At 43.6% G+C, this 136035-nt stretch overlaps 1 protein-coding gene across 1 annotated transcript; it reads left to right on the top strand.

The window, feature by feature from the left end:
* Positions 1–22914: 22914 nt before the first annotated feature.
* LOC129701416 (fibroblast growth factor 18-like) lies at positions 22915–123859 on the top strand. Its single transcript, XM_055642571.1, has 5 exons — positions 22915–23362; positions 23509–23545; positions 28008–28185; positions 121670–121776; positions 122961–123859. The coding sequence occupies exons 1-5, from the start codon at positions 23331–23333 to the stop codon at positions 123225–123227; spliced, it is 621 nt and encodes a 206-aa protein (XP_055498546.1). The 5' UTR covers positions 22915–23330; the 3' UTR covers positions 123228–123859.
* Positions 123860–136035: the final 12176 nt, after the last annotated feature.

The following is a 136035-nucleotide window of genomic DNA, read 5'->3' as shown; positions in this document are numbered from 1 at the left end:
TGCGATTTCTGAAATACTTTTATTATATTAATTTCCCATTTTTCTCTTTTCATATTCTTTTCTAACCAACGCTTCCTTTGTAACACTTATTAAGTTTAAGATACTGCTTCAGACCCCAGTTTCACGATTTAAAACTAAATATAAAACCATATTCATTTACAATCACTCTCCCTCAATGTGAATTATTGTGAAATCATGAATTTATTCTCTAATTACACCTGACCAGATCGACAAAGCCTTATCCATGGCGATTCCACACTGATTTAAGCTCTTCTTTATACACTGGAATTCATCCACAAAGTTACTGACAAAGCCAACTTGAGTTATCCTGTCAAAAATACAATCTTCAGTCATGATTAATTATATAACATTGAGAGGCATAGATGGGGTAGATAACCTTTTTCTCAGAATGGAAATATCAGAAGGCTAGCAGGCACAGCAATAAGGTATGAGGCAAAGTTTAAAGATGATGTACAGGGCACGTTTGCACAAGGTGATGAGTGTGGTGTAGTACCACTTAAGAGGCTTTTAGATAGGCACAAGGGTCTTAGGAGAATGGAAGCATATGGATCCCAAGCAGGCAGAAAAGATCAGTTTAACTTGGCATCATGTTTGCTACAATGAGGGCTAAAGGGCCTGTTTCTGTGATGTACTGTTCTATTATCTCATTGAATGGCAAAAGCAGACACTAAAGCCTGCTGCTGCCACGCCTTGTGTTAAATGCAAATGAAATTTGTGGTTAATGCTTGGGTTTCAGAAGTATAATCACACGGATGGATTGGCTGGGTAGGGATTGTTTCTTGAGGCAGAGGGAACTTTGATCATGGGCATTCAGACTGAAAGGCCTGGGTTGGGTGAATAGGAAGGGCCTTTTACCCATGGCAAAGATGTCAATAACCATGAGATAGATTTGAGTTAGTGGGGTGGGAGGGAAGATGAGAAAGTGCTTTTTACCAGCTATTTACAATATATATTAATGATTTGGACGAGGGAATTGAATGCAACCTCTCCAAGTTTGCGGATGACACGAAGATGGGGGGGGGGGGGGGGGGGGGGGGGGGGGCAGTGTTTGCTGTGAGGGGGATGCTAGGAGGCTGCAAGGTGACTTGGATAGGCTGGGTGAATGGGAAAATGCATGGCAGATGCAGTATAATGTGGATAAATGTTATCTACTTTGGTGGCAAGAACGGGAAAGTAGACTATTATCTGAATGGCGGCTGATTAAGGAAAGGGGAGATGCAACAAGACCTGGGTGTCATGGTACACCAGTCATTGAAAGTAGGCATGCAGGTGCAGTAGGCAGTGAAGAAAGCGAATGGTATGTTAGCATTCATAGCATAAGGATTTGAGTATAGGAGCAGGGAGGTTCTACTGCAGTTGTACAGGGCCTTGGTGAGACCACACCTGTATTGCGTACAGTTTTGGTCTCCTAATCTGAGGAAAGACATTTTTGCCATAGAGGGAGTACATAGAAGGTTCACCAGGCTGATTTATGGGATGGCAGGACTTTAATATGAAGAAAGACTGGATAGACTCGGCTTGCACTCGCCGAAATTTAGAAGATTGATGAGGGAATCTAATGCAAGAAGATTGTTCCCAATGTTGGGGAAGTCCAGAACAAGGGGTCACAGTTTAAGGATAATGGGGAAGTCTTTTAGGACCGAGATGAGAATTTTTTTTTCACACAGTGAGTGGTGAATCTGTGGAATTCTCTGCCACAGAAAGTAGTTGAGGCCAGTTCATTGGCTATATTTAAGAGGGAGTTAGATGTGGCTAAAGGGATAAGGGGATATGGAGAGAAGGCAGGTACATGATACCGAGTTGGATGATCAGCCATGATCATATTGAATGGCGGTGCAGGCTCGAAGGGCCGAATGGCCTACTCCTCCATCTATGTTTACAGCTAGAAGGCTCTGGGAATCGGCCCCTTGCTGGCTAAAAGTAAGATGAAGGGAGCAACTATTCCCCCTCTGTATCTGATGGAGCATTGATACACCAGAACTAGCAACGGTACAGATCATGGGGGAGATGTTAGTCCCAGAGTGCTCTATTGCAAAATTTTGTAATTCCATGATTATCAATTCCCTTGGACATTATTGTTCACCTCACCAGCCTCCACATCCAAAACAATATTCTCCAACATGATCACCACCTCCAGTATCTTCCCATCTCCACCCCTTTCTGCCTTCCACAGAAACCTCCACAATTCCTTGGTTTAGTTGGAACAGTTTAGTTTATTGTCCCGTGTACTGAGGTACAGTGCAAAGCTTTTAAATGCTAGCCAGTCAGCTGAAAGACTGATGATTGAAATCGAGCCATTTACAGTGTATAGGTACAGGATAAGGGAATAATGTTTAGTGCAAGGTAAAGCCAGTAAAGTCTGAGTAAGGATAGTCTGAGGGTCACCAATGAGATTGATGGTAGTTCAGGACTGCTCTCTGGTTGTGGTACAATGATTCAGTTGCCCGATAACAGCTGGGAAAAAAACTGTCCCTGATTCTGGAGGTGTGCATTTTCACACTTCTATACCTTTTGCCTGATGGGAGAGGAGTGGGCAGGGTGCGACTCGTCCTTGATTATGCTGCTGGCCTTGCCGAGGCAGCGTGAGGTATAAATGGAGTCCACTCATCCTTTGCCATCCAAACGATCCCCTCCCTGGGTACTTTCCCCAGCAAATGCAGGAAATGTAACGCCTATACCTCCATCCAGGGGTCCCAGCAGTCATTCCAGGTGAGGCAGAGGTTGACGTGCACCTACTCTAACCTCATCTACTCCATCTGGTGTTCACATCAATGAGACAAAATGTAGATTTTCCAACTGTTCAGCCAAACACTTGTGCTCTGGCCACCATGGCCTGCAGGATCTCCCAGTTGACAACCATGTTAACTCCTCTCCTTGTTCCTATACTGACCTTTGCCCTGTGCCCCCTCCAATGCCAGTGGGAGTCGCCAAACTGGAGGAACAACACGTCATATTCCACTTTGGTGGCAAACAAGTTAATGGTATTAATAAATGAATTCTCCAATTATAGGTAACTCACCTACAGACCACCCTTTTTTTCCCACCCAGGAAATTTCCCCTGCAACCATATTTATCCCTATACCTACCCACTCGACTCTGTCCAAGGACCCCAACACTCTTTTCAGTTGAGGCAGAGGTTCACTTGCACTACCTTCAACCTCATCTACTGTATCCGCTATTCCAGGTGTGGGCTCCTGTACATCGGCGAGATCAAGCGCAGGCTCGGCGATCGTTTCGCTGAACACCTCCGCTCAGTCCGCCTTAACCCACCTGATCTCTCAATTGCTCAACACTTTAACTCCCCCTCCCAATCCCACACTGGTACCTTTCTGCCCTGGGCCTCCTCCATTGTCAGAGTGAGGCCCGGTGCAAATTGGAGGAACAGCACCTCATATTTCACTTGGGTAGCTTGCACCCCTGCAGGATGATCATTGGCTTCCCTAACTTCAAGAAACACTTGCTTTCCCACTCTCCATCCCCTTCCCAGTTCTATCAGTCTTCCTGTCTCCGACTACATTTTATCTCTATTCCACTCCCCTGACATCAGGCTGAAGAAGGGTCTTGACCCAAAGCGTCACCCATTCCTTCTCTCCAGAGATGCTGCCTGCCCGGCTGTTACTCCAGCAGTTTGTGCCCATCCTTCCTTGCCCCTTTGCCCTTTGCCCTATCTACATTTGCACCCATTTGCATTGTGCCCCATCTACATTTGCATCCCTCCTATTCCCTTTCCATTTATATTCCTTCCTCTGGTTTCACAATTTGCACCTCTTCTTTCCTTATCTCACACCTTAGCTTTTCATCTGACTATTGTCAAACCATCTGCCTATCAAAAACCCCTCACCTGTACCACCTGTCAGGCTTCGGCCTGCCTCCGTCTCCCATCTTTCTTCCCCCCCCCCCCACCACAATCTGTCTGAAGAAGTGTCCCAACCCTAAACATCACCCATCCATGTTCTCTAAAGACCTAAACCTGACCTGCTTAAGTTACTCCAGCACTCTTTCAGAAGATACACACAAAAAGCTGGAGTAACTCAGCGGGACAGGCAGCATCTCTGGCGAAAAGGAATAGATCTTCAAGCTTCTTCTCCCCTCCCCCTCACCACAATCTGTCTGAAGAAGGGTCTCGACCCGAAACGTCACCTATACCTTTTCTCCAGAGATGCGGTCTGACCTGCTGAGTTACTCCAGCTTTTTGTGTCTACGGTTTAAACCAACATCTACAGCTCCTTCCTATACTTTTTCAGGCTGCATCCTTCTTGATGTGGACTGTTGCTGTTAGTACGGGTGTCGGGGGTTATGGGGTAATGAGGGAGAGATAGATCAGCCATGGTTGTGCAGGCGCGATAGGCCGAATGGCCTAATTCTGCTCCTGTCACTCATGAGCTTAACTAAGCAGTTCACATAGAAAGCAGCTACTTAATAATCCCCAAGCTATGATGCATATCTGACCCATTATCCAAGTTGTTACTCCAAGTATGGGATAAAAACAACTTTTGTAAATGAAATATATCTGAGGAAGTTATGTCTGCAAATAATTAAAAGTTTATTCCTTTGTTTGCAATGGCTTAGGTTGCACACTAGATGGTGCTGCTTTTCTAGAAATCAGATTCAACACATCAACTTGCATTAAATGAAGTCAAATAGCCAATGAAAGTCTTTAACATGAGCGTGTCCATCCACCTGCCTACGATTTTTACCAGCATTAACTTCACCAAGCCCCCAATGTCCACACCTGCTGATAACCAGAAAGTGAGCTGCATCGGGCACTAGTCTGAAGAAGGTTCTCGACCCGAAACGTCACCCATTCTTCTCGAGAGATGCTGCCTGTCCCGCTGAGTTACTCCAGCATTTTGTGTCTATCTTCGTTTTAATCCAGCATCTGCAGTTCCTTCCTACACTTAAACACCATGTCTGAAAGAGCAAGTCTGACACTGGGTATCCTGTAATGAGTGACTTGTCTTCTGACATCCCAAAATCCTTCCGGCTCAAATCCGGGGGGGATGATGTAATACCCTCCATTGGCCTGGATGAATGCAGTTTGAACATTCACACAATCAAGGGAGCTCACTGGAGCAGCCAAAATATGCAGGCGCTGGTTTAAACCAAAGATGGATACTGGAGTAACTCAGTGGGCCCGGCAGCATCTCTGGAGAATGGGGATGGGTGACATTTTGGGTCGAGTCCCTTCGCTCCAGAAATGCTGCCTGTCCTGTTGAGTTACTCCGGCTGTTGAATGTTATTGAATGTGATTAGAGGGTTAAATTGTTCATGACTGTATTTTAATTTTAATTGCTATTTATTTTGTAACGAAAACTGAACGGACACTGGTTGAGAAACGTTTTTTTGTTTCCTCTGAGTATGCGAATACTCAGGAAATGACAATAAAGATTTACAATTACAATTACAATTACAATTACATTTTGTGCCTGTCACTGTAGCAGCACTCCTTCAACCACTGCTTGACTGGCTGTATTGTGTACAACATATATTGACTATGCTATTCTGAGAGTACTTCCCAAACCCTGAAGCTATGCACTCTCCTATTTGATTTTGTCCATAATGGGGGAAAAAAGATTCTGACTACTCCATCTATACCTCATAATTATATGTACTTTAATTGGGTCTTCCCACAGCCTCCAGCGTTCCAGAGAAAACAGTCTGTCCCTGCAGCTAATACCCCCTAATTCAGTCGTCATTCTGGTAAACTACCCCCTGCATCCTTTCCCAAGACGCAACATATTTTCTGTCATGGAGGCACCCGAACCTCGCATAATACTCCAAATGTGACCTAACCAAAGTCCTATAATGCTGCATTATGAGTTCCTGACTCTTATAATCAATGTCCTAAGTTTTGAAAGCTAGCATACTATATGCCTTCTTTACACTCGTTCATGACGACAGATAGCACAATGGGCTAAGAGTCGCGGCTGGTGACCGGGAGGGTAGCCGGTTCAAATCCCGCTTGGAGTGCATACTGTCGTTGTGTCCTTGGGCAAGACACTTCACCCACCTTTGCCTGGAATGGAATGTACGGCGGCAGGCGCGGGCACACCGCGACGCCCTGGGTCTCCCTTTCAAGGGAGATGGTATGCATTTCGTTGTCTCTGTACTGTACACTGACAATGACAATAAATTGAATCATTTCATTTAATTTCATTTCCACTTGTGTCGCCACTTTCAGGGAGTTTCAGACTCGGAGCCCAAGAACCCCGTGAACATTAATGCTGTTAATGGCCATGAAATTAATTGTATATTTTCCGCTTACATTTGCCCTCCCATAGTGCAACACCTCGAGGCAGCGCGGTGATGCAGCCGTACACTTGCTGCCTTACAGCACTTGCAGAGCCAGAGACCTGGGTTCCATCCTGACTACGGGTCACGGCGTTTGTACTTTCTCCCCGTGACCGTGTGGGTTTTATCCAAGATCTCCGGTTTCTTCCTGCACCCCAAAGACGTGCATAAGTGAAAAAACAATCTCCCTGGTGTGTGTAGGGTAGTGTCAATGGTTGGGGATCGCTGGTCGGTGCGGACTCGGTGGGCTGAAGGGCCTGTTTCTGTACTGTATCTCCAAACTAAACTCAATTAAACCTCACATTTGCTCAGATCAAACTCCATATGATTTTTCTCTGCCCGATTCTGTAGCTGATCTATATCCTGCTGTATACTTTGACAGTCTTCCTCACAATATGTGACCCCAGCAGTCTTAGTGTAATTTGCAAACGTACTAACCAACCCGTCCACATTTACATCCAATGCATTTATGTACACATCACAAACAGCAGAGATCCCAGCACAAGTATCTGTGGCACTTCATTGGTAACTTTCAGCCTGAATATTGTCGTTCCACTGCAATCCTGTCTTCTAGCAGTAAACCAGTTCCTATTTCATTGGACCAAGTCACTATTAATCCCATGCATTTTAATTTTCTGGATCAGTCTACCATGGGAGACTTATCAAATGCCTTACTAATATGGATAAGGGAGAGCCAGTGGATGTGGTGTATCTGGACTTTCAAAGAGCCTTTGACAAGGTCCCACACAAGAGAATAATGTGCAAAATTAGAGCACAGGGTATTGGGTGTAGGGTATTGACATGGGTAGAGAACTGCTTGGCAGACAGGAAACAAAGAGTAGGAATTAACGGGTCCTTTTCGGAACGGCAGTCAGTGACCAGTGGGGTGCCGCAAGGCTCGGTGCTGGGACCCCAGTTGTTTACAATATATAGTAATGATTTAGACAAGGGAATTTAATGTGACATCTCCAAGTTTGCGGATGACACAAAGCTGGGTGGCAGTGTGAGCTATGAGGAGGATGCGATGAGGCTGCAGGGTGACTTGCATAGGTTGGGTGAGTGGGCAGATGCATGGCAGATGCAGTATAATGTAGATAAATGTGAGGTTATCCACTTTGATGGAAAGAACAGGAAAGCAGATTATTGTCTGAATGGTGTCGGATTAAGAAAAGGGGAGATGCAACGAGACCTGGGTGTGCTTGTACATCAGTCACTGAAAGTAAGCATGCAGGTACAGGTGGCAGTGAAGAAAGCTAATGGCATGTTGGCCATTGCAAGAGGATTTGAGTTTAGGAGCTAGGAGGTCCTACTGCAGTTGTACAGGCCCTTGGTGAGACCGCATCTGGAGTATTGTGTGAAATTTTGGTCTCCTAATTTGAGGAAGGACATTATTGCTATTGAGGGAGTGCAGCGGAGATTCACCAGCTTAATTCCCGGGATGGCGGGACTGACCTACGATGAAAGAATGGGTCAACTGGGCTTGTGTTCACTGGAATTTAGAAGGATGAGAGTGGATCTTATAGAAACATATGAAATTCTTAAAGGGTTGGACAGGCTCGATGCAGGAAACATGTTCCCTATGTTGGGGGAGTGCAGAAACAAGGGTCACAGTTTTAGAAAAAGGGGCAGGACATTTAGGACTGAGATGAGGAAACATTTCTTCACCCAGAGAGTTGTGAATCTGTGGAATTCTCTGCCGCAGAAGGCAGTGGAGGCCAATTCACTGGATGTTTTCAAGAGAGAGTTAGATTTAGCTTTTAGGGTTAAAGGAATGAAGGGATGTGGGGAAAAAGCAGGAACGGGGGGTACTGATTTTAGACGATCAGCCATGATCATATTGAATGGCGGTGCTGGCTTGAAGGGCCGAATGGCCTACTCCAGCAACTATTTTTCTGTTTTTATATATCCTTATATAACTATAAAGCGCTGATCATGTGTGTGTGTGTGTGTGTGTATTTATTTGTTTGTGTGTTGTCACATCTTCTCGAAAAAACTACGCGCTAATGGTAGAAATTTCACATATTCCGATAGAGATTTATGCCGTGGTCAAAATTCGCCTTATCTGAAAATTTCATGCATTATTTCTCGTTATTAATCAAAATGTTCAAGAATCTGAAATAACTTTGAAAATAAAACAGAGCGTCTTTGACTGATGACATCACAATGGCTCTGCGTGCTGCGAGTGACGCCCCCTCCCCCCCCACGAGCTGTACGGCCGCGAGCTGCCCGCCCCGCCCCCCCCCTCCCCCCCCCCCCCCCCCCCCCCCCCCCCCCCCCCCCCCCCCATTGGATTTATCCAATGTTCTTCAATCAGGCCAATATTCCTGGAACCAGTACAGATTCAGATTCAGATTCAATTTTAATTGTCATTGTCATTGTACAGTACAGAGACAACAAAATGCATTATAATTACATGGTCCTAAATCTAATTTACATTTCTGACTCACCCATGTTTATCTAACACCTGTTCTTGTCACAGTCTGAAGAAGGGTCTGACATGAAACGTTCTTTGTCCATTCCCTCCACAGATGCTGCCAGGCCCACTGAGTTCCTATGGCCCTTTGTGTTTTGCTCAAGATTCCAACATCTGCAGTTTCATGTGTCTATATGTTCTCATATCTTATTCATGTTCCCGTGTCCGACCCCAGTTCATGTATCTTCCAATCAAATTCTAGTGCTATTCCACATTCCTGTATTTAACCCATGTTCCTGCACCCAACGTTTGTTCATATATCCAACCTAAATCCCAGCATATTCGAGTATCTTTCCTATGTTCTGTATCCAACCCAGATTCTTTTGTCATACATATTCCTATGGTTAAGCCATGTGCCTATATACAAAAGTGTATCTGTATCTACTGAACATTTATTTAACAGATATCTCTTTCAGGAAGCTATGTCTAACCCGTGGTGTGGTTTCCAACCCACAAAGCTCTCCCTTACCTTACATTTTGACTGATCTGTGTTCCACTTTCTATCCCATGTTGCTGATCTAACCCACACTGGTGTTTAACTCCGACTCCTGATTCCAACCCATCTGTACTGTAGTAATCGTATATCTACCTCCTATTCCTGTAGGTATAATCCATGCTACATCATTCCTCAGATTCTATTCAGTCCTCTCATTAGTATCAATTGCTTCCACATTCACTCTTGCCGCTACATCCATTGTTTCCACGTGTGCAACTCACCAACATCCTTGCATTTAACACACATTAAGTTAGAGATACAGTGCAGAAACAGACCCTGTAGCTCTCTGAGTCCACACTGGCCAGCAATCCCCATACATGTATTATCTTACACACGAGGGACAATTTACAATTTTTACATACTGCACCATAGACATTCAGATCAGGCTGAGATCATTGACTGCTGCGCAAGGTCGAACTACCTGCTGGGGGTCTAAAGACAACAGCCATTGCCACATCTTTGAAGCTGCATCGACAACTTTATACACAGAGTGGTGCATATGTGGAATTCTCTGCCACAGAAGGTAGTTGAGGCCAGTTCATTGACTATATTTAAGATGGAGTTAGATGTGGCCCTTGTGGCTGAAGGGATCAGGGGGTATGGAGAGAAGGCAGGTACGGGATACTGAGTTGGATGATCAGCCATGATCATTTTGAATGGCGGTGCAGGCTCGAAGGGCCGAATGGCCTACTCCCGAACCTATTTTCTATGTTTCTATGACAAGCCTCAGGCTCAAGATATACTCTTTGCAGGTACAGCATAGAAACAGTCCCAAAATGCTCGAGTAACTCAGCGGGACAGGGTTGTCGACTTCCCCATGGTGCGTCCCGTCAACTGACCTCAGACAGGCGAACGACAACAAACAGAGACAGCAGCAGCACTGCAGCTTGGCGCCAACTCGGAGCATGCGCCCTTTTTAGGGCGGGCACCTATGGATGTCGAACCGGATGGCATCACCCTGCTGCAGACTTCTGCTGCCTCACACGCAAGTAGAAGAAGCAGGACAGGCAGCATCTCTGGGGAGAAAGAATGGGTGACGTTTTGGGTCGAGACCCTTCTTCATGCTTGACCGAAACGTCACCCATTCCTTCTCTCCAGAGATGTTGCCTGCCCCGCTGAGTTACTCCAGCATTTTGTGTCTACCTTCGATTTAAACCAGCATCTGCAGTTCTTTCCTACACATAGAAACAGACCCTTTGGCCCACCGAGTCAGCACTGACCTGCGATCAGCCAGTACACTTGCACTATCCTGCACACTTGGGGCAATTTACAATTTTACCAAAGCCAGCGTGTGAGGAAACTGGAACACCCGGAGAAAACCCATGAAGCCAAAGGGAGAACGTACGAATTCTGTACTGACATCACCTGTGGTCAGGATCGAATCCGGGGTCTCTGGCGCTGTAAGGCAGCAACTCTACCACTGTGCTGCCCAGACAAATATACAATCAATCTCATTGCGTTGCCTCCTCCATGAGCTTTGCAGGTGTTTCATCCTCAGTGATCCCTCAGCTGCATCTTGTTGAATCTCAGTCTTGGATCATTTTCTGTGGAGTTTTGCAGGTTGACAGAAGACCTGATAGAAGAATGTAAAACAATGAGAGGCATGGAGAGGGCAAACACAACCCTTTTCCCAGGATGGAGATGTCAAATATTTGAAGGCATAGGTTTAAGGCCAGAAAGTTTAAAGGAGATGTGCTGGCAAGATGTTTACACAGAGAATGCTGATGCCTTAAACGTGCTCTCTCGGGTGATGGTAGAAGCAAATGTGGCAGGTGTTTGAGATGCTTTTTAGAGACACATCAGTGGCGGTGTCTGTCAGTAGCGGCCTCTGTTATCCGTCTGTCTTTTATTTCTTTTTGTCTTGTTAAGTGGATGCCTTGTTTTTAGTTTTTATATTATTTTTAACTGCGTATATGTGTGGGGCGGAGGTTGGGGGAAACTTTTAATCTCTTCCCTGTACGGGGGACCCAACTTTTCCTTGTCGAGTCTCCGTTGTCGTTGGGCCTAACATCGTGGAGCCAGCGGCCTCCAACCGGAATTGACCTGCGGACTCACCATTGCGGATCTGGCCGACTTTGGAGTGCGGAGCGCTGTGGTGGCGCGCGGCTGCGACCCGACTTCGGAGCTTCAGAGGCTTCGGCTGCAGGTGGACGGTAACATCGGGAGCTCGCGGGTCCCTGGTTGGAGACCGATTCTCGGAGCTCTCGCAACGGCAGCTTCTTCCGCCAAATCGAGGGGTTTAAATCGACCCGTAGTGGGGCCTTACATCGCCCGGCGTGACTTAAACGGCCGCGGGACTTACCATCGCCCGCCGGGGGGGGCTCTAACATTTGACATCAGGAACCTAGATCGACTCGATGCAGCAGTTTGGCTGCTTGACTGCGGGAGCGGAATGGGCACAGAGAACGGGGAAGAGATGAGACTTTGCCTTCCATCACCGTGAGGAGGTGTTTGGGGATTCACTGTGATGGATGTTTTGTGTGGAATTGTATCATTGTGTGTTTTGGCTTTTTGTTTGTATTATGACTGCAGAAACCTAATTTTGTTTGAACTATTCAAATGACAATAAACGAGTACTGTGAGCAAATTTGGGCCCCATATCTGAGGAAGGATGTACTGGCTCTGGAGATGGTCCCGAGGGGTGTATAAGAATGATCCCAGGAATGAGTGCGTTTGGGAGCTTAGATTGCCCCGACGGATGGGTCGACTGCCTAGACCCCGGGAGAATAAAGATTGAAGAAGATTAGACTTTATTGCCTTCCATCACAGTGAGGAATGTGGGGAATCTGCTGTGGTGGATGTTTGTGTTAACTTTTATCCGGTGGGCGGCGCGGCCTCTGCAGTCTGTCCGCGTTTTATTATTTTTCTGTCTGTGTTTTAATGTAGTTTTTGTTATTTTTTGTTGGGGTGGGGGGGGGGTGGGGGGGGGGGTGGGGGGTGGGGGGAAACTTTTGAATCTCTCCCTGCACTGGAGACCCGACCTTTTCTCGTCGGCCGTTGTCGTTGGGGCTGCAACGAGGAGCGGCCTCCAACAGGAAGAAGCCGGGGACTCTGGTGCTACAACTCACTGTCGCCGTCGCGGGGCTGGCCGAGTCCGGAGCGGGTGGAGCGGTGGAGGAGCGCTGCTGCTGCTGCGGCCCGACCGGAGAGTCGGAGGCCCCAACGGCAGGTCTGTGGACGGCGGCACCGGGAGCCCGCGGGTCCCTGGAGGGAGACCGCTTTTCAGGGCTCTCGCAACGGCGACTTCCCCCGAGTTGCGGGGTTGAAGAGCTCCTGGAGCAGGGCCTACATCACCGCCCCGCGCGGCTTGGAATGGCTGCGGGACTCTGCGAGCGCACGCCGGGGGCTCTAACACCAAGAATCCGGTGTGCGACCTCGCACCACCCGGCGTGGCTTAATGGCCGCGGGACAATTGCCATCGCCAGGCGGGGGTGTTGACTTTGACTCTGACATCGGGGGGGGGAGAGTGCAGTGGAGAGATAAGTTTATTTGGCCTTCCATCACAGCGATGTGATGGATGTTTATGTAAATTATGTTGCGTCTTGGGTCTATGTGTTTGTATGTATGGCTGCAGAAACGGCATTTCGTTTGGACCTCAAGGTGTCCAAATGACAATAAATGTATCTTATCTTATCTTATCTTTTATGTAGTTGTGTGTCTTGTTGCTTTGTGTAGTATGGCTGTATGGTAAATCGAGTTTCACTGCACCTTGATTGGTATGTGACCCTTTGAACTTTTGAACATACAATGATGAGCGTTTGACGGTCTGTACTCGCTGGCGTTTAGAGGAATGAGGGGGGACCTCGTTGAAACATCAGTGAAAGGCTTAAAGAGCATGGATGTGGGGGGGGGATGTTTCCTCTTGTGGGAGAGTCTAGGACCAGAGGCCATAGTCTCAGAATTAAAGCAGGTTCTTTTAGGAAGGAGATGAGGAGGAATTTCTTTAGTCAGAAGGTGTTGAATTCTTTGCCACTGAAGGTTGTGGAGGCCAAGTCAATGGATATTTTTAAAGCAGAGATAGATTCTTGATTAGTACGGGTGTTAGGGCTTATGGGGAGAAGGCAGGAGAATTAGGTTAGGTGGAAGAGATAGATCAGCCATGATTGAATGACGGAGGAAACTTGATGGGCCGAATGGCCTAATTCTGCTCCTATCGCTTATGACCTTATGATCATGTTTGGCACAAGCATTGTGGGCCGAACGTCCTGTTCTTGTGCTGCAATGTTTCACATTCTATGTAACAACAGGCTAAATTTGTGAAATACCAAGTTGCTCACCGCAATGCAAATACTCTCTATCATCGAGTCTTAGAGCCATTCAGCACGGAAATGGGCCCTTCAGCCCACCAAATCCATGGCAACAACTGTGCCCATCTACTAACCCCATTTGCCTGTATCCCTTAAATGCTTTGCATTTTTAGGCGTCAGTATAAATATCTGTGTAATGTTGTGATTATATTTTACCCCACCACCTCCTCTGCAAGTATCGATCACTCTCTGTGTAAACGAAAAACCTTTAAAACACTTTTCTTATCACCTTAAACCCATGTCCTCTTGATACCCTTAACACAGGAAAATGTTTCTATCTACCCTATCTATATCTCTCAAAATGTTGTACACCTCCCTCAGGTCATCCGACAGCCTCCTTCACACCAGGGAACACAAGCTCAGCCTTTCCACCACTCCCCATACTCTGAAGTCTTCCAGTTTAAGTCAATATCTGGTGAATCTGGTCTGCACTCTCTCCAGGACAATCCCTCACTACAGACTGGTGACCAGAAGTACACACAGTGCTCCTCGTTCCACCAACCAGTGTTTTTGTAAAGATGCCAATGCGAGGGCGTTGGAAGATCTTCAACACGAGGAACTTCACTAGTCTTCCTGCAATGAGGAGAAACTTCAGCTATCAAATGGAGCAACCTGCCGAAATACAGTGAGATTGACAATCTTTATAATATTAATGCAATCAATCAATACCATTGTAAGTGTAATGCCGGAGGACTTTGTGCAGATCATTGGTCTTGCCTGAATACTGGTCAACTTTCAACTAAATCCAACAAAATACTGGTCACATTCACCATCTGCAGAATTGCAACACAAAGAATGAGCTGAACATCCACTGCAGCCGCATCCACATTACGCACTGTATGGACCCAGTTTGCCTCAGTGGGTAATTCTTCTTCAAATCTGGCTCAAAATGAGGAGAGCACCCAGCCAAGGTCTTGATTTATCTATTCCTACCACTTATGATCGTATGCAGGCTCTTCTTCTTCTTGCGTATGGCGTGCACAGCCTAAAGTTGTAGGACAACTTGTTCTATTTGATCTTACTTGATTGTGCACGCCAGGTTGATTGCATTTGTCGAAACGGCGGACCATGTGAAGGTTGCAATCTCCCACCCCATGCAGGCTCTGAGCTCCTTCAACACTTGGTCCTCATGACTAATCAGTGTGAATCAGCCTGAAGAAGAGTCCCAACTGGAAATGTCACCTATACAAGTTCTCCAGGGATGACCCACTGAGTCATTTTGTGTCTTGTTTTGTAAACCAATATCGGCTATTCCATGTTTCTCTTGGCTAAAACCCTGCCTGTTCCAGTCAACTCAATCCAGTGTTGAATAACAACTGATGACTCTACCGTGGCTGCCCAAAACCAACTAAAGTCAACAACTAGAATAAAACCCACAGCTTTCTGGACATCCATGGCCAGCTAACGAGAGAGAAGGTAACACTGATTGATATTCATGCCTTAGCAAACATCACACCATGCCTTGGCATGGGATGAGGCAGGCACGGCTTCCTCAAGATGAGTCAGCTGCTTCCTGTGAGCCAGGGAAGGGATGGACACCGGAGGACCAGTGTTTTGACTGGTCCTGTAGAAACGTGTGTGCTGCACCATATCCGAGACATGTCCCTACAATGAGTGATGGAGCGGGAATGTGGCAGGCCATGGATCCGGTCTCTGTGTGAGGAGGGCACATTGCATGGGGCAAGATTTCCCAGTGTCAACCTGTGTGTAGAAATGCGTGCACCCGTGGAAAAAATGATGCATTGTCTGCTCGAGTGCATTTGGGTTTTGGATTGTAGTATGTTTGTGGCAACAGAGCGGGGTGGAAGATTGCAACTTCACGTGGTCCGCCTGTTTCGTCTAATGCAATCAACTCGATGTGCAAAAACGGAAGATCAAATAGAACAAGTTGTCCTTCAACTTTAGGCTGTGCACGCCACACGAAAGAAGAAGTGGCAACAGAGCAAGTTAGACGCAGTGGATATAGATGATGAAACTCACTGTCACATTCAGTACAACAGTGCAGCCTTCGACCATGAGATCAAGAGCTCATCAGCTAAGGGTGGTCCTGATTTTCCAAACTACCTCATTGCGCCACTTCACTTTTCATTATCTGCACTTTCTTTGTATCTGTAACCCTGTAACACTATATTCATTACTCTGGTATTTTTCCCTTTGTGCTTTTGTGTGATTCGATTGTCCTCATGTATAGTAAGATTTGACTGGACAGCACGCAATACAAAGTTTTTCAATGTATCTTGGCACACATGACAATAATAAACCAATGCAAATACCAATCCCATTGCAAACTGAAGGTCTAAGGGGCAGCAGTGCTCCAACAATTATTTGAGAATCCGATGGATGTGTATCTTTCCAGAGCTAATGTTTCAAGTTATCTTTTGTTTGGTAGACACAAAATACTGGAGTAACTCGGCGGGACAGGCAGCATCTTTGGAGAGAAGGAATAGGTGACGTTTTGGGTCGAGACCCTTCTTCCGACTGATGTCAGGGGAGCGGGCAGGACAGATAAAATGTAGTCGGAGACAATAAGACTGGTGGGAGAACTGGGAAGATGGAGGTGATGGAGAGAGAGGGAAAGCAAGGGTTATGTGAAGTTAGAGAAGTCAATATACATACCGCTGGGGTGTAAGCTGCCCAAGGAAAATATGAAGTCTGAAGAAGGGTTTCAACCCGAAATGTTGCCTATTTCCTTCGCTCTATAGATGCTGCCTCACACGTTGAGTTTCTCCAACATTTTTGTCTACAAGCAAAATATGAGGTGCTGTTCCACCAATTTGCTCTGGGCCTCACTCTGACAATGGAGGAGGCCCAGGACAGAAAGGTCAGATTGGGAATGGGAGAGGGAGTTGTGGTTAGGGTTAGGGTTAGTAAGTGCTGAGCAACCAGGAGAACGGGTAGGTGAAGGCGGTCTGAGCGGAGGTGTTCAGCAAAACGATCGCCGATGCACAGGAGTTGACACCTGGAACAGCGGATACAGTGGATGAGGTTGGAGGAGGTGCACGTGAACCTCTGCCTCACCAGAAAAGACGGTCGGGGTCCTTGGATGGAGTCGAGGGGGGAGGTAACGGGACAGGTGTTGCATTTCCTGCGGTTGCAGGGGAAGTACCTGGGGAGGGGGTGGTTTGGGTGGAAAGGGACGAGTTGAGCAGGGAGTTTCTGAGGGAATGGTTTCTGCTGAAAGCAGAAAGGGGTGGAGATGGGAAGATGTGGCCAGTAATGGGATCCCATTGGTGGTGGCAAAAGTGTTGGGGGATTATATGCTGTACGCGACGGCTGATGGGGTGTAAGGTGAGGACAAGGGGGACTCTGTCCTTGTTGCGAATTGGGGAGAGGGAGCAAGAGCGAAGCTGCGGGATATTGAGTTACTCCGTTTAACCTGTATCTGTATTTACTTGCGTCTCCTGTAGTGTAGGTAGCTACGTAGTTACAGTATAGGTAGATGAATAGAACACGCTGTAAGTGCCAATGTAGGTGCTGGTGTTTTGATAGTAGTGTAGGTAGCAGTCTAGCTAACAGTTGAGACAGTACACTAAGTAACAATTTAAGTAGTAGGTTACCTAGCAGTGGAGATAGTGGTGTAGATCCCGGTGTCGGCAGAAGTGTGGGTAATGTATAGGCAGATATATACTGTAGGAAGAGGTTTGTGAAGCACTGCAGGAAACTTCTTCTTGCGTATGGCGTGCACAGCCTAAAGTTGTAGGACAATGTATTCTATTTGATCTTATTTGATTGTGCATTAGTCGATTGCATTAGTTAATTGCATTAGTTGAAACAGGGCGGACCACGTGAAGGTTGCAATCTCCTCCCCCTGCAGGAAACAATGTATTGGAATAAGAAACAGTGCAGTTCAGGTTGGATTGTAGGTTACAAACTAATAATAGGTAGCAGAGTGGGTGAAAGTGCAGTTAACAATGCAGGTAACAGTGTCGTTAGCAGTGCAGGGGGATGAAGGGTAGCAGTACAGGCAGCTCTGTGTGTATATTTCTGCGTAGTAATCTGGGGAGCTCTGTGGGTAAGTGTAGGTAGGTGTGCAGGCAGCTCCCGAAGTTTTGGTCAAAGCACGGGAAGCTATGTAGGTAACAGTGTAGGTAGGAGTGCAGGGAGCTGCATAGGTGATGGTATGTAACAGTGTAGGGAACTCTGTACATAACAATGTAAGCAACTTTCTAATCCCTTACCTCGAAGGAGATGCGATTATTTTCCGTATCGTATCTCTGTCCGCACTGCGGCCTAACATCGAGGGGTTAGCGGCCTTTACTGGAGACCGACTTCGAGAGCTCCACCGCGGGAGCCTGCGGACTTACCATCGTGGAGCCCGCGATCCTTTGCCAGGGATCGACCTCAGACGCCGACACCGACACTCCAAGCCCCGGGAGTTTCTACCGCCCTGACAGATGGTTCAACTGCCCCAAAGTGGATAACCTCACATAGAGAATAAAGAGGAAGAAGTTTGGACTTTTTTTTGCCTTCCATCACAGTGAGGAATGTGGGGAATCTGCTGTGGTGGATGTTTATATTATCTTTTATGTAGTTGTGTGTCTTGTTGATTTTTTTTCGTATGGCTGTATGGTAATTCGCATATTACTGTACCTTGTACATGTACACTTGACAATAAAAGATCTTTGAAACCTTTGAAACATAACAGTAGGTGGTAAAGCAGAGGGCTCTGTGGGTAATGGTATGTAGCAGTGCGGGCGGGCAGCTCTATAGATAAATGTAGGTAGCAGAATAGGGAACTCCCTAGGAATTGTATTGGTAGAAGTTGGGAGGTCTATAGGTGACAGTGTAGGTGACAGGGAACTCTGTTGGTAACAGTGTAGGTTGCACTGTAGCCGTTGTATAGGTAAATAGTATAGGTAGGGGTGTGAAGAGCTGCCTTGATAACAGTTAATGCCAGTGCAGGGAGCTCTGCAGGTAATGTATGTGTAATAATAGTGTCTGTAATAAGATAAAATATCTAGGGCATTTTATTACAGAACAAATGACAGATGATGAGGATAATTATAGGCAATGATGTAGCAATGTTACAAAATTTTGAGATTTAAAAAATCAAGTCTGCAATTTATTCCATCAGATAAAGCATAACAATAAGTTTAATTTGACACATAATTCACTTTCATATCTCAAGTAATAAAAAAGTTATGGCCATTTTCATACTCGGAAATTAGCATCTTGTTCCCTATTAATTTTCTATGGACAAGACAAAAAAGCTGTGATCGTGGACAGTCAAAAGCCCATAACCTTCTTAAAAATTAAGAAAACTGAATGAAATTTTCAGTTATCATAGATTGAAGCATTCTGAAACAAATATAAAATAATCTTACTTGGATGACCTGAAATTAAAGCATATAATTAGTTAGTTACCCAATTGTAGCTAATTTCAAACTTCAATTACTGAATCTAAACATCTATCCATTTCTTAATAAATGATTAACATTTTTAAATAGCCCAAGTGTCCAAATAATATTCACAAATAATTTACAATAAAACATGATTTTTAAATCTCATTTACATCAATTTATAGGCCAAATGGAAGGAATTTAGTGTTAATTTTCTGTAAATTAAAGTCAATTTAAATCGGCTTTCTATTGGGTTCCTGTGAACGCGCTGGTTTAAAACGTTCACATTGCACTGGATTTGTGCCCTCGAGTGCCCAGAAAAATACTGCGGGATATAAAGAGCCCAAAATGAACTACTCGCCTAGGAAAACTTTATATACAGGGTTATACACAAGCCCCATTTAATGTAAAAATAAGGTACATACCTTTAATTGTTTGCTTTATAAAACCCTGGGGCTGCGAGAGGTTGCGCAGTGAGAGAGTGATTTTTAAACTACTATAAATATTATACAAGGCCATAAAAAATAATAATACCTTTTGCGACGGGGTCTTTCAGCGATTTTCCGTTAATGATTTACTAGGCTGAACATTTTCGATTGGAACAGCCTAGTAAAAATCGCGTTTTAAACCCGCCCCCTCTAAACAGCGCCAAAATCACACACAAGGGGTGGGGCAGATGCTCAGCCACGATTCAGGTAGGTTTTGTAACATACCTAAATGATGTATGCCGTATGTACAGGCGCATATTCTCTAGCGTAAGTTTGGCGCGTGTGCAGATGTGGTGAAGATGTCGCTATTTAGAATATATTGCGCACCTGTGATCGAACTATGGAAAGACAAGTTTGCAGAGACTAAAGGTGTCATAATTATGACATGAGAACACTGCTAAGGAAACCTAGATGGTGTAGTGCTAGTAACATGTTTGTGGCTGCAGGAGTCAGTACTTTAGAAGCTATCCTAAGAAATCATATGTATAAATGCATTTGCAGGATAAATGACTCTAAAAACGTAATTATTGTGGCCTTGTCAATCATAAGGTTTAGCACGACACGCTACGAATCCCAGTTGTGGAGACACTGGTATCGCTGTCTCGTTGTAGGACACTGATCTTTCTTTTTTATTCTGGATTTTAATTAATGTATTGTGTTTTTGTTTAATATATAATTTATGATGCTTTTATAAGTGATATACTAAGATTTTATATGTATTTTATGATGTTTTTTAATATGCAATGCATTTTTATGTAATGTCAGAAAGATTTTGACAAGGTCCCACATAAGAGATTAGTATACAAACTTAAAGCACACGGTATTGGGGGTTCAGTATTGATGTGGATAGAGAACTGGCTGGCAGACAGGAAGCAAAGAGTAGGAGTAAACGGGTCCTTTTCACAATGGCAGGCAGTGACTAGTAGGGTACCGCAAGGCTCAGTGCTGGGACCCCAGCTATTTACAATATATATTAAAGATTTGGACGAGGGAATTAAATGCACCATCTCCAAGTTTACGGATGACACGAAGCTGGGGGGCAGTGTTAGCTGTGAGGAGGATGCTAGGAGGCTGCAAGGTGACTTGGATAGGCTGGGTGAGTGGGAAAATGCATGGCAGATGCAGTATAATGTGGATAAATGTGAGGTTATCCACTTTGGTGGCAAAAACAGGAAAGTAGACTATTACCTGAATGATGGCCGATTAGGAAAAGGGGAGATGCAACGAGACCTGGGTGTCATGTTACACCAGTCATTGAAAGTAGGCATGCAGGTGCAGCAGGCAGTGAAAAAAGCGAATGGTATGTTTGCATTCATAGCAAAATGATTTGAGTATAGGAGCAGGGAGGTTCTACTGCAGTTGTACAGGGTCTTGGTGAGACCACACCTGGAGTATTGCATACAGTTTTGGTCTCCTAATCTGAGGAAAGACATTCTTGCCATAGAGAGAGTACAGAGAAGGTTCACCAGACTGATTCCTGGGATGTCAGGACTTTCATATGAAGAAAGACTGGATAGACTCGGCTTGTACTCGCTAGAATTTAGAAGATTGAGGGGGGATCTTATAGAAACTTACAAAATTCTTAAAGGGTTGGACAGGCTAGATGCAGGAAGATTGTTCCCGATGTTGGGGAAGTCCAGAAGAAGGGGTCACAGTTTAAGGCTAAGGGGGAAATCTTTTAGGACCGAGATTGAAAAAACATTTTTACACAGAGAGTGGTGAATCTCTGGAATCTCTGCCACAGAAGGTAGTTGAGGCCAGTTCATAGGCTATATTTAAGAGGGAGTTAGATGTGGCTCTTGTGGCTAAAGGGATCAGGGTGTATGGAGAGAAGGCAGGTACAGGATACTGAGTTGGATGATCAGCCATGATCATATTGAATGGCGGTGCAGGCTCGAAGGGCCGAATGGCCTACTCCTTCACCTAATTTCTATGTTTCTATGTCCTTTGTCTGAACCTTGAGTCCAAAATAAAGTTTATTATTATTATTATTAATGATAGGCAGCAGTTTGGGGAGGTCTTTAGGTGATGGTACAGGTATCTGTGCAGGGAAGTCCATAGATAACTGTGGGCAGATGTGCACGGAGGTCTGTAGGTAAGTCTGTAGGTAGCACTGAAAGGAGCTCTGTGCAACTGGAGGTGGCTTATGCAGGCAGCTCTACAAGTGACAATGTTGGTCGAAGTATATGGAGCTCTGTCTGGACCAATGTAGGTAGGAGTGCAGGGAGCTGCATATGTAATGGCTAGGTACCAGTGCAGGCAGCTCTATGGGTAAATGTAGGTTGCAGTGTAGGGGGCTCTCTAGGAACATTGTAGGTAGAAGTCCTGGGAGTTCTGTAGGTAGCAGTGCATGGAACTCTATAGGTAACTGTGTAGGTGGCAAGTGGGGGAGCTGTATGGTAACGGAATTGGGTTATTCCTTCTCTCCAGAGATGCTGCCTGTCCCGCTGAGCTACTCCAGTATTTTTTGTCTACCTTTGTATTGCAACGGTGTAGGTAACAGTGCACGGAGCTGTATATGTGTAGACGTATGTATCAGTACAGGGGGGTCGACAGATAGCGGTGGAACCCGATAGGGAAAGGTGTCGGTCGCCGTGCGTGGAGGTTGGCTGTTACTCCGTTTGTAGTGCGGGTCTCTGGATAGCGAGCTATCTGTCTCTCCGCTGATTTCCCGTACAGGAAGGTGGGTGGGTGTACGGGGCTGGCTGTGGATAGCGAGACTGGCGGGGAGGAGGGATTCAGATAGCAGCGAATCCTTCATCTGCCAGCGTACCTCTCTCTTCCCGCTCAGGACTGTGTTTCTCCTTTACACTCTCCGCCTATTCTTTCTTTCTCTCTTTCTCTCGTTAAGCCTGTGTTTTTCCTCCACTCTCACGTCTGTTGTCTGTCGACTGATTCTCTCCCCTCGTTGCTTCATTCGCCCACCCCCGCGACCAGGCAAACACTAAAGACTCGCACTGCTCAGTGAACAGGGCGAGGGAATGGTCTGATCCCTGTTAAAGTGAGGAAGGCTGGTGGTGGGGAGACGGGAGGTGACGCGGGGGACGCGGGGGACTCCAGAGCCGGGTTTGCCGACTGAATTGAAGGGATTCCCGGGATAGATCAGGATTCAGTACTTGTCCCTTCAGGGAGACGTTTGCCGGTGCGCCCATGAGCTGTGGATTGCAGGGGCTGGCTCGCTGCTGCAGGGGGAAGGCGAGGATGTTTGGCTGAGCAAGCGGCCAACGAGGGCACTGAGCGCCTGTTCGGGAGGGGAAGCAAGCAGGGTCCTGGCTGGCGTGGAGGAGAGCTGTCACTCTGTGTCTCCCCACCTCCTCCTCAGCGTGTGTGTGTGTGAGAGAGGGGGGTGAGAGAGTGGGAGGGAGGGAGAGAGAAAGAGGGAGGGAGCGAGGGAGGGAGAAAGAGACAGGGAGAGGGAGGGAGAGAGGGAGGGAGAAAGAAAGAGAGAGACAGGGAGGGGGAGAGAGGGAAGGAGAGAGGGAGGGGGAAAGCGAGAGAGACGGGGAGAGCGGAGAGAGAGCACTTTCGCTTCGCACTGCAAACCCACACGCCGACTGACTCAGAAGGTAGAGAGACTTTCTGGATAAAGGATTGATGCTCGGATGCTCGGATATTGAGAGCCAGCAAAGGCCGTGAAGGCGGATATTCGCCGCGGTCGGTAGATTGATCGCAGTCGCGTCCGCCGTGCAAGAGATGCACTCGGCAGGGCTGGCTGGTTGAAGGGTGGTTCTCTGAGTGCAAGCCGAGAAGAAGCCGACTGCCCCCCGCCCCCGCGCACACTGGCTCGGTGCAAGAGCAGCCCCCGCCCTGACACACCTCTGGGCATCAGCCCCGACTGAGTCCTGCACCCTGCCCGACTCTGCAGCGCTGCCGAGCCGCCAGCCTCATCACCCACACCATCCACAGGTCGCAGCCATGAATCCGGTCCATTCAACCTTCGTCTGCCTGTAAGCATTTTCGAACTTTATATCGTTTAAGACTAATGGATGTTTTTTAATGCTCATGTTATTCATTTATTTTAATAAAGAGGAAATTAAGCCAGGTTTAACCTGCGGAGAATCCAACTGATCTTTTCCTGCATTTTTCCATTCAGATGTTTACACGTGTGGCTACTACGCTTTGGAATCGAGGTAAGGACTTTATTTAGCAGTTTACACTTTACTGGCATAGTGGAACTGCGATTATTTGACTGGGTTGGAGATATGTGTTTAATAAATTGGAATAAGGCGCTGACGTGGGAATGTTAGTTTCCAAAATTGGACTCCTCGACAGCCGAGTCTACAAAAGTGTTTTAAGCTACAATCTAAATATTTCCATTGTATTTCCATAAAGAGGTTGTCATCTTTACTTGGCTTGAGGTTTTGTGCTATCGTTTGGATTGTCGATTGTAAAGATGGTGCGCCTTACGGAGCGAAATAGACGTCCTAAACACAGAGAGGGGAGGAGGGGGGGGGGGGGGGGGGGGGGGTTGTAACTCGGATTTTCCAGATGTGACCGGTTGCTTCAGTCAGGAGTCGCTTATCGATCAGAAACTCCCTCCTCCACCACTTCACGGCGGCGACCTTTCTTGCTGCCGCCGAGGGAAGTCTGAAGAAGTGCCTCGACCCGAAACGCCACCCATTCCTTCTCTCCGGAGATGCTGCCTGTCCCACTGGGTCACGCCAGCAATTTGTGTCCATCTTCCCTTGAACTGGTGCTAGCGGAAAGAACACTAACATTGCGAAACTAGGAGGTAGATACGACGAGGTGAGGTTCCACAAGACGCGCACATCAGCACCTGCCCCGCTCGACAGGCTCGGCCGAAACAAGGGCATTTTCAGCCACTGTGTAAATGTAGCTCCTTCAAGACGAGAAGGGGGGCGCACACGGGTTGAGAGACTGCGGGCGGGCAGCACACGGGTTGCCTGCAAACATTGCTCGCAGGGCAATCCTCCGCGCTCTCCCCCACAACTCGGACATAAACATAGAACATAGAAATTAGGTGCAGGAGTAGGCCATTCGGCCCTTCGAGCCTGCACCGCCATTCAATATGATCATGGCTGATCATCCAACTCGGTATCCCGTACCTGCCTTCTCTCCATACCCCCTGATCCCCTTAGCCACAAGGGCCACATCTAACTCCCTCTTAAATATAGCCAATGAATTGGCCTCAACTACCCTCTGTGGCAGAGAGTTCCAGAGATTCACCACTCTCTATGTGAAACACCCCAGGGAAGGCGAGAATGTAGAGTGCGCTCCCCGTTCCTCCCCGCCCAGCGGTTCTCTCTCCGCTGCTTCGTGTCCTGGCCCCGCATGCAGGACTCCGAACATGCAGCCGGTAGGGTGACGAACATTTTGTCCGTTTCTCACGAAAACAACCCAATAGCCAGCTGGAGGGTCACCGGTGTGAGGCACTTGCCCTTCACGCTTTGTACATGAAACCAGGAAGAACTTGCAATCTATACTAGTGCACAAAGCAACCGACAAATAGAAACACAGCAGACCAAAATGCTGGAGAAACTCAGCGGGTACAGCAGCATCTATGGAGCGAAGGAAATAGGCAACGTTTCGGGCCGAAACGTTGCCTATCTCCTTCGCTCCATAGATGCTGCTGCACCCGCTGAGTTTCTCCAGCATTTTTGTCTACCTTCAATTTTCCAGCATCTGCAGTTCCTTCTTAAACAAAAACACAGTATCGGGTATAAAATGACATAATAATAAATGACATATAGTGTAAGAAGGAACTGCAGATGCTGGTTTAAACCGAAGGTAGTAATTTGGCGGGCTTGGTAGCGTCTCTGGATAAAAAGGAATAGGTGACGTTTCGGGTCGAGACCCTTCTTCAGGTCTCGACTGTAAAACGCCACCTATTCCTTCTCGCCAGAGATGCTGCCTGACCCGCTGAGTTACTCCAGCTTGTTTGTGTCTACCTTCGGTTTAAACCAGCATCTGCAGTTGCTTCCTACGCCTACTTAAATCTATACTCCCCCGAAAGAGATTGACTTCCTTCTCCAAGACGTATCTGTGTAGGTGCTTAAGAAGGAACTGCAGATGCTGGAAAATCAAAGGTAGACAAAAGTGCTGGAGAAACTCAGCGGGTGCAGCAGCATCTATGGAGCGAAGAAAATAGGCAACGTTTCCGCCCTATTTCCTTCACTCCATAGATGCTGCTGCACCCGCTGAGTTTCTCCAGCACTTTTGTCTACCTTCTATGTAGGTGCTGGTCGGTTTAAATCTCACCGCCACCCCTGGGCTGCTTAAGTAAACCTGCAATTAAAGGTGACAGTGACAGTGAGCAGCAAGTCTGTCAGGTTTCACAGACAGAAATTTGTTGCCCTTTTTTGGGGGGGGGGGTTCCTATAACTTTTGATCTGTACTGCACCAACTCGCAATTGAGATGTATCAAACAGGACTAAAACGATGGCTCCCACTCACATTCTCTGGGGCAATATTAGCATGAACAGTGACTCAAAGAAATTGTACCGAGAAAATCCAATGCTATTTTTTTCAACATTATCGAGTATGATGGTTTCAGAACTTAATCCACAGTCCATCTGCAGTGAAATGCTGCAAAAGTAAATAATTTGATTTAAAATTCATCAGCGTTTGAAACTGATTTAAAAATCTCAGCAGTTCGTTTTAGGACACATTGATGGCTCTTTTGGCTTCCCTTACACCCGACATTTTCAGAGGGAGTCAGTCCCACGAGCAGATTTCATAGACCCTGCCACCAAGAATCTGTCTCCCTTCACCCCAAGAGCTTGGGTTTGGACCGGATTGCTGCAGCCATTGTCACTGGGGCCCGGAGATGGTTCAATGTAACACCAGCTGCAACCGATTAGTAATTGGATGAATGAACAAACCATCAGACCAAAGTTTAGATTGAAATCCAACAATAATTTTAGACAGAGTGAAACAGTGAAGTGCACTGGACACAACAGGGAGTTTGCAATAACACAAATGCAACTTTCTAAGTGTAAAACCAGCAGAGACAACTGCTTGGCATGTGCAATGTTGTCCGCTCATGCCTCAGAGGGTAGTGCCTCACATAGAGTCATAGAGTGATACATAGAAACATAGAAAATAGGTGCAGGAGTAGGCCATTCGGCTCTTCGAGCCTGCACCGCCATTCAATATGATCATGGCTGATCATCCAACTCCGTATCCTGTACCTGCCTTCTCTCCATACCCCCTGATGCGTTTAGCCACAAGGTGCCACATCTAATTCCCTCTTAAATATAGCCAATGAACTGGCCTCAACTACCTTCTGTGGTAGAGAATTCCACAGATTCACCACTCTCTGTGTGAAAAATGTTTTTCTCATCTCGGTCCTAAAAGATTTCCCCCTTATCCTTAAACTGTGACCCCTTGTTCTGGACCTCCCCAACATTGGGAACAATCTTACTGCATCTAGCCTGTCCAACCCCTTAAGAATTTTGTATGTTTCTATAAGATCCGCCCTCAATCTTCAAAATTCTAGCGAGTACAAGCCGAATACAGCGTGGAAACAGGACCTTCGGCCCAACTTGCCCGCACCGGCCAACAATGTCCTAGCTACACTAGTCCCACCTGCCAGTATTTGGTTCATGTCCCTTCAAACCTGTCCTATCCATCTCCTCTCAGTCAGCAGGTCATGAGTCACATCCTGCTTCAGACACAAGGTACCAACTTTTGGAAGGGGCAGAAACCTTGTTTCCTTCTCCCCTGTTAGGTGAAGTGACTGCTTAAAACAGAATGGGAGATCACTCATCAGATGTATTTACATGACCACCACCATGCTGCTCTTTGTGGGATGTTGCTGTGCACATTCACATTCTGTGATGCAGCAGGGAGCACACTCCAGATACACTTCACTAGCTGTCAGGTGCTCTGGGATGTCTGAAATTGCAGTGGCATCAGACCATCTGCTTGATAATGTTAACCGCAGGATGAATATTAGCTCACACTCCAGTTGAACTCTTTGGTCCCATTTGGTTCTTCTGGCAGGAAGAACAATATAGATAGGAATCTGAGGGGTAACTTTTTCACACAAAGGGTGGTGGGTGTATGGAACAAGCTGCCAGAGGAGTTAATTGGGGCATTTAAGAAACAGTTAGACAGGTACATGGATAGGACAGGTTTGGAGGAACCATGGAACAGACGAGGGCAGGTGGGACTTGTGTAGCTGGGACATGTTGGCCGGTGTGGCCAAGTTGGGCCGAAGGGCCCGCTTCCACGCTGCATCACTCTAGGAGTCCATGACTCTGTGGCACATCCCAGCTGAATGGGCAAATGAACCCAGGTTTGAAGTTTCACCCAGGGCCCTTCTCTCTGTGTGCTGCACGCATGGCAGCTCAGACCGAGTGCAGGTGTCTCTGGAATGGAACAAAAGCCACAGGTCTCCGTGCGTGAGGCCAGAATGCCAGCCACTGAGCCACGGCAACAGAAGGAGGAAGCCACAAGGAATGGAACTCCCAGCTGCCTGCTTTCATATCCCAGGTGCAGGACAAGCAACCTTTGTTTCACGATTTGGGGAATGTTTGTTTTAAGAGTTGGGTGGGTTGCGGGGCTGTGCTGGTGCTGGGAAACACGCCGTGTTACATCTCGCCGCTCTTGTGTTGGTGTTGATCACAGGCCTCGTTGGAGGAGGACACGGACTTCTGGCCTCACGTGGAGAACCACACCAGGCTGAGGGACGAGACGAGCCGCAAGTATGTGCGGCTGTACCAGCTGTACAGTCGCACTAGTGGCAAACACCTGCAAGTGCTGGGCAGGAGGATCAGTGCCAAGGGCGAGGATGGGAACAAGTATGGTAAGAACTGGCTGATAGATGCAGCGCATTGCTGGCCGAAGGTGTGAGCTCCTCAGTTATCAACTGAATGTAGGAGGCAAGTGCAGGAGAGGCAGGGGATAAGGTGCACTGTGGCCGTTACTGGATGGCATTCGTCTGATGCTTGACCAATTTCCCACTGAGCTACACTCTCTCTGCAGCTAGAACAGGCAATCCGGTCACTGAGCCCACCTCCACGTACAAGCCTGGTGGACAGCGGGCGGCCAGGCAAAGCGAGCTAGTAAACATGGTAGGCCTGACGTAAGCAGAATCATTGCTCCTCTATCTTCGTTCTTGTGAATAGACGGCGAGAACGTGTGTCCTCGCCGCGTCTCTCACATCCACAAAACAAACCGCAGGCTTCAAAGTCAAACTTTGAAGTTGTTCTGAAGGCAAAAATCTGGCAGCCAGCTGGTTACAGAGAAAGATCCCACTATCATCCAGAGGGAGAAGAGAATAACTAATCTGTTTGGGGGGGAGCGCTAGTTCTGGGATAACGCTGGCCAGGTTTCAGTGAGAATTCACCTGCGTTTCTTCAAGCAACGCTATAAAACCGTTATATCTTTAGTTGAACGGCAGTGGCCAAAATTAATCTCTAGTTCAGCACACAACAGATATCAGTCCCAGGCCCATGTGTATAGGTTGGAAGCCAGTGGATCGGTGAAAAGGCTGGGGTGGACCGGTTACTGGATGGTTGCAGTGGTTAGGGGGGGACACTGGTAGCAGGGTGTGCAAATGGTCTGATTTGTTAACCGTAAGAAGCAGAGTTTTGTTTGTCTATTATGACAAACTTGTAGAGAGATCACTTCTATTTTGTTTTCCTCTCCATCTTTGCTCGTCGAGATGTTTGTTTTGATAGGACAGTTATTTTCAATCGCCGAGATCCCTCCTAAACTCAGTTCTATCCCGTCCCAATATCAATGTTTGGTCACAATCCAGCATTTAGACGGGATTTGGGCTGAAATCTTTCCTGTGTGCAGAGGCAACGTTGAGAGCGGCCACGCACACTGCCACATATCCACCAGAGGGCACCTGCACTCGCCTCAATTCAGAACCTGTTCCCTTTCCTCTCCGCGGGCTTTAATATCGTAGAGAAAGAACACTGATGACTTTCAAAACAAAACCCGAATCACCGGCCGCAGTCGCCGGGCGGAGAGCTTGTGGACCAGATGGCAGTCACACCAAAGCAAAGGTCAACAGAGGAAGAAGGGGGACACAGTCTCGGTGGAGCAATTGCAGGGTCCGGCAAGTGTAGACATCCTCTTCCATCATGTGCTGTTAATTTGATACTCAAAGCAGGACAAAGTAAGGGACTTGCAAAGCTGTCACCTTGCACGCCTCGGGGCCTTGTTCCGGCTTGTTTGAATAATTGACAGCGGTCTTTATGTACAAAGCCGATCAATCAGAGTGATGGATGGTTCGATTGTAGGCGCGGGGAGTCGGTGTATTTTCCTTCTTCAGTCAGGCAGGGCTTTACAGTCCTGAACAAGAGCCACAGGCCTTCTCTATCACTTCGCAATTTGATTTCTGACTCTCAAACTCAGCATTGGATATCTGAAACCACAAAGCAATTGCCTGCCTTTGTTTGACTGTAGACACTAGACAGCATAAAGTGGCTATTGATTACTTTTCATAACATCCTCCCAGGAGACTCGCGTCTCAGTGGGACTCCCAGGTAGATACCTGTGCAGGGGGTTAGCAGAACACACAAGGATATCTCTCCAGCTTTAGTCTGCACAGCAAGCAACAAGCCTCCTCTTCTAAACCACCCGTTTGCCATTTTCTTGGCTTTTCTCTGCTACTCTCCTCTCCAAGCTCCATGTCAATTCTTGTTTGCCGTTCCACTCCCCTGCCTACTAACTCCTGTGACCATCGCCGTGCCCGTGACCTACCAGCAGGAGGCACCAGTGAGCAACCGGGAGAAGTTACTCTGTGGGTATTCACCTCCAGCTGATCCATGGGTGCTCTAGCTTCCTCTCTCCGCCTCACTCAGCACAGTATAACTGTTCCCTCTCAGTACAGACATTGTAACCCAATTTAGCATCCCCATTGCACGCCCATATAACCACACGGAGGGGAATATAAGGCGTCCAAAGTAAAAACCCCGACATCAAATCAAACACAGATCAGGCAGTATCTGTACATTAGAGTCATAGAGTGATACAGTGTGGAAACAGGCTCTTTGGTCAACTTGCCTACACCAGCCAACATGTCCCAGCTACACTAGTCCTATCTGTCTGCATTTGTCCATATCCCTCTAAACCTGTCCTATCCATTTACCTGTCTAGCTGTTTCTTAAATGTTGGGATGGTCCCTGCCACAACTACCTCCTCTGGCAGCTTGTTCCACACACCCACCACCCTTTGTGTGAAAAAGTTACCCCTCAGATTCCTATTAAATCTTTTCACCTTCACCTTAAACCTTAGTCCTCTTCACCTACTCGGGGCAAGAAACTGTGCATTTATTTCTCTCATGAGTTTTTACACACACAGTCTTTCCTACAGACCCTTGCCTCTGTTCTCTCTACCCATCCTTCCTTTTCTCCAAATTGAAGCTTCTCTCATCTCTAACTCTCTCCAGCTCCAGAGGAGGGTCTTTGAACTGAAACACTAACTCTGTTTCTCTCTTCACAGAGGCTGCCTGACCTGCTGAGTGTCTCCAGCATTCTTCGTTTTCATTTGAAGGAATGTTGAGCACATGCGTTGCAATTATTCCCTCTCCAGACATGCTGGCCTTTCTTTTAATCATTCTCTGGGTTGAGGGTTTAATTCCTGTCCCTTTGCTCTGCATGGAATTGAACCCATTCCCTCTTTCCTTCCCTTGGATGTGCAGCATTCCAAACCTTCTCACGGGATGTTGAGCACTAACTCCTTCTACACTTTGTTTCTAACATGTCCATTTTCTCAGTGAGATTTTAACATTCCCACTTTGTAACCAGAGTCTTTTAGTTGCTCCCCTTCCTGGCTGTGGAACGTTGTCATCTCACGCTGTTAATAGGTGAATCGAGGACCAGAGGACATAGGTTTATGGTGAAGGGGAAAGGATTTAATAGGAATCCAAAGGGTGGTGGATGTATGGAACAAGCTGCCAGAGGCTGCGACTATCCCAAATTTTAAGAAACAGTCGGAAAGATACATGGATAGGACAGGTTTGGATGGATATGGACCAAACACGGAGAGATGGGACTAGTGTAACTGGGACATGTTGACAGGTGTGGGAAAGTTCGGCCAAAGGGCCTGTTTCCGCACCGTATCACTGTGACTTTGATGAACCCTCCCTCCAACCTGGTGCCGTGCTATGACCCCTTCTTGTTGCTGTGGGAAGGGACAATATCTTATCACCAGGGCTTTAGTTCAGCTCAGTTCAGCTTATTGTCACGTGTACCGAGGTACAGTGAAAAGCCTTTGTTGCGTGCTATCCAGTCAACGGAAAGACAACCCTCCCCTACCTGAGGCTTTAACTCTCCCAACCTTTCCAGGTGCATACTCGCATGCCTTCCCTATACTTGGATGTAGGATTTAAGCTCTGTGCATAACTTTACTTCCTCCCCATCCTCGACTTCAGGTGCTGGCCTTTCACTCTTTCCCTCCTCTGTGTAAAAGTATTAAACCCCCCCACCTCCAGTTCTCTCACTTTAGTGTAGTTAACAAACTTTTTTCCTCTATTGATATTCTCTTAACATGTATCTATAAAATGTAACTGGCTCGATTGTAATCATGTATTGTCTTTCGCTGACTGGGTAGCACGCAACAAAAGCTTGTCACCGTACCTCGGGACACGTGACAATAAACTAAACTGACCTACAGACCTTTGCCTCAGCTGAGTGTAGGATTTTGACCCCCTTTCACATCCTGGCTGACAAACTTAACCCCCTTTCCCCATTCCTTCCCCTCAACCCCCCTCCCCCACCCCACAGAATGTATCAGAATATCAATAACTACATTTTATCAGAATCTATGAAGCAAGACAGTGACAGCCCCTTTCAGTGTAAATTGTAAAGCACAGTTGTGGCTGATCTATCCCAATCTAATCTATTAACCAGAGCAATAAGCAATATTTGATTATGTAATTTTAATGCAGACTAGTGCGTGAGATATCCAACCGTAAGCTGTGGCTTATTTCCAGTGTAATGTTTATAGCAGACCGCCAAGTGATATATCGTAGTTTTTCTTGGAGTTATGGCGTTAGAGGGTTAAATTATTGTACTAATTCAAAGCCCTAGTTTCATGATTCGAAGGTTTAAGTTCAAATCCCATATGGCAATGGTAGGGAATATAAATTCAGTTACTTAAATAAATACAGAATAAAATAAAGTTAGCATGGTGAAGCTACTGGATTGTTTGAAAAGAAACAGCTGGTTCACTAATATCCTTCGGGGAGGAAATCTGCCCTCCATACCCGATCTGTGTATGACTCTGGAGCCACAGCAATGTGTGGCTGACTGATGAAAGACCTGCAAGACCAACACATGCTGATTTGTCAGTGATGGCTAGATCCCTTTCAAGAACAGAAAGTAGCAGAATCTGTACAAGAAAAAGGCATCATATCTTGTGGGACAATCTATGTATCCGTGCTGAGAGTGAAAGACTGGTATAATCAATAGAATAGATACCTGTGAGACTTCCCCTGCAATGTATATATCAGAACGTCGCTTGCTTTATCCTAGTGTTAATGAAACAGTGCATGGTCTAAATAAGTAGAGTGATGTGTTTCAGTGTAATCTATCTGTGTATCACCTATCACAATCATCAGTTTGCAGTACGCAATAGTTTGGCTGATGAAGTAAGACTGAACAGCTTTGTGCCATATCAATCCAGCACCACAGTTGCACATCATATATCCTAGTACATCTGATTTTGTAAGTTAATGGATATAATGTGTATGTTACTGGAACTATAATGCTATGCCCCTCCATCATCACAGATTTGTGAGTTATTTACAATGCTTAAACCAGCATCACTATTTATGTTACTGTAATTCATAGTGAGATATCTATAAAATGTAATCTATGCTGCAAACTGATGTTCAATACATCGTTGCATAACTAGGTGTGATATATCAACTTATAAAAGAGAGTTAGTGGCACATTCCAGTATAATGTAGGTACATAGCAAATCAGGTTTCCACAATGTATTCTGTAAAACACAGCTGCATATGATAAATGACATACAGTGATGACATATGATAAATAACAGAACTATATCTATACTCTGTAAATGGATTGATTGTAATCATGTATTGCCTTTCTGCTGTCTGGGTAGCACGCAACAAAAGTTTTTCACTGTACCTCGGTACACCTGACAATAAACTAAACTGTACTATGTACAATGTTATAGTGCAGGGTATATAGTGCAGTTGTATGTGAAAATTGCCTGTGTGATTTATATGACAGAACCGTGAGCAGTAGACCCAATGTGGTCAATTTAAATGAGTTATGAGCAATGCATCTCAGTATAACATACTGTACAATTTTGTATGATACATAATGGCGTAACTATTATCACATATTGTATGTTATATGTCCCAGTATAATATATACCACAGAAATGTGGGTGACAAATCAGAGTGCAATGCTTCCCAATGGGGAATGTGCTACCTGCTGTGAGATTTTAATGATGCTCTGGTACTTATGTTGGAAGGTTTACATAAAGTAGAAGTGAATACAAACAATTACCTCATCAGTTATCCCAGCCACTGTATCCCAGCATGTAGCCATGATATCACCAGATGTGTTTTGGGGTGGGAGGGAAGAGACGTTGGGCCAAGCATATTTCACTGAGCGTGATAAAGTATGACTTGGTACACCATGCTTGCGTGCGGTATATCGATGTGTAACCTCTGTAGCTGAGCAATATGGTAGAGTGATCTGTATAATGGAGTTGTGTGTGAACCTTCCCATTTTAGTCATTATTTCAAAGCAAAGTGTGATATTAACACAGTGTGACATATACCATAGTGCTCTCCTCGGTATAACAATTCAATGTATACAAATGGATTGTGTTTGACACCCTCTAGTGTAATGTATCTTTGAAAAGCACATCCTCTGTTAATTGATATAATAGAAGGATCTTTGCAGTACTATGCAAAGCATATACTAGAGCTACAAACGTGTAACATTGGAGTCTATAAAACTACGTATGATATATGTTAGTACAATCTAAGAAGTCTGGCTGTGAGTGATGCATCCCAGATTAATTTGTATTACAGAATTTAGTATGATCCACCTTGGTTTAATCCAGTAAATAGAGCCCTGGGCAATTTATCCCGGCCTGCGTTATTGAAATAACAGAATTGTACGTGAGATCCTGCAGTCCAATGTATTGAACAGATGTGTGTGCAATAATACATCAGTGACCTGTGCAACATAATGTGTGATATGTCATAGTTCAATAAATATAGCAGTATGTGCGGTATATTGTAATTGGTATTTATAGAACTCAACTGTGGTTAATCAATGATACACAACTGCATGTATATCAGCAAGATCTATAAAGACAGGACTTTGAACGATGAGTATCTCCATGCAGTTTCCCATGGAGTTTCAGTAACAAAATGTATATGTGTGTGTTCCATATGACACTGAATGCTACACATCACACTGCAATCAATATCACATGTATTTAATCAATATGAAGTGTGTAGATTGGAGCTAATATAATGCATTGCATGTGATAACCAAACGTATGAACGATATCTCAGCATGTAATCTATAAAAGGGCTTTTGATGAACTCCATTATAATTTACGAGATGCAAACATGTTTGGTTTAAATTGCAAAACAGAGCTACGCTGTATATTGTGGCATAATTCATGGAAATTATATTGTTGAGAATGATCTACATAACAAATCATCAGAGCCACCGTGTATAACTAAACAGCAGGGGAATGTAATCAATATGCCACTGCTGAGAATAATATGTCTTTGTGTAATCTATGCAACAAAGCTCTGTGAAAAATAGCTTAATGAATGTGCAATAAATCACAATGTAATTTATAGTACCATACTCTCTGAGATTAAACCCGTGGAAATCTGTATAATATGACAGTGTTGCAGGTTTCATAAAACTCTGCATGATTTGTCACAGAGTTGTGAGTGTTACAGAAAAATACACGTGAGGGTGTAAACTATGTACATGACTCATGGGTGATATATCCTTGTGCAATAGAACTGTGTGAAACAAAATGGCCTGATGAATATTTGTACGTATGAAATATTGCATTCATGGTATATATTAGAGTTATGTGTGTCATATTACAACATTTCTGAATCCGAACTATAAGTGATGTATCTCATGACAGCTCTCTGGGTAGATCAGTGTAAACAGTGAAAGCACTGTGAATGAGAATTAAATAGCTAATGATCCACAAAGATTCATGAGTCATCCATGTTACAAGGCTAAGTATAATATATGTTCATGTTAATTTCAAATAAATCGGTGTGATTGAAGCTCAGTGTGAATTACAAAATGTTTCACAGTACAACTGTGCATGGAAAAATATAATCACTATAACATGTGTAATGCTATCAATGTAAAAGAACTGCATGTGAAGTTCTTGTATAAGATATGAAAGATGTGCTATGCTCTGGTGTAACCCATATAACTGTGTTGCCGGCCATGCACTCGAGTATGGTCCATGATACAGAACTTTGTGCCGTAATCTTTACACAATATACTGCAATGTCCTTTGTGTTATTTATATAACAGAACAGTGCATAGGTTATTCTGATGCAATTAAATTAATATGGGATATCATTTTTTGGAATAAACAAACTGCACAAACACATACTTTGTGAAATATGAATTCTGTATCATGCTACAATATAAATAACAGGGTATTTGCTGATACAGTCCCTGTATAAAGTGTATATTATAAAGCATTTGTGATTTATCTCTGGCCAATCAATGTATCAAGCCTCTTGACTTGAGTCTCCAGCAGGGCTGGATGTGGCATGTTGCTGTACACTGTGTACAACAAGATTGAATGTGAGATGTTGCAATGAAGCAGAATAAATATCTTCTCAACTTATGTAACACTGCGTTTTGGAATACATTTTGGAATAGATTGTATAACAGAACCCTTAGGATATTTTATATAATAGCATGTTATGATTAATATATTACAGTTTTACACACAAATATACACACACAATGGTTTGTAATGAGGTTCAACCTTCATGAGTTTGGTGTGCAGTACATGCCGGATAAACTGCATTGCCCACTGTGTCCTTGTCCTTCTGCCCTCTAAATGACAGAACTGCATTCAATTTATCTTGTGTAATCTATAAAACAGGCTTGGGTGTTATTTTCACAATGCAATCTATATAAAGGGGCTGTGTATGTGCTTGTTCTTTGTGCAAAGAAAGGTGTGACATGTGCCAGTGAATCTTTTACTTATAGAAGTATATCTCGATGCAGACTGCATTGTTGCAAAACTACATTGTACATATCTCTACAAAGTAGCAGATCTGTGTATGAAATTGCAGTGAATTAATATATGACATCAAGAACGGTATATTCCTGTTTAATCTATGCTTCAGAATTTTCAATCTAAGATCTCAAAATAATCCCATGAACAGCACGCTGATCTTGCCGTGCCAATAAGATTAAACATTGCATCAAAATGGAATCTATATCAAAGTATTTGTCCTATGTCTTGGCAGAGCCTTTCTCATACAAGACCACGTGCTACATCTCGGTGTAATCTTTGTTACAGTAGACTATGTTATTTATTCAGTTAGAGTCAGCACAAATACTTTGGCTCATTTTTATATCATTTTATTTCAGTTAAATCCTGTCACAACCTATATCATAGAAAATGTTAGGCTAGTCTACATACCATAATTGTCCTTTTTAACATATCTTTACAATCTCTGTAATGGAAGAGAAGGTGAAGTACAAATAAAATAGAATAAATATGAGTTAGATTTTTTGTTACAAACTTGACAGCAACGATGATGGTGCGATATTTAATGATGTGAACTATCTATCCTATTATCTACATAATGAAATTATGTGTTGTATTGGATGTTATTTTTCTTATAGAACTGAGAATGTGTTGAAATATGTGCGCTAATCCAAACTTTATCACAATAATGCGTGTTAGATCATAATATATCTTAGTATAACCCATGTAACAGAACAGTGTTATATACCCTGATGTGGTCTGGTATTATTTGTATTGCATCATTTTCTGGGATGTATGCCAGTTCAATTAATGTACGAGAATATTACATGGTGCTTATGTGCATTGCATAATCTACACAATAAAGCTGTGAGTATTGTATTTTGACAAAATCTATACAATAGAACTATTAGATATATATCCAGGACATTCTGAGTAACGGTATAATTTATATAATGTATCCGTATTTGGTGTTTCACAGTGTGGAAGAAATCTAGGTGTATCGTATCCATGGTGATCAAACGATCAAAGCAACTTGTGAAATCTCACAGTGTAATATATTTAATATATACAAGTAATTAAATATTTTGGAATATATCATGAAACGCCTGAAAACAAAATTATGAGTAACATATTACTTTGAAACGTCTGAAATAATTTATACGTGGTATGATCAATTTAATCTATAGAAAATATATCCAATGACATTTTATTTAACAGAGCTCTGATTGATAACTTGTTGAATAAACTGAATATGATGTTAGTGCAATGGAACTCAATATAACCTAAGAACCAGAATGTGCATGTTATATGCTAGGTTAATCTGTATAAAATTCCTAATGTAATCTATTTTGGATATCTGTGATATTTTGCATGCAGTTGAATCTAATTATGAGGAATAATGTGGTGAGCCTTTATAAAGGAACACCATATACTATGTCACAATCTAATATATAGCAGCAATCTGATCCAATCTTTATAATATGACTCAGATTAGACAAATGCAGGTACAATTTGTATATCAAAGGACTGAGTAATGTAATCTACACAAGAGTGTGATATACAGTATATGTTTAATCGACAGAAGCAACAAAGTGATTTTGAAGTGTTGCTGCCATTGGTATAATGTATGAAGCATAGCAACCATAAATGATACATCTGTGTAAACACATATAAAACAGTTATATGTAATACATCTTGGTACAATGCATAGATTAGAGTAGACACATTTTTAAATGTCATCTTTTATATGTAATCTAAATCAGAACATTGCAACTAATGTAACCTGGGGTGTTCTGCATACTGAACTGTCTGCAAGATGTCATAGTGTACTGAATAACAAAATTGTGTATCTTATATGTGCTTTTTATCCATACAATAAATTATGAATGAAATCCAGCACTGTAACATACATGGAGATGGTGCAATATATGCAGACTGATCAACGTAATAGAGCAGCGTATGTGTGTGTGTGTGTGTGTATAGAAAAAGTGGGTGCAATCCAATATAACCAAGCATTGTGTGATACCACACCTGCTATCAACATAATGAAATTATTAGTAATACGCCTCATGTCAATTTTATAATAGGAATGAGTGTTATTTTATCTGTGAAATGAATGTAAAATAACTGTGGGTGATAAATTATGTGCATAATGCCACATAATGTCCCCTGATGATTTACATATTGTACATATATAACTGAATTGTGAATAATATTCCCATTGTGTGCTCGATAACATAATTTACAATACAGATCACTGTAATTTGTATAATAGAGCATCATATGACATTGATTGCTGTTATTTGTATAACAGAGATTTTGATTTTAATTTGTTATAACCTATGATACAGGAAGATCTGTGATATATTCTACATAGCAGGTATGGAAAATATAGCCGCAACCTAAGCTGTCAGGAATATACTCCTTTGTCTGTATAACAGTGTGCAATAAATCCTGGTATAATCATTGTAAAGGAACTGTGAGTGACTTATCCCAGTACAATATAACAAAATGATGAGTGGATTCTACATAACAAAGCTATCTCTGCTGACTGCGAGTAATCTGATTAGGTTGTAGAATTAATAAAATAAATACGTCCTAATGTAATATACAAAGTACTTGACATGCTGTGATCTGTGTAACTTAACTATGTTTACTGTCTCTGACTGCAGCCTCCTATAATAAGTATGATTTACATACCGGCGATGTGGGATAAAACTGTATAGTCTTCATGCAAGGAAAATGCTTGAAGAATTGTGTTGTTGTCTTTTGGGTTAATTGCCAGTGATACATTAAAATATAATAAAGGTAAGAAACTGGGGTAATCTGGTTAAGAAAATAACATGTAGTTCAAGTAACAGAACTAGTTAGTATCTGCGTCTTCTAAAAGTGTGAGAGTTATCATGATAGAACTGTGCTTAAGATCATGCAATGGATCCATATAATGAAGCAGTGTTTTATATTCCAGCAATGTATATGAATGAATGAATGTGAGATTAAGCATAACAAAAATGCTTATGAGAGAGAATTTGATATATACAAAGGAACTGCCCATGAAATAGAAATGTGGAGATATTTTGTCGTACATTTATGCAGATTTTATCAAGTAACAAACAATTTATGTTACAGAATTACTGTGATATATTTCAATGCATTTTATTAAAAGGACATTATATGATATCATGTGTGATCAATATTACAGGAACGGTGCAATATAGCCCAAACAAGAAACACCCTGACATAATCAAGGGATCTTTTGTGTTTTGATTCCACAGTTTTGCTCAAATAGTAAAAAAAAACATGAATAATATATCTTTGTTGAACCTGTCTCACAGAATAGAGTGCTGTGTATCCAAGGGAAATCTCCACAAAATAATTTTCAATGATATATCCCTGGTCAGAGGTTAAATCAGTAATATGTATTATAAGTTATAACATAATCTTAATTCTGAAAAAGTGTGCGATATACTTCAATGTAATCTTTGTAAAGGAATTATATGTAGTGTTTCATGGTATAATCTATAGAACAGGATTTAACGTGAGACTTCACAATGTGTTCTGCGTCACAGTTCTGGGTGGTGTATCATGGCAGAGCTATATAATAGAACTTGATATGTTATATTGAGATTTATGTAAACTGACTGGTATTATATATAACAGTTATCAGTACAACAAGACTAGATGTTAGATATTGCATTGTAATATATATAACTGGACTAGGAATAATATATCATAGTGATCTATATAATATGACAGCATGATACATGTAATGTAGGCACAATGTTTCACAATGCAATCCAAATGACTGTGTCTTGCATTCTGTTATGATCTGTACATGATAGGAGCGATATATTATTGTACGAGCTATGTTTCTGGATGAGGTGTGAGCTATATAACATAACAGGGTGTGAATTGTCACGTATGATCAATATAACAAGACGAGGAGAGATACATCACTGTGAAATATTTATAACTGCAATTTGGAATATTTATTTTTTGGTATTGATGTAACAGAAAGTGTGTTTTTTATATTCCACTGTAATCTATAAAACATGTGCTCGTACAAATACCTCTGCAATCATGGTGCCAGCGCTGTGATGAATATCTTGGTGTAACCGCCAGAGCTATGATATATATCTTGGTTCAACCTATATAATGACTGCATTATTTTTCTTGTGAAATTGACATAGCAGAACTATTCATGATATATCATGCTATGATTCACAGACTAGAACTGGGTGCGATGTTTCTTGATATAATCAGTATAACAGTATATATAACATTCATCACAGATTTTCTTAGAGATTTACCTCCGTGCAATCTATGAAACAAACCTTAAATGTGAAATATTAATGTAATATGTTGAAATATCGTGATTGAAAATCAGAGCAGACACAATAGGATTCTGCCCCTTTGTCTTATGGTCCAATATGTAAAATTGAAATATATAAATAACAGAAATGTTTGTTACAGTTTCTCATAGCATCTGCATAGCGTATGTGATTTGTATACAGAATTTGGACAATATATGACTATTAATTATCTAACAACATGCAACTAATGACTAAGTCCTGGTAACATAACTGTTCTGTGAGTGATACATGCCAAAGTGGTCTTTGTAGAATAAAAACAAAATTCTACAGATGTTGGAAATCTGACATAAATACAGAAAGTGCTCTAAATACTCAGCAGGTCAGGCAGCTACAGTTATGTGGTGTAAATGATCAGATATTTCTTCTATCCACACACATTTTATTCCACAAAGGGAAACGCATGGATTTAAGAGACAACTATTTCTCTTTCACCAGACACCATGTGACCTGCCTATCATTTCCAGCATCATTCATGTACCATTTTTGAGAGGGGTGATTCAATTCGTTTTCAGCACATTCAAAGGAATTGCCTAGTTGTAGAGAGAGAGAAGCCACTGCTGGTTGGAGAGTCTTAGCCCAGGAGCCATAGTCTCCAAGTACATAAAAAGGAACTGCAGGTGCTGGTTTATGCCGAAGATTGACACAAAGTGCTGGAGTAACTCAGCCGGTCAGGCAGCATCTCTGGAGAAAAAGGATGGGTGATGTTTTGGGTTGGAATTCTTCTTCAGTCTGAAATATCACCTACCCTTTTTCTCCAGAGATGCTGCCTGACCCGCTAAGTTACTCCAGCACTTTGTGTCTACAGCCAGAGTCTACAGTTAGTGCTTGGGCTTTCAGGATGAATTTTGGAAATGTTTCCACACTGAAAGAGTTGCAGGTTTTTGAAATCTTCACGCAGCACAACTAATGATTAGTTTGCTTTGAGTCAGCGGTTGAGACATTGCTAACGAAAGATGTTATGGGATATGCTGCAGAGGCAACTATTCAAAGGCACGATCACAAAGGAATCTATATTGTTGCGTTTGTCTCAAATCCAGATTAACCCATAATACAGGATGGTGTGTGAGTTAGCATGCATAATCTATGTAAAATAATCCATGGATATATTCCATGATAATACAAATCATTATCTATGAAGTGTATAGTCAAGTCTAATCTGTGCAATAGAACTGCAATAATCACCCCTCTATAACCCACATAATTGGATTCACTGGAGGTTGCCTTGGAGGGGAGGATGCTCCTCAAACTGCGGAGCATCCTGGACAATACAGCTCATCCCCTCCATGACACACTGGTCAACCTGAGGAGAACCTTCAGCAACAGACTGGTTCCACCAAGATACAGGACAGAACGAAACACAGGAGATCCTTTTTCCCTGTGGCTATCAAACTGTACAACTCCTCCCTCCCCCTTGTGTCGTGGGGTAGACAGACTCCTCCCCCCCCCCCTCCTCCCCCCCCCCCCCCCCCCCCCCCCCCCCCCCCCCCCCCCCCCCCCCCCCCCCCCCCCCCCCCCCCCCCCCCCCCCCCCCCCCCCCCCCCCCCCCCCCCCCCCCCCCCCCCCCCCCCCCCCCCCCCCCCTTTGCACATCCCCAATCCTGGACTTTCCACTCATCACTAATTTCATGTTTCATGTACCTTGTTGTGTTTTATGACTATTGGCAGAACAATTCCCTCCTGGGATAAATAACGTTCTATCGTCTCATATCGTATCATATAACACAATTGCATGTGATCAATTGTGAAGTCCTTTAGATAGCAGGGAAATACTAAATATATGATCTACATCAGGATAAACCATGTTAGCTATATTATCATTGTTATTTTGATATATCTCAATATGATGCATTCAACAGATCATACGTAAGTAGAACTTATACAACTAAAGTATGTGCGATAATGGAACAAAGCTGCATTAATATTTCACAGTGTACTCTATATTACAGATGGTTTTTTTTTTACATAATACAGGATTTGTGTGTAATGTATCTGTGTTCAATCTTTATTGCAAAATTAGATGTGAGATATCCCAGTGTGGTCTAACAAGAATTGTGAGTGATGTGTCTCCATGTAATCCATTAAATAGAAGTGGGTGTGAAATTTGCAATGTTATATGAACAAGAAAAAGATGTGAAATGTGTCAACTTAATCTATTAAACAGAACTGACTGTAACAACTAAGCAGAATGCAGCTTAGTAAAATCTATTGAATGGAACTGTGTTTGAAGCATTTGCTTTAATGTAAAACAGAACTGCGTATTTAATACTTCACAGATTTATCCATGTAACATAATTAAGTTTGAGATATAATAACCTAATTTGAAAAAGAGCTGTGTAGAATATGTGTTTTATTCTTTATAACAGATTGTGAGGACAGAATACTGTTTGGTCTATATTATAGCATGTGCTACACCCAGCTATAATGTCAATTGCTGATCTTTAGAACTGAGTGAGATACTAGAGTGAAAATTAAATATGATACATTGGTCTCACGTCAGAGCAGTGTAAGATGTCACAGCCTGAAATGATGTCAGCCGTGTCAAATATCCTAGTGTACTTTCCATATAATAACTAAAAGTTCATATCTCTATGTTATCTATGTAACAGATAGGCAACAGGCCTGTGAATGGCCTACCTTTAAGTGATCTATAAAACTGAATGTGAAATACCTTGTTTCATGTAAATTGTAGACCTATTAGTGAGAATTGGCATTTAACATTCATAATAGTGATATAACTCAATATGATCTATACAACAATAGGGGTATAAACAGAACTGTATAACAGAATTTAACTGTGTCAGATGGAACTACAGATGCTGGTTTACACTGAAGATAGACACAAAATGCTGGAGTAACTCAACGGGACAGGCAGCATCTCTGAAGAGAAGAAAAGGAATGGGTGATGTTTCGGGTCAAGACTGCCTGAAGAAGGGTTTCCACCTGAAACGTCACCCATTCCTTCTCCTCAGAGATGCTGCCTGTCTCACTGAGTTACTCCAGCATATTATGTTTATCTAGCACAACTGCAAATTATATATCTCACTATGTTATTTAAGAGAGCTGTGTTTGATGTATTCCAGTGCATTCAACAGAACAGAACAACATGTTCTGCATACCAGGCGTGGAATGATGTAAAACAAAACAGATGTTGGAAATCTGAAATAAAGACAGAAAATGCTGGAGACACTCAGTGGGTCAGGCAGCATATGTGGAGAAAAAACAGCGTTAACGTCTCAAGTTATTAACTTGACATCAGAATAGAAGTGAAATGAATGAAAGTTCCAGTGAAAGTTTATTCAATCAAAACATTAACTATGTTTCTGTCTCCACAGGTGCTGCCTGATTTGCTGAGTATTTTTGTTTGTTTTTAACATTTAGTATGATCTAACTCAGTTAAATCTAATATACTTTCTGAAATATACCACAAAGTGATCAGACATGGAGCTTGTAGAGATACACTCCCAGGGAATATAACATTATAAAATATGGTCCAGAATAGGCCCTTCAGCCAACAATGTCTGAACCCGATGCTGTTAATCTCCGCTGCCACAATGCCCAGCATATGTAAATGACTCTTTAGCACCAAAGTCAAGTCAAGTCAAGTCACTTTTATTTCTATAGCACATTTAAAAAACAACTCTCGTTGACCAAAGTGCTTTACATTGGTGGAGGTACTAACGTTATACAACATTGGTTCATAGATAAAGTACATACATAAATACATACATACAGCCCTCCCTCAGAGGACGTCAAGAAAGGCTTGTGAGTAAAGATGAGTTTTAAGTCTCGACTTAAAAGAGTCGATGGAGGGGGCAGTTATGATGGGAAGAGGGATGCTGTTCCACAGTCTAGGAGCTGCAACCGCAAAGGCGCGGTCACCCTTGAGCTTATGCCTAGACCGCGGGATGTTGAGTAACCCCAAGTCAGCCGATCTGTGTCGCATCTACTTCCATCCCCATCCTTGTCAGTGCTTTCCAGACAACATGAATTTCTGTACAAGAATTAAGTCCATTAAAACTAATCTTAATTAACTAGTAACTTCGTTAACAAATTAATGCGAAGTAATCTGGATCACAAATGATCAGTCCTCGACTGCCGGGGAGATTTAAGCCATCTAAAGATCTGTGAAGATTTGAAAACCCCGTTCCTGGAGCCCTGTATTTAGGCCCCAAATAAGGGTGTCACGGTGGGGCAGCAGTAGAGTTGCTGCCTTACAGCGCCAGAGACCCGGGTTCCATCTTGACCCGGGTTCCATCTTGACTATGGGTACTGTCTGTAGGGAGTTTGTACGTTCTCCCTGTGACCACGTGGGTTTTCCCTGAGTGCTCTGGATCCTTCCCACACACCAAAGACGTACAGGTTTGTAGATTAATTGGCTTTGGTAAGTTGTAACAATGTCCCTAGTGTTAGTATACGGGTGATCACGGGCAGGGACTCGGTGGGTTGAACTGGAAAATATTTATTTCAGTCTAATCAATATACATTGCTCTGTGTAATATTTCTAAGCGTGAATTAATAGCCTGGAGCTTGCAGGTTTACTGACAGCAACACTGTCAACATTTACCACCATTACTCTGTAAATCTGATAATAAATACTGGATTAAGCTTGTGTAATGTTAAGAAAGACATTCACCAGTTGGTGTTGGTGTTGCTCTTCTGTAGACGGAGTTTGTAACCTTCATGCATGTACTCAACAAGTGACCATTGATGTGATGCAAATGTTAACGTTTTATGCATTATTCTTCTAAAAAGGCACCAAAAATATTGAACTAGTTGTTTGAGGTGTGACAGAGTTTCATTGCAACGTCAACAATAATTACTGATAAAACATCTCAGATTAGTTAATAGACTTATTGCCTTTGGTAACATTTTAAAACTGAAAATAATAACATTTTGTTAATGATATAAGATTCTACCGGAATCCTGTATTTATTAGCAATTTATTACGCCACATTCTGCAAAATGTTTCAGCAATGAAATAGACTTGCTGCCTTTTTGTCGACAGTGTGTGAGATTTATCAGCCTAGGTAGATGAAAATGTTGGAGGAACTCAGCGGGTGCGGCAGCATCTATGGAGCAAAGGAAATAGGCAACGTTTAGGGCCCCGCTGAGTTTCTCCAGCATTTTTATCTACCTTCGATTTTCCAGCATCTGCAGTTCCTTCTTGAACAGATTTACCAGCCTGGTTGTTTGACCTGCTGGATAACGTTACTGCTGCTGGGATGCACTGAATCCCTTGCAGCTAGTTCCTGCTTACAGGTCTCAGGCAGGGTTCATGGATGTCAGCAGTGGGTGCTACACAACAACAGTGGTGATGATTTTTGGATTAATGTATCAGAACCGTCTCCTGCGACAGGCCCTGTGTCATCTAGTAAACAGCATTGTTAGTTATTTACCCCAGTGTCATCTATACAGCAAGATAATGGTTTCTGTATGAATATATCCCTTTTGTAGGCTGTACAGATATTTTTGTGCTCTTACCTACTCAATTCCAAATTGTAGAAATATAAGATAGCCCTTTCTAACTCATGCAAGCTAACTTTAATCCATTCAATAGTTTGTGTGAGATACAGCAGCTAAGTTCACCTACATGTTGTTGGTGATAAATGCCTTGTATATGGTATCAGGAGTCTGTACAGTCCGTATATGGACTGGGTGGCATATATGTTGTGTTGGGCTGAGGCGCTGTACCTTGTTGCAATTTATGGGCTGGAATAAGTTAAACTGAGCCAATCCCCAGAACCTATACTCACAGTGGCACAGTGGTGCAGCAGTAGAGTTGCTGCTTTACTGTGACAGAAACCCAGGTTCGATCCCGACTACGGGTGCTGTCTGTACGGCGTTTGTATGCACGCTCCCCCCGTGCCCTGCGTGGGTTTTCTCCGAGATCTTTGGTTTCCTCCCGTACTCCAAAGACGTACAGGTTTGTAGGTTAATTTGCTTGGTATAAATGTATATTGTTCCTAGTATGTGTAGGATTGTGTTAATGTGCGGGTATCGCTGGTCGGTGCGGACTCGGTGGGCCGAAGGGCCCGTTTCCGCGCTGTATCTCTAAACTAAACTAAAACAAAACTAAACTGGCTCAGCTGGGTGTGAGGGGCTTCTCTCACTGGGCACCAAGCACTCAGGTACCTTGTTGTGGATGGTGACTGAGCCTTAAGGGCCTGTCGCACTGTATGAGGCAATTCAAGAGTTCTCCCGAGTTTCCCCTGAATCGAATTCGGAGAATGTCCGTAGCGGGTCTGTAGGAGTTTGTGGATGTCTCGTAGCGGCTCGTACGAGTAAAAAAATAACAATTTTTTTCATCACAAGTATTTTTTTTACTCGTGGGCATTTTTCATAGTGTTGAACAAACGTCACGAGTTGACCTGATTTCCCGAGTACCTACCGTTAGCATTACGAGCCGCTACGAGACATCCACGAACTCCTACGGACCCGCTACGGACATTCTCCGAGTTCGAATCAGGGGAAAACTCGGGGGAACTCTTGAATTACCTCGTACAGTGGGACAGGCCCTTTAGGCAGTGAGAGACCCTGTGCTTGAGAGATTTTTCTTGCCTACAGAGCTGTCGACACAACTTTGCCAGCAGTTAAACCTCTAATTGATTTGAATATTTTAAATGTTCAAGGAAAGTATATTTTAAATCAATGATATTACTGAAAAAGCAAAATGAACTATTGGAAAACAATAACCAAAAGCTTAGAAAACACAAATAGAAACATCAAAATATATATATTTTTAAAGAAGCACACACCCCTTATCTCCTGATCCCTTGTCCCACAATTCTCATTGAACCTTGGGGCAAGTTTCTGCTGGATCGGGGCCCTAGGGCAACATCTCAGCAGATGCTGGGGAATCCCAGTAAGAGCAGGCTCTGTATGTAACCCGCTACTAACACCACCATCCTCTGCAGTTATCTAGCCTACACCTCCTCCCACCCTGCCTCTTGCCAAGACGCTGGCCACCACAGACTCCGTTGCACCTGCTCCCAAGATGAGGCCTACCATTCTAGCCCAACCGAGATGTCCCCTTTCTTTAGCAAATGTGGTTTCCCCCACTGTCATAGATGGATTCCGCACCCGTGTGGCCTCTTTCTTCCATAGTTCCGCCCTAGCTCCCCCTCCCCCCAGGCAAAACAAGGATACACTTCCCCTGGTCCTCACCATCCACCCCACTAGCATCCACATTAAAAATGCCATTCCCTGAAATTACTGCCACTTTCAAGGGGATTCCATCACCAGTACCACCTTCCCGTCTTTTTCTTCCTTCTGTTGAGACTGCTCGCTCTGCAACTTTTTAGTCCACTTACCCCTCCCACCCAAACCTTCCCTCCCCAGGTACTTTCCGCAGGAGATTTAACCCCTGTTCCTATTTCCCCCCCCCCCCCCCTCACTTCCATCCATGGACCCAGACAGTCCTTCCAGGTGAGTCGGAGGTTCACATGCACCACCTCTAACCTCATTTACTGTATCCAATGTTTCCCAAGTGACCTCTTTTAAGCGTAAACTCGATTATTGCATGACTGAACCCTGGCACTCAGTGCAGCAAGGCCGGCTGAATCTCTCGGTTGACAACCATTTTAACTCCCCTTCCCATTCACATCATGACTTTTCTGCCCTGGATCTCGTCCATTGTCAGAGACAGGTCACATGCAAACTGTAGGAACAGCACCTCATACAAACTTACAACCCTACAACCATACAAGCTTACAACCCTACGATATGATCATTGAAAGCTCCAATTTTAGTTATGTAACCTACCAACCCCACCCACTCCCCATTTACTCCCCCTCCCCCACCCTTGGTCCCTGTGCACGACCTAGACAAAGCACTCATTCCTGACCTCCTCCTCTTTTGCTGATATTCCTTCATCTAGCTTCACAATTTGTACCTCTTCTATCCCTCTCTAATGCCTTTTGTCTTTTCATCTCTAGTCTTTGTCCAACCGTTTTACCTATCAACAGTGGCGGACTGGGTTTAAAAATATTGGTTGCCAGGAGACAAAGGGGGGGGCCCACTTCATCAGGGGCCCACTTCATCAGGGGCCCACTTCATCAGGGGCCCACTTCATCAGGGGCCCACTTCATCAGGGGCCCACTTCATCAGGGGCCCACTTCATCAGGGGCCGACTTGCCATCGGGCAAGCTGACACCTTGCCCAGTCCGCCTCTGCCTATCAACCTCCTCCCCTCACCTGGAACTATCTATCACTTACTAGGTTTTGTCCTACCTCTCCTCTCTTCCAGCTCCTTCCCCCTCTTCCCCCACACACATCTCAATCAGTCTGAAGAAGGGACCTAACCTGAAATGTCACCTGTACATGTTTTCCAGTGATGCTGCCTGACCCGCTGCTATATTTCAGCACTTTGTGTCTTTTTTCCTAGTGATTATATAGGCAGCGCATGCTGGCAAATGAACCCCCTGGCTTTGTCAGTATATCCCAGACCACGACACAGGCTAGCTCTTCACCATCATAATGCAGGGGATATATCTTCAGTTTCAGCTTCAGTTTAGTTTATTGTCAGGTGTACCGAGGTACAGTGAAAATCTGTTGTTGCACGCTAACCAGTCAGCAGAAAGACAATACATGATTACAATTGATCCATTTACAGTATACAGTTACATGGTGAGGGAATAATGTTTAGTGCAAGGTAAAGCCCGCAAAGTTTGATCAAGGATAGTCTGAGGGTCACCAAGGAGGTAGATAGTAGTTCAGCACTGCTCTCTGGTTGTGGTACGATGATATCTCTGTAACAAAACTGATGGTAAGATGGGAAACATTGGAGTTTTATGTCTAATCTATATTACAGAACTGTGTGTAACATGCTAGTGCAAATTATAAAACAGAGCTTTGTGTAATGACGCATGACTGACGCAAAACTGCAGTTGTAGATACTTGTATGGTGCGATGACATTAAAATTGCATTGAATTGAATCGTGTATAACAGCGCTGTGAGATTATATTTTCATGTTCTCAGCGCACGACAATATAACAACAATTTTTGATAAATCCCAGCACGGATATGTAACAGGACTTGTATCTTTCAGCAACCCATAAAGTAGGGCGGTGTGTGATGGGCCACAGTGTGATCTACCACCCAGGTTTTGTGGTTAACATGAGAGCAAAACTGTCAGCACCTTGTAAAACATACTGCAGCATGTGCAGTTAAAGTGTGTGAGCCCAAGCACTATTACTGTGCAGATCCTAGAGTCAGGGACAGATCACACCTCTCCAAGTCGTGCTTTCTAGTTCTCACAGATGAAAAACGTATTAAAAATGGTTGAGAATGTCTAATTAACGCCTCCTGTGGAGATGTGTAGGTAGGAACTGCAGATGCTGGTTTGAACCAAAGATAGACACAAAATGCTGGAATCACTCAGCGAGACAGGCAGCATCTCTGGATAGAAGGAATGTGTATCCAGAGATACCCATTATATCCAGAGATGCTGCCTGTCCCACTGAGTTACTCTAGCATTTTGGGTCTACCTCCTGTGGAGGTGTTAAGCTTTATTGAACAAAAAAGAAATTAGTTTATAATGGTTAGAAATATTGCTGAACCAACTTCTTTGGTTCCTGCAAAGGTAATATTGTAACAATGGAATTGATTAATTTATCCATTCTAACTTTAACAGTGAGAGGATGCAAGTCTTAATGGTCATCCAGTGGTCAAACCATCTGGTGGTGATGTGGAAGGCCCCATGTTATTGGCCTAATATACCCTGAACACCAATAGAGTCTTTAGGAGTAGGACGATGAGCCCAGGTCTTAGTCTGTGGAGCCCGACCGTCAGCTTTGCTGGCTGTCAAAGATATAAGGGCCTGTAAATAGTACTGAGTAAGTAAATGAAACTAAAGTCATTTCAATTAAAAAATGGAAACAATATTTTTAGCTCCAAACACCATAAATACATACAGATAACAAAGTAATTAATAATGAGTTAAGATAAAATTACTTCATTGTCTGCAATCAATGTCCAGGAGTACTGGGACTTACCACAGGATGTAAGGGAAATGGTCCTTTTATTTAAGATTGGTTTTGTTGCATTAACTTCTAGCCCAATTACATTTATGTGACCCAGCCTTATTTTCACTTTCTGAAAAGTTATCAAAATGTATCAGAATCTGTTATTTCCTGGGTTCACAACTGGTAGTGTTGAATTTTCAATGTGATTGGTTGCCAATACTGAATGATGATGCTAGACTAGAACGGACATCAGGAGAGGTCAAAACCACAATATGGAATGTTTGTTCCTTGTGGGCAGCTATCCAGTGAGTACAAGACCCAGGCCAGTGTAACATGACTAGAACAGTTAAAACAGTTATCTCCCAATGCAATCTGTGAGCGTAGAGACAGAGGGGTGTAAAATGAGGGTAGAAGTAATAGGTAGCAAGGTGAAAAGTAAAAGTGGCAGGCCGGCAAATCCAGGGCAAAAATCAAAAAGGGCCACTTTTCAGCATAATAGTATAAGGGGTAAGAGTGTTGTAAAACCAAGCCTGAAGGCTTTGTGTCTCAATGCAAGGAGCATTCGTAATAAGGTGGATGAGTTGAATGTGCAGAGCTATTAATGACTATGATATAGTTGGGATCACGGAGACATGGCTCCAGGGTGACCAAGGCTGGGAGTTGAACATCCAGGGATATTCAATATTCAGGAGGGATAGACAGAAAGGGAAAGGAGGTGGGGTAGCGTTGCTGGTTAGAGAGCAGATTAACGCAATAGAAAGGAAGGACATTAGCTTTGAGGATGTGGAATCGATATGGGTAGAGCTGCGAAACACTAAGGGGCAGAAAACGCTAGTGGGAGTTGTGTACAGGCCACCTAACAGTGGTAATGGAGTTGGGGATGGCATCAAACAGGAAATTAGAAATGCGTGCAACAAAGGTAAAACAGTTATAATGGGTGACTTCAATCTACATATAGATTGGGTGAATCAAATTGGCAAGGGTGCTGAGGAAGAGAATTTCTTGGAATGTATGCGTGATAGTTTTCTAAACCAACATGTAGAGGAACCAACGAGAGAGCAGGCTATTCTAGACTGAGTATTGAGTAATGAGGAAGGGTTAGTTAGCAGTCTTGTTGTGCGTGGCCCCTTGGGCAAGAGTGACCATAATATGGTTGAGTTCTTCATTAGGATGGAGAGTGACATCGTTAATTCAGAAACAAGGGTCCTGAACTTAAAGAAAGTAACTTTGAGGGTATGAGACGTGAATTGGCCAAGATAGACTGGCGATTGATTCTTAATGGGTTGACGGTGGATATGCAATGGAAGACATTTAAAGACTGCATGGATGAACAATTGTTCATCCCAGTTTGGCAAAAAAATAAATCAGCGAAGGTAGTGCATCCGTGGATAACAAGGGAAATCAGGGATAGTATCAAAACAAAAGATGAAGCGTACAAATTAGCCAGAAAAAGCAGCCTACCAGAGGACTGGGAGAGATTCAGAAACCAGCAGAGGAGGACAAAGGGCTTAATTAGGAAAGGGAAAATAGATTATGAAAGAAAACTGGCAGAGAACATAAAAACTGACTGCAAAAGCTTTTATAGATATGTGAAGAGAAAAAGATTAGTTAAAACAAATGTAGGTCCCTTGCAGTCAGAAACGGGTGAATTGATCATGGGGAACAAGGACATAGCAGACCAATTGAATAACTACTTTGGTTCTGTCTTCCCTAAGGAAGACATAAAAAATCTGCCGAAAATAGCAGGGGACCGGGGGTCAAATGAGATGGAGGAACTGAGTGAAATCCAGGTTAGCCGGGAAGTGGTGTTAGGTAAATTGAATGGATTAAAGGCCGATAAATCCCCAGGGCCAGATAGGCTGTATCCCAGAGTACTTAAGGAAGTAGCCCCAGAAATAGTGGATGCATTAGTGATAATTTTTCAAAACTCTTTAGATTCTGGAGTAGTTCCTGAGGATTGGAGGGTAGCTAATGTAACACCACTTTTTAAAAAGTGAGGGAGAGAGAAAACGGGGAATTACAGACCAGTTAGTCTAACGTCGGTAGTGGGGAAACTGCTAGAATCAGTTATTAAAGATGGGATAGCAGCACATTTGGAAAGTGGTGAAATCATTGGACAAAGTCAGCATGGATTTATGAAGGGTAAATCATGTCTGACGAATCTTATAGAATTTTTCGAGGATGTAACTAGTAGAGTGGATAAGGGAGAACCAGTGGATGTGTTATATCTGGACTTTCAGAAGGCTTTCGACAAGGTCCCACATAAGAGATTAGTATACAAACTTAAAGCACACAGTATTGGGGGTTCAGTATTGATGTGGATAGAGAACTGGTTGGCAGACAGGAAGCAAAGAGTAGGAGTAAACAGGTCCTTTTCACAATGGCAGGCAGTGACTAGTGGGGTACTGCAAGGCTCAGTTCTGGGACCCCAGCTATTTACGATATATATTAATGATTTGGACGAGGGAATTGAATGCAACATCTCCAAGTTTGCAGATGACACGAAGCTGGGGGGGCAGTGTTAGCTGTGAGGAGGATGCTAGGAGGCTGCAAGGTGACTTGGATAGGCTGGGTGAGTGGACAAATGACTGGCAGATGCAGTATAATGTGGATAAATGTGAGGTTATCCACTTTGGTGGCAAAAATAGGAAAGTAGATTATTATCTGAATGGTGGCCGATAAGGAAAGGGGGAGATGCAATGAGACCTGGGTGTCATGGTACAAAAGTCATTAAAAGTAGGCATGCAGGTGCAGCAGGCAGCGAAGAAGGCGAATGATATGTTAGCATTCATAGCAAAAGGATTTGAATATAGGAGCAGGGAGGTTCTACTGCAGTTGTACAGGGTCTTGGTGAGACCACACCTGGCGTATTGCATACAGTTTTGGTCTCCTAATCTGAGGAAAGACATTCTTGCCATAGAGGGAGTACAGAGAAGGTTCACCAGACTGATTCATGGGATGTCAGGACTTTCATATGAAGAAAGACTGGATAGACTCGGCTTGTACTCGCTAGATTTTAGAAGATTGAGGGGGGATCTTATAGAAACTTACAAAATTCTTAAGGGTTTGGACAGGCTAGATGCAATAAGATTGTTCCTGATGTTGGGGAATTCCAGAACAAGGGGTCACAGTTTAAGGATAAGGGGGAAATCTTTTAGGACCGAGATGAGGAAAAATGTTTTCACACAGAGAGTGGTGAATCTCTGGAATTCTCTGCCGCAGAAGGTAGTTGAGGCCAGTTCATTGGCTATATTTAAGAGGAAATTAGATATGGCCCTTGTGGCTAAAGGGATCAAGGGGTATGGAGAGAAGGCAGGTACGGGATACTGAGTTGGATGATCAGCCATGATCATATTGAATGGCGGTGCAGGCTCGAAGGGCCGAATGGCCTACTCCTGCACCTATTTTCTATGTTTCTATCACTTACAGTCATATATATTAGTGTAATGTAGATTGAAAAAGTAATATATATCAGGGTTATGTATATTACAAAACGGTGTTGTAATCTATTTAACCCATCTGTGTGCTATACATGTTCCAATATAATACATCAGACTGATCAATCTGATCTGTAATATTCCAGGATAATCAATGGAGCAGAGCCTTATGTGATAGTGGTGTGTTACATTGGTTCAAAAAAAAAGTCTGGAATGAAACATGGGTAGGACAGATTTAGAGGGATGTGAGCTAACCTCAGGCAGGTGGGAGTAGTGTAGCTGGGACATGTTTGCCGGTGTGGGCAAGTTGGGCCGAAGGGCCAGTTTCCATGTTGTGTCACTCTATGACTCTATGATACAGTAAGACTCTGATGATCCAGCACCCTGGAGACTTTGGAGGTGCTGGACTGTCAGATTTCTGGACTGCTGGATGTTATTGTGGTATAATAAATGTCCCAGTGAAGCTGGTGAGTTTAAAGTGAGCAGGAAATTAACAAGCATTGTTGACCTAGGCTCTGGCCACACTCCCTGTATGCAGCCAACCCACCAGTTTATCATTTATCAACATGAAAACACTGTGCTCCATCCCCTCCTGTGGCTTAATGATACACATTGTGAATGTACGAGTTAACCAGTTTAGCCTCATGAAGATGAGGGTATTATTATTATCGTCTCTTCGTTAAACTACCGGCAAATGATCGTATGAGTTATTATTTAAAAAAAATTGCTGGTGCCAAAAATTTGCAGAAAGAACAGAAAATGCTGAAGGTCAGCCAGCCAGGTAGCATTGATGTGGAGTCCTGGATCTGAAACGTCTAGGATTTCTCCTCCTGTGGGAGCTTCCTGACCTGCCGAGTCTTTGTAACACTTTCTGCTGTTTCTTCCAATAGCCACACTTTTTTTGTAATTGTATCTTTAATGGCCATTTACCAAACAGTTTTGGTGATTCACAGTGCGAGGCTCCAGAATTGCCATCCTCTTGTCCGCTAGTTAGTCTCAAAATGTTTGGGATAGATTTGTAAACCTGGACATGAATTCCATCCCTCTTCCTGGCAAATGTCTGAAACTGAACCAGCAAAACGCTGCATTGTTCGTGCGTTGGGGTTTTGAGGATTTCGAAAGAGAGATAATCAACGACTGCTGATATATTTCCCGATCAGAATGGTGTGTGACTTGGAGGATGGCTTTCCCCTGCACCTGGTGCCTTTATCTTCTTGGTGTTAGAGGTGGCAGCTTTGGGAGAAGTGGTTGGATCAGCTGAGGTGAGCAACTGCAGCCACTGTGCAGTGGCAGTGAAGGGTGTTCAGGGCTGCGTTGTCCTGGGTGGTTCGAGCTTCTTGACTGTTGCTGTGGGGCAAGTGAAGAGTACCCCTTCACATGTGTAGGAAGGAACTGCAGATACTGCTTTAAACAGAAGATAAACACAAAATGCTGGTGCAACTCAGCGGGACAGGCAGCATCTCTGGACAGAAGGAACGGGTGACGCTTCGGGTCGAGAACAGTCTGAAGAAGGGTATCGACCCGAAACATCACCCATTCGTTCTCTTCAGAGATGGTGCCTATCCTGCTGAGTTACTCCAACATCTTCGGTATCCCATCACATTCTTGCCTTGCACCTTGTGGATGGTGGAAAGTCGTTACGTCCTTCACTGTGGGATGTTTATTTATCCTCTGAGCTAGTCTTGTCACAGAATTATGTGGCAAGTCCAGGTGGATTTCATGTCAAAGGTGACTTCCCTGACTATTGATGATGGGGGACTGAGCAAAGACTCTCTCCTTCAACCATCTTCTTGATAAGCTGGTCATGTATGTACTTATTGGATATCAATGTAGATTTTGTACCTATGTGTGGATATATCTCATCGTAATAAATATGACCAACTTAAAGAAAATATAGCACAGTTTAACCAGTCAAACAGAAGTGTATGATATAAATGGTGTTTTGTATATAGGACTTTGATTGTGACACAATCTTGGGCAATTTAAATGACAAAACTACCAGAGCTCTCACATTGTGAAATATATAAAAGGGCACAATGCTCTTGATATAATCGGTATACATTGGTAAGTGGCAAATGCAAATGCACTGTGCATTTATACACAGTGCCTACCTTATTCCAGTATAAATTATGAAGCAGGTATCTACTTATTATGATTTTATATAATTTGTATAAGAGAAGTGTGGAAATATATTGCAATGTTAGTCTATATGCCCTCATGACTCCTTGATCTTGCATTGGGCAGTCTATCGCAAATTAATCTATATTACAGAGATGTCAAATGATACATTCGAAAGTAATTGATGTAGTGGTGTTTGGGATAAGATATTTCGGAAATCGGTATATAAACAGAACTAAAGATGTTTAGTGTGCAGAACTGTCTTGTGAATGTAAGCCATTGTGTCCCTGTGTCCTGTATCCTAATGCAATTAATATTAAGGTTCAATTAGTTATACTTCCTATATAATATTGTAACTAACTGAAAGTGGGATGATATATACCAGTATAAATTGTTTTACAGCATGTGATATATTCAATCAATGCAATCAATATAATTATAATTTATGTAGAAGATAGACACAAAATGCTGGAGTAACTCAGCGGGACGTCTCTGGAGAGAAGGAATGGGAGATGTTTCAAGTCGGGAAAGGGAAATGAGAGAAATAGACGGTGACATTGAGAGATATAGAACAAATTAATGAAAGATATGTGTTCAGGTTGAATCCACAAAATGTAGCTGTGTGACACATTGGTATGATTTGTAAAACAGAAGTAAAATATTGCCCTGCCTTCTGTATATCACAGTATGTGTAATATATATACAACAAGCTTTATCCCATCTCATCTATGAATTATATTGGTTGGACTATTCCAGATTAACAAACTATGTATGATGTTTTCAAGAGAGAGTTAGATTTACAGTAGCTCTTAGGGCTAAAGCAATGAAGTGATATGGGGGAAAACGGGAACGGGGCATTGATTTTCCCGTGTAATATGTAAAATAAAATAATGCTTGATGCAAATGATTGCCTGATATGTAAACAACATCAGAGCAGACCCATGGTATAATGTGACATAACTTCATATAACAGCTTAAAATAGATCATTATGTTTTTATTCAGTATTAGCTACGCCTGAAACTTATGCATGATCTGAGGCAATATGCCCTTGAGCTGAATGTGCTTTAGGAACAGAAGTATGTGTTATGCAACTCCAGTGCAATCTATTTATGGGAAACCTAGAGTCTGATTCCTAGCACAGCCCAACTAAACGGCAAAGTATGATGTATCACAGAGCAATCCCTTGTAACAGGCTGGGAGTGATAAACACCTTCAAACCATGCATTGTACACCCTGATGTAATCAATGTAACAGAGCTGTACATTTTATATCCTGATTTCATGCTTACCAGCTATGGTATATTTCAAATAATCTGACTAATGCAACTGTTTGGAAAACATTCCCATTAATCTACGTAACTGAATCGTTCAGGATTTGTCCAAATGTAATCCGTACAACAGAATGATAAATGTACGTGCAGTCTGGTTTTGGACTTGGTCTTAATAATCTGTACAACGATATCCTCCGTGTAATCTACACAACAGGCGTGTAGGTTATTTATCATAGTGTCTTTATATAACAGTACCTTTATAATATGTATTCCAACATGGTTCATATAATATGACTGAAAGTCATGTGTCACCATTGCAGAACTGTGGGTAATATCTTTTAGCCTGATCTTTAAAAGATAACTAACTTTAATGAAAACCAGTGTAATTTAATTCAAGAACTGTGTTTGATATATCACAATGCAATTTATAAAACTGAGCTGTGAGTGATTCATTGTAGAGTAATCACAACTGAAGATAGACACTAAATGCTGGAGTAACTCAGTGGGATAGGCAGCATCTCTGGAGGGAAGGAATGGCTGACGTTTTGTGTCAAGACTCTCCTTCAGACCGAGTGAGGGGAAACATACTGTCCACAACTGAACTGCTTGTGGATATTATTTAAGAGTACTATGAGTGAGATTTGTTTATGTCAATGACAATATGTCAATATCAGTGTACTCCATACCTTTGTTGATCAATAGATCACAAATATGGTACTACATGATCTTGGTAAAATGACTAACGCACCACTTTAACATCTATATATATATATATATATATATATATATATATATGTATGTATGTATGTAGATATATATGTAGATGTATATATAGATGTATATATATATATATATATATATATATATATATATATGTAGATATATATATATATATATATATATATATATATATATATATATATATATACTAACCATGTGACAATGACTTTGTGTAACACCATGAATAATTCGGAACGTCTGAGGCTCTCAGTTACATTCACCTGTGACAAGTGTTGTCAGTCAGGTCTTTGTCTCAGCTTGTGAGTTCCATCACACCTTAAAGTCCTGTAATGTTACTCATCTCGCAGTGAAGGATCCAGGCAGTTTTCTCTTTGAGATCACTCTCAGAGAACTGCCTCAGCTGTGTATTCTTGCTTAAACGTCATTAATGGCACTGAAGAATCTCTGTGTAAAATACTTCAGTGCAAATAATAACAATGCAGAACTATGAATGGATCTGTCTTTGATGTAAATTATGTAATAACATTCTAATATTCACACTCAAATTTGATATCAATTGTATATGACCAATCAGGTGTGATCAAATAAGGCAGATATTTGTAATATATATTCTATTCTACATTGGACGTCATCCCCTTTGATATCTCATTGTCACACCTTAACCTTCCATATCTCTCCCTCTCCCCTGACTCTCAGTCTGTAGAAGGGTCTCGACCCGAGACATCACCCATTCCTTCTCTCCAGAGATGCTGCCTGTTCCACTGAGTTACTCCAGCATTTTGTGTCTATCTTCCTATATATCTTCCTATATAGTTGAGGTGAATGGGAGCTATCCCAAATTTATCAATGGGCTTCAAATAAATAACTAAAATAGATAAGATAGATATATAGGAAGGAACTGCAGATACTGTTTACACGGAAGATAGCACAAAATATTGGAGTAACTGAGCGGGACAGGCAGCATCTCTGGAGAGAAGGAATGAGTGACGTTTTGGGTCGAGACTCTTCTTTCAGATATTGGAAGATAAATTCCAGTCTAACTATATAACAGAACTGTTTGTGATCTGTCTGAGTGTAATTAATGACCTGCAATGTCTAGTGGTGAAAGCCATCTCCTTCAGCAATATAAATCAGTCGCCCCTCCCTGACCTGCCCCTTATGTGTATCCTCAGGCAACACTAGGGATGTTGACTCTTACAGTGTTCTAAGATGACCTGGCCAACTACTTGGCAGAATGACAACTGGAATAGGCATAAATGCTGTTCTTACCAGCGGTGCTGGCAGCCAGTAATCAGATAATGCGTTTTATCTGAGTACTGCCTACCATTATGCAGATTTAAATTGGTGCTAACTATTTGAACCTGAACTTAAACATACTGTATTTCTCCCATAAATTTGGATTTGTTAAGCCAAGTTGAATGTATTGTGGCTAAACGTTTAATGTAAAACCAAGATATTGTTACTGATGGACGACCCCTTTTTTGAAAAATATGTATGGATTGTTTCCCTTGTCAACGTTAAAAATGTTATAATTTAAAAAAATTGTAAAATTCAATTTATATTTCAGTTTTACCACAATCTCATGTAAGTGGCCAAACCTTGATGTAAGATGTTTACAAGTTAAATAAAGTCTCTGTTATTTGCTTCTTAGTTTGTGGTTTGTGAATTCTTCAACCTGAAGGGCTGCGCAGCCAACATAATAATTCGACTGCAAAGATAGACACAAAATGCTGGAGTAACTCAGCGGGGCAGGCAGCATCTCTGGGGAGAAGCAATGGGCCTGGTTACCTCATGGTGAACCCAGACAGAATAGGGGAAGTGCCACCATAATGTCCAATTTTTTGTGGGTTGCTTTTATTCACAGTTACCTTTGATGTCCCTTTGCTACAAACCTGAAAACCAGGAGCTTTGCATCAGGAGTGTGTTTCAGATATCCAGAGAGCAAAACAGTGACCACAAGTTCTGTGCTTGACCTCACGTAACTGCATGGTGTCACCTATAACAGATCTGGATTTTACACAATGCAATGATAGATTTGTGAATAATATGTCCCTGTGAAATCTGTACTGCAGAGCTGTTAATTATTTGTTCCCCATATAATCAACTTGTATATCCAATCAAAGTTCAAAACTCTAGATCTGAGGTATATCAATGCAAAATCTGTACAACCAAACAATGTGAAATTTCCAAGGTAGATAAAAACGCTGGAGAAACTCAGCGGGTGAGGCAGCATCTATGGAGCGAAGGTATCGAGACCCTTCTTCAGACTCTTTAGTTAGCCAAATTTCCAATGTTAGCTTTACACAGCAGTATTTGAGATCTCTCAGTCTTTGTTCTGAGTAACATAGTTCTTACTTCTCTGACTGCCCAGACTGGGACGTACTGACATTTGAGCATAGAATCATGCCTTAGACTCAAGAACAGTTAGACCATACTGATATGTAGTTTCATGAATATAACAACATATAGAGATCTCACATCCACTGCTATGAGTGGTGACCCCCACAATACTCCATATTTAGAAATAACTGAGTGATTCACCTCAATACGTTCAGGTGCTATCTCTCAGCTCCAGTGACCTGGATTTAATCTTGGCCTCTGGTGCTGTCTGTGTGGAGTTTGCATGATCTTTCTACAGCTTTGTGGGTATGCCTGCGGGGGCTCTGGTTTCCTCCCACATCTCAAAGTCATGTAGGTTGCCAGCTTAATTAGCTGCTGTAGATTGCTGCCACTGAGTGGATGGGTGGTGGGAACTGGGGAAAGGTAAAGGGAATGTGGGGAGAGTCAAAAGGGACGAGTGCAGGAACAGAGTAAGTGGGTGGTTGGTGGTTGGTGGCTTTGGGGAAGTTTCTCTACTGTTAGATGCTCAACACCATCATGAGGTGACATATCCTAATATAATCTACTTAACCCTGGTGCCTGACGCATTCCAATAACCCTTGTTCAGTAGCATTAACTGGCAAATCCCAATACATTCTATGTGTGTGTGTGTGTGTGTGTGTGTGTGTGTGTGTGTGTGTGAGACAGTGTGAGAGAGTGTGTGTGTGTGTGTGTGTGTGTGTGTGTGTGTGTACACGCACATTATATCCCAATGTTAGGTAGACACAAAATGCTGGAGTAACACAGCGGGACAGGTAGCACCTCTGGAGAGGTGTCGTTTTGGGTTGAGACCCTTCTTCAGACTTTCGACCCGAAATGTCACCTATTCCTTCTCTCCAGAGATGCTGCCTGTCCCGCTGAGTTAGTCCAGCTTTTTGTGTCTATCTTCGATTTAAATCAGCATCTGCAGTTCTTTTCTACACTTATCCCAATGTTACCTTTCCTTGCCGGAGATGATCAATTAGGGCAGCACGGAGGAGCAGCAGTAGAGTTGCTGCCTCACAGCACCAGAGACCCGGGCTCGATCCTGACTATGGGTGCTGACTGTATGGAGTTTGTGCGTTCTCCCCATGACCGTGTGGGTTTTCTCCAGGATCTCTGGTTTTCTCCCACACTCCAAAGACCTATAGGTTTGTAGGTTAATTGGCTTTCTATAAATATAAAATTGTCCTTAGTGTGTGTAGGATTGTGTTAATGTGCGGGGATCACTGGGCCTGGCGCCTAGGGCAGACTCGGTGGGCCGAAGGGCCTGTTTCCCCACTGAATCTCTAAACTAAACTAGAGGATCGATCACAATTACCCTCACACACGACTGCTTCAATCTGTATTCTACAAGATAGCCTACTTTGTTTAAAGGGCATTTTTGAAGGGAACTGTGATTCTCATGTGAGAGTTTCATCTGCATGTTGATTGGTAAAATCAAATTGACAAGTGTATCATAGATGAAGAATTTGTGCAATGAATCAAGGATTTTTGGAGAGTGTACGTTGTGGGACCACCTGAGGCTATTTTAGATTTAGTCATATAATTATGAAAGATTAATAAGGGATGTTGTAATAAGTGATCCACAGTATGCTAGAATTTCAAATGCAGTCTGAGGATGAATGCCATAGGCCCATAACCAATGTCTTCAATTTAAATAAGGGTTTTATAATAGCACAAAGGGGGTGTTGTCCAAGGTAGACACAAGATTCCGGAGTATCTCAGTGTCCCTGGAGAGAAGGACTCATTCCTTTCGTGTCTATCTTCGCTTCAAACCAGCATCTGCAGTTCCTTCCTACACATGTTATCCAAGGTAGGCTGGATAAACCAGCTAAGAGAACAGTGGCATATATTCAAACCGCTGGTCAATAATACTCAATACAATTCTATTCCAATCAAAGAGCGAGGTTCCATGAGAAAGAGACACAGTCTGTGGTGAACAAAGGAGGTGACATAGATTGTTAAAGTAAAAATTAGGATGTACAGGTGTCTTGGGAAACGTGGCAAGGACAGGTAGTAGGGCGGTCATGGTGGCACAGCGGTAGAGTTGCTGCCTTGTAGCGCCGGAGACCCGGGTTCAATCCCGACCACGAGTGCTGTCTGTACGGAGTTTGTACGTTCTCCCTTGTGACTGTGTGGGTTTTCTCCGAGATCTTTGGTTTCCTCCCACACTACAAAGACGTACAGGTTGGAGGTTAATTGGCCTGGTATATGTATAAATTGGCCTTATGCCCCTGTCCCACTTAGGAAACCTGAACGGAAACCTCTGAAGACTTTGCGCCCCACCCAAGGTTTCCGTGCGGTTCCCGGAGGTTGCAGGTGGTTGCCGGAGGTTGCAGGTAGTGGAAGCAGGTAGGGAGACTGACAAAAACCTCCGGGAACCGCACAGAAACGTTGGGTGGGGCACAAAGTCTCCAGAGGTTTCTGTTCAGTTTTCCTAAGTGGGACAGGGGCATTAGTGTGTGTAGGGTAGTGTTAATGTGCGGGGATCACTGGTCAGTGTGGACTTGGTGGGCTGAAGGGCCTGTTCCGCGCTGTATCTCTAAACTAAACTAATCAGAGGACTGGGATGATTTTAAGATCTAGTAACAGAAGATTAAAAAGATCATGAGAAGGTAGAAAACACATTTTGAGGGGAAACCTGCATATAGAATGAAAAGCAAACGGCTAAAGTTTCTGTGGATGTTTCCATAAAAAGAGGATGGTGAAAGTAAGTATGAGCCTCCAGAGAATGATGCAGGTTAATTAATAACAAAGAAATAACAGATAAGGAACACAGAACATAGAACAGTGCAGCACTGGAATACACGCTTCAGCCCACATGGTCTGTGCTGAACATCATGCCAAGTGTTCTCCTAATCTCCTTGGCCTGTATGTGCTCTGCATCCCTCCATTCCCGACTTATCCATGTGCCTATCTAAAAGCTTCATGAATGCCACTATTGTATCTGTCTTCACCACCACCACCCTGCAGCCCATTCCAGGCATTCTGTACAAACCTTGCCCTGCACATCTCCTGTAAACTCTGCCCCTCTCACCTGAAAACGATGCCCTCTCGTTCTTAGCATTTCCACCCTGGAAAAAGGTTCTAACTGTCTACCCTATCTATTCCTTTCAGAATTTTATACACCAGGTCTCTCAACCTCCAATGTATGTCGAATAAGTGTTTTGCCTCATTCTTCACTGTTGAAGACATTGATAATATCTCTAAGATATCTTATAGGCTCATTATTTTTTTAAAAAGGAAGAATTTACCAAAAACCTTAATTACAAAGGATAATTGATTGGAGAAACACAGCAGACGTTGCCAGCACTCAGTGGAGTGCGCGCTGGAGTTTGCAAGGATGTGGCTGCAGAAATAGTGGGCTCATCGTTTAAAATCTTTCTAACTCTGGTCGATTACATGAAGAGCATAAAATAGCCAAAGTGACTGTCTTGTTCAAGAAAGGCAGAAGGCAGGGAACTACAGGCCAGTTGGTTCAACAGCTACAGTTAGAGTGTAGTTTATAGTCACATACACCGAGGTACAGTGGAAAACCTTTGTTGCTCGCTATCCAGTCAGCAGAAAGGCAATACATGATTACATTCGAGCCATTTACAGTGTATATATAGATACATATTGTAATAAGGGAATAATGTTTAGTGTCAGCTATTTATTGCCATGATGCTGGAATAATTAAAGGGGAGGCAACTAATCATTTATGAAAACTGAACATAATAATAGCCAGTTGATATGTTTGATGAAAGGTAAATCATATTTGACAAATTTGCTTGAAATTTTTGAGGATGCCACAGGGAGAGTGGATAGAGGGGAACCTGTCATTGAAATGTATTTAGTATTCCAAAAGGCATGATAAGGTGCCACATAAGATGCTGTTGAATAAATGAAAAGTCCATGGTATTATAGGAAGAGTGTTAGCATGGTTTGAAAACTGGTTGTCTCATTAGTGGGATGAATGGGTCTTTTTCAGCTGGAGGGATGTAACTAGTGGAGTTACCCCAGGGATGGATTCTTGGCCTTCAATTGTGCACTATTGGTATTAATAACCTGGAGGAAGGCGCAGTATGTAAGGTTGGTGCTGATACAAAAATACGTGACAGGGCTTGTTCTGTTTCTGCATCAGAATACAGACAGATGGAGTGTGTGTGGGCAAATGGAGTTTAACATGGGGAAGTGTGAGGCCATTCACTTCAGTACGAAAAATCAAATCAAACCACCATCAAAAAGCAGATATTATCTAAATGGAGCGAGACTGCACGAGAGTGACGTTCAGAGGGATCTCGGTTTTCTAACACATGAAGCACAAAAAGTTAGCAGGCAGGTCTAACGAGTATTTCAGAAGGCAATCAGCACTTCAGCCTTAATTGCTTCGAGCTTGAAGTTGAAGAATATTGAGCTTTGGGGCAGTTACACAGGGCATTCCACACCTGGAATACTGTTTGCAGTTTTGGTTCCTTTCCTTAAAAACACATAGTAACATTGGAGGCAGTCCAGAGGAGGTGCACCAAACAAGGAGACACGATAAGGGGCTGGTTATTTAAAGTTGAAATGTATTTTCACAGAGAGTGGGTGAATCTCTGGAACTCTCTGCATTATGGGAGGTGGAAGCTGGATCATGAGAACTACTTAAAGATTGAAAAGTTGGATTAATATTTGATCGATAGAAGAATTGAAGGGTATGGAGAAATGGAATAGAGGATGAGATGCTGTGAGCATAGAGCCATGGTCATATTTAATGTTGAGGCTATGGAAGCCTGGTCATCTACTCCTGCTCCTATGATCTTGTGTACAGTAAAGCGATGTCATGCTTGAATGCAATAAATAACACAAATAATACATAATATAGAGCGGAAAATACTCATCTGGTCAGGTAGCATCGTGGAAGAGAAGCAGCGAACATTTCAGGGCAGAGTGTTTCATCAATTAAAATCATTTATGGATATTTAGCATCAGAATTTATTTGCAACTCCAATCTTAGACCAGGAGTATGTTTCAACAATTTATACATAAAATAGTGGTTTATTCTCTAAACTTTACAAGCTGATCAACCATCAATTTATTGTTCTTCATGCAGGTAGCTAAAGATCAATGGCAGATAAGTTTTGTCGCTACCTAAGTTTCCTTGGAATTAGTGGTTCATCGTGAACAAATTGGCCAGCTTACAACCCAGCGGTATGAATATTGATTTATCTAACTTCAAGTAACCCTTGTATCCCATCTCACTCCATCCCTCCCCCCACCCTAGTTGCCATACTAGCTTCAAAGCTGTCTTGTTGAGTTTCATTGTCTGTAACTCATTTTCACCTAGCTCACAGCTAACAATGGCGGTGCCCTTTATCATCGTTACTTTTTTGCATCTTTCATTCATTTGTTCTATATCTCACTATATCTGTCATATCTCTCTATGTGTCTGTATCTCTCGTTTCCCTTTCCCCTGACTCTCTGTCTGAAGAAGGGTCTCAACCCAAAACATCACCTATTCCTTTTCTCCAGAGATTCTGTCTGACCCGCTGAGTTACTCCAGCTTTTTGTGTCTATCTTCAGCCTGAAGTGTGAGCAAATGATCAAAGAAACATAGAAATTAAGTGCAGGAATAGGCCATTTGGCCCTTCGAGCCTGCACCGCCATTCAATATGATCATGGCTGATCATCCAACTCAGTATCCTGTACCTGCCTTCTCTCCATACCCCCTGATCCCTTTAGCCACAAGGGCCACATCTAACTCCCTCTTAAATATAGCTAATGAACTGGCCTCAACTACTTTCTGTGGCAGAGAATTCCACAGATTCACCACTCTCTGTGTGAACATTTTTTTTTCTAATCTCGGTCCTAAAAGACTTCCCTCTTATCCTTAAACGGTGACCCCTTGTTCTGGACTTCCCCAACATCGGGAACAATCTTCCTGCATCTAGCCTGTCCAACCCCTTAAATTTTGTAAGTTTGTAAGGATCTTGTAAGGATCATCGGCAGCTAATGCACATATCTTATCCTGAGCGTTACATACTACTAAACACTTCATTGCAGAACACTGAGCCAATGTCACCTTGCCTTGCTAGATACGAACAAGATTTGAGAAGATCAATACCAATTATCCTCCCACAGCCTATACTTGGTTCTTGGTTCTTGGTCCTCCAAAATATTCCAAATGGAATTTAATCCTACCCCTACAATGGTGAGGGAAAGTGGAATTATGCTTGAATGTGATAAATAACCAATAGGTAATAATAATAGGGCAGAAATCATTGGAAACACTCATCAGGTCAGGCAAGACCACAGAGGAGAAACAGATTTAATATTACAGGACATTGATGTCTCTTAATAAATTCCTTGCGGAAAAAGTGGGAATTATATTTATTCTAGGTCTTTATTCTTTGGAGCGCAGAAGGTTAATAGAGTTCTTTAAAATGATGAGAGGGATAGACAGAGTTGACGTGGATAAGCTTTTTCCATTAAGAGTAGGGAAGATTCGAACAAGAGGACATGATTTGAGAATTAAGGGACAAAAGTTTAGGGGTAACATGAGGGGGAACTTCTTTACTCAGAGAGTGGTAGCTGTGTGGAATGAGCTTCCGGTGGAAGTGGTGGAGGCAGGTTCGATTTTATCATTTAAAAATAAATTGGATAGGTATATGGATGGGAAAGGAATGGAGGGTTATGGTCTGAGTGCAGGTAGATGGGACTAGGTGAGAGTAAGGTTTGGCACGGACTAGAAGGGCCGAGATGGCCTGTTTCCGTGCTGTAATTGTTATATATGTTATATATGCATGGGTGAGGTGTGGGAAGACTGAGGAAGTCTAAGGTTTTGTCTTTATTTAAGAAAGGTTGCAAAGAAAAACGTGGGAACTGTAGACCAGTAAGCCTGACATCTGTGGTTGCTAACTTGTTAGAGTGAATTCGGAGGGATAGCATATACACATGTTTGGAAAGATAGGGGTTGATGATATCCTAATAATTTCTGCAGAGCAGAACTCTATTTGCTCCCCAAGGATCAGTGCGGGGACCTTTGCTGTCTGCTGTATACATTAATGATCTGGATACAAATATGGAAAGATTGGTGCTGTTATTTATAGTGAGGAAGGTGATCTTTGGCTATTGAACAATATTGATGGGCAGAGGAATAGTACATGGAATTTAATCCTGAAATCCCATGAAGCACTCTATTTTGGAGGACTAATAAGGCATGAATGGTAGGGCCATCCCAAAATATAAAGGACCTAAGAGATCCTGGTGTATATTCTTAAGGATACCTGAAGGCAGTAGCACAGGTAGACATGGTTCATAAGGCATGTAGGATATTTCTTTCATCAGTCAGACGCAGACAAGGTGGGCCAAATTTACTGTGTGTGAGTCAATGACTCAATAACTCAATGACTCAATAAGCTAATGTTGGCATTAGATTCTTAGAGCAGAAATAATAAAAGCAAGTGGTGTGGTGGTCCTTATAGCGAGAGAATATGAGATCAGGAGCAGTAATTCTTGATGCAAATGTAAAGACAGTTGGTGAGACCTTTAGTGTTGTGTGCCACTATTTGAGGAAGGTAGTTCTTGCAATGGAGATTGTGCAATGAATGATCACCAGTCTAATCCTTCCGATAGCAGGAGAGATGGGGGGAAATTAGACTTACTCTCACTGGAGTTTAAATTAGATATCATTCATAGGATAAAAGGCCTCAAGAAACAGAACACTGAATATGAATGATCAGCTACAATCATATTGAATAATCGAGCAGATCTGAAGGGCTAAATGGCCTACTCCTGCTATTTTTTCCATATTTCCATTCATGAGAAATATACCCAAATCAATTTGCGTATGAACAGCAGAATTGAAAATGATATCTCTCAGCCAAATTCTTCTTTGAAGAATTGGGGATGATGAATCTCAATGGATTTCATATATAAGAACTGCGAGTGATGTATCCCAACAAACTCTTGATATCACAGATTTGGGAAATGCATTCTACATAACAGATCAATGAGGGATATATCACAATACATCATTAACAGAATCATGAGAGAAACATTGATCTATATGATACGCTGATCTATATGATAGATTTAAGTGTCAGGTATCTCAGAGTAATTCTGACAGAACTTAGACATGATGTTTAAATCGCTCTGTGTGCTGCAATCTCTAGTGGATGTGAAATCACTGATAATAGCAACCAGAGATTAGATTAGTTTAGTTTAGTTTATTGTCACATATACCGAGGTACAGTGAAAAGCTCTTGTTGTGTGCGAACCAGTCAGCAGAGTGGCAATACATGATTACAATCGAGCCATTCACAGTGTTCAAATCTATAAAGGGAATAAATGTGAATAACGTTTAGTGCAAGATACAGTCCAGTAAAGTCTGATCAAAGATAGCCTGAGGGTTTCCAATGACGTAGATAGTAGCCCAGGACTGCTCTTCAGTTGTTGATGGGATGGTTCAGTTGCCTGATTACAACAACTGTTATGCCTTGTTGTGCCTCAAGAGCTAGTATGGTGAATTGAGCCAATTATTCAATTAGTTTCAAACATTAAATATTTATTTGGCACTAATTCTCCTCCATGCATGTGTTTCAGTAAGGGCAAGTGGCAAGCGGCAATGGAACAGTTTACATTCTTCTGGCTAACCAAAAATATGTAACCTCACCAATAATCTTTCTATTATCCTTCAAGCAGGCAGTTGCAGATAAGATTCATCAGCAACTGAGGCTCTCCAGCAGTAATGATACGCCGTCAACTAAGATGCATCCACAGCTCGGACTCACGGCTGAATTTACATTCACCAGCGGCTAAGATTCATCAACGTCATGAGGGAACTGTAAGTGTTATAAACTGATATCATCTATATAGCAAATGGATAATATATCTGAGTGTGATCTATAGTGTCTGTGCTAGTTACTAGTTCTCCATGACAGAAAGGACTTAACTTGAGAACCTCCATCTCTACTAGCCTCTGCTCTGGTGGATTGGAATGAATTCTCCAGCGGCTAAGAGGAGCGACTTGTCCTTTAGCCTTTAATCCGATTGGACCGATTTCTCCCAATTGGGCACCGCGTTAATTTTCCGTATTTCATACGGAAATACAAATTCGCTTTGTTAAATAAAGATTTAAAAAAAAAACATTTGCCATACAGATTTTATTACAAAGCAAACATGGATAACAACTATTGCATGGCCATCAGACACAAACGATTTGTTAACTACTGCTGTTAGCACTTGTTAGCAGCCAGTAGTTAACACGTAGTTATACAATGTGTCATCAATGCATCGATCCACATTCCTCAGTAAATGTAATTGTGTTTTGAACAAGTATTAATGACGTTGCGTTCCTTTGAATACAATTCACGCGGCGCCATTAAAACTTGATCGGATACTTTACGGAGAGATCAATCCGTGCATGCGTGGTTTAAGATTTTTTTAAAGCCGACTGACTGTCGTATTACTCACGTCACGTGCCTGAATATGACTCATTTGTAATTATATATTTATATTTCTATGAAAATTGTTCCCAATTGGGCCCCGCACCTCCTAAGGCCGGCCCTGTTCTTTAGGCTCCCAATAAACCATGTCAGAATAAATTGATTAATTTAAAGATGTCATCATTTATCCAGCTTCAGATGTTGACATGCGCATGTCCCACTTCAGATCAGATCAGATCAGATCATTCAATGAAAGACAAGTAAATATTAGAGATATTTATGTACATAGAAGCAACAAAACTGACGCTTATTATACCCCCATGAACTCACCATCAGCCTGTTGTCCACTAAAAGGGCAGCTTCAGGTGATCAGCAATAAAAAAATCATCAACATAAAACAGTGCAGTACACGAACAAGCCCATTGGCCCACTATATCTATGTTGAACATGATGCCAAGACACATCACATCTTCCTACACATAACCTATGTCCCTCCATTCCCTGCATATCCATACACCTATCTAAAAGACTCATAAATGCTATTATTGTATCTGTCTTCCCCACTACCCCTGCAGCCCTCTCCACACCACCATTATACTCTGTAAAAAAATTGCCCTGCACATCTCCTTTAAACTTTGCTCCTCTCACCTTAACATATCTGCTTCAACCACCATCCCCGACTGCGCGTTCCAGGCACTCACTATCCTCTGCGTGAAAAAACTTCACTGCACATCTTTGCCCCTCTCACCGTGAAGCTATGACCTCTAGTATTTAATTTTTTCATCCTGGCAAAAAAATTCTACATCAATATCTAGCTTTCATCTCCCAATAACTTTAAGAGACATTTAATGGATGGCAAAATTCATCAACATCTAACTTTCATCATCTGCGGAGACTGATCAGGAGATTGGCTTCCAGGGTTCATTGGGTTCTAAAGTTGTCCGCTCATCAGGGATTAGTTTTAACCAGAACAAAGGCCCATTGTCAAGAATGATATTCGTTCTCACCTAGGCAACCGCTAACAATGGGCTGTTTCCTTTATCATCGTTACTTTTGTGCATATCTTTCTTTCATTTGTTCTATATCTCTCTACATCACCGTTCTACATCTTTTGTTTCTCTTTCCCCTGACTCTCACTCTGAAGAAGGGTCTAGACCCGATATGTTACCTATTCCTTTTCTCCAGAGATGCTGATTGACCTACTGAGTTTCTCCAACTTTTTGTGTCTATGTTCGATTTAAACCAGCATCAGCAGTTCCTTCCTACATATGATTCAGTCAGCTGACCATGAGTGGAGTGTTGAGAGTCATTGATGTTCTGCTAGGATCCATCTGTATCTAAGGGTCATCAGCAGCCATGGAGATTCTCATTAGATTCTTCGACAGATTAAAAGGAGCTGAACTTCATCTGCTGCTGGTTTTTTTATGGACTCTTCACAGGGATTTTCTTTGGTCACTTTGAGTTTAGTTTAGCATTAGCAAAAGGATTTGAGTATAGGAGCAGGGAGGTTCTACTGCAGTTGTACAGGGTCTTGGTGAGACCACACCTGGAGTATTGCGTACAGTTTTGGTCTCCAAATCTGAGGAAGGACATTATTGCCATAGAGGGAGTGCAGAGAAGGTTCACCAGACTGATTCCTGGGATGTCAGGACTGTCTTATGAAGAAAGACTGGATAGACTTGGTTTATACTCTCTAAAATTTAGGAGATTGAGAGGGGATCTTATAGAAACTTACAAAATTCTTAAGGGGTTGGACAGGCTAGATGCAGGAAGATTGTTCCCGATGTTTGGGAAGTCCAGGACAAGGGGTCACTGCTTAAGGATAAGGGGGGGAATCCTTTAAAACCGAGATGAGAAGAACTTTTTTCACACAGAGAGTGGTGAATCTCTGGAAATCTCTGCCACAGAGGGTAGTCGAGGCCAGTTCATTGGCTATATTTAAGAGGGAGTTAGATGTGGCCCTTGTGGCTAAGGGGATCAGAGGGTATGGAGAGAAGGCAGGTACGGGATACTGAGTTGGATGATCAGCCATGATCATATTGAATGGCGGTGCAGGCTCGAAGGGCCGAATGGCCTACTCCTGCACCTAATTTCTATGTTTCTATGTTTCTATGTTTAGTTTAGTGATGCAGCCAGATACGGGCCCTTTGTGTTTGTCCCAATTAGTCCACGCTGACCAATGATCACCCAGACACTAGTTCTATCCTGCACACTAGGGCCAATTAACCTACAAACCTGCATGTCTTTGGAATTTGGAAGGAAACCGGAGCACCTGGAGAAAACCCAGATGGTCACAGGTAGAACATACAAACTCTGCACAGACAGCACTCATTGTCAGGATCGAACCTGGGTCTCGGGCGCAGGAAGGCAGCAACTGTACTGCTGCGTCACCATGCCACCCTTGTTCATCGAGTGCTAAAATTTCTTGACAAACCAAATAAGCAGCCAATGTTCTGTTATAAAGTGGCAACAAGATTAACTTGAAGCCAAGCGTAATGGGTAGCTACCTGTTATTAGGAGTTAAGGTTCATCAGAATCTTTGATTCTACAAATGGTAGACCTCATCAGCAGATAAAATTAATTGGGCAAAAATTAATCTGTAAAGCTGGTTGTTTGGCAAAGATAACGGCTGAAATCACCATCTAAGATTTATTGCTAACAACAACATACATTTCATCTCCTAGTAAAATGCCATGATGCACACTACATAAACACAGCCACTGAAAGTCTGACAACAAACTGGACATAATTAGAGACACAAGGAAGTGCAGATGTTGGTTCACAAAAAAAAACCCCACCAAGTGCTGAAGTAACTAACTGGTCAGGCAGCAATGTCAGGAGAACATGGATAGGTGACGTTTTGGGCCGGGGCCCTTCTTCTGACTGATAGTCATAGGGGGAGAAATGTATCCAATTTTTAATAACTCATCAACAAATTACACTCACTTCCCACAAAACCTCTCCCACCTTCCTCCTCCCCTGTACTTGACCTGTTTCTCCCAATATCCTGCCCCTCTTTCCTCTTCCTGCTGACCCTTTCCAATGAGATCACTTCCTCTGGCTCTTTCTTGGGCAACACAGTGGTGCAGCGGTAGAGTTGCTGCCTGACAGCACCAGAGACCCGCGTTCAGTCCTGGCCTGTGCGGAGTTTGTGCCTTCTCCCTGTGAACTCGTGGGTTTCCTACGGGTGATCTGGTTTCCTCCCATATTCGAAAGACGTGCAGGTTTGTAGATTGGTTGATATCTGTAAACTGCTCCCGTGTCTGTCAGGAGAGGATGCAGAAGGGGGATAACATCAAACTATGTTTCATGTGTATCTTTTTATACATTCATAGATATTGTGAAAAATATGTTCAAAGGAGATTCTTAAAGGAGGATAAAGGGACTGATTTCAGTGCAGTCCCGGGCATGGTATTCAATGATAAAACAACAAATAAATGAGGTAACGACCAATCTTCAAGGTTTGTTTAGAAGGATGATGGGAAACATAATTGAATTTACTGAATGATGAAAGGCCTCGAGAGAGTGGATGTGGAGAGGATGTATCCATTAGTGGGAGAGTCCAGGTCCAGAGGGGGCACAGCCTCAGAATAACAGTACATACCTTTAGAAAGGACATGAGGAGGAATTCTTTAGTCAGAGTTTATCTAAGGAATTTATTGCCGCAGACGGCAGTGGAGGCCAAGTCATTGGGTATTTTTAAAGTGGAGATGTATAACCTCTTGATTAGTAAAGGGTGTTAAAGGTTACAGGGAGAAAGCACCAGAATGGGGCTGAGAGGGGAAAATAGATGAGTTATGATTGAATGGCGGAGTAGACGTGATGGGATAAATGGCCTAACTTATGTGAATGGGTGATTGATGGACTCAGGGGGCCAAAGGGCCTGTTTCCACGCCATTGCTTTAAACTCTAAACCCATTTCATGCTACTTCTCTCCTTATCTCACAGTATTTTTTATTATTTTTATCTCTGGCCATTATTCACCCGTCTGCTCATTAAACCTCTCTCACCCGCCTATCACTTGCCAGGCTTTGTCTCACTTCACCTCTCTTCCTGCTTTCTCCCCCCACTACAATTCAACTGAAGAAGGATCCCAAGCTAAAACATTGCCTGTGCATGTCCTCCAGAGATGTTTCTTGACCTGCTGAGTTACTCGACTATTTACTGGCAAAAATATTAGGCAATATAATCAATGGAGATTAGTACAGAAGGAAGGGTCTCGACCCAAAACGTCACCCATTCCTTCTCTCCAGAGATGCTGCCTGTCCTGATGAGTTAAGGGCCTGTCCCACTGTAAGAGCTAATTCAAGAGCTCTCCCGAGTTAAAAAAAAAAAATCAAACATGTGGTAAGCACATAGAATGTGCGTAGTGGGTGCGTCGGAGCTTGGGACATCTCTTAGCGGCTCGTAACGCTAACGGCATGTACTCGGGAAACGCGGTAAGCTCGTGAAGACACATGAAGATTTTTCAACATGTTGAAAAATGTCCACAAGAGCCCCGAGTACCTACGAGCGGCCATTACCGTAATTCTCCGAGTTCGAATCAGGGGAAACTTGGGAGAACTCTTGAATTAGCTCGTACAGTGGGACAGCCCCTTTACTCCAGCATTTTGTTTCTACTCCGGTTTAAAGCTGCATCTGCAGTTTCTTCCTACACATGTGATGGGGTACTCTTCATTTGCCCCCAACAACACTCAAGAAGTTCGAACCACCCAGGACAACGCAGCCCTGAACACCCTGAACATTCACGCCCTCCACTGCCACTGCACAGTGGCTGCATTTGCTGACCTCAGCTGATCCAACCACTTCTCCCAAACCTGCCACCTCTAACACCAAGAAGATAAAGGCATCAGGTGCAGGGGAAAACCATCCCCCAAGTCACACACCTTTCTGATCTGGCAAGTCTTTCTGATCTTTCCTTTCTGATCGGTGATTCTGATCCTTTCTGATTGGTGAGCCTGAAGGAGGATCTTGACCCAAAACGTCACCTATTCCTTCTTCCCAGAGATGTGGCCTGTCCCGCTGAGTTACTCCAGCATTTTGTGTCTATCTTAGTAAAGGGACTGATTTCAGGGCTCCCATGTGCATAGGCTTCAGTGTTCTGCACTGGAATCAATAAACTCTAGATTAATTCAAGGAGCATTTGCAACATTAGTGGGACGTTTACTGGCTCAAATGCCATGAATTCTGGCTTCTCTATTCACAGTCCTGGATTACTCATTGTGTAGAAGAATGAAACTGAATCAAATGTCTAGTGCTACTGGCGGTGGCTGTAGGTGAATGGGTCGGTAAGGAGGTGGGGAGGAATTAATAAAACCATTCAAATCGTTAGAATATGAAACGTAGAACATCACAGACTGTTCAACTCACAATGTCCATGCCAAAGATGATGCTGAGTTAAACTAATAATCTCTGCCTACATGTGATCCATACCCCTCCAGATACAGTCATAGAGTGATACAGTGTGGAAACAGGCCCTTCGACCCAAGATGCCCACACCGGTCAACATGTCCCAGCTACAATAGTCCCACCTGCCCACATTTGGTCCATATCCCTCCAAACCTGTCCTATCCATGTACCTGTCTTTGTTTCTTAAATGTTAGGATAGTCCCAGCCTCAACTACCTCCTTTGTCCCACACACCCACCACCCTTTGTGTGAAAGTTATCCCTCAGATTCCTGTTAAATCTTTTTCCCTTCACCTCAAACCAATGTTCCCTGGTCCTTGATTCACCTACTCTGGGCAACAGACTCTGTGCATCCACCCGATCTATTCCTCTCATGAGTTTATACACCTCTATAAAACCACCCCTCATCCTCCTATGCTCCAAGGAATAGAGTCCCAGCCTACTCAACCTCTCCCTATAGCTCAGACCCTCTAGACCTGGCAACATCCTCGTAAATCTTGTCTGTACTCTTTCCAGCTTGACAACATCTGTCCTATAACATGGTGCCCAGAACTGAACACAATATTCTAAATGGGGCCTCACCAACGTCTTATACAACTGCACACGACCTCCCAACTTCTATACTCAATACTTTGACTGATGAAGGCCATTGTGCCAAAAGCCTTTTTGACCATCCGATCTACCTACAAATCCACCTTCAAGGAACTATCCACCTGCACTCCTAGATCCCTCTGCTCTACAACATTCCCCAAAGCCCTACCATTCACTGTGTAGGTCCTGCCCATGTTAGACTTCCAAAATTGCAACAGTTCCTCCATATCCATGTGCCTAACTAAATGTCTCTTAAACGCCACTATCATATTTTCTTCCACCACCATGCAGTTATTTCGAAGCACGCACCTCTCCGTATGTACAAACCTGCCCTGCACATCTCCTTTAAACTTTGCTACTCTCTTCTGATAGCTATGCCCTCTCGATCATTCACCCCTTTGAATCTGTAACTACAATTAAGAGCAGTTTTGCTAGAACCACTCCAACCCTCCTCTCCCCAAATTATATCCGTTCAAATTCTAATTCAGCTATGTTCTGATCTTAGTGAATTTGATACCACTACTTCCTGTGGCAATGCATCCCATGCCCCAATCACTCACGGCCCACGGATGTTTTTCCTCATGTTGATTCATTTTCTGATTGTTTTTATTCTACGTCCTCCAGTATTTGACCCTTCCACCATGAGGAACAATTTTGTGGTTCATGATATTAAATATCCCTCTCAGATCCCCTCACTTGCTCCTCTACCAGTGAGAACAACTCTAGTTTCTCCAATCTATTTACAAAAGTAAAAAACCTCATCTTCGGAATAATTTCAATAATGCCATCTCTGTGCCATCTCTAAAGTGCATGCATCATTCTTAAAATAAGGCATTCAGAGCTAGACGTACTATTCCAGCGGTGGCTGAAATGGTGTTTTATAACGGTTCATTGTGAATTCCTTGTTTTGTGCCTCTAGTTGCAAAGCCCAGTATTTTCCAGTGTATGGGAAGGAACTGCAGATGCTGGCTTAAACTGAAGATAGACACACTAAGCTGGAGTAACTCAATAGGTCAGACAGCATCTGTGGAGAGAAGGAATAGGTGACGTTTCAGGTCGTTTAGACCCAAAACGTCACCCATTCCTTCTCTCCAGAGATGCTGCTTGTCCCACTGAGTTACTCCAGTTTTTGTGTCTGTCTCCAGTATTTTCCAGTGTGTTTTAATCACTGTCTCAGCATATTCTACCAATGCCACACATTACAAGCAAAGCTTGAGATCCCTCAGTTCATTTATCCCTTCTATTATATTGCCCTCTAGTTTATATGGCCTTGTCTTATTCTTCCTCACAATATTTCACACTTTGTGTTTCTCAGAATTAATTTGCACCAGCCATCTCGAGCAAAAAACAAAGTTCTGGTTAGGTTGAGGTTATTAGCTCTCAAAAAAATCTCCATCAAACAATGGGAAGAGGAAAGAGAGGTGAGATTTACATTGTAGATGCGTTGTGTAGATGAACATTGGAATTTTGAACCAGGAGCAGGTTAAGTTAATCTCTCCCTTCTGTCTATTCCACTGTTCAACAAGGTTGCATTGATCTCAGTTTAGTTTAGTTCAGTTTACCTTATTGTCACGTGTACCGAGGTACAGTGAAAAGCTTTTGTTGTGTGCTAACCAAATCAGCAGAAAGACAATACATGATTAAAATCGAGCCATTTACAGTGTTTAGATACATGATAAGGGAATGATGTTTAGTGCAAGGTAAAGCCAGTAAAGTCCAATCAAGGATAGTCCGAGGGTCATCAATGAGGTAGATAGTAGTTCAGCTCTGCTCTCTGGTTGTGGTAGGATGATTCAGTTGCCTGATAACAGCTGGGAAGAAACTGTCCCTCAATCTGGATGTGTGCGTTTTCACACTTCTATACCTTTTGCCCGATGGGAGAGAGGAGGTGGTGGGGGGGGGGGGGGGGGGAGAAGAAGAAGAGGGAGTGTCCAGGGTGTGACATCCTTGATTATGTTGCTGGCCTTGCCGAGCAGTATATCTTATTTCAGTTTGCTTGTCTGTGTTAAGCTTTTGTTGTTCTTACTGATCTTTCATGCCCTTTTTAAAATGTAAATGTGCATTTCCTCTGGTGCTCTGTGTTTCTTGTGTATCCCATAGGTGTGTTGGTGGGTTAATGCAGCTTTGATGGGACCGCGAGGAGAATAATATGGTTTAGAATTATTGTAAATGAATAGTGGATTGCTGCATGGATGTTGAAGGCCAAAGGGCTTGTTCCTGTGTTGTATCACTTTTTGACCATGACACTTTGCTTCAGAAACCTTTCAAATAATTTCTACCTTTAGGACTCATTCCTTTTGTTTTTCCCAACTAAGTGAAGGTTATTACCAGCCACTCTTTGTACGAAGGAACTTGTGTGGCTCCTCATTGCTATCTGTCATTGGCATTTTGACGTCTGTTCCTCTAATCTGCTGACAGGGTTTCAACCATTTGCCCACCTCGATTGAAATAAAAGCAGGAAGTGCTGGAAGCACCTATCAGGTCATCCTTGGAAAGAGGGCCAGAGTTCATGTTTCAGCTTGAAGATCCTTTGTTGATGAAGGGTCTTCAACCTGAAGTGGGAACACAATGCTGGCTGATCTACAGAGTCCTTCCAGCACTCATTTTTATGTTGAATTTCCAGCCTCTGCAGTATTTTCCTTTCCACACAGCTTCACTGGAAAATTCTCTTCTTAAAGCAATGTTAATATGCTTTATCAGTCTACTCACTAAACAAATCTTATTGCTCATCACTGAATCTAACATAACTACTCACATTGGTTTATGCACACAAGCTCAGGCTTATGGTGAAGATAGACACATAAAACTGGTGTAACTCAGCGGGTCAGGCAGCATCTCTGGAGAAAAGGAATAGGCGACGTTTTGGGTCGAGACCCTTCTCCAGACCTTTTATCCAGAGATGCTGCCTGACCCGCTGAGTTACTCCAGCTTTTTGTGACTATCGTCGGTTTAAACCAACATCTGCAATTCCTTCCTACACATTGAGGTTTATGGTGTTGAGGCCAAGATCACAACAGCCATGAGCTTAATGAATGATGGAGTAGGCCTAAGAGTCCAGTGGGGTTCATCAGTTGCTAACATTTATTGGCAGGAATGGTGTGTGGGTAGATACAGTTCATTAGTGGTTACATCTCATGGGCTTGTAAGAATAGTTAGGTCTTAGGGTTTATTGGCAGGTAAGGTTCATTGATACTTTATAGTTCATTGGATTTACAGATTACTGCACTACACCTCGGGATTTTATCCTGTGGTTATAATGTATAATGCCTCATGCTGATTCTTCATTGTGGTCTATAGCAGAGGTTGTTATGATATATCTCACTGTAACATTTGCAACAGGAGTGAGTGTAAAATATCTCCATGTAATCTGAACCCTTCGCCATGCTATTACTGGCCTCCCATCTTCCACCCTTCACTGTTCCATAGTCATCTTGTGCTCACTGACCTACTTTGGTTCTTGGTCCAGCAAAACATCGATGTTACAATTCTCATTGAAATTCTGAGTAAATTGGGATTTCATTCTGTGAAAGTTAGAAGAATGAAAGGAGAGGGCGTTAAAGGGTGGTGAATCTGTGGAATTATTTGCCACTGAAGGCTGTGGAGGCCTAGTCACTGGATAATTCTAAGGCAGAAATGGATAGATTCTTGATTAGTACGGGTGTCAGAGGTTATGGGGAGTAGGTCGGAGAATGGGGTTAGGAGAAATAGATCAACCATGAGCGAATTGCAGAGTAGATGGGCCGAATGTCCTGATTCTGCTTCTATCATTTTTGAACAAAAACTCCTCAAAACTCCAAGAACTAAAAGCCACAGTTTCAGAAATCTTAAGATGTCGGGGACAGAAATTGTTTCAATCAGAGGGTGGTGACACTTTAAAACTCTCTTCCCAAAGGTGCAATGGTGGGCAGGTCATTGAGTTTGTTTAAGGGATATGGAGGCAACAAAATACAACAAAAGACAATGAAAGGTCAGCCACATTCTTGATGAATGGTTTGGATAACATCTATTCATTACATTCTTCAAATCTATGTTGGACTGTTTTCAGTTGTCCTGATATCTTGTAGGTCAGTATCAAGTTACATGTGATGATGTTCCTGCAGAACTCTGCACTGTTCAAGTTTTTTCGTAACAGACCTGTGAGTGAACCGTCCGAGCAAATTCAGTGACACATTCCAATGTGATCAATATCAGAGAGCTGAGAGTGAAAAGCTGTAGTGTAATCTATATAACAGATCGGCATAGAGTCATAGGGTGATATTGTGTGGATACAGGCCATTTGGCCCAACTTGCCCATATAATGGCTAACAGGTCCCAGCTACACTAGTCCCACCTGCCTGTGTGTGGCCCATATCCCTCCAAACCTGTCATATCCATGTACCTGTAGATTCCCAAAATGTAACACCTCACGTTTCTCTGTATTAAATTCCATCAACTATTCCTCAGCCCACCTTGCCAATCCATCCAGATCCTGCTGCAATTTTTCACAATTATCTTTACTATCTGCAATATTTTGTATCATCTGAAAACTTGCTGATCTTGCCACGTATATGATAGATTTAAACAAAGCAGTGTGCGATGATGCTTGTGAATGACAGAACCACAAGTGATGTATCTCAGTGTGTTATACAAGTATAACTGTGAGTGATTTGCTTCACTGTGGTCCATTTAATGAACCAGGATATGCATCAAGTTCTGTCTCACAGGTAGAGGTCATCAAATCCAAATCCTATCTTCCCTCCCAGTTGCCAAACACACCCCCTCCACACTTGCAATTAAGGGAATGTCTGACAAAGTAGTTTTAAAAAGTGAGCAAACCCTTTTTAGTATGGTTGTAGTGGTTATAGGAGCAGTATGTTCCACTTGAGTTGAGGGCTTGCAAGTTCATAGAATCCTTGTTGAAGAGAATTGAGGCTCTGGACATAAATAAGTAGGAGGCATGTATCAGATTTAGGCAGTCGGGATCAAGCAAATTCCTCAGTGAGTATAAGAACTATAGGAGTATATTTAAGACAATCACAAAGTGTTGCAACATTTTTTTTGTCGCACCTGGATTTTGAAATGTTCGGAAGCTTTTGGCGACACTGATATGATGCCGGCAGTGGCTGAAAAAAATCTCCAAGTGGGACAGGCCCTTTAGATTTAGCTCTTAGGGCTAACGGAATCAAGGGATATGGGAAGAAAGCAGGAACGATGTACTGATTTAGGATGATCATATTGAATGGCGGTGCTGTCGAAGGGCCAAATGGCATACTCCTGCACCTATTTCCTATGTTTCTATGTTTCTATTGTTAGTGCATTTGCAGATAATTCCACAATTGGTGCTTATAGTGGACAGGGATGAAGGATATATTTAACAGGATTTATGTCTGTTGGGAAGGTGGGCCAAAGGAATGGGAAATGGAATTTAATTCTGTCAAGTGTGAGGTGTTGCACTTCGGTATGCCAAACCAGGTCAAGACTTACACTGTAAATTGCAGAGCCCTGGTGAGTGTTATGGAACATAAACATCTAGGAATACATGTGCATGGTTCCCAGAAAGTGGGGGTTCCGGTGGACAGGGGTGCGAGGAAATGTTTTTAATATCAGCCTTCATTGGGAAGGGTATTGAGTATACAAATGGGGAACCATGAAACAACTGTACAAGTTGTTGGTGAGACCATGCGGAGTAATGAGTACCAGCTAAAGGAAGGATATCATTAAGAGGGTAGAGCAGTAGATGTTGTATATATGGACTTCAGCAAAGCATTCGACAAGTTTCTACATGGCAGGCTGCTCTGGAAGGTTAGTTCGCATGGGATCCAAGGAGAGATACTGTAGCTGAATCGATAGAACATTTGCTTCCTGGATGGAAGCAGAGGGTGATGGTGGAAAGTTGTTTCTCGGACTGGAGGCCTGTGACTAGTGGTGGGCCTCAGTGTTCGGTGCTGGGGCCATTACTGTTTGTCATCTATATCAATGATTTGGATGAGAATGTACATGGCAGGATTAGCAAGTTTGCAGATGATACAAAAGTTGGAAAGGGTATAGAGAAGATTTACAAGGATGTTGCAAGGACTTGAGGATGTGAGATATATGGAGAGGTTGAGCAGGCTGGGACTCTATTCATTGGAGCGCAGGAGGATGAGGGGGTGATCTTATAGAAGTGTATAATATCATGAGAGGAATAGGATCGGGTAGACGCACAGAGTCTCTTGCCCAGAGTAGGGGAATGAAGAACCTGAGGACATAGGTTTAAGGTGAAGGGGAAAGTATTTTATAGAAATCTGAGGGGTAACTTTTTCACACAAAGGGTGGTGGGTGTAAGTTGGCAGAAGAGGTAGTTGAGGCAGGGACTATCACATCTTTAAGAAACAATTAGACAGGTTCATGGATAGAGATTGAGAGGGATATGGGCCAAACACAGCCAGAAGAAACTGCAGATGCTGGTTTAAACCGAGGATGGAAACAAAATGCTGGAGTAACTCAGCGGGACAGGCAGCACATCTGGAGAGAAGGAATGGGTGATGTTTTGGGTCGAGACCCTTCTTCAGATTAGTGTTGATGGGAAATGTTGGTCGATGTGACTCTATGACTCTGTAGGAAAAGACGGCAGATGAGACCCACACTTGACCAATACTGACCCCTATACTCCTCACCAGTCGCCTTTCCACATTTCATCGATGGAAGATCCCTCTCCACAATTCACCAAGCTCAGTCTCCGCTCCACTCTTCAAACACAGAACACTTCTGATCTTCACCAAAAACAGATTTATCTCCACATGTGTCTCCACATACAACAGACTTGCCTCCATATATGTCTCCACATACAACAGACTTGCCTCCATATATGACACCACACACAGTATCACCAAACGCTCCACATTTTACAGAACACTGCCCACCTCCATTCTTCACCAGGCCTGGAAACTGACTTCACACCACAAATCCCAACCCTGTCCACACTTCACCAAACACTGATCCCTCTCTCCACACTTCACCAAACACTGACCCAAGGACACTTCCTCAACTACCCACCCAAACTTCACCAAACACTGACCCACCCCCACTCATCACCATGCATTGAGCAGCCTCCACACATGTAGAATATAGAACATGATAGGATGGGAACAGGCCCTTCAGCCCACGCCGTATGTGCCTGATTGAGTATTTTGAGGAGGAGACAAAGATATTTGATGAGGATAGGGCAGTGGATGGTGTCTACGTGGATTTTAGATAAATCTCTCATGGTAGACTGATTCAGGAGATTAAGCCGCACAGGATCACTGGGATTCAGAACTGGCTTACTCGTAGTAGACAGAGGGTTGTGGTGGAAGAGTGTTCTTCTGGCTGGAAGTCTGTAACCAGTGGCATTCTACAGGGATCTGTACTGGGACCCGTGTTGTTTGTGATATATATAAACGATTGATAAAACTATGATAGGGGGAGACAGAATATTTTTCCAAGGTGGCAATGCCAAGAATTAGAGAGCGTAGATTTAAGGTGAGAGGGGCAAAGTTTGAAGGAAATGTGCTGGGCAAGTATTTTTACACAGAGAGTGGTGGATGTCTGGAACTTGCTGCAAGGGGCGATGGTTGAGGTAGATACAACTGTGGCTTTTGGATAGGGACATGGATATGTAGAGAACTGAGGGATATGGATCTTGTCAAGCCAGAGTAGACTTGTTGGCTGAATGGCCTCATTCTGATCCTGCAGAATCCTAACACACAGAGATAGAGAAGTGAAGAAGGTGTAGGGCATGCTTGCCTTTATCAGATGAGGAATTGCATAAAAGTCCGAAAGTCATGCATCAGCTTTATAAAAAATTGGTAAGCCACATTTGGAGTATTGGACACAGTTCTGCTCGCTCCATTAAAGGAATAATGTGGAGCGTTGGATAGGGTGCAGAACAGATTCACCAGAATGCTTAAGAAGGAACTGCAGATGCTGGAAAATCGAAGGTAGACAAAAGTGCTGGAGGAACTCAGCGGGTGCAGCAGCATTTATGGAGCGAAGGAAATAGGCAACGTTTCAGGCCAGTCTGAAGAAGGGTTTCGGCCCGAAACGTTGCCTATTTCCTTCGCTCCATAGATGCTGCTGCACCCGCTGAGTTTCTCCAGCACTTTTGGCTACATTCACCAGGATGCTACCTGGATTAAATGTTTCGGCTACAATGAAATGTTCTTCAAACTTGAAGTGGTTTCACTGGAGCTTATAAGTCTGAGGAGAGATCTGAACGAAATATATAAAATGATGAGAGATGGAGTAAGGGTGGACAGAACCTTTTACCCCAGGGCGGGAATGTCAAGGACTAGCGGTCATAGATTTAAAGTGAAAAGGACAGTTAAAAGGAAATATCTGGGCAAACGTTTTTACACCGAGATTGATGGGTGCCTGGAATATGCTGCCAAGGATTGTAGTGGAAGCAAACCAAGAGCAGTGTATAAAAGGAGCAGAGATATTCAGGGAATGGAGGGAATTAAATCATGTGTAGGCAGAGGACATTAGTTTAACTGGGCATCATGTTAGAAGGTAGAACATAGAACAGAACAATAGGTACACCCCCTTTTGGCCCACAAGTCTGTCCCGAACATCATGCCAAATTAAACTAGAATGCAATTCCTCAGTTGATGAAGGCAAGCATACCATACACCTTCTTCACTACACTATCTCTGTGTGTTGCCACTTTCAGCAAGCTATGTACTCGGTCCCCAAGATCACTTGTATATTAATGCTGCTAAGAGTCTTGCCATTAAGTCATAAGGTTATAAGGGATAAGAGCAGAATTAGGCCATTCGGCCCATCACGTCTACTCTACCATTCAATCATGGCTGATCTATCTCTCCCTCCTAACCCCATTCTCCTGCCTTCTCCCCATAACCCTTGATACCTATACTATTCAAGATTCTATCTATCTCTGCCTTAGAAATATCCATTGACTTGGCCTCCACAACCTTCCGTGGTAAAGAATTCCACAGATTCTCCTCCTCATCTCCGTCCTAAAGGAATGTTCTTTAATTCTGAGGCTATGACCTCGGGTCATAGATTCTCCCATTAGTGGAAACATCCTCTCCACATCCACTCTCTGTCCAAGACTTTCACTATTCAGTAAGTTTCAATGAGGTTCCCCCTCATCCTTCTAAACTCCAGCGAGTACAGGCCCAGTGCCATCAAACGCTCATCATGTGCTAACCCACTCATTCCAAGGCTCATTCTTGTAAACCTTCTCTGGACCCTCTCCAGAGACAGCAAATCTTTCCTCAGATATCTATCTACATTCATCTTACATTCAACTTCACAAAGTGCAACACCTCACATTTGCTCGTATTAAATATAAATCTGTTATTTCTCAGTCCATATATGTAATTGATCTAAAACCTGCCGTAACCTTTGGCAGCCTTCCTCACCATCCACAGGTGCCGTATATAAAATTCACCAAACATCCAATCCCTAAACACGTCACTGAATATAGAACCCATTACACACTTCACCAAACACAGACCTCCCCATTCGCATTTCATAGCTCAGTCCCCCTCCAAAAGACCAAAAACTCCCCTCACCTGCCAATTCACATGGACATCTTCAACCCACCCACTGCTCGACTTCCATCTAGACGACCAATTTGGAAGAACCCACCACCAGCTGATTTCACCATCCAATCAGCTTGGAAAAAGGAATGGGAGTCCAAGGACGTCCCAAATAAACATCTGGTGTCAGACCCCACCCTACCGGTCCCTGGCACCAATCTCCCAAGGAAGCAGTGGACGACGCTGAATTGATTCAGGACTGGACATGGCCCCTGCTTGGCCAGCCTTCACAAATGGGGCAGCAGTCCAACCCCACGGTGTGCTTGTGGAGAGCAGTAAACAATGCAACACATCATTGAAGCATGCCCTCAACAAAGACTCAAAGGAGGACTTGTCACCCTTCATACAGCAGATCAAGAGGCAACTGCTTGGCTGAAGGACTTTGCATTCGCTAAATAAAAAGTCCCCTTCCCACACTTCACAAAACACCGACCCTCCTTCTCAATTCACCAAATACTGACCCCTCCAGACTTCACCAAATGTTGACACTCATCTACACTTCAGGAATTATTCCTACACATTTTACAAAAATATTATTACAAACCAACATAAATTTAATGCACAGTTGAAAGATCATGTAGGCTCAGGGATGAGGATTGCACATCAGGATGTGTTCCTACTCCCTGATTACAAGTCAAAACTGAAGTGTGAGGATCTGGTACAGAAGGTCATACAGTGATAGTCTGATGAAACAGATAAGCTCCTATGTGTTGGAGAGAACTGCAGATACTGATTTACACCATAGATAGACACAAAATGCTGGAGTAACTCAGCGGGACAGGCAGCATCTCTGGATAGAAGGAATGGGTGATAGCTAGTGATGACTACGTGAGCTATGTGACTCCTTTACTTGATGAATTGGCCCATATTCAAGGATTCATTCCCATTCTCAATAATTATGCCACTGCTGAAATAGACTTTGTCAGTAAGTGCGTTGATGGCTGTGTGACAAAGAAGTCAATCCAAATAATTCCCAACTGAAAACCAGGAATGAACTGTGAGATCCAACCTTAGTGAAGTCCAAATCTGAGGAGTTCAAGTCGGGTGATCCCAACACGTTCAGGAAACCTCCAGAAAGTCATTAGAGTCACCAAGAGACAATTCTAGACCAAGCTAGAGTCCCTGACTAACCACACAGAGACCCATCAACTTTGGCAAGGCATGCATGCACAATGGTCTACAAAGGGAGGGTGGGCAGTATTGGTGGCTACAACACATCCTTCTATATGATTAGACACAAAAAGCTATGGTAACTCAGCGGGACAGCTATCATCTTTGGAGAGAAGGATTGGGTGACGTTTCGGGTCGAGACCCTTCTTCTATATGATTAGTTTTTTTTAAGAGCTAGTTGAAATGTAGGTGGCTGTTTTTTGCATACAGAGTTATTTATTGTCATTAGCATAAGTTGGCATATTCAGTTGGATAGTTGGATAATATTTTGGCTTTGGGCTTGGTTTTCTTAGTTGAGCGCTCATCCTGGAGTTATAGCACAAGTACTTTGTGTTTTAATTGTAATTCCCCAAAGAACTCAATGCTAATTTTGAACGGAAGGCCATTGAAATATGCCACTACCCTGACAGCCTTGGCTGCACCATTGCCCACGGCCACTCTTACAGGGATAAGATCAGAGATAACATCTGAGAGTCAACCCATGGAATGCAATTGACCCGGGTCAAGACCCCAGCCATGTCCTCAGAACCTGAATGGATCAGCTGGCAGGAATATTCAGGGACAACTTTTGCTTCTCCTACTCCAATCTGAGGTTTCCATATGTTGCCAAAGAAAAGCAAGGTAGACAAAACATTATCTGTCCATTTTCCTCCACAGATGCTGCCTGACCTGTTGAGTTTCTCGTACTTTTCTTCAGTTACGATTCCAGTATTTGCATTCTTATCTCTCTGCCTTAATGACTACCATCAGGTGGCTCTGACAGTAACTCTTACCAGTTTACACAGATAAGATGAAACGTGGAATAAGACAGCATGACAACAAGCTCTTCAGCCCTCAATGTCAATGCTGAATGATGATGCCAAATTAAATATTCTCTTCCGTCTGCATGTGAATCAGATCCCCCATTCCCTGTACGGGAAATTGCCTATCCAAATGCCTCTTAAATGCCACTATTGTAACTGCTTTCACCACCCCTGCCATTGTGTTCCATGCCCTACAACTCTGTGTAAAAGACTTGCCCCGCGCATCTTCTTTAAACTGTCCGCCCCTCACCTTAAACCTATGTCCTCTAGTATTTTACATTTCCATGGATGCGAGGCTCACTGGCTCATCCTCCAACTCCATGGATAAATTATTTATTTCATCCTTGAGTGGTCCTGTCCTCTTAATATTTTCCCACTTGCTTTTAAGATAGTGTACAAGAACATTGGGATTCTCTTTTATCCGCTTTGCCAAGAACACTTTTATGTTCCCTCTGACTTCTAATTCCATGCTTGAGTTTTTTTCCAGTTTTATTTGTATTTCTCGAAGGTCCTGTCTCTTTGAATATTCCTAAACCTTATGATAGACACAAAAAGCTGGAGTAACTCAACGGGTCAGACAGCATCCCTGGAGAGAAGGAATAGGCGACGTTTTGGGTCGAGACTCTTCTTGACTGAGACTCAGGGAGAGGGAAATGAGAGATATTGACAGTGATGTAGAGAGATATTGGACAAATGAATGAAAGATATGCATAAAAGTAATGATGATAAAGGTTACAGGCCATTGTTAGCTGTGTGCTAGGTGAGAATGTGTTACTCACATTGAGGCTCAACAAGACCTTATGTATGCTTCTATTTTTCTTTCTGACCAAATTTACAACCACTCATATCATCCAAGATTCCCTTACCTTGCCTTCCTGGTCCCTCCCTCCTCCTTACTGGAGTATACCCATCCTGACCTCTGATCAGCTGGTCTTTGCACGACTCCCACATGTCTGATGTGGACTCACCCATTAACAACTGCTCCCAATTTCCTCTCCCTAACTGGTGCTGGCTCGAAGGGCCGAATGGACTACTCCTGCTGCACCTATTGTCTATTGTCTAACTGCTGCCTAATAATGTTGTAATTTGCTCTCTCCCATTTAGTGCTTTCCCCCAAGGTCCAAACCTTTCCTTATTCATCTTGAAAATTCCAGCGTTGTGACCACAATTCTCAGAGTGCACTCGCATTGAAGGGCCAGCCACCTGGCCAGGCACATTTCCCAATAGAAGGGCCAGTATGGCTCCTCCTCGAGTTCCACTATCCAGCTACTGTTCCAAGATGGCCTCTTGGATACACCTAACAAATCCTGCCCCGTCCAAGCCTCTTGCACACAGGAAGTCGCCATCAATATAGGGGAAGTTAAAGTCACCCACTATGCCAGTCTGAAGAAGGGTCCCGACCCAAAACATCGCCTATTCCTTTTGTCCAAAGATGCTGCCTCACCCGCTGAGTTTCTACAGCAATTCTTGTCCGCTATGCCAACCCTTTTGCTTTTACAATGGGGAAATATTGTCTGTATGGAGTTTGTATGTTCTCCCTGTGGCCTGTGTGGCGTTTCTCCTATATTCGGTTTCGGAGATCTTGCTATTGTGGGCCTAGAATGATTACACCATTATTTGTTTTTAATTCTACCCATGTCACCTCAGTGGATGAGCCTCCAGTATGTCCTCTCTGAGAGCAGCTGTGACGTTCTCCCTGATTTTAAATGCAAATCCTCCACCTCTATCTTGTCTGAAACATTGAGACCCTGGAACATTGAGCTGCCAATTCTGCCCCTCATGCAATGAAGTCTCTATAATAGCCACAACATCTCAGCTCCATGCATCGATCCAGGATTTACTTTCATCTGCATTAGCCATACTCCGTGCTGAACTAAACACACTTCAGCCCATTAGTCCCACCATACACACTAACGTCCTTTCTTTGAGACTTGTCTGTCATAACCTCTTGATTCCCATCAATCCCTCCACTTGCTGACCTGCTGCTCTGGCCTTTCCCCTCCTGCATTCCAATTCAAATACCTGATAGGGTGAGTGAATCTTACTGCCATGCTGTTGGCTCCCCTCCAGTTCAGGTGCATCCTGTCCCTCTTGTACAAGTTCCACCTGCCCTGGAAGAGAGCCCAATGTAATCAAGAAGGATGTTGAGTAAGCAAGAGGATTGATGAGTAACCAAGATGGTCAATGAATGCAGGGCAATAGATGTAGTCTATATGAATTCAACAAGGCCTTTGATAAAGTTCCACATGGTGAGCCCCTCTGGAAGATTAGATTGCATTGGATCCAGGGAGAGCTAGCTAATTGAATACAGAATATGCTTTATGGTTTTTAAACAGAGGGTGGTGATGAATGATTATATTTTCAACTGGAGGCCTGTGACTCATGGTGTGGCATAGAGTCATGGCACATGGAAACAAGCCCTTCTGCCCAACCTGTCCACGCCAACCAAGTTGCCCCATCTACACCAGTCCCACCTGCCTGTGTTGGGCCCATATCCTAAACCGTTGGTATGCGAAAGCCTCAGGGATCAATGCTGGGCCCATTGATGTTTGTCGTCTATATCAATGGCTTCAATGAGAATGTGCAAGGCATGACTAGTAACTTTGCAGATGATTCTAAAATAGGTGGTATTGTAGGTAGAGAAGATGGTAATCAAGAATTACTGTGGTTTCTTGATCAGCAGAGCCAGTGGTCCAAGGAATGTCAAATGGATTTTAATTCTGATAAGTTGCAGGTTTAGAAGTCAAACAAGGGTCAAACTTTCACAGTGAATGTCAGAGCCCTGGGGAATCTTGTAAAGCAGAGGGATATTGGAGTGTAAATATCTAGTTCTCTGAAATCGCTGTCACGGGTAGATATGTTGATAAAGAAGGCTTTTGATATGTGGACCTACATGTCAGGGAAATTAGTATAGAAATTGGGATGTTATGTTACGGTTGTACCAGACGTTGGTGAGGCTACATTTCGAGTATTGTGTTCAGTGTTATAGGAAGAATGCAATTAAGCTGGAAAGAGCGCAGAGAAGGTTTTCACGAGTGTTGCCAGGACTTAAGGGCCTGAGCTATAGGGAAAGATTGGGCAGGATAGGACATTATTCCTTGGAGCAAAGGAAGCTGAGGGGTGGTCTTATAGAAGTGTATGAAATCATGAGGAGAATAGATAGAGTTAATGCACAGTCTTTTTATCCCAAGGTCAAGTATTCAAGGTGAGAGGAAAAGGTTTTAATAGGAACCTGAGGGGCAACTTTTCACACAGAGGGTGGTGTGTACACAGAACAAGCTGTAGAAGTACACACCACAATGACTTTTAAAAAACATTTTGACAGGTACATTTAGAAGGATATTTGCCAGGTGAAGATAAATGGAACTAGCTTGGATGGAGCATCTTGGTCAGCATGGATGAGCTGGATCCAAGGTCCTGTTTCTGTGTGTAACTCTATAACCTCTATATGCCTGAAGCCCTCCCTCCTGCCCCAGCTCCATAGCCACTTTTTAAATTGCATTATCTTTCCTCACTAACACATGACATGCACATGGTTACAACTTGCTAAGGTTACAACTTGCCCACCATTATTGGACTCTAGAATGGACCTCTCAAATGGTAGGGATGAATATCCCAATCTTCCAATCTACCATGCCCAGGAATAGCACGGCGACCTGCTTCAATGACTACCATATGATCACACTTACATCCACTGTAATTACATTCTTAAGGGGTTGGTTATAGCACAACTCAAATCCTGCCTCACAATGACCGGGATCCACTTCAATTTGCCTATCGCCACAACAGATCAACAGTAGATGCTTTCTCACTGGCCCTCCACTATGCTCTGATCCACCTAGATAACTGGAACACAAACATCATTATCTATGGCTTGGTTTCAACATTATCATCCCCTCCAAACTCATCACCAAGCTCCGAGACCTGGGCTAGTCCAAGACCTGTACATCCCTTTGCAACTGTGTCCTTGACTTCCCAATCGGTGCAGATCAGTAATATCAACTCCATCAACACAATTGCACCTTAGGGCTGCTTGTTTAGCCCCCCACTGCAATTTATTTATCCCCATGACTGTGCGACTAGGCGGAGCTCCAATGGCATCTCTAAATGTGCTCACACCACTGTTACTGGCTGCATCATGAGTGGTGATGTGTCAACATATAGGAGAGAGATAGAAGACAGAACAGCACTGGAAGAGGCCCTTTGGCCACAATATCTGTACCAAACATAACACCAAGTTAAACTAGACTCCTCACTCTGCATGTAATCCATATCTCTCCATTCCCTGCATAACCATTCGCTTCCCAAAATCCTCTTAAATGCCACTATCATATCTGCCTCCATCACAACACATTTACATGTTCCAGGCACCCATCACTCTCCGTGTAAAAGACATACCCCTTTAAACTTTACAAAAAACATGCCCCTTTAAACTTGGTCCCTCTCACCTTAAAACATTGTGTTTGGCACTTCCACCCTTGGAAAAAGGTTCTGATTGCCTACACTGCCTAGGCCTCCCATAATATCATCAACGTCTATTACTTCTCCTCCGAGACTCTGACACTCCAGAGAAATCAATACAAGTTTACTGACTTCTCCTTATAGCTAATACACACTAATTCTGGCAGTATTCCGGTAATCCTCTCCCCAAAGTCTCCACATCCTTCCTGTAATTCCCCTGTCCCACTTAGGAAACCTGAACGGAAATCTCCGGAGACTTTGCGCCCCACCCAAGGTTACTGTGCGGTTCCCGGAGGTTGCAGGTGGTTGCCGGAGGTTGCAGGTAGTGGAAGCAGGTAGGGAGACTGACAAAAACCTCCGGGAAGTCTCCAGAGGTATCCGTTCAGGTTTCCTAAGTGAGACAGGGGCATTATGGAGCGAACTGCATTCCACACTCCAAATGTGGCCTTTAAAACTGGAACTTGACTTCCTGTTATACTCTTATACTCAATGCCACGACCAATGATGGCAAGTATACCATACACCATATTTACTACTCTATCCACTTGTGGTTGACTCTTTCAGTGAGCTATGGATGTTGAGTTGAGTTGAGTCAAGTTAAGTTTAGTTTATTGTCACGTGCACCGAGGTACAGTGAAAAGCTTTTATAGTGTGCTAACCAGTCAGCGGAAATGATTACAATCGAGCCATCCACAGTGTAAAGGGCCTGTCCCACTTGGCGATTTTTTTCGTCGACTGCCGGCTTCATATCCGTGTCGCCAAAAGATTTTGAACATCTCAAAATTCAGCGGCGACAAAAAAAAGTTGCAATATTCGAAAAAACACCGCGCGTCATACGTCATCACGCCGCGTCACCGCCGTGTCACGCCGCAAATTTTTTGTTGACCTGATACATCAGTCAATGATGCCGGCAGTCGCCGAAAAAATCGGAAAGTGGGACAGGCCCTTAAAGATACATGATAAAATGGTTAACATGAATAACATGTAGTGCAAGATAAAGTCCAGTGAAGTCCAATCAAAGATAGTCCGAGGGTCTCTAATGAGGTAGAAAGTAGCTCAGGACTGCTCTCTAGTTGTCGTAGGATGGTTCAGTTGCCTGATAACATCTGGGAAGAAATTGTCCCAGAATCTGGAAGTGTGCATTTTCATACTTTTATACCTCTTGCCTGATGGGAGAGGGGAGAAGAGGAAATGGCTCGGATGCGACTCATCCTTGATTATCTCTGTATATCAATGCTGTTTGGCGTCTTGCCGTTAATTGTTTTTTTCCCTTTACATTTGTCCTCCATATCCTTGGCCTTGGTGACTACTCCTTGGTCTAATATCTCGCCTACGTCCATTGACTCTAAGCATATATTTCCCTACTTTACCCTTGGGCAGTCCTACCTTCTCCCTGGTTACCCTCACGTTTTTAATGTACAGATAAAAAGCTTTGGGATTTTCTCTAATCCTACTCGCCAATGACATTTCTTGGCCTCTTTAGGCTTTTTAATTTCCGGCTCGAGTTCTCTCCTTTTTGCATTACATTCCTCAAAGGCCCCACCTGATTTAATCTTTCTAAACATGCGCTTCCTTTATTCTTTTCAACCAAATTAGAACATCTTTGACTATTCAAGGTCCCCTTGCCATGTTTAACCTTCCTTCTACTTGGAACATGCCTGTCCAGTTGACCTTTAGATTACTCCTACATGTCAGATGTAGACTTACTCAATGACATCTGCTCCCAAATTTAGACATAGACATGGACATAGACAATAGGTGCAGGAGGAGGCCATTCGGCCCTTCAAGTCAGCACCGCCATTCATTGCGATCATGGCTGATTGTCCCCAATCAATAACCCGCGCCTACCTTCTCCCCATATCCCTTGACTCCACTAGCCCCTAGAGCTCTATCTAACTCTCTCTTAAATCCATCCAGGAATTCCTCTGTGGCAGGGAATTCCACAAATTCACAACTCTCTAGGTGAAAAAGTTTTTTCTCACCTCAGTCTTAAATGGCCTCCCCTTTATTCTAAGACTGAGGCCCCTGGTTCTGGACTCGCCCAACATTGGGAACATTTTTCCTGCATCTAGTTTGTCCAGTCCTTTTATAATTTTATATGTTTCTATAAGATACCCCCTCATCCTTCTAAACTGCAGTGAATACAAGCCTAGTCTTTTCAATCTTTCCTCATATGACAGTCCCGCCATCCCAGGGATCAATCTCATGAACCTACGCTGCACTACCTCAATCACAAGGTTGTCCTTCTTCAAATTAGTTTTTCTCCCTAGTTCCAGCATAATAATGCCGTACCCCAATTTAGTACCTCCCCCCCCCCCCCCCAAGTTCCAGGCTTATCCTCGTTCATAACTATCTTAAAACCTATGGAGAAACAAGCAACTGCAGACGCTGGTTTACCAAACAAGGCACAATGTGCTGGAGTAACTCAGCGAGTCAGGCAGCATCTCTGGAGAATATGGATAGGTGATGTAAACCCTTCTTTAGACTAATTGCGGGACGGGGGGAGGAAAGCAAAGAGAGGAGAGACAGGACAAAGCCTTTCAGGTAATAGGTTGCTACACGTGAAGGGTTTTTAGAACGCAGATAGTCGGAAAAAGGGCGGAGATGAAAAGACAGAAGGTGTGAGACAAAAGGATTGAAGAGTTGCAAATTGTGAAGTTAGAGGAAGGAATGTAGGATGAAAGGGAGCGGGAGGGGTAAATAGGTGCGAGTGCAGTAGGGAACAGAGGAGAGCGGGCTGGTGGGGGAAGATGGAAGGTGGGGGAGGGGGTGGGGAGGGGGGGGTTGCAGTTACCTAAAATTCAATGCTCAATATTATTGGGCTGTGATCTATCAAAGCGGAATATGGGCCGCTGTTCCTCCAGTTCACCCGTCTCCATTTTAGAGTTTCGCTGGTTCTCGCCTTTCACCCCACCAGCCTCCAAATCCAACATATTATCCTCCAACATTTCCATCACTTCCAACGTGATCCCACCATCTTCACATCCTCGCCCCTTTCTGCCTTGCACAGAGACCGCTCCCTCCGCAACTCTTTGGGTCATATATCCTTCCCCCACAACCACCCACCACTTTCCCTCACCCCCATTCTCTCCCCTGTGCCCTGCCTGGGCTCACACATTTCTCCTATATCCCTCCATTTTCACCTGCATTCCTTCCTCCAGCTTCACAATCCACAACTCTTCAATCCTTTTGTCTCACACCTTCCGTCGTTTCATCTCTGGTCTTTGTCCAACGATCTGCCTCTCAATAGACCCCACACCTGTATCACCCATTACTTGCCAATCTTTGTCCTGGCCCTCCACACTGCCAGCTTTCTTCCCCTCTCTCCTGCAATATCTGAAGAAGAGTCTCGACTGATACGTTACCTATCCATGTTCTCAGGAGATGCTGCCTGACCAACTGAGTTACTCCAGCACTTAGTGCCTTTTGTAAAACGAATGGAGTTGTGATCACTTTTCCCAAAATGCTCTTCCACTGAAAACACCAGTAAGCTGGCCAGGCATGTTTCCCAGCACAAGGCCCAGTATGGTTCCACCTTGAATTTAACTGTCCACATCCAATTTCAGGAATTCCTCTTGGATACACCTTATGAAGTTTGCCCTGTCTAAGCCTTTTCACTGAGTAAATCCCAGTTAATAGAATCTATATAATTTCTATTTTTGAGCTGTACCCACATCACAGTACATCCACTCTGAGAGCTGCCATGACATTCTCCTAATCAGTAAAGCAACTCCTCCACTCTCTAGACATTTGAAACATCTAAACCTAGGGCCATTGAGCTGCTAGTCCCTGTCCCTCTCCTCACTCAGTCTCTCTAATGATCCAGGCATCAAGTTCATCCGCTTTAAAAAAATTACACATTGCATTAAAATAACACACTTTAGTCCTTCATTTTCATCATATTCATTAAACTCTCCCTACCTGTCCTTTCTTTGAGACTTGCTTGTCATAACTTCTTCTTTCCCACCAGTTATTTTGCTCTGGTTCCCACCCTACTGCTGCTTTAGTTTTAATTATAATTTAGTTTGGAGATACAGCTGAGAAACAGGCCCTTCGGCCCACCTAGTCTTTACTGACTGGTGATCCCCGCACATTAACACTACCCTACACACACACTAGGGACAATTTACATTTATACCAAGCCAATTTACCTACTTATCTGTACGTCTATGGACAGTGGGAGGAAATTGAAGATTTTGGAGAAAACCCACGCAGGTCACGTGGAGAACGTACAAACTCCGTACAGCCGGCACCCGTGGTCGGGATTGAACCCGGGTCTCCGGTGTTGCAAGCGCAGTAGGGCAGCAACTTACCGTTGCGCCAACATGCCACCAAGTGAGTTTAGTTTAAACTCTCCTGAGTAGCGCCAGTGAACCAGCGGAGTTTGGTCCCCTACTAACTATTTCAGGTGCAACCTGTCCCTCTTGTACAGGTCACCTCTGTCCCAGAAGAGATCCATCCCAATGGTTAAAACATCTGAATATATTCCCTTCTGCACCAACTCCTCAGCCGCTCATTCATCTTCCTACTCATACCCTCATTAGCACGTGGCACCAGGAGTAATCTGGAGATTACCAATCTCGAGCTCCTGCTTTTTAATCTCTTGCCGAAGTCTTCACTCTGCAGCACCTCATCCCTTTTTCTACCTGTGTCATTTGTGCCCACATGCATTACAATGTAAATGGCTCGATGGTAAGTAATCATGTATACCTTTCTGCTGCCTGGATAGCATGCATCAAAAGCTTTTCACTGTACCTCGGTACACGTGACAGAAACCAAACTAAACTAAACTGAACTTCTGCTCACTCTCGCACTTGAGGATATTCTGCAGCTGCTCTGAGACATCTTGAACCCTGGGACCAAGGACATAACACAATATCCTAGATAGACACAAAACGCTGGAGTAACTCAGAGGGACAGGCAGCATCTCTGGAGAGATGGAATGGTGATGTTTCGGGTCGAGATCCTTGAGCCCCATTTGTGGCCACTGGATCTCCTGTCCGTCTGCCTAACTACTGAGCCTCCTCACACGATTGCTCTGTCCGCCTTCACCGTTAACCGCCGTGCCTCAGCATCAAGCCCGGTGCCACAGACCTGACTGTTGCTGCTGCTCTCCCCTGACCTCATCAACCCAACACTATCCAAAAGGGTGTTTCCTGCATCTGCCTCTGGCCTTTCCCAATGGTGCCAGCAAGGTGGCATCTTGCACCTTGGATCTGGGCAAAGCCCTCTTCTCCCTGCTACTGTTTGGGCAGCAGGTGTAGAAGCCTTAGCCCACAACACCAGGTTTAGGATCAGTTACTTTCCTACAGCCAATAGGTTCTTAAACCAATCTTCCCAACTCTAATCCTACCTCAACAGCAGATCACTGTAGACCACATCTTCAACTACCATGGATTGTTTTTTTCTAATTGTCTATTTTTGCACTAACATCTTGTCTTTCTTGCAGTCATTTTCTTTTCACTGTCTTGCATAATGTATGTATAATTTATCCATGATTTATTACAATTTATGTTTTTGTCTTGTGTGTGTCTATCTGCTTATGGCGTTCACCTCTGTATTTGAGCAGATGACAATAAGCCCATCATGCCTTGATATGATGACTATGTTGCAGCCCTTGCATTTTCATTTGCATTTTCTCTGTGGCTGTAATACGATATAAAACACTCACCTTATTTTCTCTTTCGCACCACTTGATTTGATCCATGTATGGTATGAGCTGCCTGGATAGCAAGCAAAGCAAAGTCTTGCTGCACCAGGCAATACTATAATAAACCAATACCATCCACTTCACCAAACACTGTACACCCCCCCCCTCCACATAAAACACTGACTAACTCGCCATTTCACCAAACACTGACCCCACTCCACACTGCCACCCTTCCCCGCTAAATATCACCAGCCACATTCACCAGGTTTGCCACAGAAGTTAACTTGAAGAATCTGAAGTAACTGATTCATCAATGCTTACTGTTCCAACTATCAATTCCTGACTTATTGTTCCAGAATGTTGTCTCTGATTGTAATATTAATTTATCCCTTTCCCCTTCTGGAACGTGTTGCAATTATGTGCCCTCAGCCCATATTCAGGAGATTCCAGATAATTGTGACCACATATTCTGATCCACTCTGTGAAACAGAGTGTGGTATATATCTGATCTCTGATATCAGGTATATACAGTATCCCATATCTGAGCTCTGTTTTAGCTTGTGTTAAAATGTGATAACAAATCTTTGTGATATATATATATATATATATATATATATATATATATATATATATATATACATATATTCTGTAAACATATATATACATATATATATATACACACATATACACACACACACACATATACACACACACATATATATATATATGCGTGTATGTGTGGTGTGTGTGTATATATATGTGTGTGTGTGTGTGTGTGTATATATGTGTGTATATATATATATATGTGTGTGTGTGTATATATATATATATGTGTGTATATGTATATATATTTGTATGTGTGTATATGTATATCTATGTATATCCATATGTGTGTATATATATAATCAATATAACATCTGTTTTTTAATGTTTTAACATAGTAATATATATATAGGTGAATATAGCCCCTATTACCGAATGGAGGCATATATTCCAGTGTAAGGTGCAGTGACATAGCTCTATGGGCAAAAAAGCTGTATTATATTTACAGAACAGAACTATGTTAAATATTTGGAGATAATTTGTAATTTAAGCATGTCATCTAAGTTGTAGAACTGTTAGTTGTCTATCTCCATTGGTTGGTGATCTATATATGATAATTATTTTTTATGTATTCCAATATAATTTGCAGAAAGAACCGTAAGATGATGGTTTCTGCAGCAACCTTAACAGCATGTTTCATCTTTTATCCTAGTATAGATTCTACAACAGGATTGTGTTACATACACTCTAGTCCTGTTGTTTGATTAAGTTTGAGATTTAGAACCATTCTCGACAATGTCCTTTCAGATCACGATCTCTTGTGTTTTAGATTGCCATGTACAAGACATGGCAATTCACTTGACTGATACAGTAGTTTAAAACATAAATATTTCTCAGCTCAGCATCAAATTTCTCTTTGTTCACAAATTTCATATTAGGGGCTTTAGTTCACCAAAGGCCAGGTATATAAGAGAACATTATTTGAACTTGTGGAAATGCATGACTCACTTAAACTCACTAAAAATCATCATCTCATCTTTCAGGCAGGTTTCTGGAGACCAACAACTGGGAAGAGTGATTGGACCAAATGATTCACAGACTAAGTTTGGCTGGGCGTCTCGGCAGCCATGGACAATGACATTAAAGGGTTATCAGCAGCTAAGATGCTTGCGAACCATCACTGGGTGCCTTCAACCTACTCCAGTCGAGCAGCTCCCTATACTTGCAGGCATTCCGCCCGCAGGGATCCGAAGGCAAGCAGCAACTCTGGCACTATCTCGTCGTGTCATGAGCCCAGATCACCTCCTCCATCAGGCTATCAGCAGAGAGAAGAGGCCAGCCCGACTGAAGTCCCGTCACCCCTTTACTCCACATGGAAAACAACTACTAGCATCCATCCAGCCAACTGAGGCAAAAGCACACTGGATAGCCACCACGTGGAAGGCAACCTCATCTCCATTACACCGCTACATCTCTTCACCAGATAAAAGCTGTCCAGGGTCTGAACTCCCCAGAGGAGCATGGGTGAAGCTCAACAGACTTGGTACTGGAGTTGGGCGTTTCAATGCTAGAATGTGGAGATGGGGGCTCCGCCAGAGCCCAGCGTGTGAATGCGGAGCAGAACAACATACAGCCAACCATGTTATCTCTGGGTGCCCGCTCTACCACCCACCAAATGGAGCTCAGGGCCTGGCAGACATTGACGCAGAGACAACAAACTGGCTGCTCAACACCCGGCTCGAGATCTAACTACTCCTTTGGTTTATTTATGTTTCATTCGCAAGAATAATAAGAAGAATAAGCTAAGATGCTCAAGTAAATCTTCAAAGTTCATCAACCTGTAATATTCACTGTCAGCAAGATTCGTCGACTGCAATATTCCCTGTTAGCTGACCTTCATCACCATAAAATCTATCTTCAGCTAAGATTCTTCGATGGTAATATCCACACACAGTTAAAGTTCAGTGATTGTAATATCCACCACCACCAAATGATCATCAATCATAATGTCCACCACCAGCTAAAGTTCATTGATCGTAATATCCACCACCAGCTAAAGTTCATTGATCTGGATGATCCGCCATCAGTGAAAGTTCATGGATCGTAAAATTCATCACCAGTGAAAATTCGTCAATCGTAAGCTCCACCGTCACCTAAAATTTATCAATCATAAGAGTTAAAATTAATTGATTGCAAGTTCCACCATCAGTCAAAATTCATCAATCGTATGATTCACCGTCAGATAAAGTTCATTGTCTATGGTATTTACCATCAGCTGAAGTTCGGCGTCTATGATATTTACCGTGAGCTGAAGTTTATCGTCCGTACTATTCATCATCGGCTGAGGTTCATTGGAATTTAAATTTTAGCAGCAACTATGATTTATCGGAAGATAGAAATTGTGAGCCAAATTTCATCAAATATTGATGTTCTTCATGAACCAGTGGTCTCTCCATAAAGGTTCATCGCTAGCTTGTTTCAACACAATCTGATGTATATTGGCTACCCATGATTATCCATTGTAAGATTCATCTGCAACTAAAGTTCTTCACCACTACAATCTGTTGACCACTGATGGAGATTGGAAGCTGGGGAACATCATTGTTTGCCTTGGATATTTGGCTTATGGCCCATTCTAATTCAAAGCAATATCCTGTTGCCCTGTAGTCAATAGTGTTTTTTTGTCATATGTCCCAGCTTAACAGTGTGACCCCTATTTGAAATTCTGAGTGTGTGAATTTTTTGTGCGGTACTTGCTTCCTCTGTTGTCATCCTGGCGATGTGTTTTTGTCCACTTGTAACTCACCTTTCTAAATGTTGCTTTTATTTTTGACTAGAGCTGTTAAGAATGTCAGGAGGAAATGGCCCATGAGGAAGAGGGACCATTCATCCATGACCATACTCCAAGAGCAAGGATGTATTTCAGCAGGAGAATCAAATCAACCTCCTTCACACCTATTTGGTGATCTCGAAGGACAAGGTCTCTACAAAAGGAATATTAGCACCGACAGTTATTATAAGTTTACCTTTCACAAGTTTCAAGTTTTTGTTATTTTTGTCAAACACACTTCTGTACCATCTGTCAGTGAAACATCACAGTACTTAACAAAAATGTACCGGTGTAAACCATAGAACAGAACTCTGAACGTTCATCACAATTTAGGCTGTTCAACCAAATTGTTTGTGCTCTATGTTAAGAATGTAACAGGATGTGAATGATATCTACAAAACAAAACTGCAATATACCAACATAAATCATGCAACACAAAGTGAACATTATACACCATTATAACCTATGCAAGAGGAGAGTGAGTAATATATTCAGTGTAATTCATATCACAGATATGTGATTGATACCGACCAAGTTTGAACTACATAGTAGGAGTGTGTAAAGGATGCCCCAATGTATTCATATAACGGTCTGCGAATGACGCCTCTGCAATACATTGTAAGAGACCTTCAGATGGTGTATTCCAATACAATACCGGAGGGGTGTGCTATATTGCAGTTTTATCTAGAAGCTGGTCTTACCTCAGTGTAAGTAGAAAATCAAGCCTCAATTATAGATCCAAAAGTTCTCTTTTTAATCAACATTTGAGGGATAAGGCTGAACATGATGGATATGACAAAACTGTGACGGACATATCCTGATGTTTTGTTTTTTAAACTGTGAAGGAAATTTCAGTTTCAGTTTAGTTTATTGTCACGTGTACCGAGGTACAGTGAAAAGCTTTTGGTGGGCACTATCCAGTCTGCGGAAAGACAATACATGATTACAATTGAGCCATTTACAGTGTATCATAGTTGAAGTAAGAAATGTTGCTGTGAGAATAGAGATTTGAGAGTGTGGAGCGATTGTAATATGTGATTGTAGATCTGTTGCTCTGGCAACCACGCAAAGAGTTGCCTGGGTTGGGCGCCATCTTAGAAGCAAATTTCCAAATGTGATGCTGTTAATTCAAGCACGCGGTATCTTTCCAACTTGCACATCATAGCATGACTATGAACGTCACCATCTGGAAGTTGTCATCCAAGCCTGACTTGGAATTATGTCGTCATTCCCTCGCAGACACTGTGCCACAATCCTTGAACTTCCCTCCTGAGCAGCGTTTGTGGATATGCCCACACCTCAAGGACTGCTGCGATTTGAGAAGGCAGCTCACAGCAACTTTTCAATGGGCTGTCCAGGGATGGGCAATTAAAGGCTAGGTCAACCTGCAAAGTCCACATGCCTTGGTTGATGGAGCATAATATGATATAATCAAATATATCTGAATATGAAAACTGCAAGTGTCATATCACAGTGTAATCTGTGTAGCAGATTGCTATTAACATATTGCAGTGTAAGAAAGTCAACTAAAATATATATGCTTGATGTAATATATGCAACAATGTGGAGTTTGGGCGTTCTCCCCATGACCAAGTGGGTTTTCACCAATGAATCTTTGGTTTCCTCCCATACACCAAAGACGTACAGGTTTGAATGATATGTTCCAGTGTAACCTATATACTAGAATATTGAGTGATATATCCTGGTGTAGCCAATTTGGGGTTTAGTATACAATTTATGTTATGATACCCTTTGCAATATAACTTTATATGTCACAGGATAATTAGTAAACGCGTTGGTGAAATGGTTCAATGTTATCTCTCCATCTGAACATTGTTTCATGCATTCCTAATAAGATTTATTGAAATTTTGGGTAAAATATATAATTGTTAACCTAATAACAGCAAGTTTGATACATTTCAACAAACTAATCTATTCTAGGCAATCCATACCATGGAAAATTTAGTTCTATTCATGTAATAGAAATGTTGGTGATATATGAGACATATGTCCTCATTATCTACGTAACAATGTTTTAGGTCATATTGTCGAACTAAAGATGGAGCATTGCTGAGAGAGGTACAGCCTACACAATAGGGATTTGGATGAAAATTATATATTCCAGGGCAATGCATAGAAAATAAGATGTCGTGGATCAAAGGATATGAAGCATCAGTGTGCAGCGTATCACAGTGTCATCTGTCAAAACATTAAGGAATATTCCTAAAATTAATCTACAGTAATTAACTGTGATTGATGTATTCCAGTATAATCTATTTCGCTTTAAAATTGTGTTCAATGTCTTAAGGGCCTGTCCCACTTAGGCGACTCTTTAGGCGACTGCCAGGGCGTAGTTGTAAAGGAATTCACCTACGACACCTGGCGACAACCCTCGACAACACCTCCAACAACCTACAACAACCTACGACAACACCTACGATTACACCTACGACGGCAAAAATTGTCGCTACTGCCGCCGAAAAATTTTCAACATGTTGAAAATTTTGCCGCAGTCGCCTGTAGTCACCCAAAAAATCGCCTAAGTGGGACAGGCCCATTAGGCTATTCTTCAGAGCAAGGCTGAGAGTGATACATCTCAATGACATACACTGTGTGCACTGATACATCCCAGGCTGAAGGATCTGTTCCTGGGATGTACTGTTCTTTGTTCTATGCTCATTTTTAAAAAACTATTTAGTGCAATTATGTATAATGTTTCTCATTATAATCAATGAAAGAAACTGTATAATATATTTCAATATAGTCCAAGTGACAAACCACGGAGGAACATGTATCTGTGTGTGTGTGTGTGCGGAGTGGTAGGTGCCTTTGCTACATAACAGAACTGTGTGTGGTATAACCCACTGTAGCCTATGCGTGTGTTTGTGTGTATCAGCATGTTCAGGGCGCTCAGATTTACTGACTGAGCTGAACGGCTGGATTCTGTGTGGATTATTGGGCATAATGGTTTAAATATAGCAGAAGGAGTAGGAATGGTAGAATAAGCAATTAGTTTAGTTTGCTGCAAGATTTTTTAACTGTTTCAAGATTTTCTTTAGGACATTTATGTTAAAAAGAAATGCATTTTTGAAGCAGAGTTCTAATTGCTTTTCATTGCTTTAGAATGTCAGGGTCATTCGATATAATCACAAATGGCAGCTTTGTTAGTTGGTGGACATGACGACACAGCTTTGGCAGCTGTTAAAGGTTTGATCACCGCTGTTCACCAGCTGTTAACAATATGTAAGACCTTGCTGTTACACAAGGCCTTGCCTGTTCAGATCTTCAGATCTTGCCTTTCCAGCAAATTCGGGTAGGTGCCTTGGTTAGCATGGACATGTTGGGCCGAAGGGCCTGTTTCCGTGCTGTATCTTTCTCTGACTCTGTAACGCTGGTTTTGCGTAAAGAAGGTTTGATGGTTTTGTGTGTCTCAGCAGTGAGCTGGTATCCAGGCCAATAACTCTGTAACCATACTATGAGTAATGTGTTGAAATGTCAGCCAATGGAATGGCGTCTTCCAAAGGGGTTTATTTCAGGCAATGGTCATTGATGTATAACAGGGAAAATCACGCGATCAAACCGTAAGTAACGAGGTGTATTTTAATTGTGTTACCTGTGACAAATCATGATGTAATCTCTTTATGGGTAATAAGTGTAATAAGCCTTAACTCTGAGTGATACATCTTAACTATAAGTACAAAGTAAGATGTGATATGATCTCTGTTATAGATCCCAGTTCGAGTATATAATCATTTGCTGAAAGATCAATCTCAGGACAATTTATGTATTAAAAATATGTGTAAGGTACCCTTTATATCTAATGGAATGGCAGAATGGAATATGATATTCAAAGAACAAGAATTTGATGAACTGGAGTAAAATCCATAACTGAAGTGTCTGAGATTAATATTAGTATTATGTAACATCATTTTGTTTTATTTTGTAAACAAGTACATAAATCGAATTACGGATGAAAAATCCTGGTGCAATATACATTATTGGACTGTGAGTAATACGTCATAATGCAAGATAGATACAAAATGCTGGAGTAACTCAGCGGGACAGGCAGCATCTCTGGAGAGAAGGAATGGGTGATGTTTTGGGTCAAGACCTTTCTACAGACTAGACTCAAAGCGTCATCAACGTCATGATGCAAGCTGTGTCACAAAATAGAGGTGTATATGCTGTTTAAGCTATATAAGGGGCAATTGGACTATATACCAATATGGTATGAATAGCTAGGCTGAATGTCAACTGAGCACCAGTTTATCTATGTGAAATACATTTTGAAGCAATGGCTTCTGTAACCTATGTGACAAAGTTTAATGTATATCTTGATGTAATCTATATGTGAGCTGAAATACAAAGTGCTGAAGTCCTATCATAAGACTTACAGTGAATATTTAGTTGTAATTTGCATTGCACTGAATAAATTGCCTTCCATTCTTTAGAGAAGCATTGTAAGTGATAAATATCTGTGTGATCTATATATAGATCTGTGAGGAGTTAATACATACCAGCACATCGTGACAGAACTAGAAACGGTGTATTCTAGTATAAGCTACATATCAGTGAAATATTTATCAGAACTGAGATATTATGATTTAAATTTTATCATTGACAAATTCTGACACGTTGTGTGTAATAAATCTTGAGAAGAGAGCATATATACGTATGCATAAAGCATGATTGTGCTATATAATCATAAATCACAATCTACATGTGAATCATTTAGCTGTTTTGTTTTTTTGGCCAACCATTATAGGGGCTTGTTCAAAATGATGGGTTATTAAGAAATCATCATTTAGTAATTAGTTGAACTATAATCATACCATTATAGAGGGTTCAGAATAAGATGCAGGGATGCAACAGGCAAAACCTAACACTGACAAGACTGAATAATAAACATGGACCCTTTGCTTAGCTCTTGGCTATTCAGTCTCATGCAAACAGATTCTAACAGAAGTACGTTAGTGTGGCTTTATAGATAATAAAACCAACTTCAATTCCAGAGGTCCTTGCACTGCTCCAACGACCCAAGTTCAGTGCTGACCTAGAGTGCTATCTGTGTGGAGTTTCCAATTTCTTACTGTGGTCGTGGGTTTCCTCCCGATGCTCCAGTTTCCTCCCCCATCCCAAGGATGCTGCAGGTGACCCCTAGTGTAGATGGTTGATGGGGGATCTGGAGGGGATTCAAGAGGAAAATGGGAGGGGGACGAGTGAAATAAATTTGGGGAAAACATTAATGGGAGTGTTCTTGCATTCAACTTAGAATCAATCACCAAATGCTCTCCTTCTGTGCTGTAGGAAGAGGTGAAAATATAGTCTAGGTCTTGGAAGTTTACAAGAGGGAATATATCACTGCCGCTTGGTAGACTGTATGTTTTGTACCACATCTGAAGTCTTGATCAACAAATACCCGATTCCTCAATCAACCAAAGATCTGAAAAAGTTTGGCATTTTCTGGACTATTCAGGATGGATTGCCAATGAAATACTTAATTGTTTGATTGAAGACCTGCCACAGATTCATATACGAGTTATTTAATGTACAATCCCATTAATTGAAACAAAGTACGTGAGCTTCATGGTCTCTGCTTTATCTGTCAAGGTATTACTCACTTATCCCTTGGATCTCATCGCAATTATTCCTCTTGATTCTATACAATTTGTAATTCAAAGTTCATCTGTGTTTTTGAAGGTTTTCATCTAGTTTCTTGGGCTGGGAGGCTTCAAATGAATTAAACTAATCTCATCAATCTATGATGAGACTTAAAAGTAGACCAGGCCAGTAGCCAAGGAATGCCCAGTAATTCATTTGTTGTCAACTTGCTTGCCAAAATGGTGCTGACATCATATGCTTGCTTTCAGCTGTATAATTCATGTCTGCCTTGCATTGTTCATGTGATTACTGATATTAATCAAAGCGTTCCGAGCTCTGTCAGCCTCTTTCTGTAATCGTGTTCACTTTTACCGTTACTTTGTCCCCACTGCAACCCGTGAGACTTGTACCAGAGTTGTGGTCAGTGGGGCAAGAGAAAAATGTCATATTCGAGCCTATAAACATTTCATGTGGATGCTTATGTGTGTCCATGTTCACAGTTTTGTTGAATACCTGAGAGAGTGTGCAGTGCTACCTAACCAAAGGTTTCCTTCATTTAAGAGGATAAATTGACTTATTCAATCTTAAGGGCCTGTCCCACTGTACGAGGTAATTCAAGATTTCTCCCAAGTTTCCCCTGATTCGAACTCGGAGAATTACGGTAATAGCTGTTCGTTCGTAGGTACTTGGGGCTCTCGTGAACATTTTTCACAGAGCTGAAAAAACTTCACGAGTTTCCGCGTTTCCCGAGTACCTGCCGTTACGAGCCGCTACGAGACATCCACGAGCTCCGATGTAGCCGCTACGTACATTCTATGTACTTATCACGAGTTTGATTTTCTTTTTAAACTCGGGAGAGCTCTTGAATTACCTCGTACAGTGGGACAGCCCCTTTAATTGCAAAGCAACATCCTGATTCTTAATACATCCCCCACGGTCCTGACAGCTATCTGCTAAAAGGATCGGTGGTTCATCTGACTGACTCACTTCCTGACAGTTGCATGGAATGTGAGACTTGCTACAAATGTCAGTATCGCCCCTGTGACATTGGGCTGATGTTGCTGCAGTTGTTCACTTCTGAGATGTACAAGTCCTTAAACCATGGGTTGCTGGACTCACAGCTAAGAGGTCCTCCAGCTATGGTTGGTTGTGGTTGTGATATTACGTGGAGCAGTTTGTTACACTGGTGAGGTCCTCCAGTTGTGGAGTGACAGGTTTGCAGATTATTCCTCCTGCACAAATTAAACTGATCAACTCCTCCAGTTGTAGCGACAGAGTCCTCCACATATCTCATGACTCCCACTTGTTCTGTGGTGATGAGCTGTGATGTTGGCTGGTGAGTTCATCCAGCTGAGATAATCTAGTTCATTGCATCAGGCAACTGAATCATCCCTACCACAACCAGAGAGCAGTGCTGAACTACTATCTACCTCTTGGGTGACCCTCGTATTATCCTTGATCGCACCTTGCTGGCTTTACCTTGAACTAAACGTTATTCCCTTATCATGTATCTATAATAATAATAATAATAATAATAATAATGCATTTTATTTGTTGGCGCCTTTCTGGACACCCAAGGACACCTTACAGGACAGAATCACAATACATTTATCAATATTAAAATCAAGTTGATTAAAAACAAAAAAAAACAAACAAAAAAAAAAAACCCCACTACAAGTGGCTTGATTGTAATCCTGTATTGTCTTTCCGCTGACTGGATAACATGCTACAAAAAGCTTTTCACTTGGTGCACGTGACAATAAACTAAACTGTAATACTGTAATAGCTGCCTTATCAATTCCTGCTGCTGGGGTGGGGATTGGTATTGTTGGTCAGTTGACATCTGCTAGCTGTGTGGTGTTAGACCATCTCCAGCCATGAGGCTTTGGGCTGGTGAGTTCTTCCAGCTGAAGAGTCATGGACTTGTGTAAGATGGAACTGCAGATGCTGGTTTACACCGAAGGTAGACACAAAAAGCTAGAGTAACTCAGACAAGGACTTGAGACAGACCCCAGCTACAGTGTGTTGATCTGTTGATTTCCTTCAGCAGGTGAGCTAACATCTGCCAGGGTTTTGGACAGATGTTGGGCAGATGAGCCTGTTGTGCCCCTCCAGTTGTGAAGGTATAGAATGGAGAGCTCCTTCAGCTGTGCTGTGGGCATCCCTGTTGCAGGGTGTGGTGTGACAGTGTATCTTAAGCAGCAGGGTGCGGCGCTGGGAAATTTGTCCACAATACAGGAATGGCCAGGTAACATCCTTCTTGGTGGTAGTGCTGTGCTGGATTCCTCCAGGCCTGTCCGATAGGGCTGTCGAGTTCCTCCAGTTGTGCTGTGTTGGTCATGCTATTTCATTTTGCTCTGTGATGTGTGGTGTGGTGATGTATGGTGCTGTGCGTGTGAGTACCACTAACTGTGGAATAATTAGCTGGTACATTGGCCCACTGTGCATTGTGCAGCTGAGTGAATCAATTTCTGGCAGCCCAGGCCAATGTGCTCTTCGAGCTCAGTGTATTGGGCCTGCTAATTCACCATGTGAATGCAGTTGGGGTTGAGTCCCTCAACCTGTGTTTCATTTCCTGTGGGATCATAGATTCATCAAGTTGGTCAGTACAGAAACTGGCCCTTCATTCCAACTTGTCCCTGCTAACCTTTTTACTGATCCATTAGTACCGTATCCTTCATTGACTTGTTATTTAGGTGTCCGTTTGAATGTCTCTTAAACATAATGATACAACCATCTCCTTTGGCAGTGAGTTCCAGATATCAATCACTCTCTTTGTAAGAACATTTTCCCTTCAAATCCCCTTTAAAAGTCCCACCTCTCACCTTGAACAAATGCCTTCTTGCGTTTAATAAACCTTCCATGGAATTAAAGATTCTGACTATCTACACTATCTGATATTAATAATAATTCTAGAAACCTCTATTACATCAAATCTCAGCCTCGTTCACTTTAGGGAAAACAAGCCCAGGCTATCCAATCTCTCCCTGTAACTCAAGTCTGAAGAAGGGTCTCGACCCGAGACGTCACCCATTCCTTCTATCCAGAGATGCTGCCTGTCCTGCTGAGTTATTCCAGCATTTTGTGTCTATCTAAAGTCCTCCAACCTAGGCACTCACATTCTTCCTATAGTGTTACGACCAGATTACACACAATACTCCTAATGCAGCCTCGTCCACATTTTGTAAAGTTGCAAACAATATCCCAACATTAATATTCTGTGCCTTGACCTACGTAGGCAAGCATGCTGTATGTCTATTTCACCACCCTATCTTCCTGCATTGCCACTTTCAGGGATCTATGGACTTGAACGCGCAAGGTCCCTCTGTTCATCAAAATTCCCTGGATTCCAACCATTTACTACAACTATTAATTTAGCAAAATGCAGCACCTTGGACTTATTGGGATTAAATTCCATCTGCAAATGCTCTGTCCAATTATCCGACTGATCCTGCTGCAGCCTTAGACAGCTTTCCTTGCTATCCACACCACCAACAACGTTATAATTCGCAAACTTACTAATCATATCTCCTACCTTAACATCCATGTCATTAAGAATAAGGGGAAGGCCATTTAGGACTGAAATGAAGAATAACTTTTTCACCCAGAGAATTGTGAATCTGTGGAATTCTCTGCCACAGAGGACAGTGGGGGCAAACTCACTGGGTGCTTTCAAGAATGAGTTGGATTTAGCTCTTAGGGCTAACAGAATCAAGGGATATGGGGAAAAAGCAGGAACGAGATACTGATTTTGGATGATCAGCCATGATCATATCAAATGGCGGTGCTGGCTCAAAGGGCCGAATGGCCTACTCCAGTACCAATTTATTATGTTTTTATTATATCACAAGCAACAAGGGTCCCGGCAGCAGTCTCTGCTATGATGGTGATTTCCTCTGTCTGCAGTTTGTTGGCTGGTGTGTTCCTTCAACTGTTAGGTGATGTACGTGTGGATTTCTGCAGCTGTTATATCTTGGGCTGCTGTTCCTTCAATTATAGGTTGTTAAGGGCCTGTCCCATTTGGGGTGACCTAATCGGCAAGTTTAGCATAGTTTGAAAAAATGACATGTTGAAGACCTCCTTCGACCTCGTTGAAGACCAGCTTCGACTAGCTACAACTAACTTCGGGAAAATTAGACACCGAATGGTAGAGAGTGAAGACGACCTCCTACTAACTCCTTCGATCTCCTTCGACCCCCCTTCGATTATGATGAAGACTATCTACGACTACCTCTGACTACTCCCGATTACCTACGACTAACATGCCGACCTACTACGACTAAACCTACGAGTAAAAAAAGTATCGATTTTTCCATGGCGACCTTTTTTTAATCGCGGGCATTTTTAACATATTGAGAAAAACGCCACAACCTAGCTGAGGCCTCGAGTACGCGGAGACCACTCTCGAGCATGAAGGAGAGTTATGAAGACCCCCTACGACCTCGTGGCACCCATGTTGCGAGTATATGTCGAGCACATGGAATCTATGGCGAATGAGTTAAATGGGTTCAATATTGTCTTGTGGATCTGGAGTCGGAAGGTAGTTATGGAAGGATGATTTTCTGATTAGACGTCTGTGATGTGATACGATAGCAGTCCCAACTTAGTATAGATGAAGAAATCCATTAGTCCAACATACCACATCTGGAGGAACTCACGCCCAAGAACTACAGCTAGAGGAATCCCCAATCGCAACACCCCACAATGAAGGCAACTCAACAACCAAATTGGTTATTGAACTAATGAAGTCTGACAGCTGAGATATGTTGGCCTACTGTTTCTACAGTGATGGGTGTTAAGCTGTAGAGTTCCTCCGCTGATGGGTGTTAGGTTGGCGAGTTCCCTCAGCTGCGAGTCTTGAACTGGTGAATTCCACCAGCTGTATATGTTGGACTGGTGCGTCCCTCCAGCTGTGAGTGTCTCTCAACTGTGTTTCTCCAGCTAGGCTGGTTGAATATGTTCCCCCAGCTGATGAATGTTGAGTTCATGACTCATTCCTGCTATGGTGTTGGGTTTGGTGAGTTATTGCAGTTGTGGCGTGTTCTTCCAGCTGTGAGATGCGGGGGGCCATTCTGTTCCTCCAGATGTGCAAATCTGAGCTGCAGATGTTGTCCTATGCAGTGCTGTGTTTGTGAGTTCATACAGCTGGAGGCTTCCTCAGTATGTGCTGTCCCTTTGCTGAGGGGGGTTGAAGTGTGCTATTGTGTTTCTCAGGCTAGTTAGCATTGGTCCTGTGTACTTCCCCTGCTGTGAGTTCTGGCAGCTGCAGGGCACTGAGCTGGTTCATTCCTGCAGCTATCTGATGATGGATCGATGATTACTTCCAGCTGCAGGGTGTTAGGCTGATGGACACCAGCTGTGAAACATTGGCCTGTTGTCCAACTGTGAAGTGTTGGAAAGGTATTTTTTTCCATTTGCAGGTTGTCAGACTAGAGAGGTCTACCCTCCTGCGGTGGGGGTGGGGAGTTCAGTGGCTGATTTCTTGAAGTGATGGCACGGTGAGGTATTGAACTCCTCCAGCTGTGGGCTCTTGGTTGGCGAGTTCCTCCAGCTGTGAACTGCTGGATTATTAAATCCCTCCAGGTGTGGGTCCTGGGTTTGGTGAATTCTCCAGATGCATCCTCCTGGATTGTTGTGTCAAACCAGCTGAGTGCTTCACTCTGGTGTGAACTCCTGGAGTTGTGTGTCCCTCCAGCTGTGGGCTTATGGTTGTTGAGTTGCTCCAGCTGTGGGCTTCTGGGCCACTGCGTTCTGACAGCTGTGGGGTCCTGATTAATTGAATTTCTCCAGCTGTGTGCTGCTGGTTTATTGTATCTCCAGCTGTGGGTTCCCAAGATGATGGTTTTCCCCAGTGTGCTCTTTGTGGGGGAGTTCCTCCAGAGGTGGGGTCTTGGGTTGGTGTGTTCCTCCAGATGTGTGCTTCGTGCGGGTAAGATTCTTCAGCTGTGGACTCCTGAGTTAGTGAGCTCACCAGTTGCGCGCACCTAGATTGACAAGATCCAAAGCTGTGAGCTTCTGAACTGTTTGAGTTCCTCCAGATGTTTGCTCCTGAATTGTTGAGTTCTTCCAGAGATGGGTTGGTGAGTTCCACCAACTGTGTGCTTCTGTACTAGTAACTTAATTGAACTGGGAGCTCACCGGTTTGTCATTCCCTCCAGCTATGGACTCCTGGCTCAGTGAGATCCTCCAGTTGTGCGATCCTGGGCTCCTTCATCTGTGGACTCCTGTGTTAATGTCCTTCAGGCGTGGCCTCCTGTATTGATGTGTTCCTTCAGGTGCGGGTTCCTGTGTTGATGTGTTCTTCCAGGTGTAGGCTCTTGGGTTGGTACATGCCTCTAGCTGTGAGCTCCTGGACTCGTGAGACTCACCAATGGTGGATTGGCGAGTTCCTCCAGATGTGTGCTCCGCATTTGTGTGTTCCTCCAGCTGTGTGCTCCCGCGATGTGGACTTCTTCCAGCTGTAGGTTCCTCCATTGATATATTGCTCTAGCTGTTGGTTTTTGTTTAGATGTGTTCCTCCAGCTGTGCTCCTGAATGCACATGGTTCTAAAATTGTGTGCTCCTGGGCTGGAGAGATCTTCCATGTGTTTGCTCCTGTGTTGGTGAGGTCCCCAGATATGGACTCCTGGATTCAAGTGTTCCTCCAGATGTCCCCTCGGCATTAGCCGCCCCAGCGGGACCTTTTCAAAGGCCTTGCTTAAGTCCATGTGGACAACGTCTACTGCCTTGCTTTAATTGTAAGGCAAAAAACTCTTCAAAAGCTGTATCAGATTTGTGAGAATCTAATTTCCCATGCAGAAAGTCATAGTGACTATCTTTAATCAGTCTTTGCCTCTCCAAATGCTGGTAGATACTATCCCTCAGATAGCTATCTGAACAACTTCCCACCACTGACATCAACATCAACATCAAGGCTTGTTCGTGCTGCCCTTCTTAAATGACAGTACAACATGAGGCTGTCATCCAGTCTTCCAGAAATGTTCCTCTGGCCAAGAAAATGCTAATATCTTTGTAAGGGTCACCATCATTTCTTCCCTGGCTTTGCACAAGAAGACACTGGCTCAGGCCATGGGGATTTATCTAGAGTAATAAATAAAGCTTTAACAATATAAGTGCCCCTCTTTGGTAATTTGTAAATGATCTAAGATCTCACAACTGCATTGTTGAATTCTGCCAGCTTTGACCTACCTGGTTGATGAGTTCCCAACTCTGTATGCTCTTGAGCCACTGGGTTCTTCTGTCTTTGTGTTCTTGGGTTAGTGCATTCCTCCAGTTGTGTGCTCCTGGCTTGGTAAACTAACGTACCAACATGGAATGTGGCTGGAAACCCATACAGAGAACGTGCAGACTCCACACAGACAGCACCCGAGGTCACATTGAACTGTGAGATGGCAGTTGCACTGCTAGCTGCACCAGTGCATCGGTAATTGGGTTTGAGGCTGTGGGTGTCTTACAGTGAATTCCACTGGCTGGGGGATTTGGGGTGCAAGTTCTTGAAGTTGTGGGGTTATGAATTCCTCCAGTTGTGCAGTGGAGCTCATCTAGGTTTTAGACTGGCACTTTCAGAAGGGCGGTTGGCCAAAAGTGTTCCTCTAACTGGGATACGTCGGCCTGCTGGGACCTCCAGTTGCAGCCTACTGTCTAGCTGTTGGGTGACCATCTAGCTGTGGAGTGACCTAGTGGTTGGGTGTTGGGCTGTTGAGTTCCTTCAGCCGAGGGCTAATGGGCTCATTATTTGCTCCAGTAACAGGGTGTTGAGCTGATCAGTTCCTCCACCTGTTGGGCTAGTGAATAACTCCACCTATGTGTGGTAGGAGTGGTGACTTCCTCCACCAGTGGTGTGTTGGCTTGGCAATAGACTTCCTGCTGTGGTGTTGGGCCTGTTTATTTTACCAATGCTGTGGTGTGTTAAACTGTTGAGCTGTGAGTCATTAGACGTATGAATTCTTTATGTTGTGCTGTCATTTCAGCAGCTGCAGGGGATTGATCTGGTGAATTCCTCCTGTTTGCAATGTTGTGTCCCTGCATCTGCAAAGGGGGAGGGATGGGAGTTGGGCTGCTAAGTTTCTCTGGCTGTAGTTTGTTAGGCCTGATACTTTCACCTGCAGTGTGGTGCCAGTGTGCTGAGTCCAGCTGTGGTGTGCTGGGTAGTTATCCCTGCTGTGGGGTGGTAGTGCTGAGTCTTGCTGTGAAGTGTCAGGTTGTTACCGTACCAGCTATGTTGGGTTGTCCTCCCCCGAGCTGTGGGTCATGTGCTCTTTCCCAGCTGGTTCATTCCTGCAGCTGTGGCTATTTGCTGGTGACTTACAGTCTTGTGTTGGTGACTGGCTCTGCCTGGCCGTGCAATCTTCCTGTGTGCCTGCAACACTGCCTGGTTGAATTCCTCCAGATGCAGGGTGATGGGTTGGTGGGATTCCCAGTGGGGTCTTGGTCGGGTTAGATCATTCAGCGATGGAGCGTTGAACTGGTGGGGTTGTGCAGCTGAGAGGTGTTGGGCTATTCAATCCCTCCAGCTCCGCCACACGTGATTGATGAGTTCCACCTTCTGTCCATTTTGGGCAGGTGTGTTCCAGGAGCTGTGGGTTGTTGGGCCAATTAATTATTTAATCTGTGAGATGTCTGGCTGTGGACCCTCTGGTTGTGAGGTGCTGGGCTGCCTCATTCCTCCACTTGTGTAATGGGTTTGCTTTCTCCAGTGGCGTATAGGCCTTGATCATCCCACAACTGCTGTGACCTGTTTAGCTGATGAGTTCCACCAATGGATATCTGTTGAGATGGTGACTTCCTGCTGTTGTGGGCTGTTGAATGTCTGTTCTCCCAGATTAATCTATTTCTGCGTGGGAGTTCCTGCGACTATGCGGTATTAGGCTTTTGAAGTTATCCAGCCGTTGGATGTTGACATGCTGTATTCCTACAGCATTGAATTGGTCCCCTTGTGATGTTCACCTGATGTGGTGGTGTTGGAAGGAACTGCAGATGCTGGTTTACACCAAAGATAGACACAAAATGCTGGAGTAACTCAGCAGGACTGGTAGCATCTCTGGAGAGAAGGAATGGGTGACATGTCGGGTAGAGACCCTTCTTCAGACTGCAGTCCCGCTGAGTTACTCCAGCATTTTGTGAAGTTCACCTGATAGTGGCTGTTGAGCTGGTGAATTCCTCCAGACCTGTGGTAATGGGCTATTTTGTGATTTAGTCTGAAGAAGGGGAAGGGTTACATTCTGAAACTTCATCTATCCATGATTTCCAGAGATTCTACCCGACCCATTGAGTTACTCCAGCACTTAGTGTCCATTTGGGCTATTTTGTTTCTTCAGCTTTGGACTGAGGAACTGGCTGTGGAGGATTTGGAAGGTAAATTCATGGAACGTTTGTGTGTTGGGACAGTGCGTTCCACTAGCTGCTGTGTGTTGTACTGATGTATCCATCCAGATGTGAGTTCATGGGATCATGGAGACAGTTCCCAGTGATTGCATTGTAATATTCTCACATCTTTCCTCAATTATTCATCTCTTTTGCCATTTCAAAACCTATCCTTCAAGATGATGACTAAATTCAACAAAGCGATTGCTTGTATAATTAAGCAGAGCATGCTGGTGGCACTGTTTGAAAATGACACGGGTTCCTAATAACCCAAAACATCTAGCAATAACATTGGCCATTAACAACTGTTTTTCTTTATACAAACATGCCCCTCATTCCTCTTGATTTGTGAAGAAAGAAATTGCGCCAAAGTTTGGTATCTTTTAATATGTTTGGTATATTTCCGTTCAGAGTACAACACTTAGTTATAATAGGTTTAAATTCAAATACAGTTGAAAATCGGATTGATCCACACTAGGCAAAGCTTCATGCCTGCATGGTGATCAATCTCAATTGCTCCAAGCCGTGCACTGAGAATGTACTAACACTCGTTTTTATATTCTCAAAGGATTCTACATGGATTTTGGAGGAATTTTTATTGTCTCTGGGCAAACCTCCATTTGTCTTACTACATTTTAGAAAATGCACTACATCTGAGAGTGCAATATCTATGGCTTAACATACAACTGTATTCAAAGGATTACTGCATTATCCTCAAACTTGTGTATGCAATATATCTTTAATATGGAGCTTTCCCTGAGATATTCAAATACTATTTTAATAACAATAATGAATAAAAGCCTGTGCAAGAAAAGCTTTTCACTGTACACGTGACAATAAACTGAACTGTGTAATCTCTATAATAAAGCCATGGGCAACATATCCTGGTGTATACTGGAACTGTAAATGAGAAATACTGGTATAATCTACGTAACAGATCTATGGTACAAGACTTCCTATTGTAATCTGTAATACAAACTATACATGATAAATCAAGTATGAGCTACATAAGGGAACTATTAGATAAAAATGCCATTAATAGGATTCTGCAGCATGAAGAAGGCCCTCATTTATTGCTCATCCCTATATTCCCTTGGGAAGTGTATGACAGACCATCTCCGTGAAATGTTGCAGACCTGCAGGTGAAGGTGCTCCGCCGTGCTTTTGGGTACCCGGCAATGAATAAGGACCAGCGATAGATTTCAAAGTCAGGATGGTATGCAACTTGGAGGGGAAACTGCAGTGGAGGCATTCCCACCCACGCACTGCCCATGTCCTTCTTCTTGGTAAAATTATGGGTTTGGAAAACGCTGTCAGACAAGCATGGAAAACCAGCTGAGGTGCGTTTTGTAGATGGTACCTGCCACAGTGACTGGTGTGGAGAGCTATTGTAGCCGTAGTATTAATGTGAATGGACATTTGCATTTCTGTATAATGGTAACTTGCAATATATTAATGATACAACTCTGTGCAAGTCAATGGTCAGATTCTAGTTATCTGGCTGAAGTTATCCATGCGGACACAGAATGATTCATTTTCTGAGAGTTGCAAATAGAATTAAACATTGTGCAATCATCGGTGGCTGTGTGCACTGTGGTGAAAAGAGGCTATTGATAAGGTTGCTGTAGATGGTTGTTAGCAAGCAGGTCATTGCCCTGATGACCTCCAGGAGTGATGTCCTGGCCACTTAGCCACCAGCAACCAAAACCATCTTCCTTTATGTGAAGATAGACACAAAATGCTGGAGTAACTCAGCGGGATAAGCAGCATCTCCAAATAGGTGACATTTCGGGTCAAGACCCTTCTTCAGATATGTGATACATGAATCTATGCCAATGGTGAATTTTTCCCTTGACCACATGTCATGGTGCAAATCTATCCTGAGCTTCAGAGCACTATGTTCCTGACATAATCATTGAGCAAGATGTTCATTTCATGATACAATTTATGGTATCTTCCATCACTTTATTAATCTTGGTGACAGATATTAATTGTCTGGGTGGTCATTAGCTGGACTTTATTAATTGTTGTCGACTGGAGAGATTTTAGTGCAGGTTTCCACAGTGTGGGATAGATGCCAGTGTTGCAATGTTATGGAAGTAGTTTAAATAGAGTTAAGGGCTGTCCCACTTGGGCGTAATTTGCGCGTCATTTACGCAACATCCTTTACGCATCACGACCCGTGTGACGTGCAGGTGATGCGCGCATGGCTTGCATTATGGCGCATGGTGACGAAGGTAGTAACGCGCGCGGCGCCCCAGGATTTTGCGATTCACAAAATCTTCGCTCGCCACCTGCGTGACGCGCAAATGACTCCCAAGTGGGACAGGGCCTAAAGGCACACAAAGCTGGAGTAACTCAGCAGGTCGGACAGCATTTCTGGAGAAAAAGATTAGGTAACGTTTCGGGTCGGGACCCTTCTTCAGATTGTCAGGTTTCTTCACCTATTCTTTTTCTCCAGAGATGCTATCTGACCCGCTGAGTTACTCTGGCCTTTTTGGGTCTATCTTCAGTTTAAACCAGTATCTGTAGTTCCTTCTTGCAGCTTAACTAGAGACTCGGTTGGCTGTGCAGAGAAGATCGGCATGCCTGCCTGTAATGCTGTCTGGTCCCAGAGCATTCCATGAAAGAAAAAAAAAAATTCTTAGTGTAACTTTTAAAATGAATGCTGAGTGCCATAATCCACATTTAGTATGTCTAAACAAACTAAACAATATATTCCAGTCTAACTGTGTGTAATATATCCATTTGGTGGAATGCAATGAAAATCTTTATGTTCTATCCAGGCAGAGTACATCGGGCATTGAAAAAGTGCAGATCAAATAAAGTTTGGGATAAAAGGGTGGGTGGTTGGGAGATATTGTTGAGTCCTGAGGTATTGTTCCAATTCATCTGCTTGTCAAAGCCAGTTGCCGTCTGTGGAAACATGGTATGAATGTACCCTGAGAATAACATCTGTTCGCAGTAAAGTGGCTCAGTTGATATACAGGCATCGTGGCACAGTGAGTCTGGTGGTATACAAGTCACCAGGGCCAATGGATGTCTGTGTACCTGTAAACTGAAGGATTGTGTCTGATTATGTACAGATACGTTGATATAGAAAATCTGCTGGTGAACAGTGCAATGACATACTGTGTCATTCAGTGTACATGAAATCTTTTGACATCAACTTACATGGACTTGGTGAGTCTGTTGGTACAGTGTACCTTGTCACAGAAAGTCTATTTCTATATATATGCACACTGACACAATATGCCCGTTGTTATTCTGTGCGTTGTTGCAGTACATCTACCAGGTTATAGATTGATGAAGTAAGCCTGCTGGTGCAGCTGTGCATCTTTCCAGTAAAGGTGGCATTATTGGAAATGGGTGCAGGGAATCAGCTGTAGTATTTTGGCATTGGTACAACATGTTTCTTGTTCTGCTTGTGCAGTGAATCTGCGTGCCTGCTTGTGCAGGTATGCATTGAGCCTGCTGGTATAGTTGTTATTGTTACAACATGGTACCTACTGTTTCTGTTGGTTGGCCACGGGTCCTTTGCATTGGGATGGCAGCCAGCAGCCAGGTAGCGAGTGGGTAGATGCACAATGGAGGTATGTGATCAAGCAGGGATATGGAAAATGGGTGGGAGGGGAGAAGATTGGGGGGGGGGGGGGGGAAGGTGAAGGGTGAGATAATGTAAAGGAGAAGAGAGGTATTTAGCACCAGGTCTCTGTGCATTTCCAGTAAGTTATTGGTTCGACGCAGAGTGTAGAGTATGGCACCATTGTGCATTGTCCCATTCAACCTGCTGTGGCAGTGCTGTAATGGCAAAGTATTGATACAGGAGAGAACGCTGGGAAAGCCCAGACCAGGCAGGGACTGAACGTGAAGAGAGATGTACTGAGGAGAAGTTTCATGAAGGTAAAGACACAGAAACAGATGATCAGACGATCACATTTTACTGGTGAATTGCTACCTGCTGTAGACGTTTCTTGTTGCTGTTAAGTGTGCCTCCAATACAAGACTTGTGGGAAATTGAGCTTCCAAAATACATAGCACAGCTGGTAGAGATACTCCCTCACAGCTCCAGTATCCCGAGGTGAATCCTGACCTCGGGTGCTGCCTGTGTGGAGTTTGCACGTTCTCCCTGTGATCAGATGGGTTTCACCCAACACTCGCCACCCAGGTGCTCTGGTTTACACCCACTTCCACAGACATACAGGTCGGTAGATAACCTGCCGTTGTAGATGAGTAGTAGAATTTATGGGGGACTCAATGGGGATGTGGTGAGAATAAAATGGTTGAGGTTAGGATTATTGTAAATGGTTGGTGTCAGCATGGCCTCACTGGGCTGAAGGGCTTGTTTCCCTGCTGTATTTATGTCTACTAGATTCATTTTCTGTTGGCTCTTTCCAAGGTCTCTACACTAACTTCCTCATAACTAGCTGCCAGATTAGCCAATTATGAATTCGATTTTTGCACCGTGTTACAGACAGACCATTCTCACTTCAGTCTGTGCCGTATTGCCCCCCCACCATATACAACAATGCAGTGCAGAGGGAGATATGTCCTGCACGCATATCTGCCCTGAGGATAGACACAAACTGCTGGGGGTAACTCAGCGGGAATGGCAGCATCTCTGGAAAGAAGGAATGGGTGACGTTTCGGGTCGAGACCCTACTTCTGCCCTGAGGGTGTTTGATGGAATGGTTTAGAGTGACTTTGACGAGTGCAAATGCAGATGGAGAAATGTTGGGAATACTCAGCAATCAGTATCATTCCCGGTCAGCCTGACCTGGGAGTGAATGAGGTCTTCATGCCATTTCCACCTCCAGGTGGTTTACTCTACCAGTTTGATCACTGTCCATATCGGAGCATAACTGCTGTGTGTGATGGGACCTGAGTTAGATAGTCGTAATCGGAAGTTGTCAATGCTTGGGCGGCACGTTGGCACAGCAGTAGCCTTACAGCACCAGAGATCCAGGTTCAATCCTGACTACGGGTGCTTGTCTGTACGGAGTTTGTACGTTCTCCCCGTGACCGGCATGGGTTTTCTCTGAGATATTCAGTTTCCTCCCACACTCCAAAAGAGGTACAGGCTTGTAGGTTAATTGACTTGGTATAAATGTAAATTGTCCCTAGTATGCAGTGGCGGACTGGCCAGGGTGTCAGCTTGCCCGATGGCAAGTGGGCCCCTGATGAAGTGGGCCTCCTTTGTCTCCTGGCAACCAATGTTTTTAGGCCCAGTCCGCCACTGCTTGTGTGTGTGTGTGCGTGTGTGTAGGATGGTGTTAATGTGTGGGGATGGCTGGTCAGTGCAGACTCGGTGGGCCAAAGGGCCTGTTTCCGCGCTGTATCTCTAAACTAAATTAAAAAATGTGATGGGAACTCTCAATCCTTAATGATTCTCTCTTCTTACTTTCCAAGCCCAGCTCCTAGTGGAAACGGACACGTTTGGCAGCCAAGTGAGGATCAAGGGCAAGGAGACGGATCACTACCTGTGCATGAACAAGAGAGGGAAGCTGGTGGGCAAGGTAAGCATGGCCAAGGTGGCATGTCCTCACTTTATATCCCTGAACATCCTACCCTGTTCAGTACATATGTAGGAAGGAATTGCAGATGCTGGTGATGGAGGCAGATTCTCTGGATACTTTTCAAGGGAGGGGTAGGTAGGGCTCTTAAAAATAGTGGAGTCAGGGGATGTGGGGAGAAGGCAGGAACAGGGTACTGATTGGGGATGATCAGCCATGATCACATTGAATGGCGGTGCTGGGTCGAAGGGCCGAATGGCCTACTCCTGCACCTATTGTCTATTGTCTATTGGTATAAACCACAAAAGCTGGAGTAACTTAGTGGGACAGACAGCATTTCTGGAGAAAAGAAATATGTGAACCTTCAGGTCGAGACTCAGTCTGAAGACTTCAATCACCTATTTATTTTCTCCAGAGATGCTGCCTGACCCGCTGAGTTACTCCAAATTTTTGTGTCGGTCTTCTGTTTAGTACTTTTTTAATGTATAAGAGTATATTTTTGAAAATAAAAAGACTGTGTACACCAGGAGTTGACACCTTGTGTATTGCTGGTGGCTGTGTTGTGATTTATGATGTACGCATCTGGATGTCAGGAATACAGCTGCATGGGCACTACAGCTGTCAAAGGTAGTCTGTGGAACCAGCCGCAGGGCAATGTCACCCATGCAATTCTCTGCTGGGTTCAGTTAGTTCCCCTTACTACACCTGTTTTATGGTCATATGTCTCGGATGGGACAGTGACATTCTTACTTGCTGCAGCACAACAGAATATGTGCATATGTAAACATAGTACATAACGGGGGAAGAGAAAAAAAAGTCCAATTAATAACAAATATAGTGCAGTAATAATATAGTCTTTTGCAGTTCAGAGCTTATTTGTTGTCGGGTTTAATAGCTAGGGAAGAAGCAGTTCCTGAACCTGGACGTCGCAGTTTTCAAGGTCCTATACCTTCTTCCTGATGGTAATGGTGAAATGAGTGTGTGGCCAGGTTGGTGTGGATCTTGATGATTTTGGCTGTCTTTTTGGCTGCCTGCTATTCCATTCTCATTCAAAGCAGCTCGGGGTAAAGGAGGGGGGGGGGAGGCATGTTGGTGGATATAGGTCATGGGCATAGACTGGTGTAATGGCCACTTTAACAGGCAATGAATCACTAACTCCTGCCGTTTTGTTTCTTGGCTTCATGCAGCTCAGTGGGAGAAGCAAGGAGTGTGTCTTCGTTGAGATAGTGCTGGAGAACAACTACACAGCCTTAATGTCTGCCAAGTACACAGGCTGGTATGTGGGCTTCACCAAAAAGGGGAGGCCCAGAAAAGGCCCCAAAACCCAGCAAAACCAGCAAGAGGTGCACTTCATGAAAAGGTATCCCAAGACCCAAGGAGAAACCCAGGCTCCGTTTAAATTCACCACCGTTAATAAAAGAACTAAGCGAATACGATCTTCAAAATCCAGTTAGAACACATCACAACCCTGAACTGTCCCAGAGCATTATTTTTGCATCATTATTATTAATAAAGAAAAGAAACCAAAGGAAGAAGATCTATTTTTGTATATCGTGCGGCAGGTTTTGGGGACAGCGGAGTTGTACGTATTTGTTCCAACCCTTTTAATGTAATCAACCTGTCCTTATTCAAAGGAAAGCTGTTGGTTTGAAAATGTAATTTGAATAAAACGCAGAGAAACCGAGATCAAAATGGAAATGAAAAGACCTGGTCAATGAAATAGCCCAAGCCTTCTTTAGAGACTGGCACTGCTGGGGGAGGAGAACGGAATGATAAGGAGAAGATGGATGGACGTACAAGTCTCACTCCTTCAAGCTATGAAGATGATCTTCCAACGGAAGGAAATACAAGGATTGGGAACTGTTCCTGGATCTCAAAATGCTTCTCAAGGCAACCAAACAATTTTTTCCAAAGTGTGATCTGTGACCTGTCCTTTGTTCTGGATAGAGCTATTGTATGCTGCTACACGTCAGAAAAACCCCCTCTTCTGTTAAAGCTACATAATGAGCAACTATTTATTTCATTTCCATGTATGATACAGGTCCCTTGAAGCAAGCTATACTGCCTCAATGATTAAATGCGAGAACATATTTAAAAATTTGCTCTTGGTCTTTGAAATATTTGGTTCTTTCTGAAAACTTTCAATGGAATTGTCAGCTGGAATGTTGCTGTTTTCATGTGTCAGAAGGAACTGCAGATGCTGCTTTACGCCGAAGATAGATTAAAAACTCAGCAGGACTGGCAGCATCTCTTTTAAGGTCGAGACTCTTCTTCAGACTTGGATCTGAAGAAGGGTCTCTATCTGAAGGGTCACCTATTCCTTCTCTCCAGAGATGCTGCCTGACCCGCTGAGTTATTCCAGCATTTTGTTTTTAATCTTTGTTGATGTTTTTCATGTTCATCTCGTGACCTGCTTGACCTTTGTCCTTCCTCCAGTAGATCTGTGTTGTCCAGTCACTAGACACTTTGGTTTCATAGCACGGTACAGCATTGAAACATGCATCATGCCCCCTTGTCCATTATGACCATGGTGCCTATTTATGCTAATCCCATTCGCCTACATTAGGCTGGTTCCCCTCCATTATGTTCTTATCCACATACTTGTCTAAATGCTTTTGAAACATATCATTGTATCTGCTTCCATCACCTCCTCTGGCAGTTCATTCCAGATATTCATTGTCAACTGTGTGAAAATGTACCCCTCCCAGCTCATCTGCAACCTGTTCTTTCAAGTTCTAGATTTCCCTTCCTATCGACGCCAATTATAATTGTGTATACCGCCACCAGGTCTCCTGCACTCCAAGGGTCACAAATCAATCTCTTCAATCTCTCCTCAAAGCTGACTTGCGCTTTCCAAGGGAATACCCTGGGGAATCTCCTGTCTGCACACTCCGATGTAATCCTTCCTTCCTATAATATGGTGACTAGGACTGCTCACAGAACTTCAGCTGTGTCCTTATTAGGTGAAAAGGTCTGTTTCCATGTTGCATAACTCTATGATCCTTCAACTATGCTTCTGATATTTGGGAATGGGAAGGGGAGTTAAAAAACATTCGCACATGGGAGATAACCATTTTTAAGGTCATTTATTATCACATACACCGAATGGTGTAGTGAAATTTGACTTGCCATTGCAGCACACGAATAAAGATAAGACACAACATTAGAGAATTTAACACTAAACATAAAAATATCCCCCCACAATGGTTCCCACTGTGGGGGAAGGCAGCAAAGTCCACTCCCGTCCACTGTTCACCCGTAGTCTGGCCTATTGTGCCCTCTGCAGTCGCTGCTATGGCAGTCCGATGTTTTCAGGCACTCTTGCCGGGAAGATGGAACTCCGGCATCGGGTGAACACTCCTCAGCGGTTTGGAATGTCTGGAGTGGCCGCTTCATCCACGGAGACCGCGCTTCCCGAAGTCAACAGGCCGCGCTGGTTGGAGCTCCGACTCTGGCGCTCTAGGATCCCAGGCTCCGTACTGTTTTAAATCTAGCGCCACCTGCGGCTGGACTCCCCTCCCCATACCCTCACTGACCTTTCTGACCTGGGCCAACCATTGTCAGAATGAGGTCACACAAGCAAACTGGAGGAACTGCACCTCATATTCTACATGCCAGCTTCCAACCCAATGGTATAAACGATGAATCCTCCAACATTAGGGACCTGTCGAGGGATATGGCATTTTTTAAAAATGGGCTTTGAGCACAACTGTAAATTATTTTCTCTGTCTGCCTGGTGATGATGGTTGTGAGGGAACGTGCAATAGACTGTTTAAGGAGAATGGTGTTGGACATGTGATTGCTGTGGCCTGCACAATGCAAAGCTGGGAATCAGATGTTGCAGATGTTTTCCTCACAGAGGATATGGATGCTGGTTTGCTTATTCTTTAATTTTTTGGAGTTACAGTGCACAAACAGGCCCGCACCAACCAGCGATCCCTCCACATAACACTACCATACACACACCAGGGACATTGCAATTTTCATTGCAATGTGGGAGGAAACCGAAGATCTCGGGGAAAACCCACACAGGTCGCCAGAGAACGTACAAACTTCATACGGGCAGCACCCTTAGTCGGGATCGAACCCGTATATCTGGCGCTGTAAGGCAGTAACTCTACCGCTGCACCACCGTGCCACTCTCCGGGGAATTCAAGTTTACCTTCCTGTGTCAGGAGGATTTTGTGGAGACTCGGTAATGACCATTAACTTAATTGAGTGCTTGATGATGAGACATTAAGCCTATACGTACACCTCATAAGGTATAGCAGCAGAATTAGGCGATTCGGCCCATCAAGTCTACTCTGCCATTCAATCATGGCTGATATATCTTTCCCTCTCAGCCCCCTTTCTCTGCCTTCTCCCCATAAACTTTGATACCTGTCAATCTCCGCTTTAAAAATCCGCCTTGACGGCCCCCACAGCCTTGTGTGGCAATGAATTCCACAGATTCACCATCCTCCGGCTAAAGAAATTCCTTCTCATCTCCTTTCTAAAGCTGTGTCCTCTGCTCATAGACTCTACCATTAGTGGAAACATCCTCTCCACATTCATTATTTGGTGAGTTGCAATGAGGTCCCTACTCATCATTCTCCATCACACGATCATCATATATTAACCCAATCATCCCCAGAATCATTCTTGTAAACCTCCTCTGGACTCCCTCCAATGCCAGCACATCCCTCCTCAGATATGGGGTCCCAAACCGCTCACAATACTCCAAATGTGGTCTGATCAGTGCCTTATAAAGCCTCATAATTACATCCCAGCTTTTATATTATAGTCCTTTCGAAATGAATACTAACAATGCATTTGCTTTCCTTACTACCGATTCAACTTGTAACTTAACCTTTTGGGAATCCTGCACCTCTGATTTTTGAATCTTCTCCAAATTTAGAATAGAATCTACACCTTTATTCCTACTATCAAAGTGCTTGACTATACACATTGCTGTGCTGTATTCCATCTACCACTCCTTTGCCCACTCTCCCAACCTATCTGCAGCCTTTCTGGTTCCTCAAAACTATCTGCCCCTCCATCTATCTCCGTAAAACCTGCAAACTTGGCCACAAAGCCATCATTTCCATCATCCAAATCATTAATGTACAAGGTTAAGATTAGTGGACCCAACCCCGACCCCTACTGACCACCACTAGTAATAATAATAATACACGTAACTGTCATTGTAAATACATACAATAAAATTTCAGGCGCACTGCCCGAGCAGAAGCTCCAACATATATAGTAACGACAATGGAAATAACAAAAACGGCAAGAAAAATGTGCAATATTTCACAGTATTGTGTTGTAGTAGCACAAAATATTGGCCATGGGGGGGGAAGACAAAAATGCTGGAGAAACTCAGCGGGTGAGGCAGCATCTATGGAGTGAAGGAAATAGGCAACATTTCGGGTCAAAACCCTTCTTCAGACTTGGCTAAGGGGGGTGTGTGTTCAGTGGCAGCCAACCAGCAAATGACCCCTTTTTTCCCTCTCTTTGCCTTCGGCCATTCAACCAAACTTCCATCCATGGTAGTATCTTCCCTCTAACACCATGTGCTCTCAGTTTGTTTAACAGCCTCACAGGCCTTCTAAAAATCCACGTGAACAACATCCACTGACTCTCCGTTGTTGAAGGTAGACAAAAGTGCTGGAGAAACTCAGCGGGTGCATCTATGGAGCGAAGGAAATAGGCAGCGTTTCGGGCTGAGACCCTTCTTCAGACCGATGTAGGGTCGGGGGGGGGGGGGGGGGGGGGGGGGAGGAGGAGCCAGAGGACTGAGGGAGGGCTGAGAGGGGGAGGAGACAATAAGGGCTACCGGAAATTGGAGAAGTCAATGTTCATGCCACTGGGGTGCAGACTGCCCAAGCGGAATATGAGGTGCTGCTCCTCCAATTTCCGGTGGTGCTCACTCTGGCCATGGAGGAGGCCCAGGACAGAAAGGTTGGATTCAGAATGGGAGGGGGAGTTAAAGTGCTGAGCCGTCGGGAGATCAGATAGGTTATTGCGGACCGAGCGGAGGTGTTCGGCCAAACGCTCGCCAAGCCTTGGTCTCACCGATGTAGATCAGCTGACATCTAGAGCAGCGGATGCGGTAGATGAGGTTGGAGGAGGTGCAGTTGAACCTCTGTCACACCTGGAACGACTGCTTGGGTTCTTGAATGGAGTTGAGGGGGGGAGGTAAAGCGACAAGTGTAGCATCTCCTGCGGTTGCAAGGGAAAGTGCCCGGGGAGGGGGTGGTATGCCGGTGGGAAGGAAAGAATTGACCAGGGAGTTATGGAGGGAGCGGTCTTTGCGGAAAGTAGACAGGGGGGGAGATGGGAAGATGTGGCGAGTGGCGGGGTCGCGTTGGAGGTGGTGAGAATGACGGAGGACTATTTGTTGAACCTCTCCTTTGTTGATCCTGCTATTTACTTCCAGTGCCAAATAGGATCAGTGAGAATGATCAAAGAGGCACTAAAAACAATGATTATCGGGTGTTCAAGTTTAACAATGGCACATCAATGAGAACACTGCAACTCCGTGCCAAATTGCACAATAGGTTACATCCAGCTGACAGACATTAGGCACTGAAGATGCTCGAATATGAAGCAAGAAACAAAATGCTGGAGCAACTCAGAGGGACAGGCAACATCTGTGAAGGTAAAGGGATGGTTGGCATTGCATCGGGACTGGCAGTGAGGAGCACAAATAGTCAGTATAAAGAGGTGAGGTAGGAGAGTGAGGCAGGTGATGGGTTGAACCAGTTGAGGTCGGGGGGTTCATTGACAAATGGAGCCATGTTGGGGAGGGAAGAGGTGGAGGTGGTGGGTGAGGGGTAGAGGTAGATTAAGAAAATGGGGCATGATGGAACCAGGTAGGGGGAGGGAAGGGGGAGGTAGGGACAGAGGCTGGAAGGTGGTTAGTGGAGGTTGCATATGCTGGAATCTGATAAATGAGGAAGGTGATGTGTGGAGCCAGATAAAGGAGGGTGGTGGGCAGAAGGGACCAGCTGGAGAAGTAGATTGAAGACCCAGTAGGTAGAATGTGTGGGTGATAGGCAGATGGAACCAGGTGTGGGAGGAAAGCAAAAACAGGGGAATGGGGTTGGAAATGATGGCTGATTGAACCTGTGCTGGATGGGAACAAGAGACACAATGGCCCATAGGGTGTAGAGATTACCTGAAATTGGAAAATTGCAAGATCATACCATTGGGTTGTTGAACTTGGTTTAGCCACGTCCAAGCAACTAAACCATCCTACCACAACCAGAGAGCAGTCCTGAACTACTATCTACCTCATTGGTGACCCTCGGACTATTCCTGATCGGACTTTACTGGCTTTTCCCTGCAGTAAACGTTATTCCCTTATCATGTATCTACAGTAGACACTGTAAATAGCTCGACTGCAACACGTACGGCCTTTCTGCAGAGTGGATAGCACGCAACAAAAGGTTTTCACTGTACCTCGGTACATGTGACAATAAACTGAGAGAAAAGCCAGGCCACACATTTGGAATAGAAAATGTATTAGGACTCAAGCCATGGACAAAGGCAATTTAGACAACATGAGTGAATTCATGCATTAACACCAACTAGCAAATCAAATATTCAGGAATAGGATGCGGGAGGCATTCCTTGTGAAACTAAATTAATAAATTAGGAATGCACGCATAAGTCATTTAATTCGAACAAGAGACAGACAAATGATTTTGAAGAGTTATGTGGTTATTCTTCTTAGGCCCCCTTCAGTCATGGCTGACCATGGGTGTCTCCAGGGTGCTATTCCCTATATGGAGGACGCCTGTGCGTGACTGTTTAACGTGGGGAAACTGGTGCACAGACAGCCACCCCACAGTCCTTGACAATAGCGGAACGCGCTATCAAAACATGGAGGGGACGGGGGACCCAATTTTTTGGCGCGCGCACACACACACACACACACGCACACGCACACACACCAGCTGGACACACTACACCAGCACACACACACACACACTACACCAGCACACACACACACAGCGCTTCGGAGGCTCAATCCAGCGCTAAATGCAACTCAACTCTGCCTGTCTCACCGGATTAACTACAGCTCTGTCTGGACTGACAGGAAGGCTGTAGGCTCATTTGGCGGGGACAGGCAGAGTTGAGCTGGGTTTAGCACTGTTTCTCTGCGCTGGCCCATCTGATTCCCGACCAAAGATCCTATAGCGGAGGATCTTTGCTGCCGACCTCTCTGGCCACCCCCGGGGGGGAGGGGTTGTTACTCGGGAGGGATGTCCCCCACCTCCGAAAACATGGAGGGGTCCCCTCTGGCTCCCCCTGGATTTTCCGCCCCTGGTCCTTGACAGATCTGAGTCAAGATCCAGTGGCGTGGAGTCCAAGACGACCAGAGACCTTTTTCTGCTGCAGCCTTCATCCGCCTTCCCAGCCGTTGTGACGCTCCACTAAGGTCAGCCATCGTCCTCCGCCTGTTCCACCATTGAGTTCTTGGTTGGATTGCACTTTGTCAGAGACCTCCCCTTCCACCTTACCGCCATGGGTGGCCCTACCAGAAGCATAGCTCCAGATGGCATTGCTTTCAGGATCTCAGGTCCACACAAGGTTCTCCACCACGACAAGGTGACAATCCACGGAGAAGATGTGGTTATATGTGGCTATATGCCGACAATTAACCCAGTGGAAGTTTTGGAAAGAGTGACAAGTTTCCACTGATTGTGTCATTTTCGTCAAGAAGCAAATGCTCACAACACAAATACCTTTGAAAAGTCCAAAGCAACACAGTGGACCTACAAAAACATTAGGTCTTCAGGTAACATGAATATGTGGGTAAAACGGGGAAGGCGGCTCAACCGTGGCCAACGAGGGAAATCAAGGATAATGTTAAATTCAAGGAAAAGGCATACAAATTGGCCAGAGGAAGCAGCAAACCAGTGGGCTGGAAGAAATTTAGAAGTCAACAGAGGAGGTCAAAGGGGTTAATTAAGAGGGCGGAAAAATAGCAAGAAAGAAAGCTTGTGGGGAACATAAAAACTTACTCCTAAAGCTTCTTTAAATATGTAAAAAGGAAAAGATCAGTAAAGACAAATGTAGGTCCCTTACAATCAGAAACAGCTGAATTTATAATGCGAAACAAAGAAAGGGCAGAACAGTTAAAGAGTACTTTGGTTCTGTCTTCACTAAGGAAGCCACAAACAATTTCACAGAAATACTAGGGAACCGAGGATCTAGTGGGAGGGAGGAACTGAAGGGAATCCACATTAGTCAAGAAATGGAGAAAGGTAAACTGTTGGGACTGAAGGCAGATAAACCCTCAGGGCCTGATGGTCTGCATCCCAGAGTACTCAAAGAGGTGGCCCTAGAAATCGCGGATGCCTTGATGATCATTTTCCAATGTTCTCTCGACTGTGGATCAGTTCCTGTGGACCGGAGGGTAGCCAATGTAAGGAGGGAGAGAGAAAACGGGGAATTGTAGACCAGTCATGGACCTGTTCCACTTAGGTGACTTTTTTGGCGAGTGTAGGAGACTCTGTGCTCGCCACATGATCGCCACATGTTTACTGGTGATCTCTGGTGAGTCTCCTTCATGGTCGCGAAGAGTTCCCGCATTCAGGGAACTAGTCACGGCCTCAGTATGATCGTCGCAAATTTTCCAACATGTTGAAACATTTTCTGCGACCAAAAATTGGCTGCCATGGAGAAAATCGATAATCCCGTAATCATAGGTGCATTTGTAGTGGGGTTGCCATGTAGTTATAGGTAGTTGAGGTAGTTGTAGGTAGTTTTAGTTAATCGCCTTTGCTGAAAGGTTATTTTCATTAGCTCATTGGGAAAAAAAACGTAAGCAGGAGTTTTCAGAACCAAGGATAACCGACCGGTAATGTTAAATGCCCGCTGAACTTCACAGCTGTGTATCTGGCTTATTAAAAGTTGTCTGGCTTCTTAAAAGTAGTCTCCACTCCTTCACCCCCCCCCTCCCCCCATTCTTCCCCCCCATTCTCCCCCCCCCTTTTTAGAGGACTTACCGTACACTGTGCTAGTCGTCTTAATGACAGCGCCAACCTTCCTGGTCATTGCAGTATGTCTCTGTATTACCTTGGCTTTGCACTGTGTGAATTTCAGACAGCGCTCCCCCCGCTTGCCCTGGCCCCCGCCTTTGCAATGTGTTTGTGTGTGTGTGTATGTGTTCCACTCTGACAGTTGCCATTCCAGTTCCCGGTTTTTCAGGCGACTGCCAGCAACTTGACAGTCGTGGCAGTTCGCTGAAAAATCACCTAAGCGGGGCAAGCCCATTAGCCTTACATCAGTGGGGAAGATGCTTGAGTCAATTGTTGAAGATGTTATAGCAGCGCATTTGGAAAGCAGTGACAGGATCGGTCAAAGTCAGTATGGATTTATGAAGGGGAAATCATGCTTGACTAATCTTCTGGAATTGTTTGAGGATGTAACAAGTAGAATGGATAAGGGTGTATCTGAACTTTCAAAAAGCCTTTGACAAGGTCCCACACAAGAGATTTGTGTGCAAAATTAGAGCACATGGTATTGGGGGTAGGGTATTGACATGGATAGCAAACTGGTTGGCAGACAGGAAGCAAAGAATAGGAATTAACGGGTCCTATTCAGAATGGCAGCCAGTGACTAGTGGGGTGGCACGAGGCTCTATGCTGGGACCCCAGTTATTTACAATATATATTAACGATTTAGATGAGGGACACCTCATTGTGACACCTCCAAGTTTGCAGATGACACAAAGCTGGGTGGCAGTGTGAAATGTGAGGAGGATGCTATGAGGCTGCAGGGTGACTTGGATAGGTTGGGTGAGTGGGCAGATGCAAGGCCCACAATGTGGATAAATGTGAGGTCATCCACTTTGGGGGCAAGAACAGGAAGGCAGATTATTATCTGAATGGTGCCAGATTAGGAAAAGGGGAGGTGCAACGAGACCTGCGTGTGCTTGTACATCAGTCACTGAAAGTAAGTATGCAGGGACAGGGTAATTGGCTTGGTATAAATGTAAAAATGGTCCCTAATGTAGGATAGTGTTAATGAGTGGGGATCGCTGGTCGGTACGGACTCGGTGGGCCGAAGGGCCTGTTTCCGCGCCCTATGTTGAACTGAACTAAATAGAGAAAGGTCATCTAATAGTCACACTACATGTGTATGTCTAGTGAGATGGCTTTAATGTTGTAGGGAGTCATCGAGTTATAGAGTGATACAGTGTGGAAACAGGCCCTTCGGCCCAACTTGCCCACACCGGCCAACATGTCCCGCGCCTGTTCCATAGCCCTCTCAATCCATCCTATCCATGTACCTTTCCAACTGTTTCTTAAACCATATAACCATATAACCTTATAACAATTACAGCACGGAAACAGGCCATCTCGACCCTTCTAGTCCTTGCCGAACACATAATCTCCCCTAGTCCCATATACCTGCGCTTAGACCATAACCCTCCATTCCCTTCCCGTCTATATAACTATCCAATTTATTTTTAAATGATAAAAACGAACCTGCCTCCACCACCTTCACTGGAAGCTCATTCCACACAGCTACCACTCTCTGAGTAAAGAAGTTCCCCCTCATGTTACCCCTAAACTTCAGTCCCTTAATTCTCAAGTCATGTCCCTTTGTTTAAATCTTCCCTACTCTCAGTGGGAAAAGCTTTCCCACGTCAACTCTGTCTATCCCTCTCATCATTTTAAAAACCTCTATCAAGTCCCCCCTCAACCTTCTGCGCTCCAAAGAATAAAGCCCTAACTTGTTCAGCCTTTCTCTGTAACGATGGGATAGTCCCAGCCTCAACTACCTCCTCTGGCAGCTTGTTCCACACACCCACCACCCTCTGTGGAAAAAGTTACCCCTCGGATTCCTACTAAACGTATGTCCTCTGGTCCTTGATTCCCCTACTCTGGGCAAGAGACTCTGTGCATCTACCTGATCTATTCCTCTCATGATTTTGTACATTTTAACATGTATGAATGTATGTATAAAAATCAAGTCAGTAAAATTGCAGACAATAACTCTGTGTTGATCTATGTTAATCAAGGTATTACAGACATAAATAAGTTCTGACTAGCATTGTCCTTACTGATGCCACCTGAGGTTGTAATGCCAAGAATGAACACTTGAGGCATTAGTCTAAAGCCCCTGTCCCACTATCCCGAGTTACTCACAAATTCTCCTAAGTTTTCCCCTTGATTCAAACTCGGAGAATGTCCGTAGCGAGTCCATAGGAGGCCGTAGGAGTCCGTAGATAGTGGTTCGTAATGCCAGCCGTAGGTACTCGGGGCATCAGGTAAGTCGGGACGTTTATTCAGCATGTTGAAAAGTGTCCACTAGTTAAAAAAAATAGACCCGTGTACCTCCGGCTGGCTATTACCGTCATTCTCCGAGTTTGAATCAAGGGAAAAACTCGGGAGAATTCGTGGTAACTCGGGAAAGTGGGACAGGGGCTGTAGTCACAGGAGCAACAAGTTTGTGGCCACCTACTGTGCCATTAGGATCAGATTACACTGACGGCTAATGTTGCACAGACTGACCTTTCTCAGTTGTATCCTAATGCTCCTGTTCCACTTAGGAAACCTGAACGGAAACCTCTGTAGACTTTGTGCCCCACCCAAGGTTTCCGTGCGGTTCCCGGAGGTTTTTGTCAGTCTCCCTACCTGCTTCCACTACCTGCAACCTCCAGCAACCACCTGCAACCTCCGGGAACCACACGGAAACCTTGGGTGGGGCGCAAAGTCTCCAGAGGTTTCCGTTCAGGTTTCCGTTCAGGTTTCCTAAGTGGGACAGGCCCTTAAGTATTCTTTGGGCAGCTTGTCTCAGCTGAGTATTGTGCTGGATGCTTGCCATTGCTTGAGAGGGCAGTAAACAAGCTGTGGTGTTGTCACGTTCAAGGAGACTGGCAACAGTTTAAGGCTCCAGTCCAGATGGCCCCTGAATCATCCATAAACAGCAAGCACTCTGAAGAAGGGTTTCGGCCCGAAACGTTGCCTATTTCCTTCGCTCCATAGATGCTGCTGCACCCGCTGAGTTTCTCCAGCTTTTTTGTGTAACCAGCACAGTTATCTAATGGGCTGTTGGAGTTTTGGGAATTGGTGTGAGCGATCTTGGGTGTGAAGGGCCCCGGCGTTGAACGGAAGATTCCTTGTTCTGGAAGTCCACGTACGATGGGACGAGAACTCTTCTCACACTTCAGCAATTTGCAACTGCTCCCAGCCAGCTTCCCAATGCCTCCAGAGAGACACACACAAGATGCCGGAGGAACTCAGCGGGACAGGCAGCATCACTGGAGAGAATGAATGGTTGACATTTCCGGTCGAGACCCTTCTTCCCAATAACTCCAATGACCATGTGTCCACTGCAAACTATTTCCTTCTGAAATATAAAATAAAAGCCCACGGCAGGTGTGGAGAAAGACGCTGAGTTAACACTGCAGTAATCTGCTGTTGGAGCTAATAACACAAAGGGTAGTGGTAGTATGGAACAATCTGCCAGATGAGGTAGTTGAGGCTGGGTACTTTTGCTGTTTGGTTAACTAGCTTGACTTATGTCAGAAGTGTGCAAGAATTATTAGCCAATTCACATTCATCTACAGGTAACTCTACAAGCCAATGCACCAAGTGATAGAAGAAGGGTCTCGACCCGAAACGTCACCCATTCCTTCTCTCCAAAGATGCTGCCTGTCCCACTGAGTTTCTCCACCATTTTGTGTCTATCACCAGTGAGAGGATGGTCCTATTGGTAAAAGATATGTGAATGCTCCTTATAGCAAGTTACATCTCTTAGCTGCAGGGGCTCTGCAGCCCCCAGAGGTTGGCAAGCCTGATTGGAAGGTCACCAACTACACCTGCTCATATTGCATGATAAATTACTCAACAAGGGTCTTTGTGCAGTCCCTGAGCCCACTTCCTCCGCATTCCGTAATTCTTGTGTTTGCTCCTCCAAGTGTAACATGTCCCCTCACTAACAATCTACACTTCTGCTGCTGCATCTCTTCCTTTAATGTATTCTGTACGAGATGTTTGGTCTAATTTGGTCAAAGGAGGTGTTTGGTCTAATTAAGGAATGATGTCTCAAGGAATGATAGGTTTTATAGAATATATAGAGGTATATCAAATGATCAGAGTCACCTATAGGGTAGATAGCCAGTGTCTGTTTGCCTTGCTTGGGGTGTGATGGAAAACATGACGGCAGAGGTTGAAGGTGAAATGTGAGAGATTTAAAGGGGACCTAAGGTGCAAATTCTTCACAGAAAAAATCACTGGTGTCGAGAAGTGAAGGAGG

This window comes from Leucoraja erinacea, chromosome 11 (assembly GCF_028641065.1).
Source record: "Leucoraja erinacea ecotype New England chromosome 11, Leri_hhj_1, whole genome shotgun sequence".
Taxonomy (NCBI): domain Eukaryota; kingdom Metazoa; phylum Chordata; class Chondrichthyes; order Rajiformes; family Rajidae; genus Leucoraja; species Leucoraja erinaceus.
Note: the sequence above shows the minus strand (reverse complement) of the source record. Positions and strands in the feature narration are given on the sequence as shown.

Coding starts and splice junctions, on each gene's coding strand:
- LOC129701416 (XM_055642571.1), top strand. CDS start 23,331: ATGAATCCGGTCCATTCAACCTTCGTCTGCCT. Junction 23,546..28,007: donor TACTACGCTTTGGAATCGAG/GTAAGGACTTTA, acceptor TGTTGATCACAG/GCCTCGTTGGAGGAGGACAC. Junction 28,186..121,669: donor CGAGGATGGGAACAAGTATG/GTAAGAACTGGC, acceptor TTACTTTCCAAG/CCCAGCTCCTAGTGGAAACG.